At 39.5% G+C, this 123,253-nt stretch overlaps 7 protein-coding genes across 13 annotated transcripts in view; 1 reads left to right on the forward strand and 6 right to left on the reverse strand.

The window, feature by feature from the left end:
• The window catches only part of ppargc1a (peroxisome proliferator-activated receptor gamma, coactivator 1 alpha), a 277,988-nt gene extending 261,489 nt beyond the window's left edge, over positions 1 to 16,499 (reverse strand). Inside the window, exon 1 of the mRNA XM_044340586.1 lies at positions 16,199 to 16,499. Within this exon, the coding sequence (XP_044196521.1) occupies positions 16,199 to 16,279 (81 nt within the window). The 5' untranslated portion in view covers positions 16,280 to 16,499. The remainder of the gene's footprint in view (positions 1 to 16,198) is intronic.
• Positions 16,500 to 24,874: 8,375 nt separating this feature from the next.
• On the reverse strand, positions 24,875 to 50,184 carry dhx15 (DEAH (Asp-Glu-Ala-His) box helicase 15). Of its 3 annotated transcripts, none has more exons than XM_044341441.1 (14): positions 49,971 to 50,184; positions 47,750 to 48,062; positions 45,896 to 46,089; positions 45,498 to 45,657; positions 43,830 to 44,048; positions 39,687 to 39,854; positions 33,845 to 33,931; positions 33,308 to 33,457; positions 32,693 to 32,801; positions 29,270 to 29,461; positions 28,087 to 28,209; positions 27,804 to 27,994; positions 26,751 to 26,920; positions 24,875 to 25,971 (listed from the first exon to the last, which is right to left on the reverse strand). In XM_044341441.1, exons 1-14 carry the CDS (start codon positions 49,976 to 49,978, stop codon positions 25,854 to 25,856), a joined length of 2,202 nt encoding a protein of 733 aa, XP_044197376.1. In that variant the 5' UTR covers positions 49,979 to 50,184; the 3' UTR covers positions 24,875 to 25,853. The 3 variants fall into 3 exon arrangements, with proteins under 3 accessions (XP_044197376.1, XP_044197377.1, XP_044197375.1); XM_044341442.1 differs by lacking the exon at positions 49,971 to 50,184 and adding an exon at positions 49,792 to 49,943; XM_044341440.1 differs by lacking the exon at positions 49,971 to 50,184 and adding an exon at positions 49,152 to 49,783.
• Positions 50,185 to 61,238: 11,054 nt separating this feature from the next.
• LOC122974353 (coiled-coil domain-containing protein 149-like) lies at positions 61,239 to 75,701 on the reverse strand. 2 transcript variants are annotated; one of them, XM_044342318.1, is made up of 12 exons: positions 75,523 to 75,701; positions 73,885 to 74,046; positions 73,618 to 73,656; positions 72,538 to 72,645; positions 72,329 to 72,445; positions 71,322 to 71,494; positions 70,767 to 70,839; positions 70,516 to 70,600; positions 69,770 to 69,914; positions 69,428 to 69,504; positions 64,700 to 64,804; positions 61,239 to 62,438 (listed from the first exon to the last, which is right to left on the reverse strand). In XM_044342318.1, exons 1-12 carry the CDS (start codon positions 75,571 to 75,573, stop codon positions 61,903 to 61,905), a joined length of 1,671 nt encoding a protein of 556 aa, XP_044198253.1. In that variant the 5' UTR covers positions 75,574 to 75,701; the 3' UTR covers positions 61,239 to 61,902. The 2 variants fall into 2 exon arrangements, with proteins under 2 accessions (XP_044198253.1, XP_044198252.1); XM_044342317.1 differs by having other exon boundaries at positions 61,239 to 62,447; positions 75,523 to 75,700.
• Positions 75,702 to 77,402: 1,701 nt separating this feature from the next.
• LOC122973648 (guanine nucleotide-binding protein G(i) subunit alpha-1-like) lies at positions 77,403 to 79,100 on the forward strand. The gene has a single exon (XM_044341340.1). It carries the CDS (start codon positions 77,645 to 77,647, stop codon positions 78,716 to 78,718), a length of 1,074 nt encoding a protein of 357 aa, XP_044197275.1. The 5' UTR covers positions 77,403 to 77,644; the 3' UTR covers positions 78,719 to 79,100.
• Positions 79,101 to 79,546: 446 nt separating this feature from the next.
• LOC122974051 (serine/threonine-protein kinase/endoribonuclease IRE2-like) lies at positions 79,547 to 100,312 on the reverse strand. 3 transcript variants are annotated; one of them, XM_044341890.1, is made up of 13 exons: positions 100,075 to 100,312; positions 98,352 to 99,054; positions 98,077 to 98,240; positions 97,770 to 97,990; positions 97,433 to 97,562; positions 97,243 to 97,349; positions 95,680 to 95,809; positions 84,526 to 84,632; positions 83,143 to 83,272; positions 82,957 to 83,054; positions 81,559 to 81,688; positions 81,372 to 81,475; positions 79,547 to 80,317 (listed from the first exon to the last, which is right to left on the reverse strand). In XM_044341890.1, the coding sequence occupies exons 2-13, from the start codon at positions 99,034 to 99,036 to the stop codon at positions 80,080 to 80,082; spliced, it is 2,244 nt and encodes a 747-aa protein (XP_044197825.1). In that variant the 5' UTR covers positions 99,037 to 99,054; positions 100,075 to 100,312; the 3' UTR covers positions 79,547 to 80,079. The 3 variants fall into 3 exon arrangements, with proteins under 3 accessions (XP_044197825.1, XP_044197827.1, XP_044197826.1); XM_044341892.1 differs by lacking the exons at positions 95,680 to 95,809; positions 97,243 to 97,349; positions 97,433 to 97,562; ... (2 more) ...; positions 98,352 to 99,054; positions 100,075 to 100,312 and adding exons at positions 84,716 to 84,845; positions 85,052 to 85,272; positions 85,355 to 85,518; positions 85,634 to 86,195; positions 87,852 to 87,938; XM_044341891.1 differs by lacking the exons at positions 79,547 to 80,317; positions 81,372 to 81,475; positions 81,559 to 81,688; ... (1 more) ...; positions 83,143 to 83,272; positions 84,526 to 84,632 and adding exons at positions 91,641 to 92,612; positions 93,766 to 93,869; positions 93,953 to 94,082; positions 95,490 to 95,587 and having other exon boundaries at positions 100,075 to 100,292.
• A 1,461-nt stretch (positions 100,313 to 101,773) lies between these two features.
• LOC122974410 (serine/threonine-protein kinase/endoribonuclease IRE1-like) lies at positions 101,774 to 105,506 on the reverse strand. The gene is made up of 6 exons (XM_044342431.1): positions 105,049 to 105,506; positions 104,770 to 104,933; positions 104,463 to 104,683; positions 102,855 to 102,984; positions 102,679 to 102,779; positions 101,774 to 102,033 (listed from the first exon to the last, which is right to left on the reverse strand). Exons 1-6 carry the CDS (start codon positions 105,446 to 105,448, stop codon positions 101,805 to 101,807), a joined length of 1,245 nt encoding a protein of 414 aa, XP_044198366.1. The 5' UTR covers positions 105,449 to 105,506; the 3' UTR covers positions 101,774 to 101,804.
• Positions 105,507 to 111,514: 6,008 nt separating this feature from the next.
• On the reverse strand, positions 111,515 to 120,989 carry LOC122974408. 2 transcript variants are annotated; one of them, XM_044342429.1, is made up of 7 exons: positions 120,484 to 120,983; positions 115,848 to 117,798; positions 115,553 to 115,716; positions 115,246 to 115,466; positions 113,667 to 113,796; positions 113,492 to 113,592; positions 111,515 to 112,839 (listed from the first exon to the last, which is right to left on the reverse strand). In XM_044342429.1, exons 2-7 carry the CDS (start codon positions 117,778 to 117,780, stop codon positions 112,620 to 112,622), a joined length of 2,769 nt encoding a protein of 922 aa, XP_044198364.1. In that variant the 5' UTR covers positions 117,781 to 117,798; positions 120,484 to 120,983; the 3' UTR covers positions 111,515 to 112,619. The 2 variants fall into 2 exon arrangements, with proteins under 2 accessions (XP_044198364.1, XP_044198365.1); XM_044342430.1 differs by lacking the exons at positions 111,515 to 112,839; positions 113,492 to 113,592; positions 113,667 to 113,796 and adding an exon at positions 114,532 to 114,615 and having other exon boundaries at positions 120,484 to 120,989.
• Between the last annotated feature and the right edge of the window lie 2,264 nt (positions 120,990 to 123,253).

Genomic DNA, 123,253 nt, shown 5'->3' on the forward strand with positions numbered 1-123,253 from the left:
CACTCTTAATGCACTCCCCAAACTATCGATAAGGGAGAGGAGAGGCAAACGCTACTTTTCTGAGGAGTGATGTCACTGATAACCTGGCGGGCACACACTCTTCCTGACTGACCAGGTCTTGGCCAATCAATAGCAACACAATGCCTCGCTTCGCCAATGCATAGGTGAGCAGAATGTCAAATAAGCAGCGAGAGACCAAGTTGAATAAAGACCAACTTTCTAATGGCGCCAGAAGTGGCAGCGCTAGCTGTGATGTCCAGTGCTTTAGACAGGAACCACAAAAAGCTATTCTGATCAGACCAGCTGGACATCATACTTTATACAGACTTGAAGCAGGTATGGGGTGGAATGGCACCTCTGCTCCCAATTGTCTGGATTTTTTTTTTTTTTTTTAATCAAAATCTCTTGTTTGTCATTTCCCAACAGGGGTTGTAGCAAGGAGCTGTTGACTGAAATCTGAGCACAGCTGGGTCCATGAATTGTTCATTTGTTGCCTGTGAACTCCACTGGCCCTGGACAGAGTTTAGAATGAGTTGGTACAAAAAAGGTTATAGGTTACACAGACAGTCACTAATCGAATCTGTCCATAGAGGCCAATTACGGAAAAATGTGCAACATGTCTTGGGCCTTTTAACACTGCGAGCATGACACTTTTTAAAACCACTCCAGCCACAGTTCTTCATCCTATTTTACTTCTTTTAAAGTAAGCTCTACTTTTCACACTGCTGCCATACATGTTTTTCATTCCCACAGACAAAATTATCCCTCAGCATTTTCTCTGCCAGGAGACCATGTCCAAATAATCCAATAAAAATAAAAAATCCATTCCTACACCATGGTGTCCTGCTGTTACCTGAATGCCAACTAGCATCCTTGCCTCCTGGCTAAGTTACTGATTAGCCTTTGTCATTGAAGTCCAATAACTGGAGTTAAGTCTCTCCTGGCACACATTTGCCCTTTGATACAGTCGTACAATCTTCATTCAAATACCTAGTCGTGAACTCTTGGAATAGAAATAAATCTCACAATTGTGTCATGTATTCTGTTCTTTTTAGATGCAAAGCACTTCATGGACCTCACTTGTAACTCACTCACAAACAATTATATTCACATTTAGCAGGCTGCATGTTCTCCACAAGGAGGAGCTGTTTATTCGCTGTCAGACCAGTTCAACACATTCCAACCGCCTTATTTTTTTTTCCCACCTGCAGTCCGCGAAGACTCACCCTACTCTGACTTTGACTAGCTAGTACTTGTTGCCTTGTTGGTTAGGTTGGTTAGGTTTAGGCATGAGGTGTGAGATGGTTAGGGTAAAAATATCAGGGTCAGAGCCAATCAGAGGCAGAGTAGGGGTGGGTCTTTGCAGAATGCGGTTGGGAATAAAAATAACACATTCCAACCTGTGCCATCGATAGGTGGTGGCACTCTAAGGGCAGAGAAAAACAAGACAGTTTTTTAACACTTGCACCACCTGCAGGTAATGATTGTTAAAGCTTGTTAAAGTATTTTTTTTCTACTTTTGACAGTAATAACTTTCCTAGCCTCTCCAGACCTCTGAATCACCACCTACATCTCATATTTGTTCAGTGATTCAGATAAGTCTGGTGTTGAGCCCACTGACAGCTGTGTCCCCTGGTTGGAGAAACAATTGACCTATCAGAGCTCAGTACACATGATTAAGAATGCAAACGTACTTTTGCACAAGTACTGTGCAAAAGTTTTAGGCACTTTAGATGTTTAGATTCTTATCCATAATGCAATACCTTCAGAAAGGTCTCTAATCAGTCCCAAATTTATTCTGCAGCATGACAATGACCCCAAACATACAGCTATACAGAGTCATAAAGAACTATCTTCAGCAACAAGAACAAGGAGTCCTGCAACAGATGGCAAGGCCGCCACAGAGCCCTGATCTCAACATCAGTGAGTCAGTCTGGGATTACATAACGAGACAGAAGCAACTGAGTCCACAGAAGAACTGTGGCAAGGTCTCCAAGATGCTGTGCATAAGTGTTCCTGGGAGAATTGTGAACCTCATGTAGACTAGCTGTAAGCTTTAGGGCACAGCTTATGGGGATCCTAACAAATAAACAAATTAAACAATGGGTGCTGTTTGAAAGGCAAAGCGTGGTCATACCAAATATTGATTTCATTTAGGCTTTTTAACATTTACTGCACTTTCAGTTAATCAATAAATAAAAACTATGTATGGCATTTTTTTGAAAGCATCCTCACTTTGCTTTTAGTGCCTAAAAGTTTTGCACAGTATTGTATATCGAAAGAAAAACGGTGACAAGTCCTGATGAGATGTACGCTGCAGTACAAGTTGTTATAACTGAGCTTACTGCAACTTCTGTGTCAACTGACAATTATGTCACAATAAACCATGTTGGTATATTTTCTAATTAATTACATGGTTACCCTATTTGCTGCAAAGTATATAGACAATTTCCCAGAATGATTTTCCTTTTTTTAAAATCAATATTTCACAGTCTAAATACATTTTTTTTTTTAAAAAAACAACAATTTGAGGACCTTGCTGGGACAACCTGAGTTCATGGCCTTAGACAGCATACCGAGTTGACTGATCTTTCACATCTTGTTATGACTGCCAGGGATGTCACAGCCAAAAAGATCTCTTTTGTAAAAGAAACTGCTGTTGTTAATATTGGATCTCACTCCCTCTAGATTTTCCTTATCACACACAAAATGTGCAGCGGGGCTGACATGTCATGGTGCTGTTTGTCAGACAGCTCTCAGATAGAATGTTTTTTTTTTTTTTCTTTTCCTGATCAAACTGAAATGAACTATATTTTCAGGCTATTTGTTGTCACAAATCCAGCCATTTTTCTCATGGATGTGATATGTGCCTTGTGCCAGCTGTCAAAGCTTTACTGGTAAGAGAATGTTTTCATGTTATAAATTAATGATAAAGTGCTCTGCAACAACTCAAAACCGATGCTATTTGGCAAATAAAATGGTTTCAATAGTTAAAGAACTGTAGCCATTGAGCAATACTCTTATATAAGGCTTGTGACAGACTGCACTGATGCACGCTCCATTAGATAATCTTTGACTCAATTTGTTTCTATATTTATGTTTCTAGTCATTTCAGTCAGCGGAGTGGAAGGAAGATGTTCCTTTGAATTTGATTTTCACAGCAGAAAAATGAGGGGATGCTAATCTAAAATCTTAAAGACCATATTAAAAGCAATGCCAAGACATTTACTCGGCAGTGTAATTCATCATATGCCATTAATGTTGGATTTTTTTTTAATATTTCCACATTAATGTGATCACTGCACCCAGGCAAGTGAGTCAGAGCAGTTGATCGTAGGTGTTCGTACACAAATGGAATATTTTAGGGTGTGTGTGTGTGTCTCTGTGTGTGTGTGTGGGCGCGTTAAAGTGAAGGATAAGAGGAGGATCATGAGGAATTCCGAAAAGCTGAGCACGATTTCCAGCATCAGTTATTCAAGTGTACAGCCTTTTTCTACAATTCTTCTCCTATTTCCCGCTAAACGTCCCAAATCACCACAGAGTGGACGTAGAAGAATGAGTCTGTGCTCAGCGGGAAATGTTGGGATGGGGTTTCCTCTGGTCCCATACATGGAACATTTTGAAGGTGGTATTATTTGGTATACAGTCAGAACTTTACATACACAGTAATTGATTGATTCAAACTAAATTAAGGTCATTATAAATCCATTTAAATGTATTTATAATGTACAAAATATAATATATGAAGACCTGCTATCCAACTAAGATGCACAAGACTAATCGTCTATTGCCATGCTAGCAGCTCTGTGCACAGCAGTGCTTTAAGATAAACGCTAGCTTTGCAACATATTATGACTACATCCTGATGTTAGCAGGTTTTTTACCATTTTCACAGTTTAGTTTAGTATGTTGGCATGCTAACATTTGCTAATTAGCACTGAACTGAAAGTGCAGCTAAGGTTGATGGGAATGTCATTAGTTTTGCAGGTATTTGGTCATAAAATTAGGGATCACCAAAGTTATTACAATTAATCCTGAAGGGGAATATGAATGTAAGTACCAAATTTAATTGAAATCAATCCAATAGTTGTCAAGACATTTCACTGAAAGAAGAAGTGCACAACTAATATTTCTTTACCTCAAAAACTTATCGAATTTTGCGTATAAATGTTCATTTTTGGTTGTGGATATAATTTGTTTCTGTTGTGGAGACATAATATATGTAGGGCTAAGTCGTAAAACAATGCCAGAACCATTGGTCACAGAGACTCAACAACATCAATTCAAGTGTTCCATTTAATCACATTTAATCAATCACTTCTGTGATCACTGTTCATCTTGTTGTTCTGTCACCCACTTTGTTCTGCAGTTGGATTTTGGCCATCGATAGCCAACAATCGTATCATTTATTGTCTGATTTACAGCAAACACAGAGGTTGATGTTCTTTTCAGGGGGGTTTTACTCTTTTCTGGGAAGCTGGACGGCTCCTGGTTAAGGAATCAATTTGACTGGACAGCCTTACAAATTGCATAAAGAGACAAAGTTGTCCTTGGAGTGCGCCACAATTGATTGATGGCTCAACACACTTGCACCGTAAATCCTCCAGACAGAACGGAGACAAATCAGTCGCCTGCTTCTCCTCCCACCCTCCCGCACTATTTACCTACCTCCCCTATCTCCCCTCAGTCTGCCTCTTCTCACACAAAATGGCATATGATTCAAAACAAAGTCAAATTCCTCCCAACCTTTACGGTTTTGACACAAATTGTGCAAACATGTCAGCAACACACAAATATGCTTATCAGACATTTTATGTGTAAATTTGCAGTGAGAATTGAATGACAGCAAGTTTATGTTGTGAGGCTGTTAGAAAATTTAAAAAAAAAAAGCCATTCCCTATGTGGACTAGATTAAGATGAATCCAACATTTTTTTTTTTGTTAAATCAGCTCTGTCGCCATCCTGCGCGATATCATCATCCTGTGATGTGAAAAACAAGGCATCGGCAAGCACACAGTTTAAAGCCCAAAGTTAACAGCACTTGGGAGATAAAACAACTTCTCTCGGGGGCTGTGCTGTGCTAAGAAAATGGCAGTCTTCCCTGGGGAGGCCACACCACTGTTTGTTTCTGGAGAAAAACACTACAGGCATCTTTTTAAAGCACCCCCCACTAATCAGAAGTGATCCGTTCACATGTGCTATCCACTTTCCCTCGGGAAGGGCTGGAGAAAAAAAAAAAAAAAAAAAAGTGCAGGCTAGTCAGAGAAACAAGAAAACAATGGTGGAAATAAACATCCAGAGAGGAAAAAGGGATGAAACATAAACTAGTATGAAGATTGGGTACTAAACATGTCTGTGTATTCCATTTATTTATGCATGTGTGTGCATAAGTGCAAGAAAACCAGAGTAAAAATGCTTCTGCAGAATTTCACGCAAGCTGAATGTAAAAATTTGGCCTGTGGTAGAAAACCAAACAACTCCAAAATAATCCAGCAGTACTGCTCAAGTAAAGAAAAAAAATAAGGATTTAACTGTTTCTATGCACACAAGAGGGCAGAGCGGGCAAACACTCTCTCTGCCTAATGAACACACGACAACTGGATGAAACTATAGCGCCTGGGGCTTGGTGGGTGGGTGGGTGAGTGAGTGTACACAGTAGTTTTGGTGCTTATTCTTTTATTAGAATATGCTCATGTTGGTGCGTAGGTGCAAGCAGGTAAAACAAAATAAGCCATCTGTTCACGATTCCACTGAATGCCACCATTCCCCCAACCACCGCTACAAGACAGAGTAAAGGATTCGGTGAGGGTTAAAGTCTAAACTAGACACACGAGGGGGGAATATTAGATTCCTTCTGTTGTGTGCATGTTAGTGTCCTTCCGATTTTCATACCGTAACAGATAGGTATAAATAATTGAGCAGCCTGTTGCCCTGAATAGCCTGAGAGCAAAAGAGAAGAGGGAGGACAGAGGAAAATTAACAGCGATCAGCCCGCTTGCGGCATTTTAAAGTACCACGACATCGTCATAATTAGCTCCACTCTCTAGGAATCACCAGGAATTTCTTCTGCTGGGACAAAAGCCTTCTTACTCTCTCTCTCCCTCTCTCTTTCCCATAATTAAAAGACAGCCTTTACTGCTGCTTACATGAAGAAGCAGTGTGCACCATATTCTCTGTCACTTTAATGACAGCGATAAATGCTATGCTAGCTTTGGCTATTTATACATTTTATGGCACAAATTGTGGCATAAAAAGGGCACAAATCAGATGACAGGACGAAGGACAGCTGCGGCATCATCCCTCCATTAAACGCTGCAAATGGCCAACTGTGGCTCGAGCAGTTAATTAGCCAGAGAGGGCCTAATCAGAGTTTTGGAGCGGTGGTCCTCCCCAGGTAACACACTAATAGGAGAAGCTTTTGGAGCCACAGATGGAGTAAAGAGTGTGGAAACAGGGTAACTACTGGCTTTGGGCTTCTCTTAGGAGTTTCGAGCAATCGCTTTGACCCAAGACAAACTGGATATTTAGCTGAATTAGTCAACTTTTTAAATATTATACATTATTTTAAAATGATGATGATCTGTATGGAGGCAGTGTAAACTCACACAGTTCATAGTAATAATGATGGGTCATTATCCAGCGGTATCAGGGACTGCTGTGTGATTTGAGATAGAAAGTATGATGGGAATCAGCACACGACAAGCGCATTGGAGCAGTTGCATCTGGGAGTCAACAGAAGACAGAAGCGAGCACTTGTTCTCTCTTAGTACATGACAACAGCTCACAATGAGGCAAACATTTGCTGAGACAAGACACACAAATGCCATAAACACCCTGAAGTTAACCAGAAATGCTTTCTGTATGCGTATCAAACAAACAGGTCCCCTAAAATAAAAATCCAACCAGCTCCTGTTGCATAATCTACCAAGCGATCAGCCAGCCAGCACATTCCACAGAGGAGAAAGTGTTAGAGAAGGAGGAAAAGACAAAGAGGAAGAGAGGAAAAAAAAGGCAAAAATAAATGAAAGTCAGGTTGTCCTGACTGATGATGTGATGCTGTAAACAGGGGAGATTTTTTCTAACAATTAAAGAGCGGGGGCTTATTGATTTCCAATGGTGCTCTCAAGTGACTTGCTGGCTGTCACAATGAGGCCCGGGGTAAGGTGACCATGTCTCTGCTCAACGTGATAAACCTTGCATGTCATCAGGTAGGGAGGACGCTGTGTCCCCCTTCCTCACACCACCCCGCCCTCTCTACCTAACAGACTGCCGTTACAGCATTTATCCACGGTGGGCTGTGGAATTATGGGTCGCTTCATTTAGTAATGAAGTCACACAGGAGTTGGCAGGTGCAACCAGACCGTACCACAGGAGCGGCTGTCAAAGTTAAGAGCTTTTAAGTACAAATATTTAAAGTTAAGGTACACAAATTCCGTACGTGCAATATGAATTTTTCTCTGGACGACACCTTGGTCAGCAAGGCAAGCATGAAGCTCAATGTGCGGCTTTAAAGGCAGCATGGGAAATGGTGGCAACCCAGATGAGGGGTCAACTCCAGTTTTACTCTGGCAATAAACAACCATAAATCACAAGACGGGCTGTCACTCGAGTAGATCCATCATGGACCAATCCGCGACACCTAACACACGCACGCACGCACACAATTGCTTGTACTGCAGTGAGAAAAACAGAAAAGACCTATGCAGATTGATTGGCTCTTTTAAATGAGTGGCAGAGGGGTTATGTTGATCGATTCCATGGATAATTGACTTATTCTAGTGTTGTTAGAAGTGGAGTAACGACTACATGTCAGTGCTGTGATGTGACACATCCCGCGGGCATCTTTTTCTAGACATGGCTTGGAAAGTGAGACAGGAAGTTGAGAACATTGTGATGGAATTGTCCTCTCCTGAGGGATATTGTGTTAAAAAAGGTTTGGTAGGCAAATTGTGGCCAGAGATCACAACAATAAGCTTGTAAGAGACACCTGTAGCAACTAGAAACCATGGGAAACTTCGAAATTTGCAAAGCTTATTCGTGCTGAGTCTCAATATTAAGTCCTGGCTGAAATGCTTGCTGCATATAAATATTCTTAATTGTCACTTGGAGGAAAAGTTGATTGGAATTTTTATGGCTAAGACATCAGCCAAATGGAGAGGCTTCTCATTTTATTTTCCTACACCTCTGTCGGCAAGTTGCCATTCTCTCAAGTCCAGACCAATCAATGAATGAAGTTGTTACTTGAGCATTAAATGCAAATCCATGGAGGAGTTGTAGTTCATATTTGGAATCCTTCCCACTTTGTGACACAGCAATTCACAGCTGTTTAGAATTGTAGGTTGGCACCAGGAAAAAAAAAAAAAAAAACGTGAAAACAAAAATTACAGAAAAGGAAATGCCCAGAAATACTACTACAAATTTGCTTCTTACAGATTTATGAGAAGATATGAGACAGAAAAAGGTCCAGAAAATGCCAAATCACTTGTGAGTGAAGTACCCCTCCCCTATGGTAACATTCAGCCAGCTTTATTATGCCAAGAGGTGGCCACTGAGTAGGGGAAAGGACACTGATGATGCATAGAATGCAAAGCGAGTTTTAATTATTCTTGGGAAAAGAGCACAAGCCCTTGGCTTGTTTACCACTTTACCGGAAACAGCTTATGATTGCTTTGTAATTATCTCCTAGATAATGTAAAATTTACCCCCCACCCCCTTTCCGTCCACTCCTTTCCGTAGAACACCACGCAAAAGTGATCAAGCATTTATCATTTAGCCCAAATGTTTTAACTTTTATTTGGGGGAGGTGGATGGAGTGCTAATAGATTATGGGTAATGAAGCAGCACCAGCAGTAACACAAATAGGCCTCGTTGTGAAAGACACAGGCTAAGGCACGCCTGTGCTGGGATAATCAGTCTCTCTTTTGTCTCATGATAAGCTGAGAGCCTAACCTTCACCCAAAGAGCACATCATTTCCCCTCTGTGAGACTTAATGAGACATTAGCCATACTAACAAATGGTGGACGAGAAAGTGAAAGTGACTTTCCAGGTAAAGGCCGTTTGCCTGACCATAATCAGTCCCCAAGTGCAGCTAAAAGATGGAAACAACTCTGAGTCTCCGTCTCAACAGCTTGCTGTGGCTTTTATGACGGGCCTCCCAGGGCCCATCGAATGGCATGTAATGTCTTAATATCCCTCAAATAGAACAGGTAATCTGCTTTTGTTGTCGGCTACTCTGCTGTGATACAGAAAGAGCAGTTTGTCCATTTTAGCTTGTGATTCTGTTTAGGTGTAGCACAACACTTTAACAAAAAAAAACTATTGCCTGTCAACCTGGGTATGTATGTAAAGCTTATGGTTTACCTATTGTATCGAGAAAAATTGTTTTTTAGGCGAACCTTCACAAAGCAATACTGTTCACCACTACCCTTTACCAGGAAGCAAGGAAACTGCAATCATTTCAGTCATATTTTAGATCATATCAACATTCATCTGACATTACTGAAACATTGAATCATGCATTAAGTAGTTTTCCTTTTGAGAAATAGAGTGGTTTGGAGATATGGGACTAAAGACACAGTGGTAGATGGATAAAGAAAGGAAGTGACGAGCGAGTGCGTGAAGGGGCCCTGTTCCCCCCGCCGGGCCTCCCAGCTCAATTAGCTCAGCTCATCCCAGCTTTCTGCTGATGGGGAAAATCAGCAACACCACACTGACCATACAGTCCAGGGAGTCTAGCCTGTTAGTGAGTGAATGAGTGAGTCAGTCTGCACATTATGTGTCTGTTCATGTCTCACATGCAGATTTTTTTGCGTTTGTGTACCTTGAGTGTGTGTGTGTGCGCGGATATGTGTGGGCTGTCTCATCTCGGTTAGACTGGAGCCCCACAGTGCTCTCTGTATCAAAACACCTGAACCAATTAGACTACACTCGTGAAAAAAAAAAAAAAAAAATATGCCTAAAGCCATTTACAGTAATGTCACACACAGTCATGCAAAACTTAATAAGGAAAGTTTGTCTGGATTCACTTATTGAGATTAGAGAAATGAACTGGAGGGAGACCAAAACCAAAAAGTCTGAGTTATGGATTACAAGAAAGGTTATATTCCAACACTTTTCTGCCAACAACTCTAGGCCAAGAAACTTCTTTATGTCTAAATAAAACCCACCTTGACTTGAACTCTGTCAGCACTGAAAATTCAGGAAACAGTCACTAACAAAAAAAAAAGCACGTATAAAAACTTTTTCTTTACTTCTTTGGCAATTGAACTCTGAATCGTCCTGAGAACATTTTAGCACGGTGCTGTCCAAACACTGAAGGTACTGTAGGTGGGGTCTGCATGTGAGATGTAGTACATAAATCATTGAGATGGCTCCCAGACGTGCTTTCAGGATGTCCTGAGGAAAAAAAAAAAAAAAGGCCAAGATCTGAAGGAGAAATGCCATTGCTATATGACAGTATTTGGAGGTAGGGGCTGGGACCTTTTCAGAGATGTGATGCACACGCGTGTCTCAAAGGCAAAGTGAGATGGAAATGAGCACTCAGTGTTGCTAAAAAAAAAAAAAAAAAAAAAAAAAAAAAAAACGTGACTGAAATTGCTTGGCCAGCACAACTCAAGGCCAAATCTATTTAATCATGGAATAAGGACAGTTCACAAAAAGGCAGCGTAATATTCCTGCATAAAAACTGCTGCCCGTTCCGCCTCACCTGTGCACGCCTCACAATTTACCTGACAACACAAACTCACCTCATCCGATGCTGTAACTCTTCCCAGAAATGAATAAACCTCTCGCACACACACACACACACGCTCAAGCCTGCCTTAAAATCTAGCCGAGAATGCTGCAGTGCGCCAAGTAACTAGCTAAACAAACAAAGTAAATACGCTGATAATAGCGATGATAACATCCAAGGCGAAATGAAAGGATGAAGGTCAGTAATTGGGAGAAGGTGGGGAGATAGAAGCATGGTGTGGTTTGTTTTTCTCCTGGCAGGGGTCCATCTGGGCGCGTGCGGCGGGCTCCGGGGCGGTGTAGGAGCACGTCTGTGCAGAGGTTAAGAAAAGCAATTAATCGGCAGTGGAGATAATCAAAGGAACCTCCCCCTCCAGACACCTTGGTGGGGGAGGAGGAGAGTTAGAGGGGAGGAGAGAGAAATGGAGAGACAGACAGAGAGGGAGATGGGAAAATACTTGTTTACAGGCACTTCTGGCGTGATCAAAAAGCACAGGGGTTCAGCGTTGCCACCGGGGCCCTCCGTTTCAGGTGGAATTGATAACACTTCAGATGTACAATTCAATGTTTGTGAGAGTACTTTTACCTCCCGGTGAGAAGGCAAGGATTTTTCACAGTCTAAGCTGCATTTCCTTTCATCTCAGATTTTGCAAGGTATCAACAGATTGTCAGTGGTGAGGAAGACATTTTCCCACACATAATCAAAGAATGTAGTCTGAAGTGTCTGCACTCTCCCTGCTATGATGCTGATTCAGACAGCGAGAAGGCTAGAAAACAAGATTCATATCTCTTGAAACTAATATTGTGATTACATGAATTTATCTGTGAAACAAGCACCTCACGGAGACATGATGAAGACTGAAAATGAAAGCTATTCCATCAAAGGGCGCCACTATTCTTCTTTTTCTCTCCCTCTCAACTAACCAGTATGTGCTCGTCAATGTTGTAGAAAGAAAAAAAAAAAAAATCTCCTGTTGGAAAATTTGTACATTAGATTTTCCACATGAATCATTTTATTGGTCCGTGGGGAATCAAAGCTTGTTGCTCCCTCTGGTGGCTCACATCTCCCTTTGGAGTTAGAATAACAGTCCGCTTCTTATGGTTATGATGTGGTCACCAAAACCTGCTTCAGTCTCTGCTAAGAAACCCTGCCCATCTCCTTAACTTTGTGCAACAACTGCACAGTTAAATCTTTAAAAAATGACCGTGGAGACGGAGTTACAGCTACATCTGAGGACGGCATCACACTTGGGCATTGGCATGTCAGTATAAATAAGTACATAGTGCCATGTTGCAATGATGTTGCTGTTTTAATTATTTAAAAAAAACTGTTGTCCATCCCCCCTCCAAGCAACAATAAACCATTGAAAACACTACATTTGAAAACTGAAGCTTCATATTCTATATACACATTACAGTTAGATCTGAGTACAGATTATAAAAGTCATCATCCTCTGTTTTAGTACCCATGTAACCCTTCGAAAAATATCCCACACTGAAACAAGTGGCGGTAAAATATAGCCATAGGATCCGTTTAGAGTGTGTAAACATCTTGCAACACTGGCAGACTGTTAGCAGGTCAGCGGTGAGTAAGTGGCAGCACTTTCACAAAGTCTTGATTAGATAATTACCCATCCATATCTTGGCAATATGTTGCATGGGAACAACATGGTTCTCATTAAACCACCGACAGGCCCTGCTCCTGTGGGTTGCTATCAAAAGCAAGGTGTTCAGCAGGCACACACACACTTGTTGATTAAAAAAAAAAAGATGTGCCAACATGGAAATTAGATATACTCCTTGGGGGTAGTTGTAAGAGGTGGGAGTAGTTCTCGGTACACAGTGCAGGATCATGGACTGAAACCATGTCAAACAGTAAGTGAGTTTCAAGAACATGGATTAGGTATTAAGACTGCTTAATTTCTTCCTGCATTTGTGCCTTTTAATCCTGTTTAGAATGACCACTTCACCTCATATGACATTTCTTATCACCGCTACCAGGCATCTTCAGGAGCTGATACACATGGGCTAAATCAATCCAAAATCAATCACTGCTTCACTATTTGCCACCTATGGAATAAGCTACTTCAAATGTTGTTGATAGTTGTCTAATACAGTTTATTTTTTGACATTACTCAGGTCACGTTAGCTTGCGCTTGTAGGATAATTCGAGTAAATAGGGTCTCATAGCTGTCACTAGTCAGTGAGTACATGGTGATTGGGGATTGTTCTTCTTGAAAAATGACTTAAAACTATTAGGCATCAAAGTAGTTCCTGACTAATTGATTAATTGACTATTTGTTTCAGCTGTAGGTGAGAACTAGGTGTCACTTGCACATCCAGAAGCATAACAGTGTGGTGGGAGAGGCCCAATCGACCAATGACTAACATTTAAAATATGAACTTCTGCTGTCATTCAACACGGAGCACGTCATTCTAAAGTCTCATATTTAAATGTTTTTATCCCTTCCCTCCACTAAACGTTCACATTCAAGCTACTCGCTCATTACTTAGTGAAAAAAAAAAAAAGCGAGGAAGTGAAGTGCCTCGTATGGATCAAATACTGTACATAAGAGCACACACAAAGGGGCTTTCATTTAACCAAGCCACTGAGTGAGTAATAACGCAACTTGAGCCTTGCTGTGATGAAACATGCTGCAGGCAAAAGCAGACACATAAAAAAAAAAAAAAAAAAAAAAAACGCATTAGTCCTCACTGCTTCTGAGAGCACGCTGTGTTACCTACAGCTTTTTAAAAAAAAAAAAAAAAAAAAAAACGTCTTGAATGATAGGCTTCACCCTTTTGAGCCGGACTGCCAAGTGCTGGCACGCTTTTTGTCGAGACAAACTGAATACATTGCTTTTGAAGAGTGGCGAGGGCCGTGCAGGGATTGGAGCCCGGAATTCTAAAAAGACATGCACAAAATGTGTGATGAAACTTTCAGCACCATGGACAGCAGCCCTGGAGTAGCCTGACGAGGAGGGGAGAGGAGAGGAGAGGAGAGGAGAGGAGAGAGGGGGGGTTGAGAAGCAGAGAGCAGAGGAAAATGACAACAGAGATTGGGTAAAATAAGAGGCATTAAGTTCATTTGTTAATTAAGCAAAAGACGTCATCCTCTTCACACCGTGTATTTCGGCTATCCCGGTGTCTGCTCTTCTCAAAAGTGGAAGCACTCACCCCAAAACTGCTTGCACGCACACACGCTCCTGCGGCAAGTACCCAGCTTTTCCAGTTTTTCCTCCGTCTCTGTGTCTTAGGCTGAATAATGCAGGGCCTTTACCCAGCGCTCAAGCATGAGTAGATAATCTGGCCACAAGGACAGGCTGTGTCAACATTTCCCTTTACTCGCTTATTTATTTATTTACCCACCAGCCGTCGGACTTGGGGAGGGCACGGGAGGCAATGTGCATGGCTAACAACACGCTGGCTGAGAGGATGACCTGCTTTCAGAAGGTTTTTTTTGTTTTGTTTTTTTAATATGGAGGGAGTTTTAAGGGGAAGAGTGAAGACTGTAAAACACTGGATTTGGGAGATTACATGCAAGCTTTTTTTTTTTTTTAAGGAGACTGGAATTCTTTTGAACCATCCATATGATACTGAAATATGCAACCAATAATCCAAAATGCTCATCACAGTTTCCCAGGACCCAAGGTAACATTTCAAATTGCTTGTTTTGTCTGCAAACTCAAATACATTCATTTTAAGGTGATATATTACTGAGAAATCCTCACATATGAGAAGCTGGAACAAGAAAACATGAATTAACTGGATATCAAAATCATTGGCGATGTAGTCTGCTGTCAGTCAGTCAACTAAATGTTTCAGCACTACAGAAATGTATAAAATAGAGCTTTAAATCTTGAACCACAATATAACTACTTGTGTCCCAACACTCATGTTCTAATTTTCCTGGTTTACATTGTTCTAATTGAATTGAAAGCATGTTTTTCATTTGCCACAACTTAGAACAATGAAGTAAAGCCGTGGACTTCCCTGTGATTGAGTAGAACACAAAGAACGGACGTGAACAAATCTACACTGCTAAGTCAATTCTGGATTTAAGTGTCGCAAGTTTGTAAATGTGTGGCTCACAATCGACGTGCCAAAAATCCATTTAGCTGCAGAATCGGCTGAGGCTTAACTGTTACACATTTTTAAATGCCATTCACAATGACTTTGCAATTTCTGAATCATGTTTGGGCTGGCTTTTGTTTCCTGTGCCTAAATAACTGTTACAACATGACTCTTAGCACAGCCAGTGGCAAGCTCGGGCTTTAAGAGCCTAATCCTCTTTAATTTGTGATTACTTGTAATTCAAAATGGTAGCCCACTAAACCACGGGAGATTTATTGTTTAAATGTCCTCCTCCACTGTATTGCAAAGTGGAAACTGATAACGGAAATAAATATCCTGTATATATATATCCTGAGCTCTCATGGTGGCATTCAAGTTAAGTGCCATAAAAATCGCTGTACAAATATTTTGGCATCAATCATTGAGCATAAATTGCTAAATAGCTCAGAGCCCTCTTAGCATTCATAGAGAAGGATTTCATTGGCATTCTTGTGGCAGATGACTTGAGCTCACACAAATTAGAATGTGAGAATTAAGAGGGATTTCATACAGTACCATAAAGTGTATTTTAAAGGCAGAACTGATTAAGCTTGAGGAGTAGAGGGGGGGTGGTGGGGTGGTGGTGGGGTGGGGGGGGGGTCTCCAAACAGACAGTGCCGCTCTGATGTGTGAGAGAACAGGCCCAGGATCAAAGTGCTCAGCATCCCGCCTCTCCTCAAGTAAACTCAAAGTTTGAATCAGCTGATTTGAAAACCCCACCTGGCCACCCAGGGGTGACAGGACACAGCGGTATAAAAAAAGAGTGTGTCTTATGATCATCAGTCCACATAATACTGGAATCTCAGTTCACTTCAAAAGGAATGCAAAGTTTGTGTTTGCCTCTAATTTATTGATAGAAATCCTGGCATAAGATTTATTTTGTCTACTAGGTTAATTCATTATTGATCTCAAGGGCGGGATGTTTGAGCCTTTACAGAGAGCTGTATGGAGGTTCAGGAAGGCAACCTCTAAGAAACAAAAAAAAAAAGTAGTTTGGAGACATTGAGGAGGGGGGAGTGTGTGGGGAGGTGAGGGGGGGTCTTAGTCGGCTACTTTTCCGTTTAATTAGAACTGTAATGTCATGCTGTAAAAGTTGTTGGACAGACCTGACTGTAAAACACAAGCAAGGAGGGGAGAGCTGAGCAGGAAGTTCATTAGACTAATTAAAAGAAAATCAAGTTTGTGAAGTTGCCGCTCTCACCTCATGTGCTGACTCACTGAGAACACCCTTTACAACTTATTACCTCTTTTCTTTTTTATCAGAGCTTCTTTTTTTTTTTAATAACAGATAACAGACAGGTTTATTTTTTGCTGAAAGTGATATTAGTGTTATTGGAGAGAGTGGTGTCCTACCTGCTCGTAGCAATTCTCCCAGGTGAGGTTGAGGAGGCAGGAGGAGAACAGCTCATCTTCGGTCCGGGCATAACCGTCCATGGTGTGTGTGCCAGCCGCGTAGCTTCGGGTGGAGGAGTCTGCGCAGTTGTTCTGTTGCAAACGGAGATTTTTTGTATATGTGTGTGTCTTTTATTTAAGTCTTCCCTCGACGAGTCTTCTTCTTCTTTCCACGTCTGTCTCTCTCTCTGCCCCGCTTGCTTCTTCGTCCGGCGCCGTGGTAGCTATCAAACGAACAGCGGCTCGTGTGCTGGCTGCTGCTTTCCCCCCCCCCCCTCCCCTCCCACCCCCCTTTTGTCACGTGGGCGCCTTCCCCCAAAATACAGAGTGGGATGCTTGCGAGTGAGATGGTTCCCAAAGTGGGGTCCGCGGACCCGCCTGAAGGTATCAAGCCAGGGTGAAGAGTGCCCCCAAAAGAATGTGGCATACTTTAGTTTAAAGTCCCCCTCCACTCAAAAATCAACCAATCAATCAATCAACCAATCAATCAATCAACCTTTATTTATACTCAAGAGATCATTGAGGGGTGACCCTCATTTACAATGACATAGTGTTAATTACAAAAGAAAAGAAAAGGAAAACAACAACAAAGAGATGTAGAAAGAGAGAAAAGGCAATACCATAATTAGCTAATAAAAAGTCATTAAAACGCTCAGATTAGGCGAGGTAATTTGATAGATTAAAGATAATTAAATTGTAAAATAAAATACAGTTATGTAAGACAATTGCAAGTAGAGGTTGGGAGGTTTAATATAAAGTTTCTTAACTGTCCAAAAGATATAAATATTGATTTTGAGTTGGTGATGTATTTTGTTCCAGGAATCAGGTGCATTAAAATTAAAAGCAGACCTAACTCATGAAGCAGGAGTCAGTCAGTAGAACAGGTCTGATAGAGACCGTCTGAGTAACAAAGCAATCCGAAAGGTAATATGGTCATTTTCCAATAAGGGCTTTGTAGATAAAAGAAGGATACCAGGAAGTATTCCATCTCTCTTGGAGAGAAAATACAAAGAATACAAAGTAGAAAAAAAATAAAATAAATCTCAAGACAGGGTGACAGACAGAGTCCAGAAGTTTAAGAGTGGAAGAGAACGTGTGTCTGTAGACTGACATGAAAACTGCTTCAACAACCCCTTTCTCTACAAAAAATAAAGTGTTTTTCTTCTTGTTCCCACAGTTGGATGTTTGAGTTTCCTTGTACAGAATGATGTACAGTATGTGCAGAGTTTGACACTAGAAGATTGTTTTCACATTCATCTGCTGAAGGGGGAAGCGTTTCTCTGCGCTCATTGAAAATCCAGTTTGAAAGGGTGTGCCCAGGAGCGGGATTTGTGACATCACAAGCCAGTCCTTGTCCAATATTGAACTTACACGCAGGTGAATTGGTAACTTGAAGCCTCCAGTGCACACACACACATACTGAGAACAGACTTTACAATGAAGTAGGAGACATCTTATATCCAGCAGTTAAACTTTAGATATGAAATATATTTGCATATTCATAGATTCTGGAATTTTTAATAAGGGAGAAGGATGAGATGTCATTTTATGGATTTTATCAAGATAATTGAACTTTTTTTTTTGTGGAAAAACCATATCAGACACAAATTCGCCTATTATTCAAAGCAGAGTGTTTTATGTACATCTTAAAACATGTCTGGAGGGGATCTTTAACTTTTTTTACTCCGTATCTCAATGAGTGGATGTGAAAAAAGGACTGTTGCTGTCATTATTGCTTACAACACTGTTCCTCCTGTAGGCTAATTCAATTCATCTGCTGCCTCCGCTACACCCACAGTTCAATAGCTACACTAGCTGTCCACTTGCTACTCCATATGCTATTACCTGCTGTACACAATGAGCATAATAGTTTACTCCTACGTTGAGATTTCGACACTTAGGTTTCATCTTCATTTTGGCATTCACTGACACCTTCAGTGTTAGGCTATGTGCAATTTAAGCAGCTTTGGCACTTCTGTTTTTTACATCAGAATAACATCTATAATAACTTGTGACTTCACTTAGATTTTAGCCATTTGACATGGAATGACTTGATATCCTCCCCAAGCCCAAAGACAGAAAATGATGTTATAAAATAAGTGTGCAGCAAATAAACTCTCCCTGACAACAGGTATACTTTGAATCAGTTTGACAGCAGCCAATCACTTTGCACAAGTTGGTGGGGAAAGATGCTTCAGGCCAGAGGATTGACAACAGCTAATATCTTGTTTGGTAAAAACCAAAAAATGGATGGCAACATTCAGCTCAGATAGCACAAATGATTTTGTGTCACAGGACGCAAAATGTTTTTAAATGTTAAAGTTTATTTTAAAGTGATAAATACATTTTTGTAAGACACATTCATTATTTCTGTAAAATCACTATACTGTTATTAAAAATGTAAAGGCACATAATAACTTGTTTAGGGCTCAAAACACAAAGTTTTGAATTTTGTTTGGTCTTTTATCATATAGAGAAATATATATATGCAGTATATATAATTCTCTATACCTGTTATTGAATTTAATTCCCTACACACCAATAGTGCACTCACACAGGTGTTTGATTAGACCTCTTCTTATAGCACTGTGCGGAGATGCATATTGTGCTTGATCGACATGTCTCTCACTCTCCTGATAATTTTAATGCACCTGATACCTTTTACACCTTTATCATCTTTATTATTAGTACACAGAGAATGATGACTTCATCTAATTCCCAGCATAGCTCTGCTCAGCTTCAACCTGAGCAGAGGTCTAATTGGCCTCGCTGTGGGTATGCAAGACCTTCAATAAAGATGAAAGTTAAAATGTTACATCTAACTTTACTTCTTTCATTAAGTAAAAAGCTCAGTTTTTATCACTTTTAGAATCTAGACTGAGCTATACCTCATTCTCCCCTCACTATACTTTCTTACAATTTTATCTGTAAAGTGCAATGGTCAGTAATATCATACATTATAATAATTTCATTTACTAGCTGAATAGCTTATTAGGCTATAACTGAAGGTTTGCTGACTACATTTGGCACAATTAACAAACTGCAAATTGAACACATAGTCCCTCACATTGTTGCCTCCATGAGACTGGTGCTTTAATGCAGCTTCAAAATTGCTCCCCAACACGAGCCCTGCTGGTTTTATTGTAGCCATGTTGCCTTCGAGAGGCTGATTTACACCCGAGACATCGGGTGCAGGCAGTAAACTTACTGGTAGGATAGAAAAGCAATTATCTGGAGCCATGACCAGTACAATCTGAGGAATCCCAAATCAAATTGTACACCTAAAGATTTATAAACTAATTTGATCAAAAGTTGGCAAAGAATTACCCACATTACTGGCACGCCGTTCCAATTAGCTTGAACTTCTATAGGATTAAATAGGAGCTGTGCAATACATCTACAGCACAGTATGCATCTGTACATAAACTTACTAAAGCACTACATAGTAGAGCCTTCATTTGTAACAATGTGGCTCATGCATGAGATTTGTATAAGATAAAAGCATCAGCTGCATGTAAATGTTGAAATCAATACGAGTTATTGCAGATGATTAAAAGATATTTGATGCTGATGTAAATATAACTTTTTTTTGCAACATTTTGACATCAACTTTGCCTTTAAATTGTTGCCTTGTTTTGTAGTGTTTGATTGCATTTTAATTGTTCTATTAGTCACATAAAACTAGGAGATGTGAGTGATGATCAAGCCCATTATGATGGAATGTAAATCATGCTTAAAATGAAAAGCCTGTCTGATTAAAGTTGAATTATATTAGTACAGCTTTACATAAAAAAACACTAGTTTGAGAAGATGTGTCAAACATTTGAATAATTGCTAAGCATTGAAGAAAACCTTCTTCCTTCAGAACAAAACTAGTGCAATATGTACTAGAGAATGTGTGTTATCCACGTGCAGCCATGCTGAGCACAGAAAATCTTTTCACTTCTCTGCAAACTGTTACGAGGGGAGCTGCTAGCAGAGCTCATTTGGAGAGCTGTCTTTTAAGCGCACTGTTTATCGTTGACGTGAGACCCGTGCGGTTAGATGGGCCTTTTGTTCATCAGTTTTCTTTGCTGTCCTCCTTGTTTGATCAGACACGTTTGCCACGCATGATCTGCACCCGTTTGAAGTGTGGTCAATTGGCACAGCGCTGTGCGTTTTCTTCTCCTGCAGGAAGTGTCAAGAATACACTGCAGTAGTGAGAGTATAGAAAGACAGAAAATGACAGTGAATGTTCCCTGTAGTGATTGTCTATAACCCAGCTCTCAACCAGCTCATTCTCATGAGCCTTGTTAACAGTGTCAATACTGTAAATTATGTAATGAAAATACATGAAATCGCCTTTGACTAGCCAAAAGGATTGTGATTGGGTTGCATATTTTAATTGAGATGTATTATAGGTTTGAAAAAATGTATGGTAAACCAACTCAGTGCCTTGAAAGAAAGCAAGGCCTGATGTGGAGGTAGGAGGAAAAGAATGATGCAAGCAAAATGAAGAGCGGTTTGTTCTTTAGCCTTATCTGTCACCATCAACCATAATCTGTCCTGTGCTGTAGATTAATTTAAAGATTATGGAGTGTCATACATTTGCACAGCGCAGGGGAGTGCCAAGGCACAAGAGAAATCACAAATCGTATAGCCGGCTTCTTTCTGAATATATGGCACAGTTCAGCTCGTCCGTAGCTACACTTGCGCCTGTATCTTCTTGTGGTCTTTCTCTGATCTGTTTCTTTTTCTGCCCAGTGACCATGAAAGCTTTTCACTGAATCAAATCAACAGCCTGAGATAATTCAGTGTGACAATGTAGCAATTGTGTTAGTGCGATTTTATGTTGGGATACTTCTATCATTCACACGTATCTCATGAAGGCTGCGGGGAGTGAAATTGGGTGAAAGTTCATGGCAAATCTGGCGGCGTTGTGGGAGAAATAAATGAAGTCAAATCAAATATTGTTTCCCTCTGCCTACAGGTAGTGGCCGCACATTGCTGCACAGGTGCCTTCACTAGTCGCGTGATTCATTTCAAACTGGCAGCCCATTTTAAACATGCAGTCTACATGCCACATCTCCCCTACATAACCAATCTATCAAGCCTAACCCGGCGGTACGTGCATATACTCCCATATCACAGAGTAGGCTGGAAAGCAACTGTCATAGATGGCATGATTGAATTGTTCCCTTGCACTGTCACCAGAGGGGCTATTACTTCAAATTAGCATACAAATTCAAACCAGGACAGATGGATTTGTCACATTCCAGTCACCATCTTCCTGGAAGATTGGCTGTGCTTGTGCTGCGCGATGGAGATAAGACACCTGTCTCGGCTCCGATTGGTGGCGGCCCTGGTGGGGGGAAAAGGACCGGTGTGGGATGGGAGGAGGACCGGGTGGGTGGATGGATTTCCTGAAACGCTGAGGTGTTCTGCAATAAACTTCCCCTACCCACAGTCTCAAATGATGATGAGGCACCATCCAGGACTCTGTGGGTGGTAGGAGATTGAGCTGTAGCGAGCTGGTGATTCACACTGTTTGGAAACACGCTGAGCAATACCTGTCTGGTATTTGTTTGTGTTTGCTACTTTTGGTGAGTTACTGTCGAAGGGCCACATAAAACGGACCATAGGATCAGCACATGATGTTGGGTGTGTCAGGAACAGCTGTGAGAGGAAATATACAGTATCTACTTGCGCGACTCAGCTCTGCATATCTTGGTCCTTAAATAACTTTTCAGCTTTGAAAGAGCTACACAATAGGTGAGCAAAAAAATCTCATTCCAACTTTGTCAGAAATTCAACTTGAATAATATCCAAGAATTTCTATGTATGAACATCTGGCCACCAACTACAGAGACATGATTAAGCACAGGGAGTAAGACCGCATGCTCTCGTTGTGTAGCCTCCTATCAGACACTAACAAAATACAACTTGGAGACATAATGATTTTCATTTGTAATTATGGCAGCATGAATCAATGAGAAGTATTGAGCATGAAAAACTGTTCTTACCTCAGGATCAATTCCATATAATTTCCAGATCAGCTCAAACTAATGGGTTTTCTATTGGTTTCACTTTGGAGAGAGACTAATCTCTCTGGCACTATTTTGCGGTTCTGTGTATGTTCTCCAGCAAAAGGCCATCCACTTAAAAACTTGTCTCCCAACAGTCCAAAAATATTAAATCATACATGCTAATTTCCTGACTTAGCATATTACACAATCTGCTGGCTTAATTTAAAACTCCCATAGCAGGTCTAGTATCTCTGCCTGTCTACTTCCAGACACTACAGAGATTGTGGAAAAACGCTTACGGTCTCATTTTTGCCTCCGTCCTTTGGTCAGTGTTATGTATGTACTTTGCCAATTGATGTTAGGTTGAGATGAAGAGCTGAGAAAGGTTACACTGATTTCATGCTGTGCACCTGCACAAAAAGAAATTTGGATTAGAGGCAGTTAAATAAATTGCCTTTTTTAAGGTGATGTAATGATGCTGATAACAAAATGAGGTCTTTGTTTTGCATTTGTCATTGCGCCTACTGCCTTAAGGTATAGCTCAAATTTAGCAGATAAGAGTAATATTAACTATTACTCTTACTATTTCTTTTACATACTTTCAACACTTCCACGCAGAATAGTCTGTTTCAGGGAAGTATAATGATTGGAAAATCCCATTGGAAAAGCACAAAATTCTAAAACATGCCAATTTTACTGTTAGCCACGCTAGCGGCTCTGTTGGTGGCAACGTCAGTCAATTGGTCCAGACTGAAATATCTCAACGGCTATTGGATGCATTGCCATTGGTGCAGATATCCATGGTGCCCAGGGGATGAATCTTAATGACTTTGGTGAACCCCTGTCTTTTCCTCTGGCATCACCATGAATCAGAATTTCGTGGTTTTGAGTTTAATATCTCAACCAGTATTGGATGGACTGCCAGTTCCGTACAGACATACATGATCCCCATAGAATGAATTACTATAGCGTTGGGGATCCTCTGACTTTCATCAGGTCAAAATATTTGTCCAATACTTTCCATTAGCCTCATCTGTACTTTGATTTAGTACTAATTAGCAAATGCATGCTAATATGCTAAACCAGTGGTTCTAAAAGTGGGGTCGAGGGTCCTTGAGGGGGTTCCAGGGGCTCCCCAGCAAAAAGGGGAATAATTTATTTTCACTATAATTCCATCCATAAGTAACACAATGACAGAATGTGTGACTATTTTGGTCATGGGTTTCATACACTTTCTCTGATAAAACATCTAAAGGCAAAAATTTTATCAAATGGGGGTCCATAGTCTAATTCGTATCAGTTTAGGGGTCCTTGACATGAAAAAGGTTTGAGAACCCCTCGACTATGCTAAGATGGTGAACATGGTAAACATTATACCTGCTAAACATAAGCATGTTAGAATTGTTATTGTGAGCATGTTAGCATCCTGATGTTAGCATTTAACTATAAGTGTAATGTGAATACAGCTTCACAGAACTGCCAACGTGGCTGTGGACTCTATCGACATGTCACCAAATCCATATTAAGCACTAAATCTAAACTAAACCTTTTGAATATGTAATGTGTTCACACTGGAAAAATTCAAATGTACTTAAAACAGACAGACTGCATACTAAATATGGGGGATAATGGACCTGCTCTTAGCTGGGGAAAAAATTAAGAATTTTGTGATGAGACGGTTTCAGAAAGATCTTGGAAAACAAAAAAAAGTAGCAGAATTTTAGGTTTCTCTTTGTGAAGTATAATTGGCAACAACATTCAAAGTTGCAGTTTGATTGTTGTTTTGTGTACTTTATGCATACTTACTGCTAAAACTACTCACTATACTGTGTAGAATTGGTATGCAGTATGGGTATGGGACACGCCTCTCATCTTGTTCAAGCATAACTACCCCTTAAATGCACTTCTATGAAGTTGGAAGGTTTGCGAGAGACAGATTTTAAAGGAATGGTCAACAATAAAGAGGCCAAGATATCTTTATTTTTAGTTGCTAGTATGAGTCGAACAAAAAAAAAAGAAAAAAGAAAAAAGCTGGATCCTTCCCATAATGCAACTAAACATGAGACAGAATGAGACGGGAAAGCTTCCAAAATGAAGTTTGTTAGAGCTCATCCAACTTTCTTTGTTGCTACGGAAATTTTATACGTTTGAAGTAGGATGCTAAATGAAGCTTAACCTGACAAGACTGTAATGGGTTGACTATAGTAAAACTGAATTACCATTCAAGTCATGTCACTGAGCAGTATTCTGATTATTCTCTGTATCACTGCAGTGCTTAGGATTCGTGCTTCTCCAAACTGCAAGCTTTACCTTCTACACTGAAGAGGCGCTGACACAAAGCAGTACAGCCAGAACAGGCTCCGGCACAGCAGGGATTTCACACTGATCTTGTTCCGAAACATTTGTAATTAACATTCCCCCTCACTCCAACTGTTTCTGAAGCTATCAATATCCCAGTAAGAAGATTTAACTTCCCCAAAGAGCCAGGAAACGAGCTGGATTTGGCAGGTCAGACGTGATTGCTCAGTGTGTGCGTGTGCGTGAGGGTTAAGTGAAAAGTTTACACACAGATTATCCTGTTATTTTAATGCTGACACTGGAAATTTTTATTACAAAAGTCATTTTTATTAAGTTGAACGGTTGACAGGAAATTAGTATCTCCATGACAAGAGAACATTAAATTATGCCTGCATCAAAATACAGTATAAATTACATTTGATCAAAAGCCTCTCTTCATGGACTAATACCTTTTAGAAGTAGGGGCATAACAACAGCCAAGACTCCAGAGTTGGGACATATCATGACAGATGTCTGTAAAAGGAATGTTGAAATCTACATTAAATATGAAAAATCATGCTTTGGCTGCATTCACACCAAATCCGGGAATGTATGAAAAACGGCAGTCCTCCCATTCATTTCAATGAGGGCGGTATATTTATGCTGCAGGTGTGGGGGCCACATAGGGCTCAGCAAAAAACTGCAGCAGCCGTCTAGCAAGAGGTTGAACCGCACTCAACTTTTGCCGAAACGCAACTTGATGTCATGCACACATTCTTGGTGGATTATTTTTGTTACCTGACCGCCGTATTTGGCTGTTTACCCCGTGATCATCGTGATGAAAGATAAAACAGTTGCTTCCGTGAAAACTTTGAAGAGTTGTAAAATCCTGTCTGTGAGTTTTACAAACCACTTTGTGGTGTTTTGGCTTCTGATAAGTCCTTAAACGCATTCATCTGTAACTCCAACTTGACTTCCTGGATTGAATTTCATTGTCTCACCCGTACCTCAAACAACACGCCCCCACCATTGTAGCCCCCTGCATTGTAGTGCCAGATTTGGTGTGAATGCAGCCTAGATAGAAATGGTTGTTGACTAATTCCTGGTCATTTACAGTACATTTTTCGTAGTGCTTCACCTTCTTGGCTGGAAAAAAAAAAACAAGGCCCTCAAAGGTAACATCAATCATTATGAAAATACATTAGACACAATGAGACAAAAACAGAATTCAAAATGAGGTTTCTGGTGGAAAAAAAAAACAAAAAACGCTCAATAAGTTCAAAATTAACTTTGTACAAATACTGAGGATGCTGTTGCAGCACATGCAAACCTTCTTAGTACTGAGTGTATTCCTTGGATGAGAGTTTTGCAATGATACGCTCCAACTGTCTCTTTGCTTCACACTGGGGGAAGTTACTCATCTCGTAGTACTGCGGGGCAATTTTCACCAGCCTAGGAAAGAAAGCAAGTAAATATTAGTCACAAAAATTGTCTTCAGTGTTTACTTGTGGGAGAACGCAGTTCTTCCATATTCACATGGCGACTACCAGTGCAGGCACAACAAATTTGATACTTAATTGAACAAGGAAATGAAAAGAAAGACACACAGATAGTAGGGCTTGATGCAGTTTCACCAATAGCATACAGTGCACCAGTTTACAGTGGTTTTTTATTTATTTAGTCTTAAGTTTACATTTTTATTGTGTTTGTCCTGAACTCCTGCATTGGAAATGAAACAATGGATCAGAATATTAAAAATGCTGATGTTCAGCTTTGATTCTGTGTGTGTCACATACACAGCGTACACACTGAACATGCCATACAGACAGAGATACAGAACAGTCAGGTAAAATAGGCAGACCATTGGAAAATTATTTTTATTTATTTTTTTTTTACAGGTTCCCTCCAACAACAAGCCTGACTCACACAGACAAAACCAAACAACAAAACAAGCACTTAAAAAAAATTGATCTTTTTGAAGCAAGTTTCTTCTTTTTTTAAACCAAAATCCAGGGTGTTTCACACAGGCGTTCACACACACACACACACACACACACACACACACACACACACACACACACACACACACACACACACTAACAATAACAATGACAATAACAATGTTAATAATAATTTGTGTATAAGCTACGGCTATGAATTGAAAATTTAATGAAATGTAACAGTCTTTACATACTGTTCCTACCGAAAGTGAGGCTACACCTGAAACTTACCACTCTGGTTTGATGTCGGTGCACGTGCGGATGTAATTCTTGGTGGTGAGCACGAACTCATTGTAGAGCACCCACTCAGGCTTGTGGTCCAGCACAGTGGAGGGGTGCAGCTGTACGACTTGGTTGTCCTTCACCGTCAAGTAATGGCCTGTGCGCTCCAGGTGAGCGACCTGTTGGCGGTACAGGAAGAGAAGAGGGTCACACACTGAAATCCAGTTCATGAGGAAGGAAAGAAAAATAAAACATTTACGCCATTTATTGGTGATTAATTTAATTTCTGCTTTTATGTCAGGTATTTTAACTATACTGATCCTTCTGAATCTAATTAAGTTACTAATGCTTCGATAAAAAAGCAACTTGACACTGAAGGCTAACTTGTTTTTAGCTGCACAGTGAGCGATTTTTCATTACTTTATCCGATACTTGGTAAAACAGACAGAGGCTGTTGTGATTAACCAAGGCAATCAGTCTCAATAAAGGCCTTTCCAAACAAAGACATGATCTCTAACGCTGTGAATAGTCGCACATGGGCTGCAAATTTGTCTCCAAGATAAAGGTTAATGCTGACAAATATTTAAATATTAACACCATAATTCAACTTGTCAGGTTGCTTGTTTCAGGTACCCCTGAAAATGGCTTCTTGCAAAATGCCATGTATTTCTTTGAGCAAGGGATAAATTGACTTGATTTCTTGTTATGTGTTTAAAACAGCAGCTGCTCTGTGTGTGTGTGTGTGTGTGTGTGTGTGTGTAGGTGTACATGTTAAAAGACGGCTATCCATTTTTAGTGTACAAATGCATTTTTAGTCGTTACAAATGTTTTGCATGAAAACACTTTTTTTTTGTTTTTTCAAATGATCAAACTCAAAAAGGAAAAACTTCAATAAGCATCAGAATAGCAGTGGAGCTGAATAGTAAGACTGCCTTTCCTCGAATAACAGATGTAGTTTTGTAGTGTGACCAAAAGAAAAGAGAAAAGAGGTTTAATATAAAGACTGACATTAACTTAAAGTCATGGGAGACTAAATATTATTAATAATAATGATGACCTGACCTGCATGAAGAAGCCAGTGACCAGCACTCGGCGGATGTTGATGTAGTAGTCTCTGCTGGTGAACTCAGTGCTTCGCCGCGGCAGGTTGAAACGGTCCATGATCCTGGACAACTGCTGCCGTACGTTGTCTGCTGACATCAGCGAGCGGTAGTTGACGAAGTTGTCGTAGCACCACTGAGTGGACTCGTGGTCTGTTTGAGACGAGGGTCGATTTAGTCAACAACGAATTAAGACAACATGAATCTTATTCAGTGAAATCTATGCGCTTTAGAGGGTCACTTGCTTTGTTTAAAGGCGTGGTAGACGTTGAGCAGCGTCAGGTGGTCTCCGTCGATGTGGGAAAAGCGCATCTTGGACTCATCAGCCACCTTCTTAGCCTCCGTGGGCCGGACGAAGCACTGTGGGACTAAACAAGGTTGGTATAGGCCCCAACACAGCCGCCCATAGGGATAAGTTAAGCAAATCCCACAGAGAGGAACGAGGCCTCAGCTCAAGAGGCACAGAGCACTTCACAGGGCACACTGAACTGTGAAGTGTTTAAGTTGGAAAAGGAAAGAGGGAAGGTCAAAGGGAAGGGGAGAAGAATGGGTTTCTCCATGCTGAGCAGAAAAAAAACTGGTGATGCTATATACAGTACATGATATAGTACATGACACACAGTCCAAACAAGCATCCTACCTGGCACTGAGGCAAGATAAAACAGTGGCCCTCTCCCCCTCTGTGAACTTGCTCTGAATTGCTTAACATCAAACACTCTTGATTGTGGGTTTAATGGGTGAAAGCGGTGTTTATTGAGCCTCATGGTTGGTTGCTGTGGAGGCAGCGTTCTCAGGTGTACTTTTGCTGCTTACTCTAATGAACTCAGCAAAAACCTGCCATCCTGAAACACCTGCTTTAAGTGCATACCACGTCCAAAACAGCTAGTTAAATCCATTTCCCCACTCTCAAAGACCCTCACAGTCCCTTCAAAGGCGTCAAGATTCATCTCAATGAGCAGCATTCTGCTTTGGCAAGCCTAAAGTGCAATTACTGCTGTAGCACGCTGGTGCTGTTCCAGCTACACCTATACATTTCGTACAGACATGTATTTTTACCCCTTTCTCACAAATAATAGCTGACACCGCTGACTTTATCCTCTGCTTGCCTTGTAGTTAAGTTCAGCAGGTGAACATTACACTTATTCTAAGTAGATTTAGATTTCTGGTGTCTGAACTGTTCATACTGATAAAGCCAGAATGTATATTTAAACTCCTACACTTTTGATTTGAGTTAAATAGATCAATTAAAATCCTCACAACTAAAATACAAAGAAAGGTACAAGAATGCAAAAACATTCAGAAGTTAAAGAAGCTGCTCTGTGTATTTCCTTCAAGCTCTTAAGTTATTTCTGGGTCGTGGTCCATGAGCACAGGCAATGGAAAGAGTAGCAGCTCAGTCCCACACAGTGGGCCAGCCCTGAGCATTACCTGACAACATGGCAGTGATGGAGAGGACCTCGTTCGAACAGTTGAATTCACAGCTGGCGATGACCATCTTGGCCAGCTGGGGGTCCAGGGGGAACTCTGCCATCATGGAGCCCAGCTCCGTCAGGTCACCGTCGTCATTGAGCGCTGCCAGGTAGTTCAGCAACTCCAGGGCTCGCATCAGGGTCTCTGGGGCTAGAGAAGACAGAATGGGATAGATGGGCCATTAAAATGTTCCAAGCCCATGGGGCAAGCAAACACACACACACCGATGACAGAGATTGCACAATTTGCAAAATTGTCATTCTTTCATCACAGCAATACTTGAGAAGAACAATTTGGAGCTCTTTCACACGTATGTATGCAAGTTTGATTAATTCTCTAGTATTACATGTTCAGGCTTGTGCAACTTCACACTCAATACTTAACAATAAATGTGTCTATTTTAGCATTAAACATTAGGAAGCTCACTAAATCCAAAACATGTTAAATTTGTTTCCCTGGGCATTTAAAAACTACGCCTCATTTCCTGTTTGTGTGTCACTGAGGCAGAAAAAATATGGATTTTTTAAATATTGTTTAATATGAGTGTTAAAGTAGCTAAACATACATAACATTCAAAATCATGGATAAACTATAATAGCAAAAGTAAAAAACAAAGAACAATGTCATGGGATTTCATTTTAGCCACTTTGAAGTAAAAATTCAATCAATGCCATGTGGTTCAGTAGTTTTTGGCAAGACATAAACCTGCTTTTTGCAGTATTATCTGGTTTATTTTGATGGCTCAGTTCTGGGGAATATCTGCAACCTTATCAACCAGATATGATAGCTCTAACACTTGCAGTGTCAGATTGGGAGTATGTGAAGAAAGAGGAAGCGCAAGAGGAAAGAAAGCTGATAAAACAATAGAGTTCCCGCATCTGCTGTACTCGGACCTTTAATGGAAGACAAATGCGAGTTAAGAAAAAGACACAGACACTCGAACAAAGGGAGGCTGTTGGCGGGGTTTCATGGCAGGGAGCATGAGGAGAATCAAAATTAGAAGGTTCTTGGTATGTGATGGCCAGAGTTACGCTAGACAGCAACTTAGCGGAGAAGTAATCATGGCAGAGCTCATTTTTCATCCTCCGCTCAGGCAATCCTAAACAACTAATGCAATTACAGGGGAACTTTCTACTTAATGCTTCAACACAAAAGGCTTCCACCGTTTGGTTAAAAGATTTTTCCTCCAGATGCAATTATTGACCTTTGGCTCCCGAGAGCTGAAGCCTAATGACCAGTTGCATGTTAACTGAAAATTAGCTTCAAGCGCTGGCTGCAGTGCTCACTTTCATTTCTCTCAAGTGCTCCCAAAAAAATTCAATTTCAGACAGCAGGGAGGCATTTTTTTATGATTAACAAATATTGATTTGGGGCATCAAAGCTACTTTTTTTTTTTTTTTTTTTACACAAAGTGAGTGCCGACCACATTACTTACCACACCAATGGCTCGTGTGGGGCTGAACAAAAAGGTGAAAATCTGATTTCCAAGTACTGCTAGCATGATGAACCAGTGTGGAAATTCAATCTATACACAACGTGGCTCATCAGAAAGCAAGTATTGACTGCCTCAACACACAAGAATCCGATATATTAACCAAGGGCCAAATCAATGAGACGAAAGGCTAAAGGTACATTAAACCACATTGGCTCTGAAAGGTACTTCTTTGAAAATGTCACGAGGCAAATGAATCCCACCCAGCCAAGTCCTTGTGTAAATCGCTACTGATTTCTTTTGGATTTTCCATTTGGTTGGCTGGCTCAAACTGTCGCTCCTGTGTTTAGTGAGCGAGGAGTGAGGTGGGGGGAAAGAGAGAAATAAACTAGATATTTGGGCATTTCACAGTAAAAGGAAAATCAAGGTTGCTATTAACATTATGGACAAGCTCAAACAGAAGACGCCGCTGGCATTTGAGGCTGGTATCTTTGATCATCAGGGCAGCTTACCGAGAGACAACACCTTAGATAAGATTAATTTCACTTTAACTTTAGGTGGAATCTAAACACCAAGAAGCAACAATACTGAATGTATGTTTGTCCCACATCACCACAGTTAACACAGTTGCTTTATAGAAGGGAGTTTTAAACTATGACACCCATTTCGGATTTAAATAACTGATTAACAAAGCAGTTCAATTAAAACCTTCAAATCTAAATCTCATACAATGCCGTCTTCCATTTCTTGACTCCAGAGACACATCATTGACCTGTTCATTCGCTCTGAGGTGGGCCTTTGACACAGCGAATCAAAATTGATCCGCTGTAACTAGATATTATAAAGCACCTGACCGGGAACTCGCACAGACTCAAGGAAGACTTCATTCATTTCATCGAACTAGCTCCAGCTTCCAATGTGTTCAGGAGCTAGTTAGGAGGAACCGTCCGCCACGAGTGGATCAAATAAATAAAAGGGTAATCCTCCCCTTTCCCTTCACCCCACCGTTCCCAGTTAGACTCAGCAGACAAGGCCAATCCGATATGTTGACGCTTTACCCTTGCATTTTGTGAGAAACCTGGGGGTGGTGGTGGAGGTCAGTCACGTTTCACTGGAGGAATATAAAGAGAAGGCAATAGCCAAGGTGATAGCGCTGCTATTGATGTAACCAATTTCATTCTCAAAATGGCGTTTGCCACAGTGGACGGGGAGAGATGGGTTTAATCTCAGAGGTGAGATGAAAACTATATTATGGTGAGAAAAGGAGGGAGGGAAGAGGAGGTTAAGGATAGGAAAAGGAGGGGTGGTCTCCACGGAAAGATGTAGGAACACACACTCTCCATGAGAACGCCGTAACTTGGCACCTCAGTGAGATAATCTTTTTTTTAGCCTCGATCTAGCATGATTCAGATGTATAAGAAATAAAAAATACAAACAAAGGCAGTCAACTTAACACATCGCTGTCTTTTCCCACTTTAACGGAAATAATCTGAACTCTAAGTAGACTGCTCATAAAAACTGCAAAACACTATTGTGTAGTCCATGTCTGTCAGAGCACTTATCCTCAAATCTCCAAACATTCAGTATGCAGTATTTGATATCTGCCAAGATCATTTTATCTTTGCTTTGTCGTTGTTCCCCCAAGCTCCCGAGTGACACAGCCAACCCAGATTTCATATCGTAAATTAAACACCCATAGTTCATCTAAATGTTTGCAGATTTCATAGCAGTTTGTAACTGCATTTGTATTGATTCAGATGACACTGATCAAAATCAAGATCTCAATATTATTTGATATTAAACACATTATAAACGATTTTTTTGCCATGCAAAGATTGATATTTATGGGTTGCAATGCAGAGTAAAACAACACGAAGAAAAATGTGAGCATACAGTAGGGAAATGTCTCTTTAAATGCTAAAAAATAATTCATATTTTTCCACACTAACCTGGTGGGTCCATGAAGTCAAAGTGCACCAGGTCGTCAATACCCAGTTTCTTCAGCTGCAGCACCACTGAGCCCAGATTAGACCTCAGGATCTCTGGATACGTGTTGTCCTGCGCCAGTTAAGAGGTACAAGAGAAACCCAAGGAACAATTCAAAATGAATTAGTCAGGGTGCTTTTTATCTCCTCATGTGTCGCTCATATGTCAACTTGAACAGAGACTGCAAGTCTAGGGCATTTGAAGGGCTATTTAACTTGTTTAAAAAATTCCCTTTGCCAGTCAGCGTGACGTGAAAGAATTAGCCTGTTAAAATGGAGAACTGGGCTTCCACAGGTTCATCTGTCACAAGGTGGCTGTGTCGTTAGCACAGGTTATGAAGAAGGGCGGAGGCACTGTGGTTTAGCACCAAGCTCTTGGAATTATAATTCAGCTGAACAGAAAAATCATGGAGTACTAAGAGCAAATATTGCATAATAGAGAGCTTTTCCAGTTAAAAGGCTTCTCTGGGGGAAATACACTTTGCTTGTGGCATTGAAGAATGTGAGATATGAGAATCAATTAGCCGTTTACACCTCATAGAATTTCTGATAATTTTTCAAACTGCCTTGTTTTCTTACCTGCATTTCTGTCTTGTAAGCTTTCTCAGTGTAAAGGCGGAAACATTTCCCTGGGCGTGTCCGTCCAGCACGACCTGCCCTCTGCTGGGCTGAGGCTTTGCTGATTGCCGTCACCAAAAGTGATTCCACTCTGATACGTGGGTTATACACCTGATAGGAAAAGGGAAAATAAAAATCAGAGCTGGAACTACGTCGATGTAGCTTTTGTGGAGGGGTAGAAAGTAGTCAACATATACCAACGCAGAATATACTACATATACACAGTAGCTCACAGACAAATTATACTAACACATACACAAAATCCATTATAGTGCACATATAATCTCTTCATGCGCCATGTGTATGACTTGGCTCCAGGCTGGTGAAATGTCAGAGGAATAAATAACTGGCTTTTCCATCTTTGCCGCTGTCAGGTGTGCACTGCTGTGTTTATCTGGGGATTCTCAGGCAACAGAGGCAGATGATCGGAGCAGATAAAGAGTAGTGGGAGAAGACAGGCTATGTGTGTGTGTGTGTGTGTGTGAGTGAGATACTAACCTTTTGCTTGGCAAATCCGGGATCAATTACAAACACCACGCCGTCAATGGTCAGGGACGTCTCTGCGATGTTTGTTGACACAACGACCTGTGGAAATGAGACCAGCTGGGTTGAGAAATGATCTACATGGGGTGTCTGGAAGGACTGACGAAACTCTACTGTTGGACCCAGCATCAAAATATTTTTAGAATATTTTGTGTATCGTCATCAGTTATTGGGAAATTTCATTCCAACATAAATGCATTCAAATACAGACTCAACAATTTTAAGAATAAAGGCAAATTCTTCTGGGGAAATGGTAACACACTGAAGTGCAGAACTAAATTTGGATTGTCATACTGAAGTGTCTTGAGGAATCATAAAGTTTGGCGCTTTTACCCGAACAAACAAGAACTTTGTGGAGCAGTTCAGGTGGAGACATCAGCTTTTCTTATACTTGAAAGACATTCATTCTGTGATGTGAGCCAGCTGACTGAAAAAGGTTGTAGAAAAGCCACTATGGTGCACTGTACACAAGCAGTCTGATGTGACCCAACAGGGGAGTACCACAACAGTTTCTGCAATCAAGTTCAATGTGCTATCAACGCATTTGTGGAGAGAGCTGGCTTGGTGCTCAGTGTCCAATCCAAATGCATTACCTCTGGCTTTTGTGTGTGTGTGTGTGTGTGTGTGTGTGTGTGTGTTTGAGAGGTTGGGGGTCTGTCTGACTGTCCTCAGCCTGCTGCTGGTTCTGTTAAGATGTCAGCTTCCCTCTTTTGGAAAGCTCTTCCCAGAAAAGAGTTGATGTAATAGTTCCTCACAGGTGGCCTGCTTTTTAACACATTGAGAGCAAGCGAGCATCTCTCCCCCAAATAAGGGCTGCTGTAGATCTCTCATGTGAACCCAAGCCAATGTCTCAAAATTTGGAGCACTGCAGACATGCCAACTGTGCATGGCTCATTGTCGGTGATTGGCTCTTGCTGTGTGCTATGCAATGCTGCCTCTTTCAAAGCTGTGCTTCAAACACCAGAGACAAGAAGCCCTGCAAATGTTTGCAGTAATTTTAGTTTGACACATTTTGTAAGTTATAGAACATTGATAAATATCCTACTATGTTCACAGTAGACTGGCTATGGTTCGGTACCAGGTTTTGAGAATTAACAGTATCTAGTTTATTTACAACACTTGAGCAAATAATACCAGGTTGGTAAGGGAGCTAGCTTTAGCATCAGGGCAGTCATTATTGTTAACTGTCTACTGTGCAGAGAAAAATTGGAAAAGGTGGAAGAAAACAGTGGGGGGAAAACAACCAAGAAATGAAAAGCTATTTGGATTCTCAAAACAAGGCAAGGGGGAGAAACTGTGAACCTGCACCATCTCAGTCTCAGATCTTTTTCTATCACAATTATCCCCTATAGCGAAGCTGTCTATGAGAAATGACAGCTGAATCAGAAAAAAAACAAAATCAAATGAGTCACATCACCCTATGGGTCTCTGGCTGTCAGCATATACACAAACAGGGGGGAGGAGAGGAAGACAGATTTGCAGCTGCTCTCACGCAAACCCTGACCGCCGCTAGGGTGAGCTGTCCTTATATAACAGTGGAGACCGACTTGCCAGAGAAACCCTTTCGATTCATCACAGTGCTTTAGACTGCGACAGCCTGGTCTGGCAGTTGCCAGCAGAGTGGGCATAGCCAGTGTCATAACTTACTATACAAGTGGGCGTTGGGGGGAAAATGCCTCTCTACAGTTTGGACATCTTTTACTTGCTCACTTGCTCAACATCTACCAAGATAGGAACAAGCTGCAGGCTGACCTAAGCAGTCATTTGGTGGTAGCTGCCTGCTTTCTTGGTAGTCTTCATGATAAAATGCCAAGCACAAAACCAAACAGTTCTCTGTAGTCTTTGCTGATACAGGTCCACAGAACCAATTTTGCACACTTGACACACTTCCTTTGTAGCGGTGCCTCTTCAGCTGTCTTCAAGCTGTGAGCCTCAGAGACTTTTAAATCCCACCTTTTAAGCGAGGATTTCTCTCCAGCCTGAGAATGCCTGACTGTTGAGTTATTAATGCCAGGGAGGGCCTTTTTCCCTTCATTCAGCCCTTGACCTCGGGTAATTCACCTGTCGAAAGACATATTCCCCATATGAAATATCTGGCAAATGGTTGGGTTGTTATTCAGGTATTTCTTGGCTGAATGGCTGTGTAGATCTGATTGTGCCATAACAAATGTGAGTTGCTTAATTTTGATGGAGAACTGAAAATGGTATAAGCTATCTGAATAACAGCCAGCCTGGTGGGGTTACATCAAGGTTTAAGTTCAGAAGTAAAGGTACTATCATAGCGCTTTCCTACTGCACAAACCTACTGAAACGTCACATCAGGTTCTGCTTTTGTTTCCACTGTTCCCTGCTTGTTTTGAGGACACATTCTTGAGACAAAATTCCGGCTAAGTCTTCACTTCCAGGAACTATCTGGGATTGGGGGGGGCAGCGCTGTCAACCACGGATGGTCATGCAAATGTGTGGTCACATCACAACGCAGACAACTAGATCAAATGTAACAATAGCAACCACCATTCACTACTGAATCTGTATCAAACAATGCTGTAAAAAAAAGAACTATGGAGAACATCTGAGGAGGCCATTTAGAGCTGGAGCCAGTCGTTAGAAGCAAAAGGTATAACAGGTCTCTCAGTGCTCCGCAGAAACAAGAATACAACACAGTCAAATAGTGACAAAGATGAAAAAATTGAAATTAAAGATCACAGTTCGAGCACTGGAGGAATCTATGAAGTAATCTGACAGACTGGACATCTTTTTGCGCCACTGATCATCTTGTACCTGCCCCAGCAGTGCCCTAGAATCTCCATCGGTGTATTACTCATATCTTTTAAAAACTGGCGCCCCTTCTTAAACTGTCCTCAGTCCCACAACCACTTGAATCTCCTACCAAGCAGCACATGAAAATGACTTACTCTGTCCAGCATTTGCCTTCTTATTGTCAAAAATGTACGATGTTGTAAAATGTAGTAAAAACACAAGAAAGAACCTAGTACTTCACTCACAAGCTTTCTAAAAGTTTAGTTTATGGGAAGCCCCAGGTAACAGGTAAAGTTCCTGCAGTGGTAAAGGACTGTCAGTGTCCCAAAGCTACAGAGGAATCATATCTTTGTGAAACCAATTAGCCACACTGTGGTAGTCTGAAATTAAAGAGCCTGACCAAAAAAAGACAGACCGGCCTATCGGACAGTGTCTCATGACAGGCACTATATGCCGGCAACCAGCCTCCCAGCGAGGAATGAAAGGCATGGAATGTTTCAAAGTCTGGTTAAAAAAAACGGACTAGGTGAGGTTGCCACTGTCCCGCGTGTTGGGACACAGTCAGTGCTCCAGCAGATGCCACACATGACACCCTCTCACATTTCATGATCATATGGGTGGCCTCATTGACTTCATTGATTCTGAAGGATTATCCAGGCTAGGGCCATTACACTGAATGCAGGCTGGCTCCTTCCAGTCTGTTGCTGCACTGGATAATCCTGGCTTCTTCATCAGTAATATCATTAGAGCATCATCTCTGCATGTTATTTCTGGGTTATTACCTGCAGAAGAGCGAGTACTATGGCTAACATGGGCCATCTTTCACATTCCCTGCTAGGGAACAGAGCCTTGTTGACAAATAAAGCCTTCCCCTGACTGGGGAAAAGGACAACGTGCCTTCGACAGTGTTGACGCATCCGCATTCAAAGCTCATTGAAATGGATATGTGGCAGAATCACGAGTGACATTTGAGGGAATATTCCAAACGTGACAAAGCTAAAAACAAACCTTAGACTCATCGCAGCACATTTATTGAGACAATCTTCGACACGCTGGAAAGCAAAGTGAGATTATAGTCTTTGTTTGTAATTAGTCAATCACTGCCTTGGCTCTAAATAATTAAAACTGTTCAAAAAAATGGAAGATCAGTGGCTTTCTTCGAGAAATAGATAAATTACGAGCTAGTGCTTTATGTTAATTGAGGGGTTCCTAATGCAGTCGTTAGCATGCGTAGCAGCAGACGTGTCGAACCTTAATTCTTTTTCACTACTTCCTCTTGGACTGGCTTGGACGACATCTCGGCATTTTTCACTTGATGGAGCTTTCAGTCATGGAGGAGAACCACGTTTTACTTCAAGCACAGCAACTTTAGGTACCGCCTTGACCAATTAAACAAGCTCCTTACCAACTGATCTTGAGGTAGAAAGGGGCATGGGTTGTGTCGGGGTTGCTGGGTCACAGTGTGAGCACTACAGTCATTTTGTTTCCTGTATTAACTTAATCATGGGAACCAGGGAGAAGCTGCTGAACCATGTTCACCTGCAGGAGGAAGCAATAGCACCACTGCTATCCAAGAAGCTCGCTAGCAGTGGAAAATCACTGTCTTCCTCCTAGTTCTATCACATCAAACCTAAGTATGTAAACTTACAGGGCCATGCCGGTGCGACTGCCAGATCCAAGTAATATTCATGGCAACCCTGTGTAACAGTGGCCCTGTTTCATGTCAACATCCCTTTGAACAGCAGAGGCAAACACTGAGAATGATATTTGAACTTTTAAAAAAGATCTTATCCAACGCTTGGGTAATCAAACCACTACGAATGTTGAGCCTGTTGAGCCTGCGCAGCACACACACACACACACACACACACACACACACACACACACACACACACACACACACACACACACACACACACACACACACACACACACACACACACACACACACACACACACACACACACCACTCAAACAGAAAGCCTGAAGAGATGAAACTATAAAACTCAAGACAGTAAAAGGAAAAGAGGCCTAGTGTCAAATGTTTGATCCAAACTTTGTAGGGAAACCCCCGGCATGTGCCGCACTGGAAATATAAACTTGAAGACAGACTCGATCCCCGTTTTAAGGTGTGTCAAATGATACTTTGAAAAAACTTGATTAATTGGACGATTCAGTCGCACTGCGAGGATTCCTATATTCTGAAAATCCCAGTTGAATTGAGCGTTTTTAAAGTATCGCAATATGTTAAACTTTGACAGCCCATAAATATTTTCACTGCTCATATGTCAGCCTGATCTGCCTCAATTAGAGGGGTTGTAGCAATGAGTCATTCATCAACACCGTCCCCTATCAGATGCCGGGGGAGAATGTTTGCTCATTCACTGGCAGTGATGATATTCTGATATTTTGTCAGATCACTGGCCAACAGTGTGCCAGCGCTGGTGGTGCTGCTACTCTTGTGATGAGCTCGTCTGAATAGTCACACAAAAGACAGGAATTGTCTAGTGTCTGTATCAATAAGAGGATCATCCACTCCTCTGAGATTAAGTGGTTGAAGAAGATGGTGTTATGTTAGCGAGAAAAGTGCTGGTTTTGGTCAGCTGATATAATGCGCACCTTTTTGCATGGTTTCAGACGGCAGAGGTCTTAGGCCTCCTGTCTGAGCAGCAGCGGCGCCTGTGCAAATGTAGTGGAGAGATAAAAATGACTGAGAATGCAGTACTTTCCTCAGGCTCAGAGGGCGTGAGTAATACCCCAGTTATAATTTAGAGCAGAGAATCGCATGCTGACAAAAGCAGCATATGTTGTGTGAGTCAGTTCTGCGCTAAAGCTGAGGAAGGGAAAAAAAAAAAAAAAAAAAAAAGTTTCTCAGTCCCTACCTTCCAGCTTTCTTCCTTTACCCACCTTATTCCCCATCTGTCCTTTCTGAATCAACTCCACTCAATTTCTTGTTACGCTCACCCTTTCCTTCAAACTCCCCGCTTCAACCTCTCCCCCCATGAGCGTTTTTTTTTAAGCAGCAAGGCAGTTATACCTTCCTTCCGATGGCACCGCTTGGTTTATTGGGTGGGGGTGGCTCGAAGATCCTCTGCTGTTGCTGTGGGGGCAGCGTCGAGTACAGTGGGATGATTTTGATGTCACCGACATCGGGCCCCAGGTCGTCGACCTCTCTCTTGATTCGCTTGCAGGCTTCGTCGATTTCCTGAAAAGATGGAGGCACGACAATTAACCCGGGCGTCACTTGTGTATGCAAACAGCAAAATCAAACAGGTTCTGAACAACACCTGGATAAACAATGGCGGTGTATCTGGGTGATAGGGAAGGCAAGGGGAGGAGGAGGCCGGGGAAACCGTGGTTCCCTGCTACAGTACATTTGTTCTCACTATCGCTCCATCTGACGGAGGAAATTAAACCTGGACTGCAGTATGCTTTGCTGAGCTCCCTGTGGCTCTGTTGTCAAATGCAGCAATCATGGAAAACATGGACGCGCACGCTCTGAAGGCACACATACACACACACATACACACACACACACACACACACACACAGAGCCAGACTGACTCAAACAGGGTTCATTATTCCACAGTGCAGCATTGTAGAGGGGAATGTGAGATGAGACTGCAGCACTGATGCATAACCAGCGGCAAATCATGGCAGATCAGTTTAGTGAAGCTGAACGTTCTAGAGCCGGTGGGCTGGCAGACAGACAGAGGACCTGAGTAGCGCCAGGAATAAGAAAGCATGATAGTGAGCACAAGGCTAGGGCCCATTCTCAAAGGGCCTATATTAAATCTACATATTCCACAGGCATTCCCTGCTTAACTAATTAACATAGACTTGATTTATTTCACCCACTTCTACACACAAGCACACACACACACACACACACACACACTCTCATACGTTTAAACTGATCATACTTGGTTTTACACTGTTTCTGGTATAGCCTCAGACAACAAAACAGCTTTTAGAAACTCCTGCTGTTAAGGACCGTTTTCTTTGTTTTCCTAACAACAATCATTTTATCCTCATGAAGCAGCAGCAGTTACTTTATGTGTCACGTTACAGCCTATACTGTTGCACCACCTGCAGGCCCAGGGGAGCAATGCAGCGACTTCTCCGAGTGGGGTGTTGCAAGGTGCTCGTGCACAAGCTCGTTGATTCCAAAAAAGATTTTACTGGTGGTTGTGGACAGATAATGGCTTACATCACAGCTCTTTATGCACAATTTTCATTATTTAATGGGCCAACAAAACAGCCTATAAATGTCTCAGATATTTTTGTTTCCTTTTCTAAAAGAATAGTATGCTTAAATTAGTTGAAGCATGACTGAAACATACTTAATTTGTACCTCTGTGTCAAGCCGGTAACACTTGCCTTGACATGAGAAAGTACCACGGTGATGTTTCCTGTTTTCCTTCTGGACTGCAAGTGTGTTATTAGCCCCGTTTGTCCCCTTGTTCATTGCATTAAGTCAAACCCTGCTGATGGCCATGTGCCTCTTAATCAACACACTGACAAGTGGAAAACAGTAAATCTGAATGGATTGGTAAAATTAGCCTGGGTATTAATAGCCTATCAAGCCTCTGGATGCAGCAGCTGCCATGGAGAAAAAAAATGGACCTCTTTGCCAAAGCGCTGGAAGCAAGCTGGCTGTCTGTCCCTTAGGGATATGAAGACAGAGTGTGTGTGTGTGTGTGTGGGTGTGTGCACGTGTGTGTGTACACAAACACACACACATACACACACACACAGGGGCATTTGGCCAGTGTTGGGAACCTGTCCACCAGCTCTCCCTGCGACCCCAGAAGCAACAATCTACAGCCAAGCTAATAACCAACACATTTAGGCACTCCTCTTGACTAGCAAACAACCCCCCCCCCCCGCCCCCCCTCCTCCACAATCCCCATGTTTTGATGTTAGCTGCTGAGGGGGAAGCTTAAATATTAGGACTTATCTTTGCTCAACAGCTGTGATAAGTTTCGACTTTCTTGTTTGGAGTTGGTGCTTCAGTTCTATTTGTTTGTGGAAGCAAAATATCTCACAGAAAAACTCTATAAGCGGGAGGAAGAGAGTCCTGTGCATTTTGCTTTCGTCTCTTATAAATTAAACCGTCAGATAAAAAGAGTCTATAGCGTTGCCATGGATTTGCCTCCCAATCATTAGTCTACATCAAAGTTGCTGGGAGACTGAAGAGGTTAAGAAGCGCTCAAGGGGCGTGCTGCAGCACCCTTTGAACACCCATCTCTGCCAGACCTACCACACATTAACTACTTTAACCCAATTAGGAGGGGGTGATAATAAACTCACCGTGGGAGTGCTCTCAGTAATGCCTTAGCTTGACACAGTGCGGTGGGGGTGAGAGGGGGTATTTTCTGCAGTTAGATGTAATCAACAAATTACATCTAACTGCGGAATATGTTTAAACACATTTCCCCAGACTTTGACACATTCAAAGCAGTGGCTATCGTGTTTCTGGTCGTCTGAACAGCTTGGATACCACTAAATCTAAAATCAATTACCAGCCCTCAAAGGAGACTACTTCAAACACCATGCCCTCCATGACTTCATCCCCTTCGTAACAAGCTGAATATTGATCCTGCTTTGGCAAATGAGATCTGACATAGGTGTACTGCAACAGTCAGCTGATGTTGAGTGGCAAATAATTACCGCTAATAAACAACCCATCACAAGGTGGGATTGAGGCAAGATATTTTTTTGCAGATGCCTTATGAAGATCAAAACTATGTATTGTGACACTAAAGTGTAAATGCTGAGATAAAGTCCGACATGTCATTCAAAGCTGTGGAGCGATTTGTGTCGCGTTCACACCGGTTACATTCTCCTTTTCAACCGCAAGTAAATCACATGGTCTCCAAAACCGTTTTGTCAAGAGTGGTGAGAGAATAATCATACCAGCACAGGCACTGTTGGCTCTGACAGGCTTCTCCTGTCCAATGATCAGGAGATTGAAACATTTGTTGGTGCTTTTCTCTCTCTCAGTGTGAGTGAGTGTGTGTGTGTGTGTGTGTGTGTAAGTGAGTATGTGTGTGTCCACCCAGCTGTGACCAAATTCATCATTTTGGGCATGAACCCTGCCCTCCATTACACATCAGTGGACAACATTTGCAGGGAGAGGGAAAAAAAAATAATAAATGACTTAATTTCAGAGATCCGTGGGAAGGGCAGAATCTGGGTCACTCCTCGTCCTCGTCCCCCCCCCCCCACCCACCCGCCCCGCCGCCCGCCCCTCGCTGTGCAAATCCTGGTGGTTCCCAAACAGGCTCGGTCACGTGCGTTAACATCTTTCATTAATTGTTTTAATTATTTTAATCATTTAATTATCAATAATTTCCTGTGCAGAGAGTGCACATGTGTGTTCATGTGACAGTGTATGTAACTCCTCTGAGCAAATAAGATGAAAACACACATTCTTAACTTTGAGAGATGTATAAAATCTTTGCATGGGTTTGTTTGGACATAAATAACAATATCATACATGTATTCATTGAACAATTGGTCGATAAACAGAAAATGTTAACAAATACCAAATATTTGCTATTTCTAGTTTCTTAAATAAAGCTGGATAGAAACACTGATCTCAGATTCTTGATTGAGTTACATTAGATAAATACTAATATTGCATAAAGATCTTCCTGATTTTTTAGGCCTACATGTGCAAAACAGTTGAGTAAGAATAACAGAAGACCTGTATCACTAACAAGGGCTTCATCATAATGCATATTTTAAAAAAAATGTTTGCTATCTCATACAGCAGTGCATGGACTGTCAGTGGCTGCCGTTTCATTTTAGTCAAGCGCATCTCCTTTAATGATCAGTGTGAGCACAGACAGCAGAAAGTGAAAGTCCGCTCATTAATTCATCTGTGCTGTTTGTATTTGTGTTTGTGTTGACAAGAGATCAGTCTGATACCTGCAGACAGCTGCTAGCTAGCATTAGCTACCCAGCAGGTAGAGACAGACTGAAGTTTCTCTCCTATGTTTCACCGTGGGCGGGGCTGAGCGCTCCGTGTGTGTGAGAGTGTGTGTGTCCTCTGAGCAGAGCGGAGGAGAGACCGAGCTCCGAACCTAAAACTGTAACAGCGTGGCATGCTTGCAACAGCGACACAGTCAATCCAGTACAAAAAACCCATCATTAAAAGCCTATGGAGTTGTACCTCTTGTCCGGTGAGAAAGAGCAGAACATCCCCTTCATCCTCCTCGCACATGTGGATCTGGATCACGGTGCGGATAGCGGCCTCCAGGTAGTCACGCTCTGGTTCGGGCGTGTAGAAAATCTCCACGGGGTGCGTGCGTCCAGGGATGGTCAGCAACGGGCAGCTGTCAAAGTACACCTGGAACTTACCGGCATCCAGTGTGGCACTCATGACAATGACCTGGACAGAGGAGGGCGCAGGAAGGAGAGTAAAGTGTGAGAAAAGTCTGTAAGGGACAATGTATTCATACAAGAGGTGAAGGAAAAGATGAAAATAAAAAAAAAATTTCACATTCCAATTCCTGAAGAGTTTTTAAGATTTAAAAGTTCATTGCTCTTTGAAAGGGTGTACTTGCGTTATTATGCTATTATATTATCATTATATCAGTGGCATAAAATGCTCCTAAAATGACAATAACATCATTTATCGCAATTATTTTGGGGAGAAAATATCATCAAACAAAAGTAGTTATCGTAACAGGCCTAATTATGGGAGTGAGCACTCGAGTGAAGAACGAGGTAATATTTTATATATCGCTGGATGATGATAGGGGATAAGGACACATACTAAGTGGATAGGCGTGCGAACAATACAGAATGGAAAAAAAAAAGGTGAAGAGCTGGATCAGGCTTTTAATCAGAATTTAGGATGAAGGCACTGGCGCAAATCCAAGATGGTGTCTATGGTTTAGAACTTGGCATTACACTTCAAGTCACTGACCTACACACAGCTATGTAAGTCCTTGTTCCTGATGTTGGGTATACAATGTTCTCTCCAGAGCCATTAGACAGAGCGCATTAGGATTCTGATGAGAAACGCATCTCCCATTTTCAATCTCAAACATTTTCAGGGGCCAGCGTCTCGGCATTTCGCTTTACGCTCTGCGAGGCATCATAATTGCTCTTAATCAAGGCAAATTAAACTTTCAAATTTGAAAGGGGATCGGGATGAAAGAGATAGAGGGGTGTGGGTGGATGATCATTCCCAATAACCTAGACCTCATTTAACAGTCCACCAACAACAATCTAACCTTTGATTCCACACTGACAAACAACTAGTCATTATCCATCTGCTTTATGAGAATGATGTCTGGCACAGTCTGGCTATAAAAGTTCTGCCTGCCTCTACGCCCCCCCCGCCCCCCCATCCACACGACATGTTGCTGTGTTCCCCCCCCTGGTTGATAGGCTTAAAATGGGGCTGACTCTGGGAGCAATCTTTGCTAGCGCTGCGGCGCAGAATAGATGTGCATTTCTGAGCCTAACAGCAACATTTCTCTTTCCTCAACAGATACACAACTGTCAGACATGGGGACACTGTCAGGAAAAATGTGACAAAAGGGAGGAGTGACAGAAGAGGGACATAAACACTGGCTGTCACTGAGCTTATCCTCAGGGGGGAGTAATATTTAGGGCTTTAACAATGTTTTGTAGGCATTAACTGGGACATATCTGTGGAAACAAATCAGACTTCTGTCAAGAGTACTTTCAATACCAAATCTAGAAGTAAAACAATATAAAACTGAGAGGAACAAACAATGAATGCAGGTACTGAATAACTGGTTACATTAAGATTTAAGAACTTACGCTACATTTAAATGACGGCGATAATTGAGTGGACTGTTTATACCTTGAGGTCAGGCCGCTGGCGGACCACCTCCTTGAGGACCCCCATGAGGATGTCTGTAGCTAATGTGCGTTCGTGGGCCTCATCCAGGATGATGACACCATAGCGCTCTAGCAGGGGATCGTTCATAGCCTCCCGCAGCAACATTCCATCTGTCATGTACCTGTGTGAAAAGAAGAGATGCAGGTTTTATCATGATATACACCAGAATTATCTGCTTAAAATTAAAGCAATAACCCACCCTCATTAGTTTACTGAAGTTTGATCTTGAAACTAAAATGATCTTGTACAAGGTTTCTGGTAAACTCAAGTTCCTGCTCTTATCTACTCCTCTCCGTACATTTGGATGTTTTTCTTATGAAGTGAGCTGAGACAAAGAGACTTTTAAATAGCCGTCTTACTTGAGGACAGTCTTGGCAGAGCTGCAGTCCTCGAACCTGATGGAGTAGCCCACCTCTTGGCCCAACATCACATCCATCTCGTCAGCCACCCTCTGAGCGACACTCATGGCAGCCACTCTCCTGGGCTGGGTGCAGGCCACTGCTCTCTTCGGTCCCGGCATTGACCGTACCATTTCCACACACCACTGAGGAATCTGAGAGGCAAATTAGATGCTGTTAGAATCAAAGATAGTGCTTCCAAAAAACGAACGAAAAAGGAAATGTGTTAAATAAAGATCTTTAAATCACTGACAAGTGGCAACCTCTTGTTTCCTCTATCTTCTCTGATTAGTTGGTTAATATCATCAAGCCTAGCAATCACTTGGAGGGTGAATAGCACTTAACATCTCATATATCATGACATATCATATTTGTTTACTTATTATATATATCTTTTTTATTATTATTTATTTTATATGTGATGTATTTTCACATATGTGTGTAAGTATACATCTGAATATATGGATACATGAATACATGCATAGGCTCTGTATTTGAAAAGTCGTATCCTATCGCATGATAAACTGTGGGGATACGGTTGGAGTGGGATTTGGTGATGGTAACCCTAATGGGTTCAAGAAATAAAACATCTTTGTGACGCTAATATCATTTTACTGTACAACTGCAGTAAAATGTGTTACAAAAAAAAAGGCGAATGAAAAGACTGCACAGCACTACTTTTTGGAGGTTCTTTACAGTTCTTCATGTCCTGCAAGACTAACTCGCTCACTCGGGATCCCTTTGCTTACAGCTTAAAAAGAAGAGGCGGCTTGTTAAGAGAGGCCTTAACATAGAGCATCTTACTTCCACTATATTAAGCTTGAGGTTCGGATGACTGCCCTTAAGAGATGATTCAAAATCTTACCAGTCTTTGAAATGTCAACCAATCAGAAGAGCAAAGATGACAGGTTTGGAAGAGGTAAACATTTCACAGACAGACTAAAAATATGTTTTTAGCGCATACAGGATCTGACGCTGATCATCAAAATACATTTGGTGGAATGCTCGGTAGAGCTGCACAAATGTTTTACGTTATGATTTCAACTGACACCTGTATGCAAACTCGTGACAAAGATCTCAGCTGCATTTGCATCAGTTGATGTGACCGTTTTCTACTGTTTGTTCTGTCTGCATCAAGACAAAAAGTGAATGGAATAAAAAAAAACGTTTGTTTTAAAATATGTTTTCCCTGAAAATTATGAGAAAGAGTCAGGATCTCAGTTCAAAGTGAGAAAATTGAGTAAGGAAGTGTGTATTCAGTCCGATCTTTCTCTGTTTTTTTGGCTAAATACAATCCTACACACTCTTTAAGATTCAATAAACACAATTAATTATTAATCTTATAAATGCATCACTGACTTCTTTTCCTTGCTACATCACCGCAGGTCCTTAAATCCATAAATGTACTAGCCCCTACCTTGGTGAACAAAATCACCCCTCTTAATTTAACGAAATATGTTTGGAAGTTTACATTCCCCTCAGGAGAAGGCAAAGGTTCAACCAGTGATTTACTCTAATCTAATCTCTCCTTCAAATTTTAAAAACAGACAACCTAGCTCTTCCTAGAATGTAAAATAACCTTAACAACCAGACACTGTTCAACTCCAGAGACAAACTGTTTAAAATACATCATCTGGTCATTGCATCCTGTTTTCTATGTTATTATTATACCAATTTTATCACAGATTTGCAATTTTTCATTTAATTTGACACACTTCAGTCGAGTAAAAAATGTGTTTTAAAAAGGTAGCTGACAACTTAAGTGTATGTTAATGTGCTGGTGTTGCAGCAATGCCCAAAATTCTGCCTTTCTACCTGTGTGGTCTTTCCAGAGCCGGTCTCTCCAACCAGCACAAAAGACTGGTTACGCATCAGGATGTCAGTGAAGGACTCTCTGTATTCCCAGACAGGTAACTGCAGTCGCTTCTTGAGGATCTCATAGTAGCGTGGCGTGTGGGGCAGGTTGGTAAAGGGGTTGATCTGCTGCTGTAAGGGGGTTTGCTTAAAGAAGCCTCCACTGCCTGCAGTAGGGTTGTTGGGCATCCCGGAGTACTTCACCCTGTCCCCGTCTCGATCCCTGTCCCGGTCACGCTCCCTGTACCTCGACCGCACATCACGGTCTCTGTCCCTGTCGCGGTAAGAGAAAGGTGCATGAGTTGCATTGCCGCTCAAACTAACCAATTCAGCTTTCCACAGAGACACAACATGACTCCAAATGACATCCGAGCGGACCATATCTAACATTATTAGCCTAGAAATTGTCACGTGAAACACAATCAAACCAAACATAAAAAGGCAAAACATGGAACAGACAGTGCAAAAATGTGGGGCCCTGTCAAGTTCTTTTCTCGAAAAATCACATGAAAAGGTTACTGCGCATTCTTATTCACAGTGGCAAAATGCACAGCCTAATCAAGTGTAGCATGCAAAGGTCATGATAAACAGTAATTGTCCACAATGTAGATCAAGCAAAACATTGTTTTTTTTTCTATTGCAGAAAGATGTATTTAATGCCTTCAGGCCACAATGTAAGCCATTTATATCCCCACATTGACTTTAAAGGGCCCTAGAGCTAGGTACTTAGCAGCCAACTACTGCCATAAAACTGGCTACACACCAGCCAAATGTAGAAGATGGTGTGTATAGGATGTTTATCTCACTCATTTCAGTTGTACCGCTGATACAAGAGTCATCTAGGGATAAATTAAGGCTAAAGAAGGACAATGTGACCTTGATCTGGCACTAGTACTAGTAGTTTTGTGGCATATTTCCCTTTGAAATACCACTAACTTTGTCTTTAAAATTGATCATTAACACGTTTACAAGACAACTCTATTGCCTATCAATATTTTAATTCAAAATAATACTTTTTTTCAATGTATGTCTGTGAGCGATGTGTTCAGTAGTATTGACATAAGCTGACAACAGAGGCGATGCCAGGCAATTTCTAATTTGGAAACACATTAACACCAAACAACTTGTTAAGGTGCAGCTACATCTCTGGCATCTGTGTCCTTGTCTGTGGGGAAGCTGCAGTCTGCTCACCAGTATCAGAAAGAGACGATGCTGCTAGGTGCTACTGTTTCTACATCAATACGACTGGATTTATAATACACGTAATGCGAGGAATAATTGTTTATTCCTGTGGGGGAAATATGTGTTTGGCCGTAAGGTTAAAGGACATGTCAAGAGCAGTGATCCTGCGCTTGTAACTTACTCTCGGTGTTTTGATAAACTGACAAGCAGTGTCTCTGCAAACTGGGTCATCCAACTTATACATGTCTGCCAGGTCTCCTAGACCCGCATGACCACTCTGCAATACTTTCATATTCTCATAGAGTGATTGACTTCATAGCCAAAGTAGACTGACACTGATTCTGGGCCGTTATCTATGATGGGACATGGATATGAGACCTGACCGGGCAGCTAGCATTAGCCCGGCTAGTAGTCCCTAAGAGTAGCTTCAACGCAGCTTTCCTTCTTCATTTTGTAAACGCCACATGCCCTAACAAGCAAGAGTTAATCACGACAGGTTGACTTTGTGTCACGAAAAGTACGAGACTGTTTAATTTCACCTTGCACCGACTAATATGTAACGTTGCTACGTGCAGACCCGACCAGGCCAGTTGGGTTACACTAGCTACCTGTTAGCTACGTTAGCTACACTGACAACTTGCTGCAGGACCACTGCACAGCCCGGCAGCAACCATACATTTGCTTTTTGTCATTTTATTAGAGAAATGCATTATCACCCCCGCCGTTGCTAACTTAGTGGCTCAGCTTGGTTAGAGTTAACGGCTAACGTTAGAGCAGCAGGTCAATAACAACCTCCAGCAATAAACGCTAACTTTACATACCCATCAGAGCATCTATTTCTACACGACAAATAATCATCACCCAAATCTGAACGATGTCGCTAGAGCATATCGCTACCAGCAACCGTCCAAACAGCGACATTAACGGCTAAATTATGTCTATGCAGATTCTCCCCATAACCGTTAAACAACCGGGAAAAATGGCCACCGGAAGCTCTTACCTCATCATTATTATATCCTTGACAAAATTACTCGAAAGCCGTTATTTTTTTTACTGCGATACCCGGCGAGCACGTTGCATAGAAAAAGGTCCCGGCTTTACAGAGCCCTGCGCATAATGTTGTCCACGAAATCGTATCTCTGTGCATGCGGGTGAGATGCAGCAGTTCAGGGATGCGGGGGAGGATGCGGGACAGTCCGTGTTGCCAGATCTCGCGAGAGATCAAGCAACCAGGTCTGTGGAAATAAGCCCAGAAAAAGGGACTTGGCTCTCCAAAAAAAAAAAAGCCCAAAACAGGCGACCTCGCCTACCACAATGTGTGAGAGAGAGAGGCCAGTTGATCAATTTATATATATATATATATATATGTGTGTATGTGTGTATATATATATATGTATGAATTTATTTTGCATTTCATAAGCAACCTTTTCAAAAATACTGTAACTTGTAATTTTACATTTTTCTTTTTAACTCTAAAAAGTTGAACAAAATCACCTGGCCAACTAAAAAATGAGGGATGAATAAATTAATGAATAAAAATGAAAGTTAAAAGTTGCATATAACAAACTGACCAAGTACTTATATCAACGACGGCAAAACAAAGATATCATGTTGGCCTTTTAAACAATCATTAAAAAAAATTACACATACTGGGCCTTTGACTGGCCATCTCCATTAATATATGAAAAAAAAAACTTGTCTCTTGTCCTCAGCTCTGTTCCCCTTTGACACATAAATCACACACACACACACACACACACACACACACACACACCTTAATAATAGGTACAGTGGAGAGAGAGAGGAAGGATGGGATATAGAGAGAGGGAATGACATGCAGCAAAGGGTCTGAGTCAGAATCGAACCCAAGCCACTGCGCCTGTGACTCAGCCTAACGTTAAATGGCACGCACACTAACCGGTGAACCACCGGGGTGCAGCTAAGAATTTTAATGTCAGCTAGGACATGTGTGGTTCTGACAGGAGGCAGTGATATTTGAGAATTTAGATGGAGCTCAGTCAAACGTTATTTAAAGGACCAGCGTGTAGGATTTAGTGGCATCTAGTGGTGAGGGTTGCAGATTGCAGTCCTCACCCTCACCCCTCCCTTTCAAGCATGTAGAACCTACGGTGGTCGCAAAACTTGCGAAAAACATGAAAAGCCCTCTCCAGAGGAAGCGTTTGCTTTGTCCATTCTGGGCTACTGTAGAAACATGGCGATGCAACATGGCGGGCTCTGTGGAAGAGGACCCACTCTCTATATAGATACAAAGGGCTCATTCTAAGCTAACAAAAACACAACAATTCTTATTTTCAGGTGATTATACATTAGTTTTTTTACACACTAACTAAAACATACATATGAATATTATATTTAATGTCTGCCAAGTCCATTCCACTAGACGCCACTAAATTCTACACACTGAACCTTTAAGCGACTTCACAGAAAAACAAGCCCAAAGTCGCTTATAATAAGTGGACTTGGCAACTGTGATGCAACCCGACTCTCTGTCGGGTTGGGATGATGATGATGATGTTCCCGCCAAACAACACACACACACAAACACAGCTGCCTCGCCCTCTTCAGTCCAAACTGTATCTCCCACTGCTGTACAGGCAGGTCTGGGTTTGTCTCACACCTGAACATACCTGAAAATATGTTGTTGTTATGTGTTACTTGTTGCAAAAATGCATGTCTATGCATGGCTGGGAGAACAGAATAATTATTTCAGAATATTCATGAAGGTTTGCTTTGATGCTACAAGTAGAGAAAGCTATACAGAAGATTTACTGCAGGGGCCCCCTGGGAGCCACTTCTTGGATCCATGGCGTTACAGTGTCCCTACTGTGAGGAAATGTAATATATTAACACCGTCACAGAATCTGCTGCGCATTCCTATGATTTAGTTGGATAGCTGTAATGTGCTGAATCAAAAAACTACAATGCAAGCAAAAATAGCCAATGAATAAATTCAGGTGAACTGATTTCAGCAAATAACATAATATTTTACTAAAATATTTTTGAATATAATGTCACATACGCTGTCATGGAAATTATTTCTCTTAGTAAAAGATGAATTCACAGAGAGCAGTTGTCTTTCAGAGTTTTATTGTAATATTCAGTAAATCATTTGCAAATGGACCTCGGAGCTTGGTGGGCTGAGAGATACATGTAATGAAGTCCAGCGATCATATTTGTACATACAGCCTCACATGTCACAGAGTATTCCATCAACCTCAGAGACCTTGCCCTTGGCATTTAATTAATACACAGTTGTCCTTTTGTTCATTCATAACTTTTATCAATGTTTCTTGCCTGGGGGGGCTTACTTCCTTTGCACCTGTCTGCTGGGATGACGGATCTGACCACTTTTTTTTGTTTTTTCTGTGACAATCTTGCCATTCTCTGAAGCATTGCCTTACACTAAGAAAGCATTCAACAGGCAGCAGATAATTGTAATTTCCCTCACATACAAAAAATATGGCAAATGTTAATTTCTAAACACCCTTTAAAGCTCTTTGATCTGAAAGCTGCCTTCATTGGCTGTGTGCTGGCACATGGGATTTGACTCTCATCAAACTGCTTAAATTCCTTTTGAATATAATCATTCAGCCCTGCAGGCCAGCAGTGATCTAATAAACCTACCTGTAGGTATGAGAGGTTTTATTGTCTATTCATATGTGGGAATTGGGCAAACAACAGCTGAAAGAGACAAGAAAAGCAATCATATTAGGAAATACTGTAGTACTGAAATCATGATTTTTTTAAACTATTCCCATAGTCTTGAAATGAAACCCTTATATTTGTTTCTTTCATCAGGACTGCAGTTTACAGGACTCTGTAGACATGAACAAACTTGATCTTGTCTAAACTGTGTAACCAGGAAAAGTGGGTGAGCATGAATATTTTTGTTCAAGGCTCTGTTAGTAGAGCTTACAATCTTTCTTTCAACCTCTACAATTATGAAGTGATGAATAATCTGTCACTGAAGACAATCATTGCTGTTGACACAGGTAATTACACAGCCTGGACATTGCTAACAAGCTGCATAATGGTGAATGGCTCATTGCTTATAGCTGGGGGATTGATGGCGATGGTTAAAGACAAGTCAACGTTACAACAAAGTCATAATGCTCTAATATTCAAGGATAATTTAAAATACTGGGGATTTTCCACCTTTCTGTCTGTCTCTGTTTCACGGGCTATTAAATAGCAGTCCAATTGTGTATGAAATAGCTCTGGCAAACATACTGTATAGCTATAGTGCTGGCTGTGAGAGAATGGACAATACTGGGTACTAATCAGTTAGATTACTGCAATATGAAATGACACTGAAACCTCCAGCTTTAAACAAAGGTTAAAAGATATTGATATGTAATATCTGTCCAGAATAGAAAATAAGAACTAGGGATATTTTAATGTCCCTACCATTATTTCTTTTCATGCTATATTAAAGGAAGGAGGAGAGCATTATGAAAATAACAACTTGTCTTTTTTCCATCTAAATTTGATGTGAAATTAGTAAAATGCTTTTCTGTGCTTGTCAGGTCATGTGTCTCCATTGCATCAGTACCTATTTGTAGTAAGCAAGCATGCCTCCAGTGCAGTGTGTGGGCTTGTATAATGTGTTAATATTGCATTAACAAGAAGTTTTAATAGGTCTCTTGGCTACCAATCAAATGTTATAAGGGTAAGGCATTTCATAAAAATGGACAACGGAGAATTAAGTGTGCTTGGCACTGAGGCTGTTAAGAGATTTAGGGAAATATGCTAATGCTTTGCAAAACTTTCAAATGTTTGATGTGGAGCTGAATGAATTTAACTGCAAAAATCATTTATTTCAGCAATTGCAACACGGGGAACTGATCTGGGTTTTGATATCACAAATTAAGCACACGTTTCATCTGAGTATTTGCAAAGTCAGCATAATAATATACTGTTTTCAATATCATTATACTGCTTACTGTTATGTCAGTCACATCCTGCTTGGGAACAGTTGAACAAGCAAGTCCTTTTTAAGCAGGTCTACCCAGATGGTCAAGTACAGAGCATCACTCTGGAAATGGAGGAGAAGAGGAGAGCCAAAAGAGTGGGGGTGCAGGCCAGAGCACTGCCTGGTGTGTTAATGGAGTGAACAGTTTATGGGAAAATACAGTGGAGCCCTGCAGGAAAGCTGCTGGCAAACAAACTGCAACCAAGGATGTTGTTTCTCTTACTTGACCTGTTTTCTTATCTTGATATCAAATGTCTATTGATGCACTGTCTTAGTGGAGAGAACAAGCACTGTTGCATTCCTTTTGAGAGGAAACGTTGAGCTGCAATGATCTGATACTATAAGACTCTTTGATGAAATACCAAAATAGTTTACTTTTCTGAATAAATGTGTTCATTAATATCTACTGCGCTCATTTTTTTGCCTTGCAACAGCCATGGAAAATTACATAATGAAGGGATTCCTGTCTTGAAGAGATTAAAGAAAATACTAATTCAAACAAAGTGAAGACAAATACTTTGCTATTCTGTAAAACAGAAAGCTTACTACAATGATGAATTGTTGTAATACTAAAATACAGGAACTGTAAAAAAGTTCAACTTTGGTCAAACCCTGAGTCTGCTGGTTGGGGAAAGTAGCAGCTGCAGCTGGTGTCCCATCACTGATATCACATCACTAGGTTCTGTCGGCTCTTATCACACTGGCCCACCATCTCCTATCTTAATCAAGATCTGACTGTATGCCGTGGTTATGTGCTGACCCCCGGCATGGCCTTTCTGCTTATCGGCCGTCCACAAACCCTCGCTCCTCCAACACCCTGCGACTTTGCCCACCTTGCTTTCCAGCAGGGCCTTGGGAGCCATGTTATTGTTGTTGTTGTTGTTGCAGTCAGTTTCAGTTTTGCCTCCAGGAAATTGGGAAACTACTGAGGTAGGTCACAGGGGACAGAGAACCATAGGCAGCGCCAGCAGGACAGGCAGTAATTTCTGTGATCAAGTTAACTTCTATATTAATATAAGGGCAATGTTTTTGCTTATAATTTGAATTCAAGGGCATGCAAGTTTGAAGTCACTTTAAAGGAATAGTTGGACATTTTGGTAAACATGCTTTTTTGTCAAGTTAAGATTTGTCACTTTAGCAGCTACGGCAACTGTAATTAAACATCCTCTTAAAAAAAGCCTACTCTTGATTCAGGCGTTTAAGCCAACTATAGAACTATATCTAACCCTCCCTTTCTCTCTAAGATCCTTGAGACAGCAGTCAGCAATCAGTTGTGTAAATTTCTACATAACAATATTTATTTGAGGATTTTCAGACAGGATTTAGGGTGCACCATTGCATAGAGACAGCACAGGTGAAAGTTACAAATGACTTCCTAATTGCATTGGACAAAGGACTTCTCTTTACACTTGTCTTGTTAGATCTTAGTGCTGCATTCGACACAATTGACCATCACATCCTATTACAGAGACTGGAACATTTAATTGGCATCAAAGGAACTGCATTAAGCTGGTTTAAGTGCTATTTATCAGATCAATTTCAGTTTGTATGTTAATAATGAATCCTCCATGCATGCAAAAGTTAGACATGAAGTTCCACAAGGTTCTGTGCTTGGACCAATGCTATTCACCTTATAAATGCTGCCTTAAGGTAATATTATTAGGAAACACTCCATAAATTGTCATTGTTATGCAGATGATACCCAATTATATTTATCCATGAAGCCAGATGAAACCAACAAGTTAGCTAAACTCCAAGCATGTCTTAAGGACATAAAGACCTGGATGGCCTGCAATTGTGCTTGGCCTTAAACACCTTAGAAACACATTATCTAATGATATAGCTATAATGACTGGCATTACCCTGCCTCCAGCACCACCGTAAGGAATTTGGGAGTAATCTTTGATCAGGATATGTCATCCCATGTAAAAACCAAATTTCAGATTCAAAAAATTTCATTTCAGACTGCCTTTAACAAGTCTCTAAAGACTCTCCAGCTGGCCCTGAATGCAGCTGCACGTGTACAGACAAAACCTAGAAAAAGAGATCATATTTCTTCCACTCTAGCTTCTCTGCACTGGCATCCTGTAAAATCCAGAATAGAATTTAAAATCCTTCTCCTCACCTACAAAGCCCTTAATGGTCAAGCACCATCATATCTTAAAGAGCTCATAGTACCCTATTATCCCACTAGAACACTGTGCTCCCAGAATGCAGGCTTACTCGTGGTTCCTAGAGTCTTTAAAAGTAGAATGGGAGGCAGAGCCTTCAGCTATCAGGCTCCTCTCCTGTGGATTTTCCAGTTTTGGTCCGGGAGGCAGACACCCTCTCTACATTTATGAGTAGGCTTAAAACTTTCATTTTTGATAAAGCTTATAGTTAGGGCCAGCCAGGCTTGTCTTGGACCAGCCCCCTAGTTATGCTGCTATGGGCCTAGACTGCTGGGGGACATCCGAAAATGCACTGAGCTCCTCTCTCCTCCTCCCGCTCTCCATCTGTACGCAGTCATGTACCATTAACGCATGTTACTAATTTGGCTTCTTCCCCAGAGTTTTTGTGCTTTCTCGTCTTGTAGGTTTCTATGGATCATGGTCGTGGACCACCTGGTTATGGTGGTCTTGCTTAACGCCCTTGCCTGCTATTATTATTATTATGGGTCATATTTCTATTATTATTATTGTTGTTATTATATGATTATTATTGTTGCTGTGTGTCTCTCTCTCCTCACCCCTCCCTCTTTCTTCCTCAACCCAACCGGTCAAGGAAGATGGCCGCCCACCTAGAGCCCAGTTCTGTTTGAGGTTTCTTCCTGTTAAAGAGGAATTTTTCCTTGCCACTGCTTGCTCATGGGGGATTGTTGGGTCTCTGTAAATTAAAGAGTACGAACTAGACCTGCTATATGTGAAAAGTGCCCTGAGATAACTTCTGTTGTGATTTGGCACCATATAAATAAAATTGACTTAACTTTATAGGTCCAGTCTGGGTATGTAACAATGTAGTTATGCATATCGTATTTATGATACATTCGATTTATTAACTCCACATGAAACAAGCAGGAAAAAGATGACTGACATATTTTGCTAGTTTTTTTTCCTCTCTCCTCTATTATCTCAGATAATAACAGCCTTGTCAGCAACAGAGCAGAAAGTTACACTCCTCAAATCACAGCACCGGGGGAGCAAAGCTGCAGGGCTTGGCGAGTGTCTCAGAGGCACCCCATGATAAAACTCAGGTAAGCGTAAAAAAGCAAGGTGAGCGAATGAAGCGCGGATCACAAGGGCACTGACCATCACTGCAAGGGGCGACCGGTTGGTATAGTAATTAACCCTGCTGAGTGATTGGTCTGGAAACTGCTGGCTCTAAATGCCCCTTTCCACCCCTATCCCTCAAACCTTCAGAGGACCAAGAGATGATGTGGTGTCAACCCCTCCTACCTCGAGCAGCCCCCTGGCTCCCTGGTCACACTTATTAGAGCCGATGAGCATTGCTCTGACCCGGCTGGTCTCTCTCACTATCCAGGCTCCAAGGTGGGATGAATGGTGGCTAGGGATCAGAACAAAGCAAGTTGATAGTGAGATAAGATTAGAGGTATATATAATATGGTACAACCCATCTCAACATCTAAAACATGAAAGGGTAGCAGCTAAGTACAAAGCTATAAAAATCACAAGACAGACATGCATACACATACTAATAAGTTCTCTCTTGATCTCTCTTTCAAGCACAAATATAGAGCCAAACACCCACCTGAGTGATTTAAGCACTGCAATGCACTTTTTTTTTTTACCTGCCATATAGTGGGGGATGCTGCTATCACAAATAAGGGGCTAAGATTAGTTTTTGGCATGGGCTAGTTGCTGGTATCGTAGCCTCATTTTATCTGTAGTGGTAATGACTGGCTACAACAGCAATCCTCTCTTGCTCCCTGTGGGGGGCTTGGGAGGCAGACTGAATCTCTCAGCTGTGTGACAAGACCAAATACTGGCCAATGAAATCCTGATGGGTAAGTGGGGTAAAGTCTTTTGAAGATCTGATGAATCTTTAGCAAGTAAAAGCTCACACAGTATGTCTATAGCAGTTGTTTGTATGGTTATGAGGTTAATTCAAGTCATTCTCGATAAAGTAATCCACTTACAAACTTTGTTCCCTTTATTATTAGCGGCTGATGTTTCCTTTTTCTTTCTGTTCCCTAAATGCCTAATCTAATAGGCAGTGCATTAACTGCAGCTTAAAATCACTTATGTGTGCCAAAACTGCTGTCCAATATGGATAAAATATATAAATATGCACTAAACAAAGATTTCAGGGTTTTAGTGGTTGTACTTCAGTTATTTATGGCCACACATCTTTTGGAAACCCTCTGATATATTTCACCAAAATATTATTTCAATTTTAATGAAAAACGTGGCTGAATGTTGAAAGATTCACAGCTAAGCAACATAGTGAGAAGGGAATCACTAAAGTCCCACCCATTTTACCCATATTAAGGATTTTAACAAGATAATTGAATTTTTTTGTGGAATAACCCCATTAGACACTTATTATTATTCAAAGTAGAGTATTTTATATACATCTTAAAACATGTCTGGAGGGGATCTTCAAAGGCCAGGGCAGATAAAAATATTGCCAAATTGAATATATGTCACACCTAAGAAGCAGCAGACACTGCTCACTTATTCCATAGCCACAGCTTTCTTGAGTCAGACAATGCATCCCACTACTGTGTTCTTTCTTTTTTTAACAAATATGCAAAGGTCATTAATTTCTTTAAGGCATGCAAAACATCAGAAATTGGTCAATGACTTGACATCAGCCCCAGAGTCCTCAGGGGGTGTGCTGCTCAGCTGTGTGGAGTCCTCCAATAGATATCCAACCTGCATTGCAGAGGGTACTGGTTCTTTGGAAAACATCTTGCCTTGTCTCGGTCCCCAAGACGGCCCACCCTCTGTCCCTCAATGACTACAGGCGAGTGGCTCTGACTTCACATGTCATGAAGTCATTAGAAAGACTTGTCCTCAACCACCTGTGCATACTGGTGGAACCATGGTTAGATCCCCTACAGTTTGCTTATTAGCCCTGCATCAGTGTGGAGGATGGAAACACTGTGAGGGTTACGTTTTTTGACTTTTCCAGTGCTTTTAACACCATTGACCATCATTACTGGGGAGAAAGTGCTGACATGGTGGACGCACCACTTGTGGTCTGGATAACCAACTACCTCATGGGTTGAGAACAGTATGTCCAGCTGCAGAACTGCTCCTCAGACACCTTAATGAGCAGCACTGGAGCGCTGCGGGGGACTGTCTTATTTCCCTACCCCTTCACCATCTTTACCTCTGACTTCAGGTACAGATCAGAATCACATCATCTGCAGAAATTCTTGGATGACTCGGCTATTGTGGCAGGACAGGAGGAGGAATATAGGGGGTTGGTGGATAGTTTTGTATAGTGGTGTAAGCTCCTGTCATCATCAGGGGGACCGACGTTGAGGTGGTTGAGGATTACAAGTACCTGGGAGTATACAATAAACTCGACTGATTTAGGAACACAGACACTGTGGGCCAGAGTCAACTCTTCCTACTGTGGAGGCTAAGGTCCTTCAACATCTGCAGGACCATGCTGTGCATTTTCTACCAATCCGTGTTGGCGAGCATCTTCTTCTATGCGGTAGTATGCTGGAGCAGCGGGGTGAAGACAGCTGATGCCAACAGACTTAACAAGCTCACGAAGCTTCTGTTCTGGGAGTCGAACTAGAGACTCTGGTGGATGTGTCTCAGAGGAGGATGCTGCAGAAACTTCTCAGCATCATGACCAATCCCTCTCACCCCCTGCATGCCTCCCTAGAAGGACATCAAAGCACATGCAGCAGGTGACTTATTGTCTCACGTTACATGACTGTAACGTTTCATCATGTAACATTTTACGGGGTTAAACTTAATATGTGCAATAAGTAATTTACATTCTAATCTACATTGAGTACAATATCTGTAGAGGGTGCAGTATCTTTTTGCTTCTGCTATCAGTGCTGTGGCCATCATTCTATCACTTTATCATTTCAATATCAATATAAATTGTCACTTTCAACCCTTCACAACTATGTTCCTTTTAGCACTGTCACATTTATGTCTATAGCTGCACTGGGTAATTATTTTATTCTATTTTTTATCTTATCTTTCTCTTTGTTTTATTTTTTATTTATTGTACATAACATTTATATTTGACGAAGAAATGTCTACCCTGTGTTTCTGTTGCATTGAGCCTGTTGATAGCACAAGAATTTCCTTTGGGATTAATAAAGTTCTTTCTTATCTTATCTTTATGAGGAATCCAGTGGCAAGCTGGTATCATCTTGCAATTTCATTAGTTCAGATTCCATCTGGTTTATAAACTTAACAAACTCCTTGGGAAAAAAAGGCTTGTTGCAGCGTGCCAAATCAGCTGCCTGGCACAGGGCCGACGCTGGGTACACACCATGGCTCCCTAGCTCGAATTCTTTCCCTCTCCTCGCCTCTATTTTGTGTCAGGGATTAAAAATAGCAAGTGGCCTTCTGCAGAATAAGCAGTTCATGGATTCTGGCTTTGACGCTGTGTTTGCCTGGAGAGGCCAGCTGTCACCTGCACGCAGGAAGAGAAGGCCTCATCACTGATTCTTAGTACACAGTGGGCTCTGGACTTTGGCTGCAATACATAACGGGTGTGTCTGTGCATCCATTTTACAGCTCTGGGAAACTTTTGGTGTCTACCACTTTTTTTTGTGAGTTATATAATAATATTGAGATGCTTACTGTGTGCGTGGTAGTGTATTTATGTATACTGTACAGCCAAAATATTTTTTTTCCCAAAACTTGATACATAAATTCAACTAAAAAGCAAATTTTTGACATCTTTATGTAGATTTGTGATGCAGAAACAATTCATTCCCAAGGCTGTAAAGTAGAGAATCATGTAAAGCAGCTCTAATCTGTAAAACAATCAAAAGGCTGCTGCATTTAGAATTAATGAGAGACCAACCTTGTGAACTTAGAAATTAGGCAGAGCTACTATCAAACAAACCTAATTTAGCATGTTAAAGCTCAAACAAACATTAGACCAAGTTCACAAAGTCAGTCTGTGTCAGAGTTGAAGTGTTGATCAGATAAAATTCCTTTCTGTGTGGTTTCTAGCTTTAGGAGGAAGCTGATACAAATATCAATCAAACTTTCTGCTTACTTACATCTTCCTGGCCAACTGACATGCCTATACCTTTACTGGGAAGAAAAAATAACTGACAATACCGCAGGTTTATGCATTTACGTTTATAAATATCATAAATATTTCCACATTAAGGCACATTTAGTCTCATATGAATATCATCTTCTGGATAAAGAAAAATAAAAAATAACTTATTGATGATTGCAAGAGTCACCCATACAGATGAACAGACATCAGTAGAATCTCTAATATTAATTTACACTTATGTACAACACATTCATCACAACTTTTGGCGAGCCAGTTTGGACCCCCTATGAGGGTAAAACAAAACGCAGCACTCAGTTTATTGGCATCCCTTAGGAGGAAGAAGAAAGCAAACAATTGGGATTATCTTATCGCTGGGGAAAGGAAGAAGGGAATATAGGGCACAGGAGTCGGAGCTGCCATATTTGTTATTTTCCTAGCTAAATTTTTCCTGTAGGGCATATAGTTTGCAACTCCATTGATTTCGAGATTGTCTGTTCCTGCGCAGCAACAAGCCTGTCTAGATACAAAATGCACCTCCGGCTCTGTCAACGGTAGCTGAGAAAGTGTTTTCTCTCAGTTTTATTGACTGAAACACAACTCCTCATCGGAAAAGGGAGCTAGTGAGCAGTGGATACGTTGTGAGACTTAGGGATGATGAATGCAATCATCAAAATAAACGACAAAGACGAGGATTTAAATAAGCTTGTAAAGTCTTTCAGTGTCATGCCAGGTTGTCACCCTGCACAGATTGACAATGAACGTCCCAATCCTCTGTGCTCGATACGTCTGTGGCCAGGCTTTCTGGAATTGATTCTGAGGCTTCTACATGTCCATGTACATTACTGGACCCATCGTCCTGAGGTCTGCAGGGCAAATGACCCACCTCTGAATGATCAACAGACACTTGTTTAATTGGAAGCCAAGAAAGGTCTGATTCACTAGGAGGGACATCCAGCGCCAGCTCCGCCTCTTCTCCTTCCTCCACTGTGGAACCCAGTTCTTCATCTTCAACTCCTTCTACCTCATGCCCCGCCTCTTCCACTGGACTCCGCCCCTCCTCGAGCTCTAAGGCGGCTTGATCTTCCGTCAGGGTCACTATTTCTCCTCCTCTCCTGTCAATCCCATTCGTCTCTACCCTGGCTAGAGGCTCCAGGCTGCTGAGCAGCGCAGGTGTATTTTCCATGCTGACGCCATCTGTGCCAAGGTCGCTGCCAGCGGTGTGGCATTCCCATGATGATTCATGTGAACTTCTGTCATCTGACACAACTGAGAGAAGGAAGATGAGACAACTGGTCATTTTAATTGCTAACTTATTATCTGAGGCCATCAGTACATCAGAAAACAAATACTTTTGCCGTATTCTATCCTGCTAACGACATTAGCAACACTAGCAACATTACCTACAAATACAACTACTACCACACTTATTTAGGACTGCAAGTAATGATTATTTTTATTATCAATGAATCTATCTTTTTTTTTAATTGCTACGTTAACGGTTTAGCCTAAAAAATCTGATAATAGTGAAAAGAGTTTGTCACAATATGCAACAGTACTAACTGACATCTTCAAATGGCTTGTTTTCTTCAAAACAACATTCAAAAACACAAATGTGTTCAATTCACAATGAAAGAAAACAGAGAAAAGCAGAAAATCGTCATATCTGAGAAGCTTAAACCAGAAAATATTACGCATTTTGCTTGATAAATGACTTAAAACTAGTAATTAATTATAAAATTGTTGCAATTAATTTTCTGTGACTCACCTAATCATAAGACTACTATTATTAATACTAATACTAATGAACTCTAGCCAAGTGGCATTTCAAAGCCAGACTATACAACACATTTTGAAAGCGTAAAAAATAAGAGAATATAAGAAATAATAATAATAGTCTGTATAAAATGTATTAATATTAAGTCCAAATAAGTGAACAGACAGACAGACAGACAGACAGACAGACAGACAGACAGACAGACAGACAGATAGATAGAAGGGGAAACTACAATAATCACCAAATGCCAACATATACGTCAAGAGGAAAGAATATAAAAACAAAAACAATCAAATCCAGGATAGAACCATTAAAACAGTCTGAAAGACAGCACTGGACACATGGATAAGTAATGTGTTTGATAAAAACACAAGGCAATAAAAACTTCTTAAAGTGCCGACACAGAGCAAATAAAGAATACAAAAGACCACACAGCCAGCAGTAATAAATAATCATAAAGGCCACTTAATACTTCAGCATGTCATTGAAAAGCTTCACCACAGCAGGCACCGAGGACCCTCTCAGTTTTTCCGTTGAGCATCGGGGCATGAGCAACCGTGCACTAAAAGAACTGTTCAATCCAAGAAATGAAAAATATTTTTGCCTTAATTTGACAGTTGACAGATGAGACGCGGGGAAATAGAGAGGAAGAGAAAGTTTTGTGGTGTAACCCAAACCAGAGATATTGCAGTTATACTGATGGTATATGGCTTAGACTGATGCACCACCAATTACGGATGCTCAGTTTAATATATTGTTATTTTTGGTCTTGCTAGTTTGTTCTTTTTCTGTTAATGGCCTTATAGACTGAGATGTTATAGTCTAAGTAGCAGAAAAAGCACTGTGACAAGGAGCTTAGTAGAAAAAGCTTGGGGAGAGGGCTACATTCAAGCCCTGTTTGCGCATCTGAGGCTCCATTAACACACTATGAAGAAAACCGGATGAACAGCCAATATAAACAATGTATGCTGACAGACCAGGGCCTATAATGTCATGCTAGTCTGGCTCTTTATCATTCAGTTTGTCTTTTTTATGTGAGAAAATTAAAATATGATGAAGAACACTTTCAGAAGAAAATAAGATTAAGAAAAACTTTCCTCTTTTGGAGTTGGAGCACCGTGTCAATGCAGAAAGTTATTTCAATTACTTATGTGACTGAAGTGCTTCCATGGCAACAGGCTAAATATAGCAGCAGCAGTGCCCCAGACAAGGGGACTCAAGACAAGTGTGACGCCCCGCATCTCGGCAATAGCAAGAGCTTAGTTCTGCCTCTTCGTCAAAATATGCTCTCACTTTGGGGATTACTGACCCATATTTGTGGATGTGCAAGCAAAAAGGTTAAAGACTGCACATAAACTCCCTGCCACCTTTTCTCACAGACACACATGCGTACACAAAAACACGCAGGAAAAAAGCAACATTACTTGAGCTGGCATCCATATTTATGGTCTCCCCACCCCCCCCTTTCCCCCCCTATCTCCTTTCAAAGAGAACACGGCAGAAGTTTCTGAATGTCAGCGGGCGAGAATTTGCTTCACATTTCCAAAATGCCATGGCATTTGGGCAGCTTGCACCAATGAGAAGCGGAGAGGTGTGGAGGCGGGAAGGGAAAGGACTTGGGTTAAACATGGAAGATAGCAAGGAGTATTTAGCACGTAGTGGCTAATTACAGTGTTTATGCCGTTAGCTGTGGGTGCTCTTATCAATGAATGGAGAAGGCGGTTGCACACAATTACACGCTCACCTTTGGGTGGCTGCACTCTGGGCTGCGTGTTTGGCTGAGATGTGGCACGTGTTGGATGAAGCTCTGGTTGAAGGTTTTCATTCAGTGTGATATTGTCCCGTGTCCCTGCAAATTCCCAACCACAGGAAAAAAAGTTGTTGTTAGTTTCATCCCCAAATGACCACAAAAAGACAAAGAAAGTAGCATGAAGACAGTTTTTTTTTACTTTTTGCGCATGTTATGATTGGATGGAGCTCATCCAAGCACATGTATGGTACTGTGTTGTATGTGCTTACACACAGCATACAAACATACTCTCATATGCATTGCTCACAGGAAGTGGCTTCAGTTCCCTGTCATCTGTCTTCATTAGTGATGGCTGCACGCCTCTTAGGCTGACACCATATGCTACTGATAGGAGACTGTGCAATATAAACCAGACATCACGAATACAAAGCCGAATGCACGTAGACACACATGCGAGGCTGTAAGTGTGCACATCAGCCTTTGCATTCACAGAAACCCTGTGAATAGGCAAAACCCGGCCTGTCTCTCTGACCGTTCAAGTGTGAGGCACAAAAACAAACAGAAGAATGAGAAAATGGATGACTGGGTGACACGATGCGTGAGAATCATGAATGGTGAACGGAGACCATATTGTTATGAATGCAGTCCATATTGTTATGGATGCTCAGTGTTTGCACTGACGTGAGGACAGTGAGTGAGAGGGCGCGGTTGGGATTTTGGGATCTTGAGAGTTATCAAGAGAATCAACAAAGTTGTTGGTTGGCTATTAAGTTTTTTTTGATTTATTTTAGAGAGAGACATGGATTTCAATCATTATGTTTTATTATTATTATCGTGCTGTTGGTCTGTCAATCAGTAGGTCCACCACTTTTGTCCAGATTGACATATCACTTATAACACTTATAGGATGGATTGTTGTTATATTATGTAGAACGAATTGCAACAACTTTTTGTGATCCCTTAACTTTTCATCAAGCGCCATCATCACAACAAAACTTTAACTGTCCAAATGGTTGAGGTCTAAATATCTGCAAACTTAATGCCATTCCCATCAGCCTCAGCTGTACTTTGTGTTTAGTGCTAATTAGCACATCCTTGCATGCTAACACACTAAACTAAGACGGCGAAGAAGACATAATACCTTCTAAACATCAGCATGTTAGCATTGTCATTGTTAGCATGTCAGCATGCTGACGTTAGCCATACACACTGCCTCACAGAGCCGCTAACATGGCTGTAGACTTGTCTTATTTTTCGTAAAGTTAGCCTTAAACTATAAAATTGTTATTTTAAACAGCCACTTATGTAGTATGTGTTGAGTGATGTCATTTTGTAAGTAATTTTTAAGTAAGTATTAGCGACAGGTTCTGAGACAGTATCTTATTCACTGTAACTGAGGGTGGGTGATATGGATAAAATTTCCCTTCACGGTACATGTAAATTTATATTGTATTTATTATATTGCATTGATAGAAATCATTTTCTGGAAATTCAATGTGTTAACAGATAAAATGACAGAAGGGGACATTTTGTTTTGGCCCATCCTATAAATCTATTACCAGAAAAATGTAAGTCTTAATGAAATGACTGAAATTGACTGCCCCAATGACTGAGTACAATTGGAAATATTCATATATTTATATAGAAAAATCTCTTTTTATGATTGTGACTGTTGACAAAAGTCACAAATGTGTTATTTTGTGATCGAAATACCTGATTATTTAATCACACTTCATACAGTCAGAGCAGCAGAGTCAGCACTTCTGGAAAAAATCTCCTTCATTAAGCCCAGATAGCGGGCCTGTATCTTTAAGACTGTGCCACTGCATCTGAGCTCAGTCTTCTAGTTTTTGAGAGAGGCCTTAGAGGAATTCTGCGGACTGCCTTTTAAAGCAAATAATAAGGTGGTGTTGGTTATTAGGTATGCAGAGCAAGGCTCAGACTGAGCACAGCAGTGTGTCTCCAGGAGCCAGGCAGCACTCATGAGGGGGCAGGAGGCACAGACGGCTTGTTTTAAACTATCTTGGCAGCTGCCAGTCCAGCCCTCTAACCATCTCCTCATCTCTCTCATACATAGGATATACTATATATGCATATACGCAGGATAACAGGCCCCCTCTGGGTGACGTGATAGCAACTCCATATCACAAATAAGGAGCCAAAAAGAAGAGAAGTGTACACGCCTGTCGAAAAGTCAAACAGTCAAATCCACAATTCTCAGGTGACAAGGAAATGCCTTAACTGGAAGAAGTCTGTCACTGGACTAGGACAGACCTGCACGGGTGCATTCTGTATTCACCTCTGTCTTTTCAATAGCTAATGCACACTGACAGGCTTTTACTTGCTGTGTTACATTTCAGCTTGCACTCATTCAGAGGGGGGTGGTGGTGGAGGACTTGGGAGGGTGGGGGGCGGGGGCTCTATCAATCAAAACTTTATCTGAGTCACTGCATCGATGTCATTGTTATTGTTTTCGGCTCTCTCTCATCCAGAGACAACATAGTCACCTTTAGTGTTCTTCGAGTCTAAGGTAGGAAGCCAAGGCTCTCCATCCTATCCTGTTTGCCTTTAATATCCATCAGCACAACTTCATATCACATCAAGGCCACAGACACTCACATCTCTCTCTATATCTCTGTCTCCCCAACTGTGGTGGACAGCGTGGTCATCAGGCACTCTGGGCCCTCGCCTACAAATTCCCTAATAACGGCACATTCCCCTAAATGTGTTTGTAATGTGGGCAATCATTTTCAGTAATGGATGCTTGTCAGTTTTATGGCGGTGAGAATGACGGTCTCATGACAGGGCACCTCCATCCAGGCGCAGCCCCTCCACCTATCAGACTGGTTCATACACGGCACAACATCTCCCTCCAGTGGTTAAAGGGGGGAACTATTTTTCTGGTGTAAGAGGACTGTCTTGTCGCCTTTGTTGCATTTTGGAAATTCTTTTCAGGCTGTAAGTATAGTTTGGGGTATCATTTTAGATATACTTTATGTTTCATAGATTGCTTAAATGTTAAATATATTTTTTGGTTTCTGTTTTGAGGTTTCTTTACAGGAGAGGGACAGTTCACAGCCACATCTGGGCTGTTACTGATACAGTGTATGTCAAATTATTTAATTCATAGGCCTGAGTTGGCTTCACATACATAAATACATAGATAGAAGTTCTTTTAAATAGTTCACTATCAGCACAGAAAATAAAAACCCTGTTGTATATGTAATTGTATTTTCAAATACTATTTGGGTTTCAAGGACATATCTTATATTTAAGAATCTGTTTTACTGATCTATTAATGACTTATTGCAACTTTGAAACTCACATTTGAGGAGCATTTCTCTTCTGTCTTGCATAATGACAAGAAAAGAAAAGAAAATGTTTAAAGTGTTTTGAGAAAATATTGTATAACTAATTTTCACTCTCATATCCTAAAAATCTCTGCATTGGTTGGGCTTCGATTCCCAGAGAAATAATAATCATGCTGATAAATCAAAATCTCATCAAAAGTCTCTTTTCTCTACAAATGTTGCTGATGATTTATCAGTTTATAGTATGACAGCCTTCAGTCTTGTTCTGACATGATTTATGGTTCAAATTCTTGCAAGTGAGAATCTGAACACATTGTGAAATGATCCCAAAAACAGTAGTGTGCTGCCTTAAAAAGGTCTCTCCTGCCCTTAAAACACGCCAAACCCCGACAAAAGTTGAGTGTAAAATTCAAGACAGAACCACTGGACCAAAAGGATCAGTGTGTGATATTCAGGCAGCCTGTTCAGTCAATGGTATCATGAACAGACACATGAGCGGGGTGGTCAATGGAGTCAAAACATTGTACGGTGGGCATGAGGTAACACGCTTTCTGGGCGTCTACCCAGATTTGTCCTGGCATGACATAGTGGAGGGCATGGAGGGGCTAAGTGGGGCAGAAGGAATACATACTCCCAATTCCCACAGATACGCGGTAGGTCAAGCCTGAGACGCAGCCAGAGAGGAGAGAAAGACACTGTTATGAGCATAAAATGTATTCATGTATTTAGATTTTAAATAAAAGAGAGGAAATAAATATGAAACAGTTGCTAAAAGAATCATAAAAAAAGATTCCTGAGCATTTTTACATATAAAGATATAAATGATAAAATAAGAGGCACAGTTTAGCATGGGTGAGTTTTTTTTTTAGCATTTACTGTATGCACAGACACACAAACACACCCACACTACCATGTTTGCTAATGGTGTGGTACGGTTACAAGTTCTTTGCGGTGGCCTTCTACAGTTATGCTAAATACCTTTTAGGTCAAAGAGTATGTAGAAATATTGATGCACAGATTGTGTGCATACACACAGAGGTTAAGACTGATGCATTATTTTTCTGTATTTCTGAATTCTATATTCTTAAAAGTCACCATTTACAAGCTGGATTACATAGAAATATTTAAAAATGTATAGAATTGTAAGAAGATAGACAAACCTGATAATTTTATAGAGAAACCAAGATCATTTGTATCCATGACAAATGAGTGTGCCGCTGATATATGCTATTTAATGACAGGAACTATACGGTATTAGAATGAATCACCAGTTGTTTGTTTTCATATTCTTTAACAATGAAAAACAGTAAAATTACTGTTAATTACGCTGTAATTGTGTAATAAGTGCAATGTGTTACAGTTTGAACTTTTTTTTTCAGTGGTAACACTTACACCTGGTCTTAAGACCCACCTGGAAGACTCCATAGTCCCGACACCTCCAAGGTCTTCAGCTTCCTTTCCAAATCTGCAACTCTGTTTCCAAGGATCCTGCAGACCAAGTACGATGGGTCAGGTTTCTTCAGACTGAACAGTGCTTATGTGTGTGTGTGTGTGTGTGTGTGTGTTTGTGTGTGTCACAGTGCAGTGTTTGCCTTGGGGGTGGAGGAGGATTCTCAGAACAGGTAGGCAAACATTACAAGCGTGTCAGGTGGATGAAGTTCAAAGATGATCCCTATGAAACAGTGTTTTATGCAGTCAGCACAAGAGCGGGTGAGGCTTCCTCCAACATCATTATGATGTGCCCTGTCCTTACCTGTTGGTGTGCCTCTGGTGCTGGATGACCAAATTCTTCTCATGGATGGTCTCCAGCAGAGCTGTGGCCAGGGACTTGAGGTCGGAGATGGACTGAGGCGTGGCCGGCAGGCTGCAGCCCTGCTCTTCAAGCAACATCTCCTGGACTACAAAGGAGCAGGAGAGGACAGTGCAGAGAAGAAAATATATCAACAGAAAGCTGTATTTATTCAAAGCCAGATGTGGTTAAGTGCACCATCGATGAAAACATGACCTCATATATTGAAGATATGCGAGTACTAACCTACAGCTTGCCAAGCAAACTTGCACAAAACTTAAAAAACACAACAGAGACAACAGGGTGATATAATAAGAGATGGAAAAACAGCATGACAAGAGCAAGACGGAGGGATGGAGAGTTGGAAACAGCTGTCTGCTAGGTGACATTCCCCTAACTTTAACTCCGCAGCCTACTGTGCTGCTTCTGCCAGCGACTGTCAGTCATCATGGCAGGTTCATTTCCCTGCCAGTGATGCTCTCTACTACTCAGAATACAATTAGTAACCCAGCTGGTGTCTGGGACGTTGCTTGAAGGATCGGCAAAATAGGAGTTATTAAATAATGCAAGAAACAAGGGTCTGATTTAGATGCTATAAAACAAAGGTGATGGACAACATTATATTGGCGTACTAGTTTCCCAATTAGCTGATTTGGCGTCTATTTATGTCTGAGTTTACAGGGAATTTTAAAGTGAGTTTGTGTTTTCACCTTGTTTGGCTGAGAGGACTCCAGTGAGGGGACTGCTGGTTGATTTCCCATATATGCTGGAGTTTTTCCTCCTCTCAAGAGCTGTCTGCAAGGAGAGAGAACAAGAGAATAATCTTACCCTTCCATGCCTGATGAATGGTTGAAATAAAAGTAACCACTTTTTAGTGAAATCACACATGTTTCGTCACGTTTCATTCAGCCTCGATATCAGCTTTGCAGTTTACGTTTTAACTGAGATGTTTCATCTGTACCTTGTACTTCATGATGTTTGATTTTAGCAGGTTCACCTCCTCTTGTAGTTGGTTGAAGCGCTCATGCAAGTATCTACGGTAACAATGATCAAATCACAATCAGAGGAGTCAAAGCACATATGACAAGGTTGATGAGGTGCAGAGTACAACAAAAAGATGTTAATTGTTTTAAGCTGAAGCTCATTGTGAGTATTCTGAACATGAAACATGGAAAAACCAGTGAAATAAGTTCAGACATGAAAGATGTACACATGTATCCTGTACGCCATGCCCATTTTTAATCAATTAGTCAATACACCTTTTGAGGAAGAAAAATATTCATCAAAGTGTTGCTGGTTAAAAATATTACATCAGTAAAACACTGATAAGATCTTTTCGTCAGTTTTAAGTCTTTGTAAGTCTCACAAAAATCAAAAATGATTGAACCTCTCTTACGTAATATCATCAAAAAGTACATGTTTATAAGTGAAGTTACATCGAAACTAATGTAATCTAAAAGGCAGAAAACTGAGCATCCAGAAAATGTTCTTGATGTTAACTGTAACTCTCACTCACCTGTTCTCCATGCAGAGGGCGTCCACATCAATGATGCGTGCCTCGCGGTTGCCCAGGACATGATTGAGCTCCACGTTGAGCCGGTCTGCCTTCTCCCTGAACACAGTGCGCTCCGCCTTCACGTCCTGCAGCTCGTCTGTCAGAGCCTTCATGTTGTGCTCCATCTCCTCCATCTAGAAAAAGGCAACCAGGCAAAAAATTGTTTGTAAGAGAAGCAACTAAAAGGTTTAAGTAACAAAGATATTTTAAAACTTTGTTTACTCAGGTAGAGTTTGCTGAGAATGCATACGCTGTTTTCAGCATTCAGCAACTTAGGAGCTCCCTGCTGTGAAACCTTGTCCACTGTTTTCAACTGAGTGGCTCCACTAGAGCAGACAGAAGTTAATTATAGACTCTAAAGGCTACTTTTAATAAAGCAATCCATGATGGATTTCTTTCTATATCAATGTTGAATCTAGTGATAAGTGGAAAATTAGAAAGAAGCCTTAGGTCAAAGGGCGATACACACAGAAAGCTTTTTTGAAGCGTTTTTTTGGTATCTGTGACTTTCCCCAACTCACAGAACCGTTACGCTTCCGTTTAATCAAATGTATCAATCCACACAGACTCGGAGAAATTAAACCTACGATCAGTAAATACAAAAAAATGCACTTTTTTTCCTGTATACTCCTCACGGAGCCTTATAGAAAACTATGTTTATCAGCCAGGTGAAGACAGTTGGCCTCTAAGCTCCTCCAGGACGGCTGTTTCTAAGGACAGAAAAGGCTGAATCGAGGTTGGAGTCACTGTGGATTGAACACTCGACACTTTACTGGTGCTGACATCTCACTTTTGATATGGAGTCCCAGCAACTGTCGATGTTTTGGATACCTGAAATTGACTCATGATCTAACATCATTGTAGCTGTATTGGAAATACAGTACACAGATGTGAGTATGATCTAAATTAGGGATAGTGAGAATACAGTTCTTAGTTGTTCCAAGGTAGAAAAAAGGAAAACGGTCAACCTGTAACCCTGCTCTCTCTAGCTGACGAACCAGACCTTCACGCTCATGGGCGGGGAAGTGGCGAGCCCCCACCTCCTCATCCCCCAGCCTCTGTCGAGTAATGGTCATCCTCAGGAGCTGCCATGGAGTAAAAAAACACGTCAGATAAACATGCAACGCATTGAGCAAGGGGTCACATCTTAAAGTGCGTATACGTTGCGTAACCTCACCTTGTTATCCCCCTGAGCCTCCGCCAACCTCTGAGTCAGCTCCTTCACCTCCTCGGCGAGCTGTTTCACTCGTTCCCTTGAGTCTCTCAACAGCTGAGCCAGGTTCACCTGAGACGAGGTTGGAAAAGAAGAGTGAAACATGAATGGACAGAGAAGGAGAGACATATTTAAGAGCAACATGGTAAAAAAAAAAAAAAATCCAGATTAGCTAATAGCAGGCAACTTGACTCCTTGTAAAGTGGGTGCAAATCAAAACTATAACCTCCATTCAAATAGGTTACCACTTCGTTCATCTTCAGCACAAAGAAACATACAGGAGCAACTGTGAAACAGTTTCATGTCAGCCACATAATACTAAATAGACAAGGACAGAGATAAAGTATCAGGTTGAGCAAAAATATACTAAATTCTGTCTTGGCCACAGCTGATTTCTCAACTATATTACTGTTAGAGCAGTCGTCTTATTTCAAGTATTAGTATCAGCAAAATCTCAGCCAATAAGGAATGAAAAATTGTATTGAATTTTAAGTGAACTCAATAAAAATGAAGTGACTGTAAATTAGATACACTGAAGATGTAAATTCCTAACAAAACTGTTGCAAAAATACAGCATTTTACAACATAAATTGGCAGATACCAACTATCAGAAATGACATTTTTTACAATAACAATCTAAACTTAAAAAAACCCTTCTTTCATCGCAGCTTGCTTACCCTTTTTCTACAATCAGAATCCCAATCTTTATATAAAAAGCAACGTGGCTCATGTCATCATTATTCTTTTCACAACATTTGTATTGTTTGTCCTCTAAATGTACTTTTTACAAAAATCACATAGCTCATTTTCGTTATGCTATACAGCAGTCAACTCTTAAAATCGGTTAAGAAGGGTGTATTTGCACTCCTAGAAGAGATGGCCACTTTAAATTGATACCTAACCATAATTATCTGAAATATTTTATGTGAACGGTTAGATTAAACCATCATATAATTTACACTGTAAAATAATGAAGGCAAACAGTATTACACTCTTAGCATTGGTGAAATGTAATAAAGTCAAATGCAGTGACTTATAACTTACCTGATTGCGTTTTTCGGGTGGCAAAGAAGGGTCACCATCCTAAAATATGAAGAAAAATGACATTGTTAATATATTCTTTTCATCAAATACGATGAGTAAATATTACATTATGCATACAGTTTAAGGTTCCCATTTGACTGACTATTCTAACATCTGGTATTAGGCCACTACTTTACTGGACAGGTTCTATGCTAGTGTCTTTAAAGTAGACAATACTATGCAGATACACACAGACAAAAAGAAAGGTTGAAAGTTTACACCACTCACAATGAGTTCCCTGTACTTCTTCTTGAGTCCCTGGTGGCGTTCCCTCAGCTGGTTGGCCATCAGCTTGTACTGATCTCTTTCCTGCTGACAGGTATCCAGCTCCTTGGACAGGATGAGCAGGGCTTCTTTCTTACTCTCCAGCTTGCGCTTACACACCAGGAACTATCATGAACACAGCAAACACAAGGCTGACAGTTAAAAGGATATTATCAGACGTATTACTGTGGGCAGTTCATTGTAGGTTATATATGCTGATTCCAGGGCCAACGTAACACTGAAAGACTTGCTAAAAAATATATTATCCAGCTTTTTCTTGGCAGCATCCCCTTCATAGGTTCATCAAAGCCCTATACTGGGATGGACTTGGTTCAAATTACCTGACTGTACAAATGATACCAACCCAGACCAGTTCTGTACAGGTGGAAAAACAAACATCGGAGCCGAGTGTTTAAATAAAGATAAGACACTGTAAAATGAACAGTGTAAACCTTGATAGGTGTCAGACCAGCTCAAAACCAAATTAAATATCAGCTGATGTCTTGTATCTGGATATATAGTAGTAGTGTGTGTAAAATTTCTAGTATGGTTTGCATATTAGAACTATGCCATTTTCTTATGAAGGCCTGCAATAAATTATTATTTTCATTATTGATTAACCTGACAATGTCAGAATATAGTGAAAAATGTCCATAACAGTTATCTTAAACCCAAGGTGATAGCACTAAATTGATTGTTTTCTCATCACTGAGATTGTCATCACTGAGAAGCTGGAACTGTGGAACTTTTTTGCCAATTTTGCTCAAAAAAAGTGACTATGAATTATCAAAATAATTGCCGATTCATTCTCTATGTTTGACCAAACAATGAATAATTTCAGCTCTACTCTTATGCTCTCTGTGAAGCAACAATCTTTCTTACAGAGTTCAGAGAGAACAGCTGTATCACCATGAGATATCAGATTATAAACCAGTCATGTCCTCCATTTACAAAGTGGAAGTTCCTTTTTTTATTTTTATTTTTATTTTTACCACGGCTACATAAATAGTCCCTAAAAGCTGCAACAAAACTTTGGTTTTCTCTAAATATCGTTTCAAATTTTTCAATATTGATTATATGGGTAAGTCTGTCTCATTTTATTCTTGTCCATGTGAGTCATCCTGCGTTAATGACCCACTCATTTAAGTTTTTTAATTAGTCTTGTTGTCACTGTTCAGTTTTTACACCTAACAGCTGTTTTTTTTGACCTTGTCATTCATACATTTCAGCGGTATGATGGTTTTTAAATAAAATTAGAGGCTTATATTTCATCATTTCATACATATAGATCGATTCTCAGTCGGCTGAAATGAATTTATTCAGATTAAATGGACGGGTAAATGCAGTGGTGGGTTATCTGCCTGTTTAAGAGGTGGGCAGTTATTGCACCAGATGCTATCGGCCTAACAGAATAGCAGGCTAGCTTACTCCCATCAATGAAGAGTCTTTCAAGCGAGAAGACGGAGAAGTGAGAGTTTTTCTATGAGATATTAAACAGCTCCTCGGTGTATTAATGCAATAGCTGTTCCATATGGAGCGGGGAGCGTCTATAAAGCAATCCGCCTCGGCAGTAGCAGCACACGGTCTTCGCCGCTCACTTACCTCGCTGACGAGCCCCTGCCAGTCACTCTCACTCCTCTTGGCAGACTGCATTATCCCAAATATTATGTAAAAATGTCAGGATACAGGTTCCCTCTCCTCTCTGCCTCCGTCCGGGCTACCTCGCCTCCGTTTGTTTATCCTGCAACGTCACTTTTTGGGCTCTCATCAGCCGGAGGAACGAACTCTCGCGAGTGCAGTTAGGGTTAAGGTTAAGGTTAGCGTGAAAATATCGCGAGATCGTCCATCCGGCTGCTCCAATCTCCATTCACCTGGGACGGATTTTCTGTTAAAATATGATTTCTGTACTGCTAAACTACCCATTAAGCTGTCTAAATTTCATCAGCAGGTCAGCAGATTTGTTAATGCCAGACCACCGTTCTTAGTCTTCATGAATGAATTGAAATGTATAAAAACAAACTAGCCTTGGATATTTACAAAAACATATTGATTTTTGATTAGACCTTTGACCTTTTTCTTATTCCCACTGCTTTGTGTTATATTAAAATAAGTTTTAATAGCTCAGTCTATGAGTTGTACAGTTTGTAGGTTTTGCCAACTTGTTATTGTGATGGCCATTGTATTAATAAAACGTTCTCGTGATCTCGACATAACAAAGCTCGTTTTCTCGTGATAGGGAGTTAATTTATCTCGTTATCTCGAGAAAACAAAACAGTAATTATGGAGAACTCGATAATGAGTGTCTGGTTCATTTGATTCCAGCTGATTTCAGTCTTCAACATCACTTTCATGACTGTCAGAGAGGATTCATCCCTAAGTTTATAAGGGCCTAAGCCTTATTAACAAATGACTCATTATCTCCTTATATATTTGTACATCCACACACTAAGACAGTTTTTTGGTAAATAACCTTCACTGAATAAAATATAACAGAAAACATCAAACAGTGAGTTTACATAGGCTACAGCTGTCCCCAGAGTTGGGGTCAGTTGCAACATCTGATTTTTTCCCAATCAAATAAATATTGTGAACGGTATGTCATCTTATTTAAATGGTGTGGGTAATTAGCAGACAGATGTAAGTTCAATATATAAACGTTTGGTTGGTCTAGTCCAAATAGTCTCTGAGAAAAATGCAAAAAGGGTTGCAACCATCCCCAGTCTCCCCTATTTTGCCTGTTTTATGACGACTTGCCCCGACTCCTTGCATATAAAAGCAATGTCGAAGTTACCCTACACATGTCGCCAGCACTGTTCATCAGTATTAAAAACGTACTTTGTTAAATGAAGTCAACATATCAGTCGCGGCCCAATTTTCTGCAAAATTTGTAGGCTACTTTTACTTTAGCTCTTCTTTGGCTGGTAATACTTCTATACTTTTACTTAAGTAGGATTTAAGTAAAGGATCTGAGTTCTTCTGAGTATGTTAACTCGAGATAACCCGTTATCACGAGAAAACAAAAGGTCTTTTCCTCTAATGTTTATCAGAGATCAGCATTTATTGTTTCATCTGCTCGAGGTGGATCGAAAGAAACATCTGAGGGGTATTCAGATGATATATTGGAAAGAAGAAAATGCATACTTGTAATGAAGTGTTTTTACATTGTGGCATTGATACTTTTACTAAAGGATGAGAGTAGGCTCTTCCCACACTGCAGGTCATAGTAGCTGACGTATTACCAAATATGGTCAGCCGGATATAAGCGCAACAGTCAGTCTCTTTCATAACTCCTAGACAAAGGCCGGTGTTTATCAGTTTGAGCATTTTCTTTGGACACGCTGGACTACGCCGGATTGTTTGACAATTTTATACAAAAAACAATTGGTTTTCTTCTTTTTACGCTTTTTTCTTCTAATTGTAGGTAAATGAGATTAAGTATTTTTTTAAAAAAACACCTATTTGGGCGGAATTTTCCTCATAAACCCAAGAATTTAATCACCTGGACATGCAGGGGCGTTGGACTGAAGGCGTGTGAGTTCAGCATCAGACTGTGGGGTTAGTTTGGATCACGGATGTATGAAGAGAACTGGATACAGCGTCGGAGGCGGGGCCCCGTTCATTCCTATGAAAGTCCGTTCACAACAGCTGTCTGACGGCGTTTCCCTTCAACTCATGAGCTGCTGAAACCACGATCCGGACACTAAAAAGTTGTTTGAGGTCCAAAATGGGCTGCACGATCAGCGCCGAGGACAGAGCTGCGGTAAAGAGGAGTAAAATGATTGACAAAAACCTGCGAGAAGACTCCGCCAGAGAAGTGAAACTGCTTTTTATCGGTACTGAGGGATCTGGGAAAAGCACAATATTAAAGCAGATGAAAATCATTAATGAAGGTGGCTACTCAGAGGAGGAGTGCAAACAGTTTAAGGTGGTGGTGTACAGCAACACCATCCAGTCCATCATGACCATCATCGAGGCAATGGAACGGTTAAAGATAGATTTTGGGGATGCTGCAAGGGCTGAAGATGCCCGCCAGCTGTTTGATGCGGTACCTTCCCGCTTTGCCGGATTTGGTGTGAATGTAGCCGAAGGGGTGTTGTCTGCAGAGCTGACCAGCGTGATCCAGAGGTTGTGGAATGATAGTGGAGTTCAGGCTTGCTTCCATAGGTCGCGAGAGTATCAGCTCAACGACTCTGCTGCATATTACTTGAATGACTTGGACAGGATCTGCCAGCCGAACTACGTCCCGACTCAGCAGGACGTGCTGCGTACATATGAGAGGACCACTGACATCGTGGAAACTCGTTTCACCTTCAAAAATCTCAACTTCAAGATGTTTGATATCGGTTGCCTGCAAAAGACGAGGAAGTGGATTTGTTGTTTCGGCAGACGCTGGCTCACATCTATCATTTTCTGCGTAGCGCTCAGCGACTATGACATCGTATTGTATGAGGATATTCCAGAGAAGTTCCAGATGCAGGAGTGGCTTTTCGACGCCTTCTGCAACAGGTTGTTCCCACATACCTCCGTCATTCTCCTCCTCAACAAAAAGGACTTGTTTGAGGAGAAGATTAGCAAGAGCCCACTCACAATCTGCTACCCCGAGTACTCTGGCGGGCACTCATATGAAGAGACAGCAGCTTATATCCAGCACAAGTTTGAAGACTTAATTAAACAAAACGACACCAAGATCTACACCCACTTCACTTGTGCCATTGACACCGAGAATGTGCAGTTTGTGTTTGATGAGGTCACTGACTTCATCATTAAGACCAACTTGAGGGAGATCAGGCTCTACTAAATCTTTAGGCCCTGCAGGAGTCAGGAGGAGAATCAAGACTTCTGGGCTGAGAAATCTAAAAGGATATAAAACTGAAGCACTAGATAGCCTACATTATTAGAAAATAAAGTACTGAGGTACAATGAAACATTACAAAACGGAAGAATTCCTTCATGATAAAAACTCAAAGTTTCTCATTGCACATATTTTGGGGAACAATGAAACCCGTCAGTTTAATGTAATGCAAATTGCAATGAAAATATTCTCTATTCACGTCACTTTAGCTTTTATAACTGTACCATTTTACCAGGGCTCTTTACAGATTTTAATAAACAGATCTGTCTTACTGGGCTACTATTTCAGATGACGGGGGCCAGTTCTTGTCAAATTGTTCTTTAGATCCTATCAAGGCAGATGAAGTGATATTTTTTCCATTAAAATGTGCTGAAATTTGTATTCTTTTAAAGTTTTTATTCTTTTTTATTCTTTTAAAGGTTAAAGTAGAAAACATCTGATGCCCCCTTTTGAGGTTGAGGAGGATTTTTGCTGGTAAATTAAGCAGGGCACTTATGATTAAAGCTTGATGTGTACAAATTTCAGCATGTGAGAAAACAATTCAAGAATGAGTCAGCATTTTCAATTAAAGATATTTATTATCCCAACATATGAAAACATAAAATTTCAAATGCATTCACAACGTGAAATGAATAAACACCAATGGGGACCAAAATCAAAACATATAGCCAATCAATCAATGAATCAATCAAAATCTGGAGCTGAGTAATCATCAATCAAAATTTTAGCATTTATCATTAGGTCAAACAATGTCTGATTTGAATCTTAGTTACTCTTTAGCATTGCAATGTTGGAAAGTCATCTGTCAATAAAATGCAATCATAAATATGAAACAATCACTAAACCACTGGCATATATGTAAATGAAATAGATTCATAACAATCATCAGCAAATTAGAAGCATTTATCAGATATAAGGCATAATTGGTCTAAATGTGACTAAACACCAGATTTTGAGGCCAAGCAAAAGTGATGAATCTCTGCTACCCAGAACTCGACTTGTCCTCCCCCTCCTCTCCTAATTGCAGCAGGTTTATGCTTCATGCTGTGCTCCAGGGACGAGGGACCTATTGTTGCCCGACCCCCCCTGTCACCCAGACTTCACCTTACTGCAGGTGAGAAAGACGGGGCAGACAGCCGGGTCCTGTGGTGTGCAGAACAAAATGATAGTAGTGGTGGAAAATTTTGATTTCTTAACTAATATAACACAATATCGAATGACCTAAGATTGCAGTTTCTGGATCTGGGGTGAATTTTGTGATATGTACATCCATATTAAGCATTTAGCAGATGTTCATTGAAATCAACTCATTGTGGCAGGGCTTTTGCAATTGGCTTCGTGAAAGTGTGTTGAGATTCTTGAGCTGGGACGCTGAGATGCTCCTCAGGGTTTGTTGGTGGCATTACATCTCTGGCATCTTTGGTTGTAAACATTTGTTTCAGAGGTGTCTCTGAATTCCACCCTTGGCTTCTGGTAAATTTATAAGCACATCCAAAGAGATCAGGGAACTGTGACATCACATCAACTTTGTCCATGTACTCTTCACTGCAAAGAGAAATAACATTGTATTACAAAGAAAATCTTAAAGACTTAAAAAAAAAACATTAAATGTTATAACAACAAAAGGGACTAAACTAAAGTAAAAAAAAATAAATATGCAGTCATAGGCAAAAATTGTTGTGTCCATTAAGATAGGTATTGTTTAGTATATGTTATGTGTATGTTCAAAGGTTAGGTTCACAATTTTTCAAGTCTGTCTTTAAACAACAGTCAGGAAAACACTGAAAGAGGTTTTCCTCTCTGTAATCATTCTTTCTGTTCATACTGGCTTTTAAAAGATCCCCCTCAAATGTGCTTTCAATGTAAGTGATGGGGGCTGAGTCAGTCATATCAAGTGGATATCTGCCACATTTACAGTCTTTTTAGCATCAAATTCCCTCTCTGGTTTCCTTGGAAAGTGTTTCCTTGTTGAGCCGTGGTGGAAGTATAGTAACAAAAGGAAAAAAAAGAGGGACTTTGGCACTAAAAAGGCTGTAACGTTGAAAGATATCGACTTGATTTGACTCATTTGAACATCCAAAGCTTCATACTAGTTTCAGATAAACGTTTGAATATATTTTTGCACAGAGGGAGGACTGTGGATTTTGGCCCCATCACTTACATTTTAAGTGCAGTATGAAGAGATCTTCTAATGGTCAGTATGAAGAGGAGGAATGATTATGGTAAGAAAAAACTATTTCAATGTTCATTTGGGCCCCTGACTGTTGTTTTAAGACAGAATCAAAACATTTTGAACCTGTCCTTTAAGTAAAGGGATGGGGATTAAACTCATACTAAGAAATCAATGAAACAAAGGGGGGAAATAAATAAATGTGGTTATTTAAAGAAAAAATCCTTGTTTGGATTCTCACAATCCACAATGTTCCAAAGACCACATAACTTGCCAAATATCAAAAACTCAGTCTCCTAAACACATATTGTCACTTTTGTCCTCTGGAGAGAATGAGAAAATACTGTATGACCTTCGGTGTTTAGAATGAATTTATTCTTGCTACATTAAGGCCCTTCATCTTTTTTTTTTTAATTCAGTATAACTTACTGGTGCTCATGGAAGTTTCGTATGAAGCGCAGTAGTGCCACTGCATTGTCAGAGTAACAGGGCTCTTTCTTCTTGCCATCCATCTTCTGGACCAACTGTAGAAACTATAATACCAAATGTTAGTCAAGATTATACTACTGATAAAGTGAACTTCAGGAATACAAACTAGTGGGCTTCTTAAAGTCACCTTATCTTTCCAATCTTTGAAGTATCCATCCTCAGCATATGATTCCAGTGAAGAAATTAATTCCTTGGTCGCATCCAGATACTTTGCCACCTCCTTCCCGTTGGCAATCCTCCTGACGTATTCTGATTTACTGAAAAGAATAAGTACATTTAGGGCGCATGTTTTACAAACTATAAACAACTGAAACAATTTTGTCATATCATATTGATTAAAAAATGGTGTAATAGAAATGCTATGGAACTATGTCAACAGAGAAAAGTCAGTAATTGAAGAAAAAGTATGATTAAAAAGTGATTTTAAGAAAACTCTTGAATTGATCTGAATTAATTGCAAATGATGAAAGAGATTCTACATTTCTTAAAGAGACGTCTACTGTATGCCTGTGAGAGGTTTTGGAACTAAACTAAAGTTAAAAAAAATAAATATGCAGTTATGTTATGTGTATGTTCAAAGGTTAGGTTCACAATTTTCCAAGTCTGTCTTAAAACAACAGTCAAGAAAACACTGAAAAGAGTTTTCCTCTCTGTAATCATTCTTCCTGTTCATAGTGGCTATTAAAAGATCCCCCTTTCAATGTAAGTGATGGGGACTGAAATCGAATATTTGCTCAAAAATGCATTTAAAGATTTATCTGAGGCTTATATGAGGCTTCAGCAGTCTGAGTTCATCAAATCAAGTGGATATCTGCCATCAAATTCACTCTGTGTTTCCCTGTCAAGCTGCGGTGGAAGTACAATAACAAAAAGAAGGACTTTGGCACTAAAAAGTCTGTAATGTTGAAAGATATCTACTCAATGTGACTCATTTGTACGGCTGAAGCTTCATATTAGCTTCAGATAAACTTTTAAATATATTTTTGCACAGAAGGACTGTGGATTTAGAACCAATCACTTACATTGTAAATCCTTTATGAAGAGATCTTCTAATGGTCAGTATGAAGTGGAGGAATGATTATGATAAGAAAAAACTAATCTAATATTTAATTTGGGCCCCTGACTGTTGTTTTAAGACAGAATTTAAACTTTTGAATCTGTCCTTTGAGTAAAGGGATGGGGATTAAACTCAAACCAAGAAATCAAAAAAACAGAGAGGGGAAAGTAAATAAATGTGATTATTTAAAAAATAAAAAAAATCCTTGTTTGGATTCTCACAATCCACAATGTTCCAAAGACCACATAACTTGCCAAATATCAAAAACTCAGTCTCCTAAACACATATTGTCACTTTTGCCATTTCTGTCTCCAACCTAATAGAATGAACGTGAATGGAAATTTGTTTTGCTCAGAAAAAAATGTCCTGGAGTCACTGTGAAAACTTCTCCTTCAACAAAAAGAATAGCAAGAGAATGAGAAAATACTGTATGAGCTGTGGTGTTTAGAGTGAGTTTTTTTTTTTAACCCGTGCTCAAAGGTGTTTCGTATGAAGCGCAGTAATGCCAACGCATTGTCAGAGTAACAGGGCTCTTTCTTCTTGCCATCCATCTTCTGGACCAACTCCTGTGGAAAGTATAATACCAAATGTTAAGATTATACTACTGATAAAGTGAACTTCAGGAATACAAACTAGTGGGCTTCTTAAAGTCACCTTATCTTTCCAATATTTGAAGTATCCATCCACAGCATGTGATTCCAGTGAAGAAGTTAATTCCTTGGTTGCATCCAGGTACTTTGCCACCTCCTTCCCATTGGCAATCCTCCTGAAGTATTCTGATTTACTGAAAAGAATAAGTACATTTAGGGCGCATGTTTTACAAACTATAAACAACTGAAACAATTTTGTCATATCATATTGATTAAAAAATGGTGTAATAGAAATGCTATGGAACTATGTCAATAGAGAAAAGTCAGCAATTGAAGAAAAAGTATGATTAAAAAGTGATTTTAAGAAAACTGTTGAATTCATCTGAATTAATTGCAAATGATGAAAGAGATTCTACTTTTCTTAAAGAGACATCTACTGTATGCCTGTGAGAGGTTTTGGAACATTTTGACTTGTAGAGATAATTTGTGCAGCAAAATAAAGACTTAAAAAAACATATTAAATATTATAACAACAAAAGGGACTAAAGTAAAGTTAAAAAAAAGTAAAGGTGCAGTTATAGGCAAACATTGATGTGGCCATTAAGATAGGTGTTGTTTAGTATTGTCATCATTAAATCTCCTTTAATGATGGATGGTCAAGTACAGGCAAACAGAGCTGACCAGAACTAGTAGACGAGACAACACAAATGATCCAACAAAGACTCAACTCAAAACCAGACCTTAAATACAGACTAAACTAATTAGGGAATGGGGAACAGGTGACGAGACACAAGGGCAGGCTGGGAGCGATTGGCTGAGGAAACACAGGAAGCAGGGCAGGGCTGACAAGACTGATACTGGGCAGATGTGGGGAAGACACAGGGCAGAGCAGGGCTAACGAGGGTGAAGCAGGGCAGGTGAGGAGGAGTACATGAACACACATGAGTGAAACACAGTAACAAAACCAAAACCCAAAAAACACAATACTCTAAATACAACCCACACCAACCTGTCCAAGAACCATCATGAACCCAAACTAACGTACACAGCACACCAGGCTAAACAACGAAAGGCAATCCAAACCCACCACCCAAATATAACAAGAAAACCCATATGACCCGAAGGACTAAACAGAAGTGCAAACCAGGAGACCCCAAAGAACACAACATAAAAAGACCAAAAAACACACAAAGTCCAGGCAGGGTGTGACAAGTATATGTTATGTGCATGTTCAAAGGTTAGGTTCACAATTTTCCAAGTCAGTTCATTTGGGCCCCTGACTGTTGTTTTAAGACAGAATCAAAACATTTTGAACCTATCCTTTAAGTAAAGGGAAGGGAATTAAACTCATACCAAGAAATAAATGAAACAGAGGACTTTTTGACATATCTGTCTCCAACCTAGTAGAATGAAGGTGAATGGAAATTTGTTCTTCAGTTCAACTTACTGGTGCTCACTGGAGTTTTGTATGAAGCGCAGTAATGCCAGGACATTGTCATAGTTACAGGGCTCTTTCTTCTTGCCATCCATCTTCTGGACCAACTCCTTTGGAAACTATAATACCAAATGTTAGTTAAGATTATACTACTGATAAAGTGAATCTCAGGAATAAAAACTAGTGGGCTTCACAAAGTCACCTTATCTTTCCACCCTCTGAAGTATCCATCCTCAGCATATGATTCCAGTGAAGAAATGAATTCCTGGGAGGCCTCTTTAAACATTGCCACCCCCTTCCTGTTTGCAATCCTCCTCAAGTATTCAAATTTCCTGAAAAGAATTAGTACATTTAGGATGCATGTTTTACAAAATATAAACTACTGACATTTTTTGTCATACCATAGTGATTAAAAAATGGTGTAATAGAAATGCTATGGAGCTGTGTCAACAGATTAAAGTCGGCAATTGAAAAAAAAGGATTTTAACAAACTGTTGAATTGATCTGAATTAATTGCAAATAATGAAAGATATCCTACTTTTCCTTGGGCCAGAAGAAGGGATGAGTCAAGCATTTTTGTGCTGTAGGTCTGTTCTCTGGTTTTTCGTCAAACATCATCTCAATGAGATCCTTTGCCAGCACATCTTGAGTATGGCCCAAACTGTACTTCCCTTCACGAATGTTGTTCTGACATTCATTGGTTTCACCGAAAGGATGGTGTCCTCTGGAGAGGATATAATAAATCAGCATCCCGGCCACCTTAAGAGTGAGCAGAACAGTTTAATTACTGGATGATTTTTCATGTAATCATCAATAAAATTTGTATAGCAGAAAAACTAACCTGTATATCAGTGCTCCAGTTGTATGGTACATAATTTTCTCCTGTCAAAGTCTCCTTGGCCATCCAGTTTGTTGTTCCTACACAGCTTGTGTACAAAGTTGTTTGTCCACCAGGTAACCGGCAACATAAGCCAAAACCAGCCAGTCTGACCCTTTTGGTAACATCTGCAAGACAAGAAGAGTAAACGCTTTGAAAAAAAGATTTATTTAACAAAATCAATCAAAATATTGTTGTATATTTTCATAATTTCAGAAGTTTATTTGTTTTAACTTGTCTTACCGATCCAAAAATTCTGTGGATTGAGATCTCGGTGAAGAATTGGAGGATTTTGACCATGAAGCACCTTCACACTTTTGAGGATGTAACGCACAATTAGATCTAGCTCGTCTGCTGGACAAATCTTAATGTATTCTTCCAGGGTGTATTCAAAAAGTTGAAGAAAAAGATAACCAAAGTTCTCATCCTCTGCAAAGTCAATGTATCGTACGATGAATGACTGATCCAGCTCTGGAAGTTGCAGAATCTTCTTCTCGTTCTTCAGCACTTGATAGTTGATGTCATATTTTGACATTTTCTTAATAGCAACTTCAGTGCCGTCATCTCTCAGCCCCAAGAAGATTTTAGTACCATCACTTCCCCTTGCGATGCGGAATTCTGGATCATTCACATAAATAATATTTCTAACCCTGGTTATTTTACTTTCATCAGCACTGACAAGCTTCTCCAATTCTTTTCTCCACCTGTTGCTGATATGAGACCTTTGGCATGTTATTGATGATTTAGATCCAGGTCCTGCCTGGCGAATGCATAGCATGTTACTCATTTCTTTGCTTCAGAGTATCTGTGGGAAGACAAAAACATGAGTTTAATGTTAAATATTTGATGCCATACAAACCTGCTGACTATCACTAGTATATAATAAGAACAATTGTTTTTCCATATTGCCACTATTAATGAATTTCATTATCTGTCACACTTGTGTTTGAACATTTTTCAGGTATCTAATCATGATGACACGGAAACATATTTGATTAGTTAGGCAATAGTATATTTAAGTCCCCTTCCATTCAAAATTATGTTTTGCTCATTGTTACTTCACTTGGATGTTTAAAATCTGAGTTAATACCTCCCAACATGATTTGTGAAATCTAAAAAGACTTGTCAGGAAGCCAATCGTGATCCGATTTACAACGTACAGTGTGATGTGGAAACTTGAAGCCTCCATTGTTCTTAAAATGAAATTTAACTTTTCATCAACATCATCATCTTGTGTTCAGCAGCTAAATGTTTGAAATGAAACATATTTGCATATTCATAGATTGTAGATTTTTCAATTAGGGAAAAGGAGTAGATGTCACTTTAAGAATTTCTAAGTGAACTTGTTTTGTGGAAAAACTATATGGCAAATAAATTATTATTCCAAGCAGAATATTTTTTATGCATCTTAAAACATTTGTGGAGTGAATCTTTAATGTTACCTTTTCTTCTGTAAATATATATTTAATGTATTTAAACTACACAAAATATTGTAATTCATGTTTATTATAATAAATGAAGATAAACTCAGGTGGGGGCCGATATATCGGCTGTACCAATATGTTTCCAATTTTAGCTTATCACAGATATATTGACATCAGCATCTATATCTCCTTATAATTATCAGAGACTGAGAGGAACAGGACATTCTCGCTTTAATTCTCATCTGTTTTATTTGAATTACATAAGTAAGTACGGCTACAAAATGCTCTTTCAACAGAGCCCAAGCCAGATCAGCATCACTGCTACACTTATCAGACCATCCTGTCACAGTGTCCGAGTAATTTTTGTCACAGCCAGATCATATCTGATGCAATGTTTCTGCATTCAATGTTAATAAATGTAATAACAAAAGACAAATCCAAGTGCCTTTGCATGAACTCTGACCAGTTTCCTACAGTTTTGTTCTCCCTAAAGTAGGCAGAACAACCCCCTCCCCCAACCTGAGCTTATTGCTGCTTGGCTGATGTAACATGCCAAGGCATCAGGGTTTTAAGAGTGGTGCGATACAAACATCTTTGCCATATCCAAAATACTTAGTACAACATTAATTTTTGTCCAAAGACTTGTGGACACAAGAAAATCAATTAAAATGTTGACCAACGCTGATGTAACCAAATCTTAATCCAGTCAAGTTCAAAATCGACACATAAACCTAGGTGCTAATCCCCCACACAGTCCACTGGATGGGACCAACTTGTCTTTAGGTGTGGGCCACATACTTTTATATTTTTTCTTCACCATTTTAACTGATACGTTTTCATTTTGGATTATTTGAGCAACTGTGTGAGGACATCTTCTTACATCTTGCTATTAATGCCCAGTGCTCATTCAGGACAGTAACTGAAACTCAACCTTCTTAAGTTTAGAGCATGTGGATCAGATCATAAAATAAGATCAAGTAAATAGATGCTGTCCTATGTAATAAGACTTGGTGGAATGTAAAAATTAAATTACTTACTTTACTCTGAAGTATGTCTTCTTTGGGTATTAAAATAGAGTGTGAAGGATTCCTGTTGGCAACAAAAAGACGGAAGCCACTTTGTTATCAATGGTCTCTCTCTCTCTCTGTCGATCAGTATCTCTCTGCTCTCACTTCCTGTTTCCTGCACCTTTCTTTTGTGGTGGCAGTTTCTGGAATTAATACTCACAAACCACAGAGTGTCTTTCTGGGTTTAAAGCAACACCAACCAAACCATTGAACCAGTTCAATACCAGCAACAGATACAGAGAGCTGTCACACACAGTTTACTATTTGTACTCTTAAGAGACAGGTATGACTGGCCTGTTATCTCTACAAAGTAGTTTCCATACACTAGATCATCAAACATCACCAAAGTATAAGTGTAAATAGAAAAGTATCAGAATAAGATAATACAGTAATATATTGTATTCAAGTATACATACTGTATTTTTACATTAGACTTTACAGTCCATTCAAATATTCTGTGGTTTCAAGTCGCCTGTGATGTTTGGACTTGCTATCATTGGATTGCCTGAAATATAGGCAGAGTACAAATAACACCAACATACAATGCAGGGTACAGCATTTACATTACATTCTGTCACAAAGGCTACACACTGCATATTGTCAAATTTGTAAAAATGGGGACCATTTATGTGTATATTAAGTGTTTTGACGGTTACAGTTACATGGAAAATAAAAATGTAAAGATTTTCATGACAGAAATAGATTACTGAGGAGAAACACCAAAATATCTGTGCCTGAAATGACAGGCCTCATCACTGGTTCAGTGTAACAGGTTAGGCTGCATAAATAAGTTTCATTTTATCTCCTCCCTGTCAGGTTAACCACTGACAATGGTTTAGTCCACCTTTGCATAATTCTGCTGTGTCATGACACATTGAAATGAGAGAATCAAACTGTCGCAGCAAAACTAAGTACATACAATGTGGATATGAAGCCTGTTAAGTTGGCAGGGTATATCTGCTGTCTTACACATGTCATTTTTAAGGACAAAGATTCACTCTGTAACTAATGTTGAAGTACATTTTTTAAGAGTAGATCACTGGTAGTGTTTAGTATTGCTTATTATTGTGGTGAAGTGTGACTGGGCATAGAAGAGGTGGGGTTTTTTTTTTTTGTTTTTTTTTTTTTTACTAAAATACACTATTAAGCCTTCAGTAATCTCTACCCTCACTCACCCTGGGTCCCCATATGAATCCTCACTTTATACTTACTGTGGCATGGAGGATATTATCATATTATGTGCATTGATAAATTTATCATGTTGGGGCGTGTCACTTCCCAGAACCAAAGAAGAAACTCCAGGGTACGTTTGAGCTGGTGCACATCATTCTGCCGAGAAGTTTTTGTTTATGAGGAAGTGGATTTGTTACTTTTACAGACCCTGGCTCACATCTATCATTTTCTGCGTAGCACTCAGCAACTATGACCTTGTCTTGGCCGAGTATGAGGAGATTCTGGAGATTTGCCAGATCCAGATGCGTGAGAGCATGAGGCTTTTCTACAGCTTCTGCAACAACTGGTTCCCACATACCTCCGTCATTCTCTTCCTCAACAAAAAGGACTTGTTTGAGGAGAAGATCAGCAAGAGCCCACTCACAATCTGCTAACCTGAGTACTCTGGCGGGCACTCATATGAAGAGACAGCAGCTTATATCCAGCACAAGTTTGAAGACTGCAAAAGCACACTAAGGACAAACAAAAGGACACTAAGATATACACCCACTTCACTTGTGCCATTGACACCGAGAATGTGCAGTTTGTGTCTGATGAGGTCACTGACTTCATCATTCAACCTGAGGAAGATCAGGCTCTACTAAATCTTTAGGCCCTGCAGGAGTCAGGAGGAGAATCAAGACTTCTGGGCTGGCATGTCTTGTCTGCAGAGGGTGAATTGGAAAGTAGGTGTTAAGGACTGAGCAGGTGGCCATGCTGCATGCAGGACTAATAAATTTCACATTTTGGCAACTTGCTACCATGATCACTTTTGTTCCAATAAGTGTTTTTTTCCCACCTGCATGTTGCAAAGACCTGTCCCTACTCTGCCTCTGATTGGCTCTGACCCTGATATTCTCACTCTAACCCTAACCACCTCACTCCTCATGCCTAAACCTAACCAATAGAGGAAACAAGTACTAGCCAATCAGAGGCAGAGTAGGACGAGTCTTCGTGGAATGCAGGTGGTGAAAAAAATAAGGCTGTCTTGATAGATTTCATAGTGCAGATCATACTGGGAGGAAGTAATTAGTGAGGGAGTCTTGTGAAATGATCACTGTGAGTCCTGTCATATTTGCGTTGCTGAGGGGCTGGCAGGTGAAGCCGCTCTCTCTCTCAAATCCAGCTGACACATTTATAAATTTGTCTGCCACATGCACAAGGACCAAACGAGACTACCTGCACACCAATCCATTTCTGCATTTCACAGTTTAATATTATATGTAATGATATATGATATAATATGCAACACAATTAAATAGTATGCACACTTTTGAATGGGATTATTTAGCAACACAGCTGTCTACATAGTCATTTTAATTTTAACCACACCACCTTGTATTGATTGAACAGTATTTTTATACTTAATAGACATCACTGCAAATGAGTTTGTGAAGGGATAAGTGCTTGCTCATGGGGGAATTGTTGGGTCTCTGTAAATTAAAGAGTACGGTCTTGACCTGGTCTATGTGAAAAGTGCCTTGAGATGACTTCTGTTGTGATATGGCGCTATATAAATAAAAATTGATTGATTGATTGATTAATATCCTGATTTTTCTGTTTTTCTTTCCATGGCAGTTTAAACATGACTAATAGTATTCACTTAGTGGAGGCCAATGGAGAAGCCTCCCTTTTTTCAAGGTAGTTTTTTAATCCTATGGATATCAGCGCAGAAACAAAAACACACAAACATGAAAAGTGGGTTATAAGCTTGATATAGCCAGAGGTTGTATTTGTGCCCTTTGGCTGTAACTAAGGAAGTCTGTTGTGGTTACTGTATATACTGTGGTGGAGCTCAGTTTGGGTTACATCAGTCACTTCCTGCACAGAGAAGGCCTGGTAGCAGACATTTACATACCACTTTAAATCTCTGCATTTGTATTGGTTCATTTTAACGTCATTAAATGATGGCACAAAAAAAGAGTTTTGAGAAACTATTCTCATTTTTGTTGCCATTAGGTTAAAATATCTTGATTTTCGTTTCTTTTGTTACTGATTTTGTCTGTTGTAGACTTTGATATTATACCTACTGGCTTAATATCAACGTCAACTCAAACTGATCATTCTTTACATAGTTAATGTTCTTATTGTTGCTTCCAATAGAGAAATCTAAAAGGATTTAAAACTGAAGCACTAGATAGCCTACATAATTGGAAAATAAAGTACTGAGATACAATTAAACATTACAAAATGGAAAGATTCCTTCATGATAAAAATTCAGTTTCTTGCTGCACATATTTTGGGGAACAATGAAACCCGTCAGTTTAATGTAATGCAAATTGCACTGAAAATATTCTCTATTCACGTCACTTTAGCTTTTATAACTACTATTTTACAGGGGCTCTTTACAGATTTTAATAAACAGATCTGTCTTACTGGGCTACTATTTCAGATGATGGGGGCCAGTTTTTGTCAAATCGCTCTTTAGATCCTATCAAGGCAGATGAAGTGATTTTTTTTCCATTAAAATGTGTTGAAATTTGTATTCTTTTAAAGTTTTTATTCTTTTTTATTCTTTTAAAGGTTAAAGTAGAAAACATCTGATGCCCCCTTTTGAGGTTGAGGAGGATTTTTGCTGGTAAATTAAGCAGGGCACTTATGATTAAAGCTTGATGTGTACAAATTTCAGCATGTGAGAAAACAATTCAAGAATGAGTCAGCATTTTCAGTTAAAGATATTTATTATCCCAACATATGAAAACATAAAATTTCAAATGCATTCACAACGTGAAATGAATAAACACCAATGGGGACCAAAATCAAAGCATATAGGCGATCAAATCAATGAATCAATCAAAATCTGGAGCTGAGCAATCATCAATCAAAATTTTAGCATTTATCATTAGGTCAAACAATGTCTGATTTGAATCTTAGTTACTCTTTTTTCAGATATCAGGCATAATTGGTCTAAACATAACCAAACACCGGATTTTGAGGCTAAGAGTGATAAATCTCTGCTACCCAGAACTCGACTTATCCTCCCCCTCCTCTCCTAATTGCAGCAGGTTTATGCTTCATGCTGTGCTCCAGGGACGAGGGACCTATTGTTACCCGACCCCCCCTTTCACCCAGACTTCACCTTACTGCAGGTGAGAAAGACGGGGCAGACAGCCGGGTCCTGTGGTGTGCAGAACAAAATGATAGTAGTGGTGGAAAATTTTGATTTCTTAACTATTATAACACAGTACTGAATGACCTAAGATTGCAGTTTCTGGACCTGGGATGAATTTTGTGATATGTACATCCATATTATGCATTTAGCAGATGTTCATTCAAATCAGCTCTTTGCGGCAGGGATTTTGGATTGGTTTTGTGAAAGTGTATTGAGATTCTCGAACTGGGACGCTGAGATGCTCCTCAGGGTTTGTTGGTGGAATTACACCTCTGGCATCTTCGATTGTAAACATTTGTGTCAGAGGTGTCTCTGAATTCCACCCTAGGCTTTTGGCAAATTTATAAGCACATCCAAAGAGATCAGGGAACTGTGACATCACATCAACTTTGTCCATGTACTCCTGACTGCAAAGAGAAATAACATGGTATTACAAAGAAAATCTTAAAGACTTTAAAAAAAAAAATTAAATGTTATAACAACAAAAGGGACTAAAGTAAAGTTTAAAAAAATAAATATGCAGTCATAGGCAAAAATTGTTGTGTCCATTAAGATAGGTATTGTTTAGTATATGTTATGTGTATGTTCAAAGGTTAGGTTCACAATTTTCCAAGTCTGTCTTAAAACAACGGTCAGGAAAATGCTGAAAGAGGTTTTCCTCTCTGTAATCATTCTTTCTGTTCATACTGGCTTTTAAAAGATCCCCCTCAAATGTGCTTTCAATGTAAGTGATGGGGGCTGAGTCAGTCATATCAAGTGGATATCTGCCACATTTACAGTCTTTTTAGCATCAAATTCCCTCTCTGGTTTCCTTGGAAAGTGTTTCCTTGTTGAGCCGTGGTGGAAGTATAGTAACAAAAGGAAAAAAAGAGGGACTTTGGCACTAAAAAGACTGTAACGTTGAAAGATATCTACTTGATTTGACTCATTTGAACATCCAAAGCTTCATACTAGTTTCAGATAAACTTTTGAATATATTTTTGCACAGAGGGAGGACTGTGGATTTTGGCCCCATCACTTACATTTTAAGTGCAGTATGAAGAGATCTTCTAATGGTCAGTATGAAGAGGAGGAATGATTATGGTAAGAAAAAACTATTTCAATGTTCATTTGGGCCCCTGACTGTTGTTTTAAGACAGAATCAAAACATTTTGAAACTGTCCTTTAAATAAAGGGATGGGGATTAAACTCATACCAAGATATCAATGAAACAAAGGGGGGAAATAAATAAATGTGGTTATTTAAAAAAAAATCAGTTTGGATTCTCACAATCCACAATGTTCCAAAGATCACAGAGCTTGCCAAATATCAAAAACTCAGTATCCTAAACACATATTGTCACTTTTGCCATTTCTGTCTCCAACCTAATAGAATGAACGTAAATGGAAATTTGTTTTGCTCAGAAAAAAATGTCCTGGAGTCACTGTGAAAACTTTTCCTTCAACAAAAAGAATAGCAAGAGAATGAGAAAATACTGTATGACCTTTGCTGTTTAGAATGAATTTATTCTTGCTATATTAAGGCCCTTCATCTTTTTTTTTTAAACTCAGTTTAACTTACTGGTGCTCATGGAAGTTTCGTATGAAGCGCAGTAGTGCCAATGCATTGTCAGAGTAACAGGGCTCTTTCTTCTTGCCATCCATGTTCTGGACCAACTGTAGAAACTATAATACCAAATGTTAGTTAAGATTATACTACTGATAAAGTGAACTTCAGGAATACAAACTAGTGGGCTTCATAAAGTCACCTTATCTTTCCAATCTTTGAAGTATCCACCCTCAGCATATGATTCCAGTGAAGAAATGAATTCCTTGGTCGCATCCAGATACTTTGCCACCTCCTTCCCGTTGGCAATCCTCCTCAAGTATCCTGATTTCCTGAAAAGAATAAGTACAATTAGGGCGCATGTTTTACAAACTATAAACAACTGAAACAATTTTGTCATATCATATTGATTAAAAAAATGGTGTAATAGAAATGCTATGGAACTATGTCAACAGAGAAAAGTCAGCAATTGAAGAAAAAGTATGATTAAAAAGTGATTTTAAGAAAACTGTTGAATTGATCTGAATTAATTGCAAATGATGAAAGAGATTCTACTTTTCTTAAAGAGCCATCTACTGTATGCCTGTTAGAGGTTTTGGAACATTTTGACTTGTAGAGATAATTTGTGCAGCAAAATAAAGACTTAAAAAAATATTAAATATTATAACAACAAAAGGGACTAAAGTAAAGTTAAAAAAAAGTAAAGGTGCAGTCATAGGCAAAAATTGATGTGTCCATTAAGATAGGTGTTGTTTAGTATATGTTATATGTATGTTCAAAGGTTAGGTTCACAATATTCCAAGTCTGTCTTAAAACAACAGTCAGGAAAATGCTGAAAGAGGTTTTCCTCTCTGTAATCATTCTTCCTGTTCATAGTGGCTATTAAAAGATCCCTCTTTCAATGTAAGTGATGGGGACTGAAATCTAATATTTGCTCAAAAATGCATTTAAAGGTTTATCTGAGGCTTATATGAGTCTTCAGCAGTCTGAGTTCGTCATATCAAGTGGATATCTGCCATCAAATTCACTCTTTGTGTTTCCCTGTCGAGCTGCGGTGGAAGTACAATAACAAAAAGAAGGACTTTGGCACTAAAAAGTCTGAAATGTTGAAAGATATCTACTCGATGTGACTCATTTGTACGGCTGAAGCTTTTTATTAGCTTCAGATAAACTTTTAAATATATTTTTGCACAGAAGGACTGTGGATTTAGAACCAATTACTTACATTGTAAATGCTTTATGAAGAGATCTTCTAATGGTCAGTGTGAACAGGGGGAATGATTATGGTAAGAAAAAACTAATCTAATATTTAATTTGGGCTCCTGACTGTTGTTTTAAGACAGAATTTAAACTTTTGAACCTATCCTTTAAGAGAGGGGAAAGTAAATAAATGTGATTATTTAAAAAAAAAAAAATCATTGTTTGGATTCTCACAATCCACAATGTTCCAAAGATCACATAACTTGCCAAATATCAAAAACTCAGTATCCTAAACACATATTGTCACTTTTCCCATTTCCGTCTCCAACCTAATAGAATGAACGTAAATGGAAATTTGTTTTGCTCAGAAAAAAATGTCCTGGAGTCACTGTGAAAACTTTTAATTCCTTCAACAAAAAGAATAGTGAGAGAATGGGAAAATACTGTATGAGCTGTGGTGTTTAGAGTGAGTTTATTCTTGCTATATTAAGGCCCTTCATCTTTTTTTTTTTTTTTTAGTTTTTTTCAGTTTAACTTACTGGTGCTCACTGAGGTTTTGTATGAAGTGCAGTAATGCCAACGCATTGTCAGAGTAACAGGGCTCTTTCTTCTTGCCATCCATCTTCTGGACCAACTCCTGTGGAAAGTATAATACCAAATGTTAGTTAAGATTATACTACTGATAAAGTGAACTTCAGGAATACAAACTAGTGGGCTTCATAAAGTCACCTTATCTTTCCAATCTTTGAAGTATCCATCCTCAGCATGTGATTCCAGTGAAGAAATGAATTCCTTGGTCGCATCCAGATACTTTGCCACCTCCTTCCCGTTGGCAATCCTCCTCAAGTATTCTGATTTCCTGAAAAGAATAAGTACAATTAGGGCGCATGTTTTACAAACTATAAACAACTGAAACAATTTTGTCATATCATATTGATTAAAAAATGGTGTAATAGAAATGCTATGGAACTATGTCAACAGAGAAAAGTCAGCAATTGAAGAAAAAGTATGATTAAAAAGTGATTTTAAGAAAACTGTTGAATTGATCTGAATTAATTGCAAATGATGAAAGAGATTCTACTTTTCTTAAAGAGCCATCTACTGTATGCCTGTTAAAGGTTTTGGAACATTTTGACTAGAGAGATAAATAGTAGAGATAATTTGTGCAGCAAAATAAAGACTTAAAAAAATATTAAATATTATAACAACAAAAGGGACTAAAGTAAAGTTAAAAAAAAGTAAAGGTGCAGTCATAGGCAAAAATTGATGTGTCCATTAAGATAGGTGTTGTTTAGTATTGTCAGGTGGTGAAGCACGAGTGCACCCAAATGCAGAGGCCGGAATGCAGATATGACAAAAATCTCCTTTAATGATGGATGGTCAACTACAGGCAAACAGAGCTGAACAGAACTAGCAGACGAGACAACACAAATGATCCAACAAAGACTCAACTCAAAACCAGACCTTAAATACAGACTAAACTAATTAGAGAATGGGGAACAGGTGACGAGACACAAGGGCAGGCTGGGAGTGATTGGCTGAGGAAACACAGGAAGCAGGGCAGGGCTGACGAGACTGATACTGGGCAGGTGTGGGGAAGACACAGAGCAGGGCTACATGAGTACATGAACACACACAAGGGAAACACAGTAACAAAACCAAAACCCAAAAAACACAATACTCTAAATACAACCCACACCAACCTGTCCAAGAACCATCATGAACCTAAACTAACGTACACAGTACACCAGACTAAACAACAAAAGACAGTCCAAACCCACCACCCAAATATAACAAGAAAACCCGTATGACTTGAAGGACTAAACAGAAGTGCAAACCAGGAGACCCCAAAGAGCACGACATAAAAAGACCAAAAAACACACAAAGTCCAGGCAGGGTGTGACAAGTATATGTTATGTGTATGTTCAAAGGTTAGGTTCACAATTTTCCAAGTCAGTTCATTTGGGCCCCTGACTGTTGTTTTAAGACAGAATCAAAACATTTTGAACCTATCCTTTAAGTAAAGGGAAGGGAATTAAACTCATACCAAGAAATCATTGACACAGAGGACTTTTTGACATATCTGTCTCCAACCTAATAGAATGAAGGTGAATGGAAATTTGTTCTTCAGTGATCAGAAGAAAAATGGCCTGGAGTCACTGTGAAAACTTTTCCTTCATTAAAAACTATAGCGAGAGAATGAGGAAATACTGTATGACCTTCGGTGTTTAGAGTGAGTTTATTCTTGCTACATTAAGGCCCGTCATCTTTTTTTAACTCAGTTTAACTTACTGGTGCTCACAGGTGTTTTGTATGAAGCGCAGCAATGCCAGCACATTGTCATAGTTACAGGGCTCTTTCTTCTTGCCATCCATCTTCTGGACCAACTCCTTTGGAAACTATAATACCAAATGTTAGTTAAGATTATACTACTGATAAAGTGAACTTCAGGAATACAAACTAGTGGGCTTCATAAAGTCACCTTATCTTTCCAATCTTTGAAGTATCCATCCTCAGCATGTGATTCCAGTGAAGAAATGAATTCCTGGGAGGCCTCTTTAAACATTGCCACCTCCTTCCTGTTTGCAATCCTCCTCAAGTATTCGAATTTCCTGAAAAGAATTAGTACATTTAGGGTGCATGTTTTACAAAATATAAACAACTGACATATTTTTGCCATATCATATTGATTAAAAAATGGTGTAATAGAAATGCTATGGAGCTATGTCAACAGAGAAAAGTCAGCAATTAAAAAAAAAAGATTTGAAAAAACTGTTGAATTGATCTGAATTAATTACAAATAATGAAAGATATTCTACTTTTCCTTGGGCCAGAAGAAGGGATGAGTCAAGCATTCTTGTGCTGTAGGTCTGTTCTCTGGTTTTTCGTCAATCATCATCTCAATGAGATCCTTTGCTACCACATCTCGAACATGGCCCAAACTGTACTTCCCTTCACGAATGTTGTTCTGACATTCATGGGATTCACCGAAAGGATGGTTTCCTCCGGAGAGGATATAATAAATCAGCATCCCAGCCACCTTAAGCGTGAGTGAGCAGAACAGTTTAATTAATGGATGATTTTTCATGTAATCATCAATAAAATTTGTATAGCAGAAAAACTAACCTGTATGTCATTGCTCCAGTTGTATGGCACATTATCTTCTCCTGTCAAAGTCTCCTTGGCCATCCAGTTTGTTGTTCCTACACAGCGTATGTACAAAGTTGTTTGTCCACCAGGTAACCGGCGACATAAGCCAAAACCAGCCAGTCTGACCCTTTTGGTAACATCTGCAAGACAAGAAGAGTAAACCCATTGGAAAAAGACACATTCAACAAAATTAATTAAAATATTGTATACTTTAAGAATTTCAGAAGTTTATTTGTTTTAACTTGTCTTACCAATCCAAAAATTCTGTGGATTGAGATCCCGGTGAAGAATTGGAGGATTTTGACCATGAAGCACCTTCACACTTTTGAGGATGTAACGCACAATTAGATCTAGCTCGTCTGTCGAACAAATCTTAATGTATTCTTCCAGGGTGTATTCAAAAAGTTGCAGAAAAAGATAACCAAAGTTCTCATCCTCTGCAAAGTCAATGTATTGTACAATGAATGACTGATCCAGCTCTGGGAGTTGCAGAATATTCTTCTCGTTCTTCAGCACTTGATAGTTGATGTCATATTTTGACATCTTCTTAATAGCAACTAAAGTGCCATCATCTCTCAGCCCCAAGAAGATTTCAGTACCATCACTTCCCTTTGCGATGTGGAATTCTGGATCATTCACATAAATAATATTTCTAACCCTGGTTATTTTACTTTCATCAGCAATGACCAGCTTCTCTAATTCTTTCCTCCACCTGTTGCTGATATGAGACCATTCGCGTGTTATTGATGATTTAGTGGTGTTGAATGGCCTGACATTTAAAGTTGATTCCATAACAGGAACCGTTGTAATGTCAGTTGCATCATTTGGGTCTTTCTGCTTTTCTCCCTTACGCTTTTTTTTCTTCTTCTTTTTCTTCTTTTTCTTTGATCCAGGTGCGTCTTCCTGTGGAATGTTTGGGTGTACCGTGTTATCCATTTCTTTGCTTCAGAGTATCTGTGGGAAGACAGAGGTTAATGTTAAATATTTGATGCAATACAAACCTGCAGACTGTCATTAGTATATTATAAAAACAGTTGTTTTTCCATGTGGCCACTATTGATGAGTTTGATTATCTTTCACTCTTGTGTTGGATACATTTTTTAGGTATCTAATCATGATGACATGGAATCATATCACATTAGTTAGGAAGTAGTATGTTAAAGTCTCCTTCCACTCAAAAGTCTGTTTTGCTTATTGTTTCTTCACTTGGATGTTTGAGCTTCACTTTACAGAATGATGTATGTGTAGTGTTTAAAACTAGAAGGCTGTTTTCACCTTCATCTGCTGAAGGGGAAAAGTTTCACTGTGTCCTAAAATCTGAGTTGAGTACCTACTAATGTGATTTGAACTAGTTAAGAAACCAATCGTGATCCGGTTTACAACATACAGTGTGATGTGGAAACTTGAAGCCTCCAGTGCTCATGAAATGAAACATATTTGCATATTTATAGATTGTAGATTTTTCAATTAGGGAAAAGGAGTAGATGTCACTTTATTAATGTTAATAAATGTAATAACAAAAGACAAATCCAAGTGCCTTTGCATGAACTCTGACCAGTTTCCTACAGTTTTTTTCTCCCTACAGCAGGCAGAACAACCCCCTCCCTCAACCTGAACTTATTGCTGCTTGACTGACATAACATGTCAAGACATCAGGGTTTTAAGAGTGTGGTGATAGGAACTTCTTTGCCATTTCCAACATGCTTAGCAAGTACAACATAACAGTTCAACACTAAAATGTTGACCAACACTGATGTAACCAAATCTAAAAAGTGTTTATTTTGGATTACTTGAGCAAATGTTTGAGTACGTATTGCTACATCTTGCCATTAATACTGTTAAGTTCCTCATTCAGGACAGCAACTGAAACTCTACTTTCACAGCACATGGATCAGATCATAAAATAGGATCTAAGTAAATAGATGCTGTCCTGTGTAATTAGACTTGTTGGAATGTAAAATTTAAATGACTTACTTAACTTTGAAGTATGTCTACTCTGTTGTCGACAAAACGCAGAAGTGACTGAGCTCTGTCTTCCTGTTTCCTGAAAACAAAATCGTTGTGATACTTCTGATACACAGCTAGAGGGTGGCAGTGGCCCATCAGAACACAGAACTTCAGCACTGATAAGGCAACATACAGTACATTACCACCAGGTATGAGGACATGAGGTTAAGTGGTATAGTTGAGCAACCACACCTGTTACATCTTCAGCTGCCCCAAACAGTAAAACAAAACTAGTGATAAGTCTGTATATTGTTCGGGGTATAAAACTATTACCAAAGGGAGTATTAAACAGACTGAAAATAGTAATAGTTTTAAAACACTCAAATCTTTGCACCATCAGGAATATATTCAGTACTTTTAGGACAATACCAGTTGCCTTGTACAATTGGTTACACTCTTGATCAACAGTCTTTTTGAAATGGTGTTCCCTCTGACAGTCTGAGAGGTCACGAGGAGAGGTCATAGGACATGAAACTAAGAAAAGAAATAGATTTCAAACATTTCTTGACTCGAATTTTATTTGTGACAGAAAACTACACAGGAATTGATATTCATCAGTTCATTACATCCAATCTAATGTCTTTTCTTTTCCTTTGATAATGTATCTTTTTAGTAAAATAAAATATATTTCTGCATCATATAAAATAATTAAATAAAACAGTTAAAAAGCTTACATTTTGCTACAATAAAAAAACTACATCAGCAGTAAAATCTAATCTTTGGAACATTGTGAATCTCTCAATGTGTTTCTATTTCAGGGTCTTACATTGTTGATGCATCAGCCTTTAAACTGTAAAGTAACTAGAAACCAAAGCCATCCCATAAAGGTAGCAAAATAAAAGAACAATAGCACAACAAGTAGACGTATAGTATAAAATCTCACAAAATAGAAATAGTTTAAAAAGTTCCTCAAACTTGTGATAAAGAACATGAGTTTTGTCTTATAGACTACTTGCTGTAATTTATGGAAATGCTGACTATTTACAATTCATATCCTCATGGGCCTGGCAGCTAATGTATGAGACGCCCCCACTTTTACCATCAAATCAGTGCATGGGTCTATCCACTTGGTGTTCTGGTGATTCTTTATAGTAGTAGAAATGACTGGAAAACGAATGTAGTCTAATGGAGAATGCACAGGGGCACTTTGACTACAGTTGTCCTCTCCACTTTACTCACTGATCGCAAACAGAAATTGCAATTGCATGCAAGCATAAAGAGATCCTCAAGTTTAAATAAAAAATGAGTGGTTATTATTAAAGATGGCTCAAAATTAGTCACTGAATCAATTTCCTTACTTTTAGCTTTTCTTCATATCTTCAAATATGTGATCTGGGGCCAAACACTTCCTCTGGATGAAATTATAAAATGTACCCGTAATTTTTCTCATGCTAGTATAGCTAGATAAGAGTATCAAATCACCAGTTAAAAAGCATCAGAATACAGGAAATGACATCTACTCTGTAAAAAATTGTCTGGGGGAGGATCTCCAGACCTGCTAGATTGTCCAGCCCACATTTTCAATGCTGTCTGTGCCCATGCATTTGCAAAAGCTTATTGAACTTAACATTCCTAGTATAGCAACAATGATTTATAGCAGTCGTGTTACCCAGTGTTGTTAAAACTTTGCAAGCTATAACTATTACAATAGGATTGCTCAATTGTAATTAAGTCAGAAATCTTTTTTGAAGTCAACTTTACTTCATGTCACTGGGCTGAGACTCTTGAACTGGGACACCAAGATGCTCCTCTGGGTTTATGGACAGCATTTCAAAGCTGGAGAAACTGGTGGAGATGTCTTCTCTTTGAAACATCTCCTTCAGGGGGGTCTCTGAATTCCATCCTTGGCTTTTGGCAAACTTGTAAACACACCCAAATAGATCAGGAAACATCTTCATCAGGTCAACTTTGGCTGCATCCTTGGCACTGCAAATAGAGAACAACAATTTTACAGTTTCATTTTACAATTTTTGGACAGTCCTTTACTTCATGAAGGACACCTGTGGTCACATGATTGCTGTGTTTGTCTTTGCTTTGTAATCATAACTTTGTGTTTTTTTGCCATTTTTTTGTCATCTACCACTAAACTGATTAATAATAATAGTAATGATGCTGCATCAGAGATTACTTCCTCAGTTTCCGGCATTTGGCTCTCGTAGCTGAAAGTGAAATTAATTTGAGGTCAAATTTATGTTTTTTAAGTGCCAAATGGCATTGTTTAATTTGAATTTCAGGGAGGTTATAGCCACATATTATCAGCAAGTAGTGGAACCTGATATTATGAGAAAAATGTATAGTAAATGTTTACAGTACCAGTCAAGTTTGGACACTTTTGATTGGTACAAAAAAGTGATACTGTAGTCAGACTTTGGATTGGTTCTGCAATGCAGGGTTTTTTTAAAACTCTCTAATTGTTTCCTCCCAGTTTTAACAATAAAACCTGGGAGATTGTCCTCAGGGTCTATGAGCGAAGCATTTAGACACTGACCAGGATACCTCTTCTGTGGCATTGAAGGGCCTGTATCATTTTTTAAATTCATTTTCACCAAACAACATTTGAATTTCACTTACTAGTGCTCATGGAGGTTGCGTATGAAGCGCAGTAGTCCCATCGTATTTTCAGGGTAGGCTTTGTTCTTGCCATCCATCTTCTGGACCAACTCTGGTGGAAACTGCAACACCAAAATAATTAGTCATGAAGCTGAATTAAGGAATTTAGAAGTTAAAAGTTGTTACGTTGGAGTCACCTTATTTTTCCACAGTTTGAAGGATCCATCCCCAGCACATTTTTCCATGGCACAAATCATTTCCTGGTCAGCATTTCGACAGTTTGCCACCTCCTCCCTGTTACCAATCCTTCTTAGGTATTCTACTCTCCTGAAAAAAAGTTGTACTTTAGGCTACAAAAATTACAAACTGAACACAACCTAAAAATGTTCTTAAATACTACTGATTAAATATGGTGTTAGAGATGGAAATTAACCATTCACTAAATCCCTCTACCGTTATTGTAATTAATTATTTATTTAAACTGTAAAAGTGGAACAGACTGTTTAAAAATACAAATACAAATAAAAACCAATATCTAACATTAGCATCCAAACAGGGTTATGTTAGTCAACTGATGAGGATGGTGACTCTTTGCCTGCAACATGTAGATTAAACCTCAGTCATAATGTTAGCATTATGTGTTGAACAAAATATGGCCATCAAATGCAAATGTAATACCCATGTACATGGTTCTCATTTTAAAATGAGTCAGCTTGAAACATTCAGCCAACTCACAAAGTTAGTTTTATTTAGCTGGCTAGGTACACCTGATAAAATCTGACAGAGACAGTGGCCATTTCAGCCACCAACATTGACAGTCATTGGCTAGAAACAAAAAGGTTCCTTTTGTTTACTGATGTGTAAAATCAAAGAACCAAATTTTACAAAATGTATAGTTTTGAGTTATAAATCTGCCACCATTATCATAGTAAACTGCTAGATTGGAAAGCTTGACTGACGAAGCGAAAATAATCAAGAGAAAAGAAAATGTTGGATAAGGAGATGTCAGCAACTGAAGAGGGTGTGTGGGGATGTGTGCGAAGGTGTGAAAGTAAAGCAAGGTTTGAATTTATCTCTTGTTTTAGCCATACTAGCAGCACGGCTCTAGGGATGGCAATGTTCACTTCGGTCCAGAATGAAGTATCTCAACAACTATGGATGGATTGAAGTAAATTTTGTGAAGACATTATGATTCCGACTCACTAGTGGATGAATCCTACTGACTTTGATGATGCCCTGACTTTACCTCTAGCTAGCACCACTAACAGTTTGACATTTCTGGTATTTAGCGAAATGTCTTGACAATATTGGGGGGGCTGCCATGAAATTTGGTACAGATATTCATGGTGGCCGGAGGATGAATTCCAATGACCTCCGTGATCATCTTTTCCATTCTGATACCTGACTAGTGTCACCAGCAGGACCATGTTTTCACTTACACAGTGAAATATCTCAACATCTCCTGGATATCACAAAATTTGGTACAGACAAATGTGGCTTTCCCTTCAGTGCCACATGTGGTTTTGGCTCTGAGTGACTGATATATCTTGTTCCTCTGTGCTGTAGAGCTTGGTTGTTGTCCAAAAACTATTAAAAACACGCCAGTGAGCCACATGGTTGCTCTAGGTAACATGTTCCTTCGTCCCCAAAGAGTGTGACTATGATAGTTTGTTTAGAAATGTAGAAATATTTCACTCTGGATCAAAGTTGTGGACCAACTAAACAAGTGACATTGCCATCCAATAGAAAATAGAAAATCAGTTGATAAGAATTTAAATTGGAATCAAACAGCATTTCTTCCTCACTTTTCACTGGTCCAGAAGAAGGGATGACTCAGACTTTCCTCCACTTTAGGTCTGTTCTTCGGTTTCTCATTGATCATTCCCTCGATGAGATCCTTTGCCACCACATCTTGAACATGGTCCAAATTGTACCTCCCATAGTAAATGTTAGACTCACACTCAAAGGATTTGCCAAATGGATGGTGTCCTCTAGAGAGAATAAAATAAATCAGCATCCCTGCCACCTTAAGAATTAACAGAACATGTTAGTATTAAAGAAATACTTTTCACCAAGTCAACAATTAAATTTGTATAGCAGAAGAAAACTGACCTGTATATCTGTGCTCGACTTGTATCGTATGTCACCTTCTTCTTCCAAAGTCTCTTTGGCTTTCCAACATTTTGTTCCTGCACTGCCTGTTAGCAAAGTTGTTTGTCCCCTGGCTAATCGTCTACTTATGCCAAAGTCAGCTAGTCTTGCCCTCCCATTAACATCTGCAAGATAAATGATGTAAAATATCGATGAAAAGAAATTCAAATGCTGTTGTACAGGTTATTGAATTTCAGACATGAATGCATATACACGTTACCCTTTTAAAACGTATCTTACCAATTAAAACATTCTGTGGTTTGAGATCCCTATGGAGAATTTGAGGATTTTGACCATGAAGCACCCTTAGACTGTCAAGGAGCTGATGCACAAGTGTCACGACAGACAGATTTTCTACTTGAAATAATGGCTTTACAATGTATTCTTCCAGGGTGTATTCACAGAGTTGAAGGACAAGATATCCAAAGTTCTCGTCCTCTGCAAAGTCAACGTATCGTACAATGAATGGATGATCTAGCTCTGGAAGTCGTAGAAATCCTTCCTCATTCTTCAGCACTTGATAGTTGCATTTAGACATTCTCTTAATAGCAACTTCAGTGCCATCATCTCTCAGCCCCAAGAAGACTTCAGTACCATCACTTCCCTTTGCGATGCGGAATTCTATATCATTCACATACATCAGGCTTCCGACCCTGGTGACTTTACATTCATCAGTACTATCAAGTTTCTCCAGTTTTTCCCTCCACCTCTTGCTGATTATTGGCCTTTCACGTAATTTTGGTAACACACTTATGTTGGACTGTACTGGCTTAACATTTGAATTTTGAACAGATTCCATTACAGGAACTACTGTTGACTTTGTTGCAGCAGTGCAAACTTCATCATTTGGGTCGTCTTGCTTTGACTTTTTCTTCTTTTTCTTCTTCTTTTTCTTGGATCCAGGTAATGCTGCACTGTCTTCATATTCAGAGTTTGGTTTGCAGAAATGATTGTACAATTTTCTGAGCCCTTTTTTCAGATCTTTTAGCATCTGCATATCTGCACATATGAGTATGTCCTCAGGTACTGAAGTGATCTCCACTGATTTGAAGATGTTGGCAGCATGTTGAACTGAAAGCAAGTTTGCGAATATACCATATGTGTAGACTCTAATGTTATTGGGGCATTCTTCTTTCACAAAAGGAACAATTGTTTTGCATAACTTCTCAATAAAATTCTTGTCCCAGCCATTTTTGCTGTTTGTTTTTTGTGTAATCACATATAGCACTGACAGAATCCTATGTGCAAGACTATCATGTCTCTGTTTTGAGCAAAGTTGTTGCAGTAGTTGGGGGATTATAGCCAGTGCTTGCTCATTTGGTATCTCCTTCATTGTACAGAACACTGCTTGTAAAATATCAATTGCCTTCAGTACTTGTTCCTGGGGAATGTTTGGAAAGCGACTGACTGCACTTGTAATGTAGGACTTCAGATTTACAGATTTCTTCAGCCATTTAATACATCCCTGGCTGTATTTTTCTTTCTCTCGTCCAGTGTCATTAAAGAGCATTTCAATCATAGTCAGATGGCTCCGAGGATCCTCACGCAGCATGTGACTGCTGTAAATCTCAAACACTTCTTCAGGTGTTTTCTCATGCAGAGCAATTGTCATATCCAAAAAATATCTGATTTTGGAGCAGAATTCATCTCCTTCTGATGCCAGGTGATGAATCATTTTAGATATTTTCTTATTGTGAATCATATGTTTAGGATCAGTCATAGGTAAGAATGTTACCAGTGCGCCAGCAGAGATGAGCTCTTTCATGACATTGCCCTCGTCATAGATGGCAGCAGCTTGCAGTGGTGTGAATGATTGTCGTTGCATGATTACCCACTCATTTGGATTTGCTTTTGCCTCAAGCAATTTCCTCACAAAAAAAAGTGGAGCTTTGGAAATTGAGATGTAATGCAATGGTGTCAGGAGATTCTGTGAAAGCTTGTTTGGGTCTGCACCCTGTTGCAGCAGAAAAGTGCAAATATCCTCCTGTTTATATATGACAGCAGCTATCAGGGGGGTTATATAATCATTCCACTCTCTGCATAGGTAAAGTTCATTTATGTTGTTGTCCTTAAGTAATTTCTTGAGAGTCTCATGGTTGTTGTTAATTATACACTGTATCACAGGATGTGTTTCTGTGATGGGGGCGACTGTCACCTGAAACTGTAACATCACTGTGTGATGATATTCATTTCTTTGCTCCAGAGTAACTGTGAAAAAAACAAAATGATTATATTACTGTTACAACATTTGGTGGCATTTTAAACTTTAAACAAGCAGCCAAAAATATGTTATCAGAATTTAAGCTTAATGTGTATTTTGTTTTTTTTTTCAATTTTTCAAAGTTTTGAGAGGCGCAAAATTCCATTTACCATCATTGTATTTAGGCAGGTACAGAGGTGGATATCTTAAAACCTCGGCACCTAAATCAGAAACCATCTACTTGGCTACATACAGTACACGTAGAGGTGGTATTTTTCACCAGGGCTGTGACTCACTCAGCCAAGTACAGGCATGTATCCAAAATCATTTCATTCCCGGAACGTGAACTTATTGCTGCTTGATTGATGTAACATGCCAAGGCATCTGGGTTTTAAGAGTGGTGATACAAACATCTTTGCCATATCCAAAATACTTAGTGAGTACAACTTTCATTTCTGTTCAGAGACTCGTGGACACAAGAAAATCAATTAAAATGTTGACCAACGCTGATGTAACCAAATCTTAATCCAGTCAAGTTCAATATCGACATATAAACTAAGGTGCTAATCCCCTATGCAGTCAGTTGGATGGCGCCATCTTGCCTTCAGGTGGTGGCCACATACTTTACATACCACTGTTTTTTCTTCACCACAATAACTAATAAGTGTTCATTTTGGATTATTTGAGCAAATGTTTAAGTACATGTTGCTACATCTTGCTATTCATGCCCAGTGAAGTTCCTCATACAGGACAGCAACTGAAACTCAACTTTCTTAAGTTTAGAGCACATTGATCAGATCATAAAATATGATCTAAGTAAATAGATGCTGTCCTAAGTAATTAGACTTGGTGGAATGTAAAAATTAAATTACTTACTTAACTTTGAAGTATGTCTTCTTTGGGTATTAAAGAGTATGTAGGATTCCTGTTAAAAAAAAAGCTGGAAGCCACTTTGAGCTCAATGGTCTCTCTCACTCTGCGTTCTCTCTCTCTCTCTGTCGATCAGTATCTCTCTACTCTCTCTTCCTGCTTATTGCTCCTCCCTTTACATTTACATTCAAATATTCTGTGCTTTCAAGTCACCTGACATGTTTGGACTTGTTATTGGTTTGCCTGAAATATAAGCAAAGTACAATAACACCAACATATAATGCAGGGTACAGCATTTACAGTACATTCTGTCAAAAAGGCTACACACTGCATATTGTCATATTGGTAAAAATGGGGACCATTTATGTGTATATTAAGTGTTTTGATGGGTGTACAGTTACATGGAATATAAAAATGTAAAAACATTCATGACAGAAATAGATTACTGAAGAGAAACACCAAAATATCTGTGTCTGAATGACAGGCCTCATCACTATTTCAGAGTAACAGGTTAGGTTGCATAAATAAGTTTCATTTTATCTCCTCCCTGTCAGGTTTCCCTCTCACAAGCTGCAGTAACATGTTTCAGTGAAAAGATAGGTTTCATTATGTCAGCACTCCAACGACATTTCAAACTTGTGAATAGTGTGGCCTAAACACAGGTCCTTCCCACTAAATGAAAAAAAGGGTTTCTATCTACATCTGTCATTTATAGTTCATCTGAAGTAAAATAATGTCTTGTGTTTTATTATATTTTGTTGATAATTGTTTCAGTATAACAGGTTAGGCTGCATAAATAACTTTCATTTTATCTCCTCCCTGTCAGGTTAGCCACTGACAATGGTTTAGTCCACCTTTGTATAATTCTGCTGTCATGACACATTGAAATGGGACTATCAAACTGTCACAGCCAAACTAAGTAAGTACAATGTAGATATGAAGCCTGTTAAGTTGGAAGGGTATATTTGCTGTCTTACAGCATGTCATTTTAGAGGACAAAGATTCACTGTCTAACTAATGTTGAAGTACATTTTTCAGAGTATCTTACTGTTAATGTGTAGTATTGCTTATTATTGTGGTAAAATGTGACTGGGCAAAGAAGAGGTGTTTTTTTTTGTTTTGTTTTTTTTACTAAAATACACTGTTAAGCCTTCGGTAATATTTAACCAGTGAAACATCAGTAAAGCAGGTGCCTGTTTACCCTCACTCACCCTGAGTCCTCATATGAATCCTCACTTAATACTTACTTAATGTATGTACTGTGGCACTGTGGATAATAACATCATACTATGTGCATTGAGAAATGGTTATTATGGTGGTGCGTGTCACTTCCCAGAACTGAAGAAGAAGAAACCCCAGTGTACTTTTGAGCGGGTACACATCATTCTGCCAACAAGTTTTTGTTTATTGTTCTCTGACAAGGATTAGAAGGATGGGACAAATAATTACCATGGCCTCGACTGAGAGATTAGTTTAATATTACTGCACTGTATATGACCATCACTTGTATGTTTTGTGTAGCTAGAGTAACATTCAATTGGCTTTCCAAAATACACATTGTGGGAAATATTTGTGTTCCATGGGTCATTATCTGGTAATTTTCTGTCCTTGGAGCAGTAGGTCATGACCTGCCTCTCTCTCTGTCTACTGAGGTTGGCTGGGATATGCAGCTGTCTTGATAAGGATGGCTGTCTCCTATGATAACTGAGGTTGGGTGGAGATATGCTGTGCTTTATGCAGACGGTCAGAATGGTCTCCTCTTGGAATGGATAGTAAGTAACCTGTTTACAGACTATAAAACTTCAGTTAACTTTAATCAGCATAGTGTCTTGTTTATAGTTCAATTGCCAATAGAGGTATAATGTGAGAAGAATAACCTTATTTACCTTATTTCTTCTGACAAGTTCTTCACTTTGGGTTAACCAGCTCCAGCAATTTCCTTGACACATATAAAAGAATCTTCGTGTTGTAAAGCTTATTCAATTTTTTATTTGCAATACAATTTACTTGATGAATTGAAGCGCCTTAATACTTTGGAGTTTGTTGGTTCTCTCTCACAAGCTGCAGTAACATGTTATTTTATTTTGAATTTCACAAAGAACTACATCAGAAGTTTTTTTCAGTGATAGCCTGAAAAGAAAGGTTTCATTATGTCAGCACTCCAATGACATTTGATAGGTGTATGGTTACATGGAATATAAAAATGTAAAGACATTCATGACAGGAATAGATTACAGAAGAGAAACACCAAAATATCTGTGTCTGAAATGACAGACCGCATAAGCGTTTCAGTGTAAGAGGTTAGGCTGCATAAATAAGTTTCATTTTATCTCCTCTCTGTCAGGTTTCCCTCTCACAAGCTGCAGTAACATGTTTCAGTGAAAAGATAGGTTTCATTATGTCAGCACTCTGACATTTCAAACTTGTGAAAAGTGTGGCCTAAACACAAGTCCTTCCCGCTAAATGAAAAAAAGGGATTCTATCTATATCTGTCATTTATAGTTCATCTGAAGTAAAATAGTGTCAAATGTGTATTTGTATATAATATTTTATTCAGTTTTTGTTCATTTTATGTAATGAATTTATACATGTGTTATATACATATTATTCCACTGGAAATATCTTCACAGACCTCACTGGACCTTTTCCTTAAATCTCTGTTTAGAACGTTTTATTGGATTGACACATTAGTACTAGACATACAGTACCAGTCAAAAGTCTGGACACACCTTCCCATATCTTTGAATGAGAAAGTGTGTCCAAACTTTTGACTGGTACTGTATTTAAACTATCTGCTGAATCACTGACTTTTGTTTTGTACTCAAAAATGTATATATTTTCTGTTCACCATTTGTAATCGTCCTTTCTTACCAACAGCTCCTTTCAAAAGATTTCTTCATATTTTATCCATTTCTGAAAACAACTAAGACAACGGGATGGTAGAACTGCTGCACTGGTTTACTATCCAGCCAAGTGGGCCAATTGCTTGAAATTTACCAAGTGAAATATTTTTAAATTTGCCCAAATATAGGACCACTGAACTAAAAAGGTATCTAAATGGGTATCAGAATTCAGATATGTTTGTCCATTAAGGTGTTGTTCCTGAACATTTTGCTTTCTAATGCAATAAACCTGTTACAGTATTATTACCACCAGGTATGAGGACATGAGGTAAGTGGTACATAGATGAGCAACCACACCTGTTACACCTTCAGTTCCACCAAATGGGAGTAAAACAAAATTAGTGATAAAGTCTGTGTATTGTTCGGGGTATAAAACTATTACCAAAGGGAGTATTAAACAGACTGCAAAATCTGTAGCTTTAAAACACAATTTTTGCACCATCAGGAATATATTCAGTACTTTTAGGACAAAGCAGTTGCCTTGTACAATTGGTTACACTCTTGATCAACAGTCTCTCTGAAATGGTGTTCCCTCTGACAGTCTGAGAGGTCACGAGGAGAGGTCATAGGACATGAAACTAAGAAAAGAAATAGATTTCAAACATTTCTTGACTCGAATTTTATTTGTGACAGAAAACTACACAGGAATTGATATTCATCAGTTTATTACATCCATTCTAATGTCTTTTCTTTTCCTTTGATAATGTATCTTTTTAGTAAAATAAAATATATTGCTGCATCATATAAAATAATTAAATAAAACAGTTAAAAAGCTTATTTTTTGCTACAATAAAATAAATAATCTAAGTATCAAAGTAGAAGTAATTATCCTTAATGTGTTTTAATTTCAGGGTCTTACATTGTTGATGCATCAGCCTTTAAACTGCAAAGTAACTAGAAACCACAGCCATCCCATAAAGGTAGCAAAATAAAAGAACAATAGTACAAGTAAAAGTATTTTTTAAAAGTATAAAATCTCACAAAATAGAAATAGTTTAAAAAGTTCCTCAAACTTGTGATAAAGAACATGAGTTTTGTCTTGCGGTAGACTACTTGCGGTAATTTATGGAAATGCTGACTATTTACAATTCATATCCACATGGGCCTGGCAGCTAATGTATGAGAGGCCCCCACTTTTACCATGTTTTCACCATGTCAAAAATCAGTGCGTGGGTCTATCCACTTGGTGTTCTGGTGATTCTTTATAGTAGTAAAAATGATTGGAAGACGAATGTAGTGTAATGGAGAATGCACAGGGGCACTTTGACTACAGTTGTCCTCTCCACTTTACTCACTGATTGCAAACAGAAATTGCAATTGCATGCAAGCATAAAGAGATCCTCAAGTTTAAATAAAAAATGAGTGGTTATTATTAAAGATGGCTCAAAATTAGTCACTGAATCAATTTCCTTACTTTTAGCTTTTCTTCATATCTTCAAATATGTGATCTGGGGCCAAACGCTTCCTCTGGATGAAATTACAAAATGTACCCATAATTTTTCTCATGCTAGTATAGCTAGATAAGTGTATCAAATCACCAGATAAAAAGCACCAGAATACAGGAAATGACATCTACTCTGTAAAAAATTGTCTGGGGGAGGATCTCCAGACCTGCTAGATTGTCCAGCCCACATTTTCAACGCTGTCTGTGCCCATGCATTTGCAAAAGCTTATTGAACTTAACATTCCTAGTATAGCAACAATGATTTATAACTGTTGTGTTTCCCAGTGTTGCTAAAACTTTGCATGTTATAACTGTTAGAATAGAATTACTCATATTTTTCTCTGACTGCTTATTGGGCTCTTGAAATTGTCTGAAATCTTTTTTGAAGTCAACTTTACTTCAAGTCACTGGGCTGAGACTCTTGAACTGGGACACCAAGATGCTCCTCAAGGTTTGTGGACGGCATTTCAAAACTGGTGGAGATGTCTTCTCTTTGAAACATCTCCTTCAGGGGGGTCTCTGAATTCCATCCTTGGCTTTTGGCAAACTTGTAAACACACCCAAATAGATCAGGAAACATCTTCATCAGGTCAAGTTTGGCTGCATCCTTGGCACTGCAAATGGAGAACAACAATTTTACAGTTTCATTTTACTTCTACTGCTTACTACAGTCCTTTACTTCATGAAGGACACCTGTGGTCACATGATTGCTGTGTTTGTCTTTGCTTTGTAATCATAACTTTGTGTTTTTTTGCCATTTTTTTGTCATCTACCACTAAACTGATTAATAATAATAGTAATGATGCTGCATCAGAGATTACTTCCTCAGTTTCCGGCATTTGGCTCTCGTAGCTGAAAGTGAAATTAATTTGGGGTCAAATTTATGTTATTTAAGTGCCAAATGGTATTGTAGAGAAAAATGTGTAGTAAATATTTACAGTACCAGTCAAGTTTGGACACTTTCTCATGAGAAAGTGTCCAAACTTTTGATTGGTATTGTAAAGAATCAAAAAAGTGACATTGTAGTTAGACTTTGGATTGGTTCTGCAATGCAGGGTTTTTTTTTAAACTCTCTAATTGTTTCCTCCCAGTTTTAACAATAAAACCTGGGAGATTATCCTCAGGGTCTATGAGCGAAGCGTTTAGACACTGACCTGTGAGTCTATCTAAACCTCTAGGCCACCAGGATACCTCTTCTGTGGCATTGAAGGGCCTGTATCATTTTTTAAATTCATTTTCACCAAACAACATTTGAATTTCACTTACTAGTGCTCATGGAGGTTGCGTATGAAGCGCAGTAGTCCCATCGTATTTTCAGGGTAGGCTTTGTTCTTGCCATCCATCTTCTGGACCAACTCTGGTGGAAACTGCAGCACCAAACTAATTAGTCATGAAGCTGAATTAAGGAATTTAGAAGTTAAAGTTGTTATGTTGGGGTCACCTTATTTTTCCACAGTTTGAAGGATCCATCCCCAGCACATTTTTCCATGGAACAAATCATTTCCTGGTCAGCATTTCGACGGTTTGCCACCTCCTCCCTGTTACCAATCCTTCTTAGGTATTCTACTCTCCTGAAAAAAAGTTGTACTTTAGGCTACAAAAATTACAAACAGAACACAACCTAAAAATGTTCTTAAATACTACTGATTAAATATGGTGTTAGAGATGGAAATTAACCATTCACTAAATCCCTCCATGGTTATTATTATTAATTATTTATTTAAACTGTAAAAGTGGAACAGACTGTTTAAAAATACAAATACAAATAAAAACCAATATCTAACATTAGCATCCAAACAGGGTTATGTTAGTCAACTGATGAGGATGGTGACTCTTTGCCTGCAACATGTAGATTAAACCTCAGTCATAATGTTAGCATTATGTGTTGAACAAAATATGGCCATCAAATGCAAATGTAATACCCATGTACATGGTTCTCATTTTAAAATGAGTCAGCTTGAAACATTCAGCCAACTCACAAAGTTAGTTTTATTTAGCTGGCTAGGTACACCTGATAAAATCTGACAGAGACAGTGGCCATTTCAGCCACCAACATTGACAGTCATTGGCTAGAAACAAAAAGGTTCCTTTTGTTTACTGATGTGTAAAATCAAAGAACCAAATTTTACAAAATGTATAGTTTTGAGTTATAAATCTGCCACCATTATCATAGTAAACTGCTAGATTGGAAAGCTTGACTGACGAAGCGAAAATAATCAAGAGAAAAGAAAATGTTGGATAAGGAGATGTCAGCAACTGAAGAGGGTGTGTGGGGATGTGTGCGAAGGTGTGAAAGTAAAGCAAGGCTTATCTCTTGTTTTAGCCATACTAGCAGCATGGCTCTAGGGATGGCAATGTTCACTTCGGCCCAGAATGAAGTATCTCAACAACTATGGACGGATTGAAGTAAATTTTGTGAAGACATTATGATTCCGACTCACTAGCGGATGAATCCTACTGACTTTGATGATGCCCTGACTTTACCTCTAGCGGGCACCACCAAAGTTTGACATTTCTGGTATTTAGCGAAATGTCTTGACAATTTGGTACAGATATTCATGGTGGCCGGAGGATGAATTCCAATGACCTCCGTGATCCTCTTTTCCATTCTGATACCTGACTAGTGTCACCAGCAGGTCCATGTTTTCACTTACACAGTGAAATATCCCAACATCTCCTGGATATCACAAAATTTGGTACAGACAAATGTGGCTTTCCCTTCAGTGCCACATGTGGTTTTGGTTCTGAGTGACTGATATATCTTGTTCCTCTGTGCTGTAGAGCTTGGTTGTTGTCCAAAAACTATTAAAAACACGTCAGTGAGCCACATGGTTGCTCTAGGTAACATGTTCCTTCGTCCCCAAAGAGTGTGACTATGATAGTTTGTTTAGAAATGTAGAAATATTTCACTCTGGATCAAAGTTGTGGACCAACTAAACAAGTGACAATGCCATCCAATAGAAAATAGAAAATCAGTTGATAAGAATTTAAATTGGAATCAAACAGCATTTCTTCCTCACTTTTCACTGGTCCAGAAGAATGGATGACTCAGGCTTTCCTCCACTTTAGGTCTGTTCTTCGGTTTCTCATTGATCATTCCCTCGATGAGATCCTTTGCCACCACATCTTGAACATGGTCCAAATTGTACCTCCCATAGTAAATGTTAGACTCACACTCAAAGGATTTGCCGAATGGATGGGATCCTCCAGAGAGAATATAATAAATCAGCATCCCTGCCACCTTAAGAATTAACAGAACATGTTAGTGTTAAGGAAATATTTTTCATTAAGTCAACAAATAAATTTGTATAGCAGAAAAAAACTGACCTGTATGTCTGTGCTTGACTTGTATGGTATGTCAGCCTCTTCTGCCAAAGTCTCCTTGGCCATCCAGCATTTTGTTCCTGCACTGCCAGTGCGCAAAGTTGTTTGGCCTTTAGGTAACCGTCTACTTATGCCAAAGTCAGCTAGTCTTGCCCTCCCGTTAACATCTGCAGGGCAAATCACATAAACAAACTAAGGAAACCAAATTATGAATGATCATCAAAATTCAAATATTGTATGCTTTTTTTCTAAATTTCAGATAGCGAAATTCATTCAGTACATTTGAAAGTTGTCTCACCAATCAAAACGTTCTGTGGTTTAAGATCCCGGTGGAGAATTTGAGGATTTTTACAATGAAGCACCCTTAAACTGTCGAGGACCTGATAGACCAGTTTCTTTATCAGCAGACTGCCATCATTATTTCTGATATATTCTTCCAGGGTGTATTCACAAAGTTGAAGACCAAGATATCCAAAGTTCTCATCCTCTGCAGCATCAATGTATCGTACGATAGATGGATGATCTAGCTCTGGAAGTCGCAGAATTCCTTCTTCATTCTTCAGCACTTGATAGTTGCATTTAGACATTCTCTTAATAGCAACTTCAGTGCCATCACTTCTCAGCCCCAAGAAGACTTCGGTACCATCACTTCCCTTTGCAATACGGAATTCTGCATCATTCACATAAATAATGCTTCCGATTCTGGTGACTTTACTTTCATCAGTGCTAGAAAGCTTCTCTAGTTTTTCTCTCCACCTCTTGCTGATTTGTAGCCATTTGCCTGTTGTTGTTGAATTAGTGGAGTTGAAGTGGAACGGCTTAACATTTGAAGTTGTTTCCACAACAGGAACTCCTGTTGGTTCAGTTGCAGCAGAGCAAACTTCATCATTTGGCTCTTCTTGCTTTTCTGTCTTTTTCCTCTTTTTCTTCTTCTTTTTCTTCTTCTTGCTGGATTCAGGTGACAGTGTACAGTCTTCATATTCCGAATTTGGTTTACTGAAATGATCTTTCAATCGTCTGAGCACTTCTTTCAGCTTGTCGTTCATTTTCATATCTGCAGATGTAAGTACACCCTCGGGCACTGATGTTATCCCCACTGATGAGAAGAGTTTAGCCGCATGTTCAACTGAAAGCAAGTTTGCAAATACACCGTATGTGTAAACTCTCACGTCAGAGGAGTGTTGGTCCTTTCCAAAAGGAGCAACAGTTTTGCATAACTTTTCAATAAAGATTGGATCCCAGCCATTTGTGCCTTTTGTTTTCTGTGTTATCACATATAGTGCTTGCAGAACAGCTTCCCATATATCAGGTCTCCCCTTTGAGCAAAGCTGTTCCAGTAGTTGGGGGATTATAGCCAGTGCTTGCTCATTTGGTATCTCTTCCATTGTACAGAACACTGCACATAAACTATTAATAGCCCTGTTTACACTTGTCTGAGGAATGTTTGGAAAGCGACTGACTGCACCTGTAATGTAGGAATTCAAATTTCCAGTGTCCTTCAGCCATTTAATACATCCCTGGCTGTATTTTTCTTTACCTCGCCCAGTAACATTAAAGAGCATTTCAATCATGATCAGATGGCTCTGAGGATCCTCACGCAGCATGTAACTGTCAAAGGTTTTGAACACTTCTTCAGGTGTTTTCTCAGACACGGCAACTACCATATCCAAAAAATATGTGATTTTTGAGCATAATTTATCTCCTTTTGATGCAAGGTTGTGAATCTTCTGACATATTTTCTTATTGTGAATCATATGTTCAGGATCAGTTACAGGTAACAGTGTTACCAGTGCACCAGCAGAGACGAGGTCTTTAAAGACATCCTCCCTGTCATTAATGGCGGCGGTCTGCAGTGGTGTGAATCGCAATAGCTGCATGATATCCCATCCATTTGGATCAGCTTTTGCGGCAAGCAGTTTCCTCTCAAACACAATAGGGGCTTTGGATAGTGAGACATAATGCAAAGGTGTCAAGCCAATTTGGGAGACAATATTTGGGTCGGCACCCTGACGCAGAAGGAAAGTACAAATATCCTCCTTGTGATTTACAACAGCAGCTATCAGTGGGGTTATATAATCGTTGCATTCTCTGCATGGGTAACGTTCATTTATGTTTTTGTCCTTAAGTAATTTCTTGAGAGTCTCATAGTTGTTGTTAATTATACACTGTATCACAGGATGTGTTTCTGTGATGGGGGCGACTGTCACATGAAACTGTGTGATGATATTCATTTCTTTGCTCCAGAGTAACTGTGAAAAAAACAAAATTATGATATTACTGTTACAACATTTGATGGCATTTTTAACTTTAAATAGGCAGCCAAAAAGATTTTTATCAGAATTTAAGCTTGAAGGTTCATATTGTTTATTTTAGTTTATATTTTCAAATTTTACAAGTTTTGAAAAGCTCAAACAAAATTCCATTTACCACTATTGTAACAATACACGTATTCATCCTGAACCCCTCGGTACAGGATGTTCCGTTCATAGATTTATTTGGTTCGTTATGCTCCGTGACCCAAACAATTACTGTCAAAATAGTTCTAAAATATCTCTATCTATCTGGCGAGAAGCGTCCAACTGCAGTCTTGCAGACCTACATGACATGCCCACTGTACTACATGACAATGCAATTATCATTTCAGATATCCACAACGTGATTTCTTCCTTAGACAAATGACATCACTTTTGCCATTCATGTGCATTGGGCTTTCAGTTTCAGATATCCACAATTACATTTTTGATATCTAGAATGAACAATCCAATTCTTACTAGTCATAATTTTAATTTCAGATATCAAAAATGAAAAACCATTCCAGATATCCGTAATGTAATTCTGAAAATCCAAAAATATATTTTGACTTGTAAAAATGTCATTTTGGATATGTACAACTGCAATTTTACTAGGAAAAATACAATTGTGGACATCTGTATGAATATTGTGGATATCCATAATTGTAATTCTTCCTATTCAGAATGTAATTTTAGATATCTGAAATTGTAATTGACATAGAATCAATGTAGTGGGTGATGTACTGCGAGTTGGGCAGTGCTTGGCTTTTGCTCTGCCGTTTTCAACATGGTGGTTGCGTTTGAAACAATCTCACTTTACAGCTAAACAGTACACTAAAACATGTTTCTGAAAACATCTGAGGCGAGAAAGAGGCAATGCAGTGACAGAATCTTGAGTCATATTTGATCAGCACTGCCTAGTTTGACAGTTTAATCTGAGTTCATCATTCAGTCATGCCCATGTGCATTCGGCTGGCCCTGTTGCGGTCAAGCCAAAAATCATCTCTGAGTTTCGCACACGTTTAGGACAGATATCAAGATAACAAAAATGCAGTTGTGGATATCTGAAATTGAAAGCCCAATACACATGAATGGCAAAAGTGACGTCATTTGTCCTAGGAAGAATGTCATTGTGAATATCTGGAATGTTCATTTTGACTAGTATTGAATTATGGATATCTGCAATACATATCCAGTCTCGCTATTTAATGTTAAAACAGCCACTTATACTTTTTAAGGATTTTTAGATATCTTGAATTTATTAAAGTTGTAGATATCTTAAAATACAATTTCTACTAATAAGATGTTATTGTGGATATCTTTAATTGCCATTCTGACTAGTGAGAATACAGTTTTGACTAGGAGAAATGCTATTATGGATATCTAAAATGTAATTACAGATAGGAGTGTGGTTATACTAAATGTTAAAATGACTTGTCATAGTCATCCCCCTCCCCTCTCTGTGAAGGTCGCCTTTGAATGAAGCTATTCAGAACAACGATAAATACATTAGCTGGACAGACAGCATGTCATAAAAATCAGTTTTAAGAGAGAAAAATGTAGTTAAAAAGTATGAAAGTAAAAGTAGTGGTTTGGTCCCTCTGACTGATATATTATTATATATGACATCATTAGATTATCAATACTGAAGCATCAGTGTGAAAAAAGCAGCATGTTACTGTTGTAGCTGCTGGAGGTGGAGCTAGTTTCAACTACTTTATATACAGTTAGACCATAAATCAGCATAAAACAGCTGTCAGCACGTGTTCTGACACAATGCAGGCAACAAAAAAGTTGTTTTATTTTTCCACTGCAGCAACTAAACTGTTTCAGTAGCCTAAAAGTTATGGCCAATGAGCTTTTTTCTACTGTACCAAAATTGTACCGAGCCATGACCCCAAAACTGAGGTACATGCCGAACCATGATTTTTGTGTACCAGTACACCCTTAGTACAGAGGTGGATATCTTAAAATCTGGGCACCTAAATCAGAAACCATTTAACGTTACTTGGCTTCACACAGTGCAGTGCAGTACAGTACAGTACAGTGCTGTACATTTAGCCTATCACTAGTGCTGTGACTCACTCAGCCAAGTAATACATGCATGTATGCAAAATCATTTCATTCTACAATTTGACACTGTCCTACATTTAATGTAATGTAAGTTGAAAAAAGTTGAGTAGTAATTTGATTTGGACACAAAATACAGTTCAGAGTGAACACTAGTCCTAAATTATAGAACTGCTCATGCTAATGATTTGATATTTCTAGATATAACTTGTAAATATACAAAGTGTGCCGCACTTTGCCCTCACTGACTTTGAGACTGTGAACAACTTATTTAGGCTGATAACCGGAATTCAACTTTCAATGTGCAGAGCTGTAAAATGTCGATAAACAATTTTTGGTCTTAGTATAGTACATGAAGGAAATCTTGTTTTCAAATTAAAAGTTCATAGAAATGTGTTTATGATGACATAAAGTAAGAATGAAACCATAAGAAGGGATATGAATAACTAACATTATACATTATTAACGACACACATGAGTACACTTGAAGCAAATAACGTTAATATTACGCCCATTTTTTAAAATAAATTCACTTTAAATTAGAGGATTAAGGGATGTGGGAAATGTACTTACAATGTCGAAGTGGGGTGTTCGCTATAAGTATGAATTATATCCGTCTATCAAAAGTCAACATGTTGTTCTTGTTCTTTCGCTGTTTGTCACTCTGACACTTTCTGTTTCTATTATGCGTCTCCACTTCCCGCTGCCGCTAGAAAGTAAAGCCGGATTTGAGTCAACCGCGGTTTGAGTCGCACATGCGCGAGCGGATCCACCATCTTGGACAGCCAGTTACGGCATCGTTACTTGGACAAAGCATGTTGTCACTATAGGATCTAAATCTGCCAAACGTGGATTTAACGCGCATTTTTCACAGCATATGACTTATTACACAAAAATGATTCATGTTCAAATTCTTTGGCAAAATGTAAAACTATACTCATTCAGTAATGCACTTTAACGACTTTGTCTGAGTTCTGTATTTTCTTCCATCATTGACTTTAATTTGATGAAACACTGGGACTTTTTTCTTTTTACTTATATCCTATAGGTATTTTGGTAAAACTGATTGGTCCATGTTCAAGATGTAATTCTTTGGCCCTGAAAGTCATAAAAGTTGTGTTAAAAAATTAAAGTATACAAACTTTCAGTATTTGCTTGAACATTCATTCTGAGCTTTCATGGTTGACACTCAGATCGTGACAGGCTGCTTCCGGTTTAGCTCTCCGGTTATTTTAAATGGGGATAAAAATAATTGAATCATGCATCTCTTCTAGACTTTCCAAATATTCTGGTAGCAAAATGAGTCCTTTTGTGGGGGTTGTTACGCTAAAAAAATGTATCTGCTGGTTTACAGATGTCTCTTTCACAACAAAGGAACGCTGTTCCTTTATCCAGTTCTCTTTATACATCTATGATATAAACTCAATGGTCTCCCTCTCTTTGTGTCTCTTGCCCTACCCATTTACAGTATTATATTCTGTGCTTACAAGTTAATGGACAGGTTTGACTCATTAATGCAAATAATACTGCTGAAGAATTGCATGTATTGGGTAAGCATGCAATGCAGCTGGGCATTGCATGCTTACCCAATGCATGCAATTCTTCAGCACCTCTTAAAAAACAGGTTTAAATATTTTTCAGTCCTTTGTGTCATCTCTCCCTTTGTTTCCTAACACTGCCACTAAAGAAAAAACTGAAAAGTCAAACAACTGAAAGTCAAACAACTGATATACTATCACAAGCTGATGACTGGTAGGAAAACATGATCACCACTGATAATGGGTCAAAGTCCATAGTTGTATAATTCTGCTGCAGTATGATCCATTAAAGCAGGCAGATAGAACTGACAGTCAAAGCAACACAGCCAGTAACTAACAGCAACTACAATGTGGATGAAGCCTACTGAGTTGAATTTTGGACAAGAATATATTACATAACTCTATATGTATAAGTGCACATGTGATAATAGTGTCTAAAGTCGTATTGTGAGTGTTTTATGGTGGTAAAGTATGACTGAGCCAAGAGGGGGATGATATCTAGAGGAGATGCTGAAAGACATGGTTGAGCTTTGTGATGGAAATTTTATTTCTCATGTATTTTACATTATGTATTTAATATATATTAATGTATTAACATTTGTATGTATGTATGTACATATGTAATGAAGATGCATTTGTGAGACCACATTGCAGAAGTGAACTGTTTGTGTTGACCTTTTGCTTCACAGTATGAGTTTCACATGATTGGCTTTTAGAGGTTAGAAAACAGTCAGTCTTTAGAGAAACCCCTGCATAAAGTAGGCAGATGGAATCTGGGCATCTCAGATTTCCTGTCCAGATGTATCCTGACAGCACTCATGATCATGTGGTTGCTATGATTCTGAGAATAGGTTCATGTATGTCTATGCCACAATGGAAGATGCATCTAAGGAGGCTGGTATGTTACATGCTGGATGTTGTGACATACAAAGGATAAGAGTGACTTAAGAAAGAGAGGTCAAATAGTGCCTTGAGTTAACGTGCTATCCTAATGGGCAGGCTACAGTTGATGTATTGTCTAAAATACTATAAACGAAAGTGTCTGACTTTGTTTTTGGTCCATTCCTTTTGCGCACAACTAAGAATTAAACTTCTGAAAGAAAAGTCTCTGGGATGAAGTCCATTTTATTACAGAAATACCACAACAGCCTTCTCAGTGAAACATCAGTAAAGGAAGATGTCGGCATCCCAATCACATATGTTACCTGGTGAACCAATATAACTCCCTGACTGCAGATTTATGATACCATAGTCTGTTTTTTTTACAGTGCTCATTTGTATTGTGACATAACACTGTGTTAAACTGTCTGCTAGGCCTTCATATGAATCCTCACTTTAAATTACAGCATGGAGGATACCATAGACAAATAATTAAAATGAACTCCTTTAAGAGATTAATTAACATTATTGCCATCTCTACAATATTATGAGTATTGCTTGAAAGTTTTGTGTTTGCAAAAGTGTGAGAGGTAAGAGACGGTAAATTTACAGGTGACATTTATATCAATGTTAGATTTAAAGCAATAATTGAGTTTTTTGGCCACTTGGGGGCAGCAGAACAAGCTGTGAACAACATTAATGCCACCTTATGAAGTTGTTATGGTGAATGTGTTAGCATTCATCTATGTTACACTTAAAACAGACATGAAGCAATATTAGCCTTTATTTGAATTTGTGTCTGGCCACCTGGTGAATGTAAGTCCAATATTCACTCACCTTTCGGCTCTGTTTTGGTTTCAGCCAACTCCTTTGGAAAAATATGAGGTACTTCGGCTGTTAAATGCTTCACTTTTAACCAGTTAGCT

Source organism: Thunnus albacares, chromosome 22 (assembly GCF_914725855.1).
Source record: "Thunnus albacares chromosome 22, fThuAlb1.1, whole genome shotgun sequence".
NCBI classification, from domain to species: Eukaryota; Metazoa; Chordata; class Actinopteri; order Scombriformes; family Scombridae; genus Thunnus; species Thunnus albacares.

What these genes read in the sequence shown, in the direction of transcription:
- dhx15 (XM_044341440.1), bottom strand. Translation starts at nt 49,201, where the DNA reads ATGACCCAGTTTGCAGAGACACTGCTTGTCAGTTTATCAAAACACCGA. An exon ending in GCTCTGGAAAGACCACACAG is followed by an intron (nt 46,090 to 47,749) that starts GTAGAAAGGCAG and finishes TTTGCCTCTCAG; the next exon opens with ATTCCTCAGTGGTGTGTGGA. An exon ending in CTACCACGCCTTTAAACAAA is followed by an intron (nt 27,995 to 28,086) that starts GCAAGTGACCCT and finishes CGTCTCAAACAG; the next exon opens with ACCACGAGTCCACTCAGTGG.
- LOC122974353 (XM_044342317.1), bottom strand. Translation starts at nt 75,573, where the DNA reads ATGCAGTCTGCCAAGAGGAGTGAGAGTGACTGGCAGGGGCTCGTCAGC. An exon ending in AGGCTCAGGGGGATAACAAG is followed by an intron (nt 72,446 to 72,537) that starts GTGAGGTTACGC and finishes ACTCCATGGCAG; the next exon opens with CTCCTGAGGATGACCATTAC. An exon ending in TAGAGAGAGCAGGGTTACAG is followed by an intron (nt 71,495 to 72,328) that starts GTTGACCGTTTT and finishes GCCTTTTTCTAG; the next exon opens with ATGGAGGAGATGGAGCACAA.
- LOC122973648 (XM_044341340.1), top strand. Translation starts at nt 77,645, where the DNA reads ATGGGCTGCACGATCAGCGCCGAGGACAGAGCTGCGGTAAAGAGGAGT.
- LOC122974051 (XM_044341890.1), bottom strand. Translation starts at nt 99,036, where the DNA reads ATGGATAACACGGTACACCCAAACATTCCACAGGAAGACGCACCTGGA. An exon ending in TCAAAGATTGGAAAGATAAG is followed by an intron (nt 97,350 to 97,432) that starts GTGACTTTATGA and finishes TTGGTATTATAG; the next exon opens with TTTCCAAAGGAGTTGGTCCA. An exon ending in TCAAATATTGGAAAGATAAG is followed by an intron (nt 83,055 to 83,142) that starts GTGACTTTAAGA and finishes TACTTTCCACAG; the next exon opens with GAGTTGGTCCAGAAGATGGA.
- LOC122974410 (XM_044342431.1), bottom strand. Translation starts at nt 105,448, where the DNA reads ATGTATGTGAATGATATAGAATTCCGCATCGCAAAGGGAAGTGATGGT. An exon ending in AGTCGAGCACAGATATACAG is followed by an intron (nt 104,684 to 104,769) that starts GTCAGTTTTCTT and finishes TTAATTCTTAAG; the next exon opens with GTGGCAGGGATGCTGATTTA. An exon ending in TCAAACTGTGGAAAAATAAG is followed by an intron (nt 102,780 to 102,854) that starts GTGACTCCAACG and finishes TTGGTGTTGCAG; the next exon opens with TTTCCACCAGAGTTGGTCCA.
- LOC122974408 (XM_044342429.1), bottom strand. Translation starts at nt 117,780, where the DNA reads ATGAATATCATCACACAGTTTCATGTGACAGTCGCCCCCATCACAGAA. An exon ending in AGTCAAGCACAGACATACAG is followed by an intron (nt 115,467 to 115,552) that starts GTCAGTTTTTTT and finishes TTAATTCTTAAG; the next exon opens with GTGGCAGGGATGCTGATTTA. An exon ending in TTCTTCTGGACCAGTGAAAA is followed by an intron (nt 113,797 to 115,245) that starts GTGAGGAAGAAA and finishes ACTTTTTTTCAG; the next exon opens with GAGAGTAGAATACCTAAGAA.